At 38.8% G+C, this 144,179-nt stretch overlaps 3 protein-coding genes across 3 annotated transcripts; 1 reads left to right on the plus strand and 2 right to left on the minus strand.

Moving 5' to 3' along the window:
- Positions 1 to 2,961: 2,961 nt before the first annotated feature.
- LOC129246456 (uncharacterized) lies at positions 2,962 to 3,627 on the plus strand. Its single transcript, XM_054885305.1, has one exon. It carries the CDS (start codon positions 2,962 to 2,964, stop codon positions 3,625 to 3,627), a length of 666 nt encoding a protein of 221 aa, XP_054741280.1.
- A 21,296-nt stretch (positions 3,628 to 24,923) lies between these two features.
- LOC129246457 (uncharacterized) lies at positions 24,924 to 56,048 on the minus strand (the record flags this gene model as incomplete). Its single annotated transcript, XM_054885306.1, has 7 exons — positions 24,924 to 27,495; positions 38,842 to 39,058; positions 39,242 to 39,384; positions 42,468 to 42,621; positions 42,691 to 42,856; positions 51,269 to 51,463; positions 53,863 to 56,048. Coding segments are annotated over 7 exons (5,523 nt in total), but the record flags the coding sequence as incomplete, so codon positions are not given.
- A 9,772-nt stretch (positions 56,049 to 65,820) lies between these two features.
- On the minus strand, positions 65,821 to 70,425 carry LOC129246458 (uncharacterized). The gene has a single exon (XM_054885307.1). It carries the CDS (start codon positions 70,423 to 70,425, stop codon positions 65,821 to 65,823), a length of 4,605 nt encoding a protein of 1,534 aa, XP_054741282.1.
- Between the last annotated feature and the right edge of the window lie 73,754 nt (positions 70,426 to 144,179).

Below are 144,179 nucleotides of genomic sequence, written 5' to 3' on the forward strand. Positions count from 1 at the left end.
GTGTAACATAGGTAACAGGTAACACTTCATATCGTTCACCCTGTAATATATACATAAAATATAAATATATTTTTTCCCTTGATAAATTATACCTTTAGATGGCATTTTTTTCTCAATTGAAAATAAACAAACTACATATGTAAGATAACGCATATTATATTGCTCCTAGTCCGAACATAAGGCGGAAGAGATAGGGAAAAAAATTTGTTTCCAAAAATTTTGAACAAAAAAATACAATTATTCAAAAACAAACAAAAAATGGCATAAAATATATTTTATCATAAAAAATATAAAAATTTTCAGTTAAATTTAAAAATGTTAAAAATAACGAAAGATACATATTTCACTTTAAAAAACTCTTTACCAAAATTTCCCACATTGAATAAAGCTAAAATTCTTAAAATTAAAAAAAAAATCACTTTTTGATACTCAAGCGTACAAATAAAACTGATTTTAAAAGAATTGACGACAATGTCCAAATCTCTTGGATAACTTGACATGGAATCGCTCATCTGTCTCTCTCAACTAGTCCTTAATACTTCAGTCATCTATCAACAAACGGCAGAAAAGGTATTTCTTTTAGCTGACAACTTGACAGCAAAGCATGGCAAACTGTGCTGACATTTCTGTTCAGTAAGTTTTGGTAAGGCGTCAGGAACCGTTTAGCGCCAAACAACGTTGAAATTTACTTTGAAAAAAAAAAAATCTATTCGCGAAGTTCATATAGCACTGGCAGCATCATCGGTCTTTATTTCTTTCGAAATGAGGAAGGAGCTGCCGTTACGGTGAATAGCGAGCGCTATCAAGTCATGCTGCTTCCTCAGCGGACATCTGATCCCCTCTTCGATCCTTGTTGTGGCTGTGGCTGTGGGCTTTTTTATCAGCCTGCAGCGGGGGTCGCATGCGAATACCCTCGGCCACGTTATGGCGCCATGTGCCGGATGTTGTTGGCTTTCCTGCCTCTTGTCTGGAGCAGCTGGCCTTTTCGTCCTGGGCTATTGAAGCCGTTGGAGTCAAAGTTCCTGCTTCCTCAGAGCTTTGTTTCGCCGAGGGTTCAGAGTCCTTTTCGGTAACCTTAGGCGGATCAATCGGGCCTTTAGATTTTGGCCGAAGTTGGGTTTTACCGAACCCGTAGTTCAACCAGTTGTTGGAAGTCTTTATGACTTCTGCGGAGATAGCAATGGTAATTTCTACCACAGTACCCTTGCGCACTCTGTTGAGCACCCGCCAGTCATTTGTGTTGAGGCCCTCGTTTTGGCCGTCGAGGAGTCTAATAATATCCTCAGTTGTGGTGCTGTCCAATTCTGGAAAGTGACCAACGAAGATTTGTGGGCGCGGTATGTCCGCTTCCTGCACAATCTTCAGCTGTGCATCTTTCCACGGCTTCAGCTTAGGAACTACTTCCTTTAGCCAACTAGCCGTTTCATCGCAGCCACATGATATAACTATATATCCTGGGCGAAAGGTGCAGCTATTAAATTTGGGCTTTGCAGCCCCAGTCTGCTTTTTCCTTATCGCCTCCAGGATAGCATGTTGTATGGCCGTTAGTCTCTGCGTCGACCATATCGTAGTTGGATAATCGTGAGGAATTATTCCCAACTTCGTGCTGCACGCCGCGTCTTTGTAAGACATTTTTGTTGAGTCTACCTTGACTTCTGGGCCTAATTCTCATCGGTATACTGAAAAAATGGATGCTGCACGTATGAAAGTGATAGATAAGCGCGCTAACGATAACACTCGAGAAGGTTGAATGCTACGTAGGCAACAGCAAATCGATATTTTGGAAGCTGCTATGACGGCTGAAGAACTATTATATGGTCCAGGAATAGATGACACAGCGTAAGTAATTAAATAATTCGTATTACTCTACATAAATCGATAGCAAAATTTAAATGCGTTTTTCTCAAAACTATGTTTTTTGAACTGGTGATCACTGTAACGTAAAAACCGCTTAGTAGATTTCAATAAAATTTATACTGCTTTTGAAAAATATAAAACACTCGTGCCTGATCGAGGAATTTTTTTTTTCAAAAAATTTCGATTTTTTTTCAACAATTAATTGTCGGTATTTTCTCGAAAATCTGCAAAATATTTCCTGAGACCGCCATATTTTAAATTTTGAAAAAAAGCTTCGATCAGGCTACTAATAAAACTAATTTATCTTGTCCGATTGATTTTAGATGAATCTCCAAGGACTTGTGATGATCACCGCAAGGAACTTCTGGAGAAACGGGTTCCACACAAACAGCGATAACTTTTACAATTAATAATTGTTTTTGAAATTTTGCTAAAGTCAAGTCTAAACATGATGTAAAAGGTTTTCCAATAAGAGGTGTTATTTTGATATTCAAAGAAAAATGCTATTTTTTAATTTAAATGATCGGATGTTTATTTCATTGTAAAGAGAAAGGTATGCCGTTAATAGTGCAAAATAACGTCAGGCAAATTAGCACCACGACCACGCTTCGAGTAGGTGGGCGTTTATTAAACGCGCCAATCCCCTATGATGCTAAGTTCCCTTTGCTATTACGCAAAGACTCGCAGTTTGTGAAGACATACATCCAGTTCCTACATTTTCGTAATCACCATGCCGGTCCAAAGGCATTGGTAGCGCTTCTGCGAGAAAAAATATGGCCGGTAAATGCTCCAGAAACCTGTAGTCGAACTGTAAGAGAATGCATTCACTGTTTTCGTTATAAGCCAAAATTACAAGGTCAGATTATGGGCAATCTACCCGCCAATCGATTACGCTCCCAACGGCCCTTCACAATATGTGGGGTAGATTACTGTGGGCTCATTCACATAACCTTAAAAATTCGCGGTCGCCCTCCCGTGAAAATGTATATTGCCATTTTCGTGTGTTTCGCTTCAAAGGCAGTTCATCTAGAGCTTGTAACTGATTTAACAGCTGATAAATTCATTTTCGCTCTCAAAAGGTAATGCGACAACGCGACGAACTTAATGAGGGAGCTCCCGGAAGCCTTTCTGGCACAGAAAGAGGAGATTCTCCAATACGACGCCGACGAAGGATTCATCTTCGCCTTCATACCTCCGAGGGTGCCCCACTTCGGCGGCCTGTGGGAAGAAGCAGTGAAGTCGGCCAAACATCTGCTGGTGCGTGCCGTAGGCAACGCGCTGTTAACCGCCGAAGAAATCACAACGCTTCTCATCGAAGTAGAAGCAGTACTGAACTCCCGACCGCCCGCAGCACTCAGCAACGACCCCAATGACGGCGAGGCCCTAACGCCGGCGCATCTACTAATCGGTTGCCCCTTGCGAGCTTTGTCACCGGAGAAGGTACCCGACAACCGCAGCCGCTGCTTAGAGAGATGGCAGCTTGTTTGCTCTCTCAAGCAACAATTTTGGTGCGCGTGGTCGAAGAGCTACCATCTGAAGCTTCAGCAGCGCAACAAATGGGTGCACCCGCAGCCCAACGTCCCACCAGGCCAACTCGTCGTCGTCCACGAAGGCAACGTACCACCGCAGCAGTGGGTGCTGGGTCGAGGAACCGCAACCATTCCCGGAGCGGACGGCAAAATTCGTGTAGCAGACATTGCTACTAGATCGGGTGAAGTGCGACGCCCTATCCACAAGCTCGCCGTGCTGCCGGTGGACAACAAAAATTGAAGGCTATTGGATTCCTTCAAGGTGGCCGGTGTCAAGCCAGATTCTGGCAAATTACTTTAATATAATAAAATAATCTAAAATTGAATTTAATAAATGAAAATTAATAATAAATTAATAATTGATAATTAGGTAAGTAATTAAAAAAAATATATATAAATAGGAAAATGTAAATGAATAAAATAAAATATGTAAATGTAGGCGTATACCTTCTCTTTCACGTGGCCCCAAAGAAAAAAGTCACAAGGTGTTAAATCACAAGATATCGGTGGCCAATTTTGATCACCTCTTCGAGAGATAACACGGCCCGGAAACTTTTCCCGTAAAAGATCATTGGTGTCGTTGCTTGCGTGGCACGTAGCATCGTCTTGTTGAAAATAAACGTTGTCCAGATCAATGCCATCCAATTGCGGTCATAAAAAATCGTTAATCATCTCTCGACTACGATAGATAACACCTGCTATTGGAAAACTCTTCATTAATGCTATTTTTGTAAAATAAAGCAATTGACTAGGAAAAAAAATTATTGAAAGTTATATATATAATATATATTTCGGACCTCTGCCCTTATAAAAGGATTGTTAGAAACTTTTTTTGTATGGAGAAAATGTGCAAGACTGCAAGCACAAAAAGTGTGGAAAATTAACGCGATCTTCAGTTCCTTCAAGCTTGCACTTAATTACATTGAAATTTAATGGGTTATAAAAAATGATATGACTAAAAACGTTAATAGTTTGTTGCAAATTTTTTTAAATTTTGTGCAGAGTTTGAAATTTTACTTTTTGAAAAAAAGTACAAAAAACAAAAAAAGGTACACCAAAGTAGTCCAAACTTTCCAACATAATGCAACGTAATTATTGTGAGAGCACAGGCCTATATGTGGAGTACATTCGTATCAGCGCAAAAAAAATATTTGATAGAAAATCGGTTTTTATAAGCCTCGTATATTTACTTATTTATTTCATTTCGTTCTACATCTCCAAACCGAGTGAAAGCAAATAAAATTTAATAAATTCGATTAAAATTATTCGGTGTGATTTATTACAAGCGACAAATAAAAGTTGAGAAAACCTCCCAGCCACTCGTTAATTAACACCCCATTTGAAAAGAGTAGCAGCAATAAAAGTGGCGACAATCGCAAAGCAATAAAAACAACGTCCATAGGTGCATTACTACGGGCACTCGGCAGCAATTGCTGGCAGCATAAACGATTCGCAAATTTGTTTTCAGCAATAAATAGGTGTTGATAATATTCATAAAATGATAAATGAACGTAAAAGTAGTTAAAAAGCGATTAATGGCGAGAGTGGAACGGAATTGTCATTTACTTGTGTGTGTGCCTATAAAGTTACATTTACGAATTCATACAGATATATGCAGTTTTTTTGCTATCAACGCCCACATTGCACGTTGAACACTGAAGTGCAGCTGCGGTGGGCCTGAAGGCGAGAGACCTGGACATGACGAAAGACCTGCACTTGTGCTGCTTTTCATCGCTAATACGCCGCCCACAACTCGGCGGACAAGTGACTTTGTAACCATTTGCCAAAATGGTTTTTGCTGACCATTGCCACATAGATATATCATTTATGGCAATGAACCGCAAAACGGAACACAAAAGGGTACGCGGAGCTACACAAATTTGACTTACAAAGCTGGCAATGTCAATGGCAAATGGTGCTGGTGCTGGTGTTGAAAGTATGTAAATATGTAAATGCAACGATTGAAAGTGAAATTTTGAATTACACGAAATCGCAGCAGTTGTCATTGAACTGTGGTTTTATACTATAAATCGTATCGATTTATATGGAATGCTTTTAATGCATTTTAATTAGTTTCTTTGCAATTTGTAAAAAAAAAAATTTTTTCATTTTTAAAAATATATAAAATGAAAATTCGAGCAGTTTTACTGGCATTTATTTGCATGAAATCTTTGATATTTTGAAAAATTAGAAATAATAGTGGGTATGCGAATAAGTTTCCGTCCTTTCTTAGCTAAAGTAATGAATTATTTAAATGATTAAATTTTTTTCCCTTGTTCATTCCTCTCGGGAGCATAGGGCCTCGACAAGACTCAGTCGAGTGTTGGTTTCTTTAATCTGTTTTTTTATCCTTCTGCTATAAGCAATGATTGAATAGCAAATGATATTAAGTGAAGTATGTGCCAAAACTCGAATTCTTTTGACTTGATCCATTCATTGACTTGATTATCCATCATCAGATGATTTAAGGAGTTCATAATAGATTCCCACTAGATGCACAACATAACCTTTGAAGCATGAATATGTTTTTTCGCTGTCGATGGACCTGGTTCACCTGGCAGGCTCCAACATTTTTGACTCTTAGGGTTATCTTAAGGGGTTATATACCTTGTGAGCCCGAAAATTTGTCATAATTTTTTTTAAATATGTTTTAGAACTTTTATTCAAATGAGGCATATATCATACTGAAGGGTAACTCTCGAAAAATGCATTTTGGTGTTTTTATTTTAAAAAATGTTATCATTTATTGTACATATCGCCCCTCCCACCAAAACGCCGTTTTTTAGAAGAGGCCTGCGGTAATCACGGTACCGCATGAGCAGCTCAACTGAAATCAAAAAAATTAAATCATTATTGTAGAAAAATGTTTTTAGTGAATCTGAACGGTTTATTTACCCAAAAAATTTTTCTCGATATGAAAACCACTTTGCACCAATAAAACTATTTTTAAGGGGCTGAAAAATTAAAAAAAAAATTAATTCCAGCCAACTATGCAAATATTTATAAAACGTGAACCGTTCAGATTCACGAGGTTTTAACTTCGAATAATTAAAAAAAAAATGTTGCAAATCGGTCAAATAGTTTTTGATAAATAATGCTCCCCGCGACGGTAATTTTCAAAAAACACGACTTCGAGATAATCCCGTCTAAAGTTTTGCGCGCACTTCTCGTTCCAAGAAAGGTCGCGCGCTTCCACGGTCTGTAACTTTCGTTCTAGCGCTCCGATCTTTATGATTTTTTGAATTTATATTTTTAAGAAGATGTACTTTTAGAATATTCCATAAAAAAAATTCGATTTTGTAGTCCAACACAAGGTATATAACCCCTTAATAGATCCATTTTTCATTTCTTTTCTTTCAAGAAGCATCTCACCCGTCACCAAACGTCTTTCGATAGCCCACGCAGAAAAAGTTCTTCCGGCGTATCAATGCGGATTTCGACAATAGGCCAAATTTTTTCTCTCAAACAATCCATGGAGATTTATTGATTTTAAGCAAGCTTTCGAAAGCTTCTCCACCACAGTATTTCATAAATATACAGGGCCCACCATCTATCGTTACGGATTTGAACTAGGTATTATTTGAAGAATGGTAACACTTAGCTGTCATCTGATTTGACAGAAAATTAGTTTTATTCTTCCGCTGAACGAAAATGGTTGTGTATACGCTCAAAGAGCGCTGGGAAATATTGCGACATTACTTTGAAAATCATGGTAATGTTGCAGAATGTGTACGAAAATTACGTACGGCAATGGGAAGAAGAAAAGCACCGAATGAAGCGTATGTGCGTTACTTTGCGAAAAAGTAAGAGAAACTGGGTTGCTTATTGACAAACCAACGCGTGACCGACCAAAAACCGTGCGTACACCCGAAAATATTGCTGCTGTGGCCGAGAGTGTTCGTGAATCACCAGGAACATCAGTTCACCAGCAACAATTGATGCACTGAAGACGAACATACGCGATGTCATAGCTGAAATACAGCCGCATACAATGGTGCATGGCTAGCCGAGGCAGCCATATGAATGAAGTTGTATTCCATCATTAACCGGAAGATTTGTACTTCAAAATAAAAAAAAACAGTTTGGAAAAATATTGAGTAGTTTCTTTTCTATAGCATTTTTAATTCCGTAAAGTTATTTGGCGGGCCCTTTAAAATCCCAGACAAACTAACTAAAATAGAGATGATATTGCTGCTGTGGCCAAGATCATCATCTCTATTTTAGTTAGTTTACGGAATTAAAAATGCTATAGAAAAGAAACTACTCAATATTTTTCCAAACTGTTTTTTTTTATTTTGAAGTACAAATCTTCCGGTTAATGATGGAATACAACTTCATTCATAAATGCTGCCTCGGCTAGCCATGCACCATTGTATGCGGCTGTATTTCAGCTATGACATCGCGTATGTTGGTCTTCAGTGCATCAATTGTTGCTGGTGAACTGATGTTCCTGGTGATTCACGAACACTCTTGGCCACAGCAGCAATATTTTCTTTGCAAGAAACTGTATCGAAAGTGATGATACAAGACAATAAATCTGAATCTTTCAGAATTAAAACTGGAGTAAGACAAAAGGATGCGCTATCATCAATAATCTAAAAACTTATGCTAGAACTTATTGTTCGCATGCCTGAATGACATAGCAGTTGTCAGCAAAAACATCTACGCACCATCTAAAACCTTCACGGATATTGAAATTGCTGCTGGTAGAATTGGTCTTAGAATCAACGAAGTTTTTTGGAGCAATCAAAGATCACGGCGGGTGGCGCATAAAGTGGAACGATGAGATAGACCAGCTTATAAATGGCGAAAAGGTTATACGTTTCATCAAAGCGCACCGGTTAAGATGGCTGGGTCATATAACAAAAGTGGAAGGTACCAGGGCACAGAAGAAAATTGAAGAAGCCAAAGCGTTCAACACTGGAGCAAAAGGAAGACCGAGAACAAGATGCGCCGACAAACTAGAGGAAGGCATCAATAAACTTGCAGGCGATCGAGTTGTATGGAGGTCCCATGTGCAGCAGGCCAAAGCTCATAAAGAGCTGTAGTTGCAAAAGATAGTTAGGATGATGATGATTATTGGCACTTCAGCTGCACTATTTGTTTTTATTGTGTATCCGTGGTAACAGCAGCAACTATCAACATATTCCACTTCAGGATACTCTATCAGTATCTGGTTTTGGTTGGAGTGCTTGATTCTCCTAGCCTTAGTCTTTGCTATGAGATTATCTAAACCGACATCTCGTGCTAGTGTGACGAGTAAGTGCGCCTTCGCGTGAATGTCTGTGAATTTGTGGGAAAGTAAGCATACGAGTATGTCATCGGCAAAGTGCAAGTCTTCAAGTTGTCTGCAAATGCTGCCTCTCTTATTTGCAAGCTGAGATTAATTGTGAAGAAAAGAAAAGAGAGACAAGGACTATCTGTCTCACTTCAGCGCTTACAGTGAAAGGTGCGCTGCTTATACCGTTCCGAGTTTTCGTGCATTGCTCTTATGAGACAAATCACTTTCTGGTTGTGTTCCTATTATTGAGCGCAAAATATAAGAGGCAACCCTCGTACATGAGAAACACTGTCAATGAAAAAAATTATAAAAAAATCAACAGAATTTGTCATCTACTTTAGAAATGTTTTTTTCTTATACTAAAACTAAGAAATATAAAAACAGCATAACAAAAGGCATTCCATTTAAAAAAAAACTTCAACTATTTTTTCTTTTTACATTAGATTGTTTGATACTTATTTTATAGCTGTATAAAAAATTAAGTTAAAATATTTAAAAATGGCGGACACATGGCTTGGAACGGTCAAAATGAGATTCGAGAAAAAAAAAGATTAGCCTTGGAACGTCAATAGGCCAGCTGCAACGGCAAGTCAATTCTGACCTGTGCGCGCTCGGCTTAAATTCTCCGTAACTCATGGAGACTTCAAGATTTCTCGAAAATTCCTGTTGGAGATTAAATAATTAAAAAAAAAAAATCAAATGTTTGAAACCGAACATGAGAATACCCCCTAAAAACCTGTGTAATTGGAAGGAGAAGTTTGTGGAAATTTCTAATTTTGTATAAAATTTGAATTCCCTCTAGAAACGCCAAGAAAAGTTTGTGGAAATTGGGTTTATACGATTTTTGCCTTCTATTGTACAAAAATATTGAACATTAAAAAAACACAGCAAAATGCTCAAAACTGATAAAAACCTGGATGTGCTGACGTATTTTTCAGAATTTTTCAGCAACTCCAGATATTCATATGCTTTCTTATACTAAAATTATGGAACATAAAAAGGGCATTCCAAAAATCTTTCTAGAAACTTGAGTAATAATAAAGAGAAGTTTGTGGACATTTTTTTATTTTTGTATAATATCTGAATATGAATTTGAATAACTTTTCTTAACCAATGAGCTACACTTTTATACAAAAATATTTAATTAATAAAAATTGTGTCATTTACAAATTGCAAAATCCTGGCTGGCACTTCGGAGATTCCCGGATTGGTGGACTATGCACTCCCGCCCACACTTGCAATTAGGTACAACGTTCACGACCCTGCTACCCTGAAGGGAAGAGTGGGAAATGGACGATGTAAGACAGGGCGAGTCTATCCATGTATACACAGATGGCTCAAAGCTCGAGGGCAGGGTGGACGGTCGGAGGTGTATACTCCGAGCATCTGGGGATGTCACTCAGTTTTCGGCTCCCCGACTACTGTAGTGTCTTTCAGGCTGAACTGATGGCAATAATGAAAGCTGCAACACTGGCCACTACATTTTCACTCACAGCCAGGCGGCGCTAAAATCCCTCACAAAACAGTCGACAACCTCCAAGGTAGTCATGAAATGCCGCACATCTCTTTATGAGATGGCTGAGTCATTTCGTTTAAGGATAATATGGGTCTCTGGTCATCGCGACATTGAGCGTAACTGTAGAGCCGATGAACTAGCGAGACTCGGCACCAAGTTGACTGATGAGCACATATACCTATAATAATATAGGAATACCCCTACAAACATGTAAGCTACTCATCCTTGAAGAAATTGTAAAGAAAGCAAACGACAGATGGCGCAATGAAGCCACCTGTAAAATCGCCCATCAACTGTGGCCGACTCTAAATGCTAAACGCACAGAATCTCTGCTAAGCCAAAATAAACACAGTCTTAGCACACTGCTCTCATTCATAACGGGGCTCTGCCTAATAGATAAACACGCCCAAATGATGGATGTGCAAGCACATGACTTCTGTAGAAGTTGTCTTGATGAGGAAGAGGAAGATACAAACTTACAGCTTCTGTGCCATTGTCCTTCTCTATCCAGGCGGAGATTTGCTATTCTAGGCGGACGATTTTTTAACGAACTGGAAGATCTCTCGTTTACTTTTATTATTTTGTTTAATACAAATATTTGGCGATTAATAAATTATTCAAAAAAAAAGTTTAACATTTACGAAATTCACCTGCTATTATATTTATGCTAATTGAAACGTTTGTTAAGCAATCAAATTGTGATATTGCAAGATAATCACATAAACGCACCCATCCACTTATGGCCACGGGCATACTGTATATGTACGTATGTATGGGTGTACATCCTCCCACGCAAACTCCGACCATTGCAGCACAAGAAATAATTTCATTTAAACGTCGTTACACTTTTGGTAATTTCTGACACGAAACGTAGCAAAATTAATAATCAGCTTGTGCAACTCGTCAGCGAAATATGGAGGGTTGGTTGGTTGTTGATTGCCTGCAGACAAGCAGACACACGCACAAATATCACTTATACGCCATGGCTCGTTAAGGCACTAAATCGATATGCAGTTTTTAATTTATCTGCTGGCGTTTAAATTTATAAATGCAGTAAAAGCGAGCACAACCAAAAAAAAGGCAAAAAACAGAGCGTAACAACAAAAAGCAACAACAATAGTACCTGTGCTCCCATTTTTAAATAATAAAAATGGTTACATTTTATTTTGTAGTCATTTCACTTTGGCTGTTTTACGTAAATTTTGCCATGCCGATTTTGGCATGCCAACATATGTTTTTCGCATGTTTATGCTTACGCCTATGCATAGCAAAACAGTAGCTCAGTTGCGCTTTAGCGGTTACTTAAGACACCACCAAAATGGTTAGCCATCCTGCTCAGACAGCTGCTAATAGGAGACTAAAAATGAAATGAAATTAAAAAAAAATATATATATAGAAACATCTCCGATGGACAAGAACAGCTTTGTGCACTGTCTGTACTATTTAAAAAAAATGTATATATTTCTTTTTTAAGCTCTTCAAAGTTTAACTACTTAATTGCAAAGCTTGATGGACTCGTTCCGCCTAAGCTAAAAAGAGTCACAATCCAGCTATCCAAAGAAATCAAATATCTTGGAGTAAGCCTAGTAAACTGCTTTGGAAGTCAAAAGTTAAAGCAAAGGCATCAAAGCAATGACAGCCTTCTGGCTTTGAAAAACGTTGGGTCTTCTCCTATGGATCTACACGGCTATGATAAGACTTATTATCACCTATGCATCAGTGGTCAATCATCAGTAGATGAGCAGAATCTCTCTCGTGGGAGTCAGGAGGACCTTATCGAGACTACAACGCACTGTGGCCATCTGTTGCACCCGAGCATTTCCGACTACTTCAGGCCCGGCATAGATGCTCTGATTAGTCTACCACCACTTGATGTTTTCCTCCAAGAAGAGGAAACACAATAGGGATTGGTGCAGCTCCTATCAGGCATTGGACAACAGAGAAAGCATGGTAGGTAGGTAGGTAAGTAAAATGGTTGAAGTGCACCTGGCACTCCTCAAGTAGCACTAAAGCGCCGTTTTGATACCCCTCTCAGACCGGCAATAGGCAGATATCTACAGCCAACCAGAGCTGTTGATATAATGGAGAAGATTGATTGGGTTTAGGTTGGCGCACGGTCGCAGGCTGTCGAAGAAAGGAGCTCCCAGTGACCTTAGTCGTCTAGCTGCCAAACCCGGACATATACAAATAAAATGCTCTACAGTCTCTTTCTCTGAAAGGTCCCCACAGCTTCTGCAATGGGGGTTAGTGTAACCCTAGCTTTTCTGCGTGTGTGTCGATCGTCCAGTGACCGGTAAACACAACTAGGGGTTTAGAAATTGAATGGCGAGGAGCCCAAGGGACTTTCTCTGTCCTTCGTATATTGTACTGGAGCCAAAGGGTTTTCGAAATAGCACATGAAGAAATGGAGCTCCATCTTTTCTGTGCTTTCCTGAGAAATAATTAGTGCAGTTCCCTTTTAACAACTGACAAGGAGGGGCCGATGGCCGGGTAGGAGGTCTCTGAGGCCAATTCAGTCCCCTTCCTGACAAGCTCATCAGCAATTTCATTTCCCTTTATGTTCCTATGTCCTGGAACCTAGATCAGAGAAATGTTACCTGCACACCCAAAAGATTTGATCTCCTCCTTACAGGAGTTTACTAATTTCGTTCTGCACCATGACTTCGTCAGAACCTTAATCGCGGCTTGACTATCTTTAAGGAGATGGATAAATTGGCTGACTTAGAGAAAACCCCCGCTCCGACTGTCGATTCCATCTTGGAACCGTCAGTGAAGACAGAACTGCAAGCTTTGGTGCAGATTTTCCCCTCGATTCAATCCTGCCTATTTGGAAAGACAGCTCTAGCACGATCCTCAAACTCTAGTTTGCGGATAGGGATATATGTTGGAAGTTCGGAAAACTACGGTGTTAACTGAACGAAAATGCTACCATAACCCTTGAGAGATTGTCTCCAGAGGCCAATCTCCTTTAAGACCGTCCGAAGAGCTTCCCACCAAACCAGGCATCCATACGTTAAAATTGGCAAACCCACTGCGTTGTAGGCATGGACTTCGATCCAAAGTTCCTCGCCATGCCCCTTGACTCCATGCCATCAAGAGTCGTACTTGAACAGAGATACAGTGTGGTGCTGCCAGAGCCTCAAATGTGGTTCAACTCAGAAAATAAGCCCGGCAAACACTGTTTTCGCATTTTACGAATGGCTCTAGGACCGAACACGTTTCCGGCTCTGGTGTCTACATGGAATCCGGCGGGAGAAAACTGCACTTTGCTCTTGGAATGCATGCATCTGTGTTTCAAGCGAAGGTGTATGCAGTTCAAGAAGCGATGAACTTTGTTGTGGAAAACCGATGGAGAGGCAGATCTGTATGTATCTGCAGTGACAGCCAAGCTGCGCTTATGGTCTTAGACAGCCCTCCAACCACTTCAAGGGTAGTTTGGTGCTATAAATCCAGGCTGAACTATGTCGGTAGACGTAATAGTCTGATGCTAGCATGGATTCCGGGATACGAGGGTATCGGGATATCTGACTCTTTAGGCCAACTTCATTGGCCCGGAGACCATTCTGCCACTCCCTTCTGCAGCCATCAAAGCCACGATTAGCAAACGGGTTACTTTATCCCACAAACGAGCCTGACAGGCTGAAAGAGGCTGCTGATGAACAGAACTGATGTTACCTATTAGGTCCGATCGACTGTCGCAGATAATCCTGTCATTAAACTGAAGGGAGTGCAGACGGCTGGTTGGACTAATGATGGGCCACTTTCTGTGGGCAAAGCATATGGACAAGGTAGTTATCTCAGACAATGCACTCTGCACAGCATGTGGAGAGGAGGGCAAGACGGCGGACCACTTTCTGTGCGTCTGCCCGCCATCGCTCGAATCAGGCTTGAGGTCTTTGGCACTGATGTATTAAGAAGTGGTCGTTTGGCTCTTTGATATCGCAAAATCTACTCAGATTTCTTCGGAGGTCGGGTAGATTGAAAGAAAATTGAAAAGGGCACCCGAGTACAGTACAATGGACTTAATTGTGTCGAAGTGCTATATCAGCCTGTCTCGACAAAAAATAAATAAAAAATAAATAATTGCAAACTCTCAATATTTGCTATTTTTTTTTTTTGCCGTTTTCCAATTAAACCAACATCAATTTGCTGGAAGTGTTGATTTATCAACCTCGACGAATGCGAAGTGCTAATGACCAATTATATCCAGTTGGTATGTAATCAATATTTTATTTGCATGCGCATCAGCAAATTTTGTTCAATTACACTGTTCAACAGCGTTTTTGAAACAGAAAAGCGGCCTTATAATTTACAGGAATACTCCACTAGATTAGGTTAGGATAAATGGCTGCACAAGCGATGGCCCACTTGGATAAAGAATCAAATTCGTTCATTGTGATGTCATGCAGAGGAGAGACAGAGGAAAAAAAACCAAAATCGAAAAGGGGTGAAGAAGGGAGAAGAAGGATGACAATCAAATACCCCACTAAAAAGGAAAGAACATTTTAATAATTTTTCAAGTTACATAGAATTGTATGTTTCTCTGTCTTACACGCGAAAACTGCTTTAAATTAAATGTGTACACACATAAGGGTGCATCACTCTACATACAAAAAAAACAAAAACAATTAAAAAAATATAAAAAATTGATACTGTTTTTCCATTGAAAATATAAAATTTATTATATTTTAAGACTTCCACCAAAGTATTTGGAAAAAATATTATGACTCACGTGAATTCAAAACTCACTCATTGAATTGAAAGTCCGCCAAAAATGGATTTTTTATAAATTTAAAATTTTTTTTTTAACAAATCTTCCAAAAATCAGCTCAGTTGATAAAAAAGTTGAGCTTAAACAGTGCGAAACAAATATTTAATAATTTTATGGACCTAATCAAAAAAGCGATATATTCGCATGTTGAAATGAGTAAAGAAGGTGTGGCCAATAACAGGCCGTTATCCGGCTCTAAGCGACAGCTGACAGAATCAGCTGATAGGCTGATATAACTGGAAGCTCAAACAACTTCGTTTACGAAAAAAAAATTGTGTTGGTGATTTGCGAAAAAAATCGAAACAATTTCACTTCATTGCCGTCCGAGCAACGACTGATTGGACGAGTGTGTGAATTCATGTGAAAGGATCGTGCGGAATTTAGCTAGCGAATCCCCTGTGACGTGGCAGCCGAAGTTGATCTCACAATTTTGTTTTTCTCCACAGTTAAAGATCAAAATTTGTGAATTAATCATCATTGATATTTGCGCAAAAAAAAAATTGAACAAAAATCGTTCAAAGAAATGAAAAGAATGTGAAAATATCTCTCCAATTATAACTCAGAAATCTAAATTGGCCTAGATTTAGCTGAGTTGTAGGAGTTTTTCTTAAACTTATCTGCCTAGAACCCACCCTCCTAACCATCCCAGCACCACCTCTCCCCGCCCTCTCCCTGCATCCCATCGGTCTTCCTCTTTAACCTCACCTCCTTCATAATGGTACCACAAAGGACGAAACCGTTTTTCCTCGTCCAAGTGTGCTCATTACTTGGGCAATCGTACCAAACTATCTGCCTAGAAAAGTAGAAAAAAAAATTTAAAATCTGATAATTTTGATGATGTTGATAAAATAAGCTTGAACTTTTCTTCCCCTATCTCTTTTTTTCTATTTTTTTTAATTTTTTTATTAGTTTTGTGTATAAAAAATCGATTTTTGGAATGCTTTCAATTCGATCCAACTGAAGCGAATCTCAATATTTCTCCAAAATATTTTTGTGGCAGTTTTAAAATACGATTAACTTTATGGTTTCGCCAGTTTATATTACAACAAAAACAACAAAGCACACAGTTTCAAATTGTGTACAAAATTTTTCACACTTTAATTAAGGGGTTAGGGGTAGTCAGAGACCCGAAAAAATTATGACTTTCAAAGATTTTTTTTGCTAGTCAATAATACATCAAGTTTCGACTTGACTTTAGCAAAATTTCGAAATAAAACATTAATAATTGTAAAAGTTATCGCTGTTTATGTGGAGCCCGTTTCTTCAGAAATCCCTTGCGGGGATCATCACAAGTCCTTGGAGATTCCCTTTCCTACTCCCTGTTTTCGCTAACGAGACTCTGTCGACCGAGACCAGGTGGTATAACCTTGTCAGCACTTTAAACTAAGGTTTTAAGGTACCCGTGCCGATAGCTGCATTGCTGGTAATGCCTAAATAACCAGTCTCTAATGGTCCCCTCCTATGCCCAGACAAGGTCGGTTGTATAAAGTACCTTTTCACGGTATGCCGACTCTGGCGTGGCGCACCACCCCTTCCATGCCTACTCGTGGGACCATGAAGCGAATGGAATCTAAAACAAGGAAAGGTAAAGAAGAAGGAGTAAAAGAAAAAACCGAAAGTGTGCTGGGCACGCTGAAGGTGGTGGGAATTTCCCGCTATTCAATTTCCGAACTCATTGCGTTGTTCACTGGTCACTGGATGATCGGAACTTATGCGGAGAAGCTTGGAATTCCGTACAACCCCTATTGCAGAAGCTGTGGAGATTCTGCAGAAAAAGAGACTGTGGAATACTTTCTCTGCAAATGTCCGGCTCTGGCGGCTAGGCGCTTGGGAGTCCTTAGCGTGGCCATTGGGGATGACTTGAGGAAATTCTCCAACCTAGATCCCTTTTCTCTTCTCCACTACATCAACAGCACTGGAAGGCTGTAGATGGTTTTCTCTTCACTAAATTTCGTAGGTAAATGCTACTGTACCTGTGGTACTTTTGCCATCTAGCCTACCTACTTACCGTCAGAATCATATGGTCACCTTTTCTGTATCGCAAGAAAAAAATCCAAATTTGTTGTGTGGTGTTATTATTTATTTATGGCGATCAGATGCCAAAATACGAGTATCAACAAACACAAATATGAAAAATATGAAAGAAAAACAAACACTGCACTGCAGCCAACGTCAAAAAGCGTAGCAAATCAATCGATTACCCAGCGGCAGACTGCAGCCGCCAACGAGCGAATCTGCCACCGACGAGCGAATGCGCCACCATTTGGACTGCGTCGTGCATGGCGTCGCTGATAAATTTGTTTCCATTTCATTAATTAACTCTTTTGCAGTATTTGTTTTGCATTTATTTATCAACTTTTATTGTGTTGAATTTTTATAATTTTTTCTTTTTTTTTTGTGCTTTTGGTAGGCTTATGCTTGCATCGGTAAGTGGTCACCACTGGCGCCGACATCACCGCCATCATCTGCATTTTAACAACATCCGACCTCTAAAGTTGCTTGGCGCCAACCATAAAACACCAACTAATTTTGGTAAATTCAGGTTTGCTTTGACGTCATTGCCGGCTAAGCGGCGGTGCAATTCGATAGTAGAGAAAATTGGTACCTCACGTAAAAGCAGGAAGCGCGAGTTGGTGTAAGGCCGCAGACTAAATGATTGACCTGTGATGCCACCGAGTGATCAGGTGGAAGATATTGAGAAATATTTGTTTATTAATATATGCAGCAAGCACAAAGATTTACACATACGAGTAGAATACATAAATATTTAATGAGGTATGCAATTTGACTAAAATGTATTTGGATCAAATTCCTGCATCTCGTAAAAAAATCTAACAACATGTTTAAACATATCGGGTGTTTTTTTTAGCTACATGAGAACTACCGATAACGATAACTATGGCTTGACTGCTGAGAATGGCAAACTGTATTGACATTTCTGTTCAGTAAGTCTTGGCAAGTCGTCATGAATTGTAAAGGGTGGTTAAGTTTCAAGGGCCGGTGTTGATTTTGAATAAAATACAATTTTTTTTTAATTATTAGCATTTCTCCTTACTATGATAATATTGGTATGGCTCAATTATGCATGGAACAAAATATCGGCCAAATGGACGCCGCGGTCTCGGCGGCACACCTCCATCCGATGGTCCAAATTTTCGATGACGCTGAGGCATAATTGAGGTTCTATGCCGTTAATGAGCCGAATTATCTCATCCTTTAGCTCTTGAATTATTGTTGGCTTATCGACGTTCACCTTTTCTTTCAAATAACGCCAAAGAAAGAAGTCCAACGGTGTCAAATCACATAATCTTGGCGGTCAATTGACAATGCCGTGACGTGAGATTATTTGGCCATCAAATTTTTTGCGCCAAAGAGCCATTGTTTCGTTAGCTGTGTGACAAGTGGCACCGTCCTTTTGAAACTAATATACATATCGTCCACATCTATATCTTCCAATTCGGGCCATAAAAAGTTCGTTATCATATCACGATAGCGAACATTATTCACAGTAACTGCCTGACCGACCTCATTTTGGAAAAAATACGGCCCAATGATGCCGCCGCCCCATAAACCGCACCAAACAGTCACTGAAGATGAAGTGCGCGATATGAATTTTGATTTGAACGCCGTTTTCATAATAAACCTGAATAACTTTAACGCGTTGCTCGATTATGTATCTTTCCATGGTTCAAATTGAATTAGTCTGAAATTGAAAAACGTCAAATGAAATGTAGAAAAACACTTAGTGTTTAGGTGTGGTTCACATTCAACATCGACCCTTGAAATTTAACCACCCTTTATAACGCCAGAACATCGCTACCAAATTGTAGAAATTTGCTTTAAAAAAAGGTCATAGATCGAAGCTTTGAGGAATACACCAAAATGTTGATTCGATGCTGTTCTCAACTTACTGTCCTGGGCGTGTACAATTTGACGTATGGATCTCGGTTTAAGTGCCTATAGAATAAAGTTAACAAATGGAAGCCAAATGACCGTCGTTTGCATCGCATTTTTACTGATTGAACTCATTTAGCTTTATTATTCAGATTGATTGGAAAAAGTAGTCAAAAATTGGATTAATCGAATGAACAATGTAACTCGTAGCTGCAGCGCACATACGCCGCATATCAAATTAAAAAAATAAATGCCATGAAATTATAACCCAGAATCATTTGAAGTTCTCAAGTTCTTAAAAAAACACCCCATATATTAACTGCTGCTGCACTGACTAAGCAACTGAAAAATGCGGATATTTTGACCTTATTTACTGCAACAATGGTGGCGCTACTTTGGTGGAATGCAGTGGAGCTTTGAAGTCGATTTTAATAATTGCGTCATAAAAAAAAAGGAAAAAAATGCAGACACTTTTATGAAGACTTAGCCCCAGTTAGGAGTCTGGCAAAGCTAATAACGCGATAACCTCAGAATATAGAGAAGTAGCAAAAAAGTGAAGAAACTGGATAGGCTTGACAAAAGAACTTATTATATAAGCCTGGCCACAGCCGCTGATTTATCAATAATCACAAATCCAATTCTAAACAGCCGATTACAAGCAAAAACGATTTTAACCAACGACGATCACCACTTTCAACGATGAATAGAGCATTTGGGATGAGGTACATTAGACAGGGCTAGTTTACTGGGGCGGCAGCTCTTGGTCGGGAATGTGGACCCATATGCTGCCTCTGAAGGAGGATAACAAACTGCTCAACAAGCAGTTTCTGCTAGGGTGTTACCGCAGGCCTCCCCATGCAGACACCTGCTTGAGCCTGAGCCACCTCCCAGGCACGTCAGGAGGCACTTCCTCAACTATGCGGACGAGATCCAAGACAAAACAGACAGACAGCTGCTGGATCGCACAGTGTATAGGCAGGCCATAAACGACATTCATCGGGAGACCCTTACCACCTTTTTAAGCTCCCGACCCTCGAATGCCGTTATCGGTGTCCAACCACCACCAAACGCAGACGAAGAGCTCCAACGCCCCCCAGAGTCCCGCGTAACCTTGGCACAATTACGTTCTGGATACTATAGCAACTGTAGCAGGTTAAACGCCTACTTATTCAGAATCCACCCCGACTTACCGGCATGTAACCACCTTTTCACATGCCCCATCAAACCCACTCATCTAACACTCCTCTCCCTCTCAACCCAACCTGTCGAAACAACTAGTTTCCTGGGTCTACCGTTAGATGAGCTAGACGAAGACGACCGGTGATTTACACTACACTGACAGGGCAAAGTTACTGCTTCAACAACATGAAGTGAGCATTTCGGGCATATCTCCAATCCAGATACAAACGGGGAACTGCATGGAGAAGAAGAGTCTGAGTCCAGCCTCACCCCCAGCATAAACGAAATTCAAGATGCAATTAATAAACTCAAACGAAGTAAAGCGGCAGGTGATGACGGGATGCCGGCTGAACTTTTCCTCACCGATACAGACGTTAGCGCGTCGATTCTACACCCGCACATCGCTGCAGCCTGGAAGAGCGAAAACTTCCCGACGTCTAGGACGAAAGGTATTGTGATCAAGCTGCCAAAAAAGGCGAACTTCGGGAATGCGGCAATTAGAGAAGCTTCACGTTGCTCAACACTATTTATAAAATAGTCGTAACTATTATTTTGGACAGACTTCGACCGGTCGAAATGTCATCACGCGAACCTCCAACCTCCCGTTCCCACCGGAGCTGCGTAGATCAAGAGAATACTCTGAGTATAATTATTGAACAATCTATTGTACTGCAGAGCTAACAGTTCTCTACAAAGGCGCCACAAGCACTCCATTTACAACAACATCCGGAGTGAAATCGAGCTGCATACTGTCGCCACTTCTTTTCGCGGTCACACTTGACGAAGTGATGAAGTATGTTGAAAAAAGGAGCGAAGGCATCACTTGGAAGCTATCCCGCCAACTACACGACTTCGACTATGCTGACGATATTTGCCTGCTTTCACACAGGCATTCCGACATGCAGGCCAAAATAGATTTTCTAGTCACCCCTACCCGAAACAGCAAGAAAATGGAAGCAATGCGAATCAACAATACAAATCCCAACAATATTGTAATCGAGGGAGAGGCGGCGCCGTATGTTGAAAGTTTCTGTTATCTCGGTAGCATAATTTCAACTAATGGTGGAGCTGAAGAAAGCACAGAAAACCGTCTGCGTAAAGCTAGGCCAGCTTTTGGCCGTTACAGGCAATTTGGAAAAGTAGACAAATCTCACAGAAAACTAAAATAAAAGTATTCAACGCATGCTTGTATATATATATATATATATGTTTTCCCGAGGCTCCTAAATGGAGCATAGGGCTTCAATAAACAAATTATAATTAATTTTATCTAAGCCTAAATATTTAATTTCGTTCCACGCACGGCCTGCTTTTCTTGCTTCTGCGTCGACTTGACGCCTCCACGTATTGGCTGGTCTCCCACGTCTGCAGCTACCTTGGGGGGGCCAATCCAGTGCTGTTCTTGTTATGTCATCATGCGGCTTTCTCAACGTGTGACCGATCCATTTCCACTTACGGCATTGAATTTCTATGTGGACTGGTGATTGCTTGGTCACGATCCAGAAATCAGCGTTACTAATAACCTGGGGCCAATATATGCGCATAATCTTGCGTAGGCAACGATTAAGGAAGGCTTACAGCGACTATAGTACACATGCTGATATGTTCCAAGTTTCATACCCATACAACACTACGGATTTGACGTTGGCATTGAAAATCTTGAGTTTGGTATGCCTGGAGATGTGAGACGCTCTCCACACCTTATCCAGCATGCCAAATGCAGCGCATCCCTTGAATATACGGTTACGTATGTCAGCTGCTGACCCGCCGGTTTTGGAGATAATGCTCCCCAGGTAGCAGAATTCAGCTACATCTTCCAGGGGTGTGCCGGCAATCTGAAGAGCTTGCGATTCGCTGGTGTTGATGCGCATAACTTTAGTCTTCGCGATATTGATTTTTAGTCCAGTTTGTGCTGCGGCCTCGCTCACCGCATGAAGTTTTGCTGATATGTGCGAATATTTATGCGACAGCAGACATATGTATGTCGTCAGCATAGTCTAAATCCTCCAGGAGGCCACACATACCCCAGGATATGCATCTGTTAGTCGCACAGGCTTACCGCATTACTAAATCCAGAACTAAATTGAAAAGCAGCGGAGATAGTACGCAACCCTACCTCACACCGGTTTGCACCTGGGTTACAGAAACCACAAAAAACAATGAAATTAACGAATGCTTAAATCCACACTATTATATGGCAGTGAAACGTGGCTGGTGTCGAGAAGCATTACGTAGAAACTACAAAGCTTCACAAATAAATGGCTTCGGATTATATGTAAAGTCGTTTGGCTGAACATTATCCGAAATACGGACTTGTGGCACATCACTGAGCAAAATCCGATCCAAAAGGTGATAAGAGGTCGTAAATGGCAATGGATCGGACACACTCTCAGAAAGGACAGAGAAAGCATTAGCAGAACAGCATTTGAATGGAACCCACAGGTACATTGGATATGGACTTTTCCCAGCGACTCCGCATGCTGGGTCATATGGTGCGAATAGACGCAAACGCTCCGGCTTTGAAAGTATTCCATATGATGCCCGAGGGTAGTGGCAGAGACAATAGAAAACCACCTTTGCGTTGGAAAGATCAGGTAGAGAAGAACTAAGCTACACTTGCTCAGTTTGCTGAAATGAGAGAACAGGTCTGATCACAGTCGAAGTTCCCCTCACAATTTTCTTCTTCACCATAGCCAAAGAGCTAAACTAGTACGTTCCCAAGAGGGTCGGTTCTACGTAACCGGAACGACCCGGATTTATATCTGGCGAAGGACTGTCACTTCAGCAGCATTCCCAGTGTATATTATATGGGGATTGTTTATGATGCTACAAGAACAACAACAGAAAACCTAGTAAATTTAGGATCCTTGAAAAATATCTACATCAGCGATGATTTCTTGCGCGCGTTAAGGCTTTCCGCAACTGCGATAAGCAACCATTCAATAGGGCCTAATATGTAAATAGTATTTGAATAAAGTAACTCGAGCTTGAAAGACCTTTAGCTTTTAAATATCTACTATATCTATCTATATCTATATCTATGTATATATTAATTGTCATCAGAATTCGTGACGAAATATTGACCAGAATCGCCTTTTAATCCCGTTCAAACGTCTACGATTTTCTAGTGCTGCATGATGACAACTACAGCGACACAGGCGCCCGACGCAAATCTCTCGACATTAATTTTAGTTGTCAGTACTCCCACTTATACCAGACGCACAGCACGCGGCAGCAAGTAACAACTAAACTAGCATCTTGAAATGTTTCATATCGAGCACCCTGTGTTGCATTATTCCTGACTGTATTCAATATAAAACAATGTATTGCAGTTTGAGAGGTGTTGTATAGTCAAGACAAGCACCTTATGAGTGAATTAGGGGCGTTTATTCGTGTGAAGCCATCAAACTGTTTCTTCAAAGTGACTGTAAGGGGAAGCTATAACAGGAAAATTATAACAACAAATCTATAAAACAAAATCATTGCATAGGGTAATACAAATTTTTAAAGAAGAAGTAGATTAAACTCTGCCGAAGATTTTTGGAGTCTTGAATGCGAATATTATTCGGAATAGCATCAGCACGCCAGATGTGCGTGATATTGCGGGAAAATTAATGGGAAGTATCATTGGACCGTACTTCTTCAACGATGCTGCGAATCGTAACGTAACTGTGAATGGTGAGCGCTACCGTGAAATGATATCCAACTTTTTTTGCCCAAAATGCAAGAGCTTGACTTGCATGACATGTGGTTTCAGCAAGACGGTGCCACATGCCACACAGCACGCGTAACAATGGACTTGTTGATAGGCGAGTTCGGTGAACATTTGATTTCACGTTCGGGACCTGTCAATTGGCCACCCAGATCGTGCGATATAACGCCTTTACATTTTGTACTTTGACTGTACTATCGATTTAACAAAAAATTTCATGCATTTTTTTTTTAATTTTACGTGTGTTTTTTTGAAAAACTTTCGAATAGCTCTTAAAAATCACCCTCGGTCTCTGTTTCTATTCTTTCTTATCTCTTTCTCTGATACTTTTCTGCTTTCCACCCGGACTATCACGCTCTTTCCAGAGCTCTAAATGCAATGGGCTTTTCAACCTGAGTCTTTTAGGAGCCACCGAATCTCTTGGTGCTCCTCGGCTCGACCTATTCAAGTTTCAATTTCTGGCACCCCAACTAAATAAAACACACAATTTTAACAATTCGCTAAATATGTTTATAAATATGTAAGTTTTTCAAGTTCTATCGAATTACAAAATTTCTTAAAACGCAAGAGCTTTAATACAATCGACATTTTTTTTTTGAAAATATTTTTTTTTTTTTGTTTTTCAGAATAAATGCGTAGATGTGCGTCTAATATTTTTTTTTGTTTTTTTGTTTTGTCGTTCGATTACACGTGACAGACTACTCAGAGAGGTGCCGTATCGCTCGAATTTCTTATCGCAAATTCTTACATTTATATTTTTCTTTTATATTTTCTCTTAAAAGCAAATGGAAATTTCGCGTTGGACAACAACAAATAATATATAAAAATAAAATAAAACGTTGTAATAAAAATACAAAATATTTTCTCAGAATATTAATTCACAAGCGACGCGGCAAACGCAGAGCGCTGCGCCTTGGAACTCTTATAGAAAATAAAATAACTTAGTTGCTATACAAAATGTACAAATGCGAGCGAGTGTATGTATGTATGTGAATACAATTTTCATATATAATATGTAGATATTTTATAGATTTTTAAGAATCATCAATAAATGCAGCGTTTAAGTGCACATTAAAAATAAACTTTAAGCATTTAACGGTTAACAAAGTTTTTAATGCATTATTGTAAATTTTTTAAACAAATAAATTTTATACTACAATTTTTTAATTTTTAATTTTAATTTTTTTAAGTATTTTTCAAACATTTTTATGCATCAAATTTTTTTCAAGTCTGTTTTATGGCAAACGAACAGCACACAAGCCTTCAGCCACCAGCCACGCCTACTACCTTTACTCTACTTATTGAAGTTGTCGATCTGCTGCAACACCCAACTGCGCGATGCGGTTGCGCTCATATGCGGCGGGCAAATGACAACATTTGCCGCTTTACCGCCGAGCGACTGCAATTCTGCCGCACTCAACGGCGATGACGGCGTTTGCGCCTCTCTGCGCGGGGATACTTTGCTAATGGTGACGCGCGGTATACCCGATGGCTTGGGTGGCACTTCGGGGTTGGAGCGATTACGCGCCGGTGGCGGTGGCGGTGGTGGGCTGTTAGGTCGCTTAATATGATCACCCAATTCATAGTCTGGACGCTTATCATTGTCATCGCTGTAAATTGCCGAGTCGCGAAAATCATTCTCCAGACACGCCTCCACATTGTCCTCATACACGAAATCGGAGTTGGCACCATCACTGAGTGTCGTGGCGCCAGCAGCAGCGCGCTTCTGATCACACATGCTGTCATTGGACGAGGTGAGCGAGAAGACAGAGTCGCGTTGCAGTGACGCGTCCGAGGTGGCGCCAATTGCTGTGAAGAGTGTGCGCGGATCCGCGTAGTCGACATGTGCCATGCGCTCGCCCACCGCTTCGCTGCCCTGTCGATGCAATATGCTTTGGCGACACATTTCGCTTACATCCGAGACGCGTCGCTCGGGTGGCTTGTTGGAGCGTCCAAAACTGAGCGCAATATTATCGATTGATTTGCGCGCGCGTGGCAATAAGGAATTATGCGAGCAGGATATGTGCTCGTGTGCGGACTTATTGCCCATGCCGTTGGCGTGTTGTGTGGTGGCACTATGCGCGCCAGTGCTAAATAGACGTTTCATTAGGTTCTTTGGTATGGGACGTGCGTAAATAGCTTCGTCGTTCGAATTGCAAGTGGTGTTGGAGATCAATGAAATATTGCCCGCCGACGCACACTCCACATTGATGACTGTGCTCTGACTGTCGCGCTTCAGCGTGCACGTCGACGAGGAAGTGGACGAGCCAGAGCTGTCGCGTTGCTCTTGTGCGCCATCTGGCACATCGCGTCGCAACTGTGTTTCGCCGCAACTAGCGCGCTCCGCTAGTACTTCGCTACCGACTTGCTGCAGTGCGCCTTCCGGTGAGTACACCAATGTAACATAGTCCGATTCAGGACGCGGCGTTGGTGGTGACTTTTTCTCGCGCGGCTTACAATGCTGCACGGATTTGGAGCGGCTCATCACGGGCGAGAACTTGTAAGGAACGTGTACGTTGCGTAGAAGCGTCTCATAGATTGGCTCCTCTACATCTACTACTGGCATTGATTGCGGCGCATCATTTGTGGCATGCTCACTCTCGGACTCGAGTGGTGGTGGTGAACGCGACGGCGGACGTGGCGGTAATTCGCTAATTAGCGGGTACTCCGACGATTCAGGACTAGCGGCCGCGCTGCCACTGACACTGCCACTACCACTACCGCTTCCCTGTTCGATTGCACGCTTTCGCTGCTGCTTTTTCTTGGCCATGCGTTCGAATTCCTTATTTTGTTTCAACAAATCCAATATAATATCCGCATCCTTCTTCTTCAGCGTCGTCAATAGTTCTTCGCACTGCTTCTCCAGCTGCATTTGTATGCTGTCAAGATTTTGTGCTACCGTTTGCACATCCTTCTCCACGCACACCTCCACACACTCTTTCTCCTCCAGCAAATTCTCCGTGGACTCGGTGATTTTCAGCTCTGTTTTGGGCGCATCGTCGAACTCGCTCAGATCCATGTAGAACTTGCAGGTCTCCTTCGTTTTAACGGTGCGCTGCTTCTTCAGCGTTGCAATGCGCTTAGGTATAGTCTTGTGATTGTATTGCTTTACCTCAATCGATTTGCTGGACTTGGACTTGCGCGCATCCAGATTGGTACTACTGCCATGCAGCGACGACTCGTTTTCCTCGTCCAATTCATCACATTGGAAGCTGATGCGCGGCACTGACTTGCTGCGCTCCTTCAACGCCTTCAAGCCGAATAGTGGTGACTTAGGTGAGGCGCAAGCGCTGCGTCGTTGATCGCGCAAGATACACGGAGTCAGCCCACCATTTGCTGTGTTGTTACCCTCATGCTTCGCTTCCTCGATAGCATCGCCCTTGTCAGCGCTATCGGACTTCGCGCCTACCAATCCATTAGCATCCTCTGATTTGCCCTTACTTTTAATAGCGGCTGCGAGTTTATGCAACGCTGGCAACATATTGTCGTCGATGCTATTGGTGCGCGTCAATAGTTTGCCTGATTTAGTGGCAGCCACATCGGTTGCTGTTGCTGTGGTCGGCGATTCTCTGGTCGTATTTTCAGCGATCTCGTTGAAACTATCGAATGATGTTGAATTGGACACAGTCTTCCGCTTGAATTTCGATCGGTTACGTATCTCGCTGCGTCGATACTGATTGCGCCGCTCCAAGTAGACTGGCGTGGTCGAGGTCGAGTGCAGACTCCATTTCCAGGTGTTCTTGTCCGGTGTGCGGTCTGAAACAAAGCAGTGATAGATATTTATACAAATATGTTTTGTAATGAATTTAGTATCGGAAAAAACTAATAAAAATGCCATGGATGGTTTAGATAACAGCCGTCCAAAGACGAACAGCGAACGCAGAACAAACTTCTTGTGAAGGTATTTTTCTTATAAAGAACAATGCAGCTGTTTTTTGTTTTCTGTATGTGCAATGGCATACCTATACATGCACACGTGTTCTACGAAATCGCTAGTGAGACATACATACACACACTAATGAAAAGGCAGTGCTAGGCGCGAGTGGACATTCAAATATTATTTACATTTATACTTTTTCAAGGCGATGCATTTCACTCGTAAATAAAACCTGCATTGGAACATAGAAATATGTCACTTGCAATCATCAAATATAGCAATACACGCACTCGACTCTGAAACCCAATAGACATGTTCAAATGGGCAAAAAATTCCCTTAATATCTTTTTACCTCTTACGTTAAGCTTACGTTTGTATTGTTTTATTATTCGGCAGAGTCGTTACGTAAATTTTTTGAAATTTTTTTAGCTCTGGATATCTATTAAAACCGCCTATAGCACACTGACTCTACACTGCCATTATGAGGCCCTTCCTATATACTACTAATAGGGGGCCCATTTGGTACCCATTATTGGTGAAGATCGCATCCAAGAGCAAAATTAAAAGGGTACAAAGGGCAGCAGCCATGCTCATCACAGAAGCGCTTCCTTCTACCCCAACCAAGGCGTCTGAGACTCTGTTAGACCTTCTCTCCACAGTTAACTATTGCAAACTTCGAAATAATTGCAACGCAATCAGACTGAATGCATGGTTACCCTCAGAGATTTCAGATTTATGCACTCGAAAACTCTCTGATGGAGTTAGATTATACTGCTCCACAATTATGTCTTGAATATAATTTTTCCATACAAATCACAGAAATGTGTGAATCGAATAACGTTAAGGGCCTTTACCCAAAGTCAGTAGCTACTTCACTGACGGCTCAAATCTAAGTTATAAGGATGGGACTGGCATCCACTTAGAAGTACTGCAGCTGAACTTAAATCTGACTACTGTAGCGTCTTGCAAGCTGAGTTTATAGGTAAAAAAGAAGCTGCGTTGTGGGTCAGGAACTCGTCTGTTGCTGCGTAACCAATCACCATCTTTTCTGGTAGCTAAGCTGCAATAATACTTATTCCATAACAGCCATTGAATGTAGAACTTTTCTAAATGGGCTAGCTAAGCGTGCACCACGAACGTTGTTTGGGTTCCTGGACATAGATACATCTATTGGAAATTGCATCGCGGGAAACTAATTTTAAATCCGTCAATTTTGTTCAATATGTGGGCACCCCTTTAGCCTCAAGCAAGCCCTGGCTCAGGTCGGTCTGTTGTACATCATATAAGCCAATAGTAGATGGAACATGGAGCCCACTTGTGAGATATTTAAACAGGTTTGGTCTAGAAGGAATGAGAACGGAACTGGTATGGGGCGTTGCTCTTTGATGACTTCCGTTGCAATTGTAGGAACGAGGTGGATGTGGAAAGCGTTGAACACTACGAGGGCATAGGGCGTTCCTGAGGAAAGTTGGTGTTAGTATCGTATGTTGCCATCTACCAAACGACGGCAAAACAAATTTCAGACTGATTGAAAGGTTAGTTTGGATTTGGCAGCTATTCGAGTAAGACGTGTTTCGCTATTTCCGCTGAGAAGGAAAAAGTGCAGTATCGTTCGGAAATTCACCTTTTGATTATGGATTGGAAAAAATGCAAGGAGATAAAAGCAAAGTTGAATGCTGCCTATGGAGACGTTTCGCCATCTATAACCACAGTTAGATATTGGTTTAACGAATTTAAAAGTGGGCGAACATCCGTTTTTCATGAGGATCGACCAGGACGCCCGTCCGACGTGGTTACCGAGGAAATCATTCAAAAAGTTCACCACACGATTTTCGCTGATCGACTACCGAAAGTGCGTGAAGTAACAGAAGACATAGATGAGTCGTCCGGAACGGCTATTATATTATATTTTATATGATAAGTTGGCGATGAAAAAATTGTCGGCCCGATGGGTGCTGCGATTGCTCACAAGCGATTGCGGCTGTTAACTTCGAAGCAGTGGATCAATTTAAGCGAGATCCGAAGGAATTCTTACGTCGAGTTGTCACCATTGATGAAATCTGTATTCATCATTACACACCAGAAACTAAGCAACAATCAAAACAATGGATTTCTCCCCGTGCATTTGCTTCAAAGAAGGCGAAGGCAGCTTCATCGTCCGGAAAGGTTCCGGCGACGAGTTTTTAGGATGCGAAACGTGTCATCTTCATGGATTTTTTAGAAAAAGGAAGAATGATTACAGAACAATACTACAGTGAGTTATTAGACCGTTTTCCCAAAAAATTGAAGGAGACACTGCCGCATTTGGCGAAAAAGAAGGTGCTGTTTCACAACGATAATGCACCATCGCTTTCATCTTAAGTTACCGCCGCCAAACTGCATGCATTGCATTATGAATTGCTGCCGCACCCCCCTTATTCACCCGATCTGGCTCCCTTTTTCTTGTTCACTAACATGAAGAAATGGCTCGCGGGAAAAAAATGTCGTTTGAAGGAGGATGTCATCGCCGAGACAGAGGCGTATTTTGGAGAGTTCGACAAATCCTATTTTTTGTAGGGGATAAAAAAATGGCCGGAGCGTTTTAAGAAGTGAATCTTTCTAAAAGAAGAGAATCTTTCATGAAAAATAAAAATAAAATTGATTGAAAAAATGGTGTCTTCATTTCTAGCACGGGTACTTATTGAACCCCTCTGTTACATCTGTCACTGCTCCGCTCTTGCCAGATATCGCTGTCTAAACTCTTACTTCTTTGGATGTGTAAGAGACTTGGAATCGGCAGCCATCCACAGTATCGTTTATCCGAGATACGAAGTGGTTTAAACTCATTGGGAATTAGGGTGGGAACTTGGGTGCAAACTCGTGGTACACAATGAGCTTCCAGACCTGGTTGTGCGCTAGGTTTGGGACTTGCCGAGCACTGCTAGTGATTTCCTGCAGGTATGCAAAATGCTTATGGAACATGGGAGCGAGTGAGATATCAAGGCTCTGACGATGCCATAGTGCAGTTCCAAACTAGCCAACTCCTGTAATGAGGAGATCAACTATCTTGAGAGTGCAGGTAACATTTCTCTGATCTGTGTTCCAAGACATACGAACAAAGAGGGAAATAAAATTGCTGATGAGCTTGTCAGGAAGGTGACTGAATTGGTCTCAGAGACCTCCCACCCGGTGATTGGCATCCCTCTAACTCTTGTTAAAGCGGAATTGTAGAACTTATTTCTTAGGAAAACACAGAAAAGATGGAGCTCCATTTCTTCATGTGCTATTACGAAAACCCTATGGCCCCAGTACAATATCCGAAGGACTCAGATTTCAATTTCTAAACTCGCAGCTTTGTTCGTCTGGCCATTGGACGATCGGCACCCATATGGAAAAGCTAGTTTTACCAATTAAATCCCATTGCAAAAGCTGTGGGGAGCTGTTGTGAAACTGTTGAGCACTTTTTCTGTAAATATCAGGGGTTGACGGCTAGACGATTAAAGTCACTGGCTGCTTCTTTCTTCGACAACCTGGGGCAGTGCGCCAACCTAAATCCCATCAACCTTCTCTTTTCCATCAACAGCTCTGGCTGGCTGTAGATATCTGCTCGTTGGAAGTTTCATAATGGTATCAAAACGGCGCTTTAGTGCCACTTGGGGAGTACCAGTCTGGTACTTCCACCATTTCACCCACCTATGAATTGCATTATTCGTATTACAAAAAATAGGGGTTAATTTATATTATGACAGGCCGTATATGAGAAGAAGCCGTGAGTTGAAGGTTTCAATTTTCGTTAGATTCTTGCGCGCTATTTTTCACACATTGACTATTAGCCCATTAACCGGGGAAAAAATAGAGTTGCTCAAGTTTTGTACTTGTCGAATCTTGCTTAATAAATTAACACAGCAACTAAAGCAGTTATTTGAATGAGGCAAGCAAGCTTTTGTACCCATGGATGTTATACAGGGTCCGGCACATGAAGTGTGACCAACTACAGACCGCTCGCGCAGCTGATGCACGGGGATCCGATATCTGTTCGTTGGGTAAATGACAGTCCAGAGTATTGTTTACAAGAGCGCCGGAAACATTTTGCCGAGAGTAAAGGTGAAAAAAGAAAATCAGTAATGGAAAATGATTCCCAAATCAGGCCTTACAAGATCCGAAAGGCGCATGATCTCATACCAAAGCCCAAGTCAGACTTGAGAGAGCAAAGGAGTTGCTTCGCTTGACCGAAAGCAGTCAATTTCCGAATATCGTGTTTTCTGACGAGAAAATTGTTCAAATTGTGCAATTCGTAAATTCCCAAAACGATAGAGTTTATTTGACCAACCATTCATACGAGACTTTGAGTCATCGATTGGCCACCTGGAGGCAGCATCCACCGCAGATAATGGCATGAACCGCATTCCATGGACCGCTGTAACCGCAGATGGGCGCTCTCCAATCGTTTTCGTCGAGCCTGGCGTCAAGGTAAATGCGAAATATTATCGGGAAAGTATTCTGGAAGTTCCTTTCAAGCCGTGGGCAGACAAACATTTCGGTGTCAGACCAAGCAAAAGTAAATTTATTCTTAATTTTGTATTATTCTCACACATTTTTTGCTTTGAATTGAATAAAAGTAATTTTCCAAACTAAATGGCCCTTTTAATTGGTTACCGTTCGATTACCGGACCCTGTAAGTAAGCGAATAAAAGGTCAATACTATTATTCTATTGTTGTCATATTGCGTGAATCTGCTTCGCTTACATTTCACTAAAACTATGCACCTACATGTCCGGCTACGAAGACTTAGACTTCTCTTCACTTACTCGTACTCGCTCTCATATTTATAGAAAATTAAATTCAAATGTTGTAAATTGCAACAATAGACAATAAACTCTGTAGTTTCATTACAAAAAGTGGTTATTCAAAGCTACAAATATTAGTTTAATGTGATTACATGAATTAATGATTGTTCTCAATACGAAGTGTGCTTTGATGAAGTGAGTTTTCTTGATTCGTTTTCAATGCAATGTCTGTTAGTGGGCTGGTGCTCTGCAAATGTTAATACGTACGGTCAAGCAAGCAACAGCAATAAACAACACCAATAACAATAAGCAAAGCTAAGCTAATTTACTCAATTTGTGTACTTACTACTTCTCTCTCCCTCGCTCTCTTAGTACGAGTATCAACGGTTTGCCGAATAGCGCTTTTAGTTGTGTATGCCGTATTGTATAAGTATTAGCAAAAATTTTACTACGGTTTTTAGCATTTACGTCTAAGTGTTAGTTACGGTTGTATGACCAATTCGTTTAACTGATAAGTTTGCTAATAATTTAACTATTTTTGAAAGCAATAAAATACATGAAATTATAGAATCGGAAGATTAGCGTTGGCCAACAGAAGCTTTGTAAAAAAACTTATTTGACGAAGTACCCGAAGCTGTTTTGGTTTTGTAACATTTAAGTGTTTTATTGTAAAAACTTTTTATTTTTTATAATATAAATATTTTTTTAGTTGCATAAACGCGTTTTGTTTTATGTATGCATTTTTTATTTTTTTGTGTGCATTTTTTTTTTATGCTTTTTGTTTTTTTTTTGTATGTTTTTTTTTTATTTTTGTAGAAGCGTGTCGCCTAAAATGCGCGCACTTGTTAAGCCACTGTAAAAGGAGGGAGAAACAGAAAAAAAGCAAACGTTTGGGTAAGAACGTAAAAATGGGTAAATGTTAGTAACTACTACATACATACATACATACAAGATAATAATTCATTTAATGTTGCTTAATTGCATTTTTTGTTTGTTAAAGAAAAAACCAAAAACAAAACACAAAAAACAAAAATTGTATGATATGACTAGAAGTGTTTGAATTAATGATTTCGATAGAACAAAGGCATTAATGGAGTTTGGGATGGGTAGTAGCAAGGGAATGCAATTAGACTTCATAATTTTACTGCTCAATGTAACATTTTTATTTAGAATGAATACAACTTTAAGAACACGACACCTGTTGGAGTTGAGTGTGGTAATTTAGAAAAAATGTATATATAATATTATAAGAACATTAGGGTGCATCATTTCCATACAAAAACAAACAAAAAAAATTGTAAACTATATATATTATATTTTAAGATGTAGATATTTTAGGTATTGGGTTGGGGAATAAGTCCATAGCGTTTTTACATTTTCGTTTATTTTTCAACGATTTGTTTGTTGTCCGGTAAAGGGTAGGTATTCATGCGATAGAATTTTTTCTACTCCACAAAACTAGGTTCATTGCATTTTTGAGTTATTTAATTTTTTATTAGTTTTGAGGCCTAGAAAAGGAATACCCAAGCGACAAAAATCAACATTTTCGAAACCTGTTTTTGCTTTTCATCGGGGTCAAAAAGCTGCCGAAGCAGTCCAGGACATTTGCGACGTGTATGGAGAAGGTGTCATGGGTGAGTTCACGGCACGGAAATGGTTTGCAAAGTTCAAAAACGGCGACTTTGACGTCGATGACACGCCCCGCAGCGGAATACCTTCTAAATACGATGAAGAACGTCTCAAATCACTTTTGAAGGAGAACGGGCACCAAACCAGTCGTGAATTGGCGGAAAAAAATGAACTGCGATCATAAAACGATTCTCAGTCACCTTCATTCAATGGGATTTACCGAAGAATTGGGAGCCTGGATGCCTTACGAGCTCAACAGCTCAAATTGCTTCTCAGCATCTCTCAGTCATAGCAACACGCGGTCATGAACAGCACTTCTTGTACCGAATCGTCACGGAAGATAAGAAATGATGCCTACATATCAATACGGAGTAAAAAAAAGGAGTGGGTGGCTCCAGGAATACGCCAAAGCCCAGAGTCAAACCGGATCTTCATCCAAAGAAGATCATTATATGAGTTTGGTGGGACTGCGAAGCCATGGTGCTCTGAGAAATGTTCGAAAAGGATGTCGGTATGAGTTCAAACCATACTCCAGCACGACAAAGCCAGGCTCTAGGTTGCACAAGTCGTAACCATCTTTTCCGCTCCTTCTCAAACCTTAAGAAGTGAGTTACCTTCGACAACACAGGGGTCCTAAAAAACTGGTTCAAGAACTTGTTTGATACCAGACTAGGCGATTTTTGGCGGAACGGCATAAAAAAATTGGTCGAGAAATGGCAAGAGATTGTAAATAACAACGGCGAATAGATAATTGATTAGCTTATTGATATAATTATTGTTTTCTGGTTAAATAAAAATCTTCGGTAGAAACGCTACGTACTTATTCCCCAACTCAATACATTAGGGTGCATCATTTCCATACAAAAAAAAAAACACATAAGATTGCTGCTTTTCTTTCGAAATCACAAACTGTATTATTTTTTAAGAGGTAGGTATTTTAGGTTTTTAGGTAGGTGACAGTCGGTCAAAATTCTGAATTCTGCTTAAATACTTCGGAAGAATATTAAAATGTCCATGAACTGGAACGAGTTAGAATCACCTACAATACAATGATCGCATTAAATTGCTCCCGTTGATAAAACTTTTTACTTTTTTTGTTAGTAGTAGTAGTAATATAAATACATATATTTATTTTTCAGATATTGCTAACTATTTTTTAAAATTCATTTTATTTGCAATATAAATATAATATATATGTTGTTCATAAGGCATGACAATAGGCCGCTTGTCATTTTTTTTATATAAATTTAAATAAAATAACCAATTAGGTAAACTCCACTATCAAATAATTTCTATAGCGTAAAGCTGAATACAAAAAACCAACAATTTTTCTCCAATTTTCGTAATTTTCTCCATTTAAAGCGCTTATAATTTCTTTGTCTTTTAAATCCGATTTTTCCTAAATAAATATTTCTAAACTCAGCGAGTACAGGACACCTTCTAGTAAAATGCTTCACACTTTCTTCATCCGTTCAGTTTGCAGAAGCTGCACATTTCTGAAACATTTCCGAATTTATTGGCTTTCAGCAGGTCACATGGTGCCTTGAAAATCATCGAGATATCTTCAATTCGCATTCCTTTTTTTACGCAAAATATTTGCATATGCGTGATGCACTTGCAAGTGCCTTTTCACTATGTTCTCTGGTATGTTTGATCTTTAATTCTATCAGCAACTGTTTGCAAAGGCTCTGCTACTGCATACCATCGATGCATTCGATGCATTCATCGAAAGTTAATCCGAATTCTGAGCGCATATCATTCAGATGTTTATGTTTTTTCGTATCACACACTACGCCAATTTATACGGGAGTCTGCTTTCTTTATATTCATATAAGATTTGAAAAAAATATTTCATCTGCAGATCCAATGTATGAAAGTGGCTGGCATAGTTTGGAGTGAAGTCTGGTATCCTTGGTAATGGTGATACGGGTTAGGCTACGGCCTTTATGCACTGCGACCAGATTGATCTATTGTGCGCCCCTAATTATATATATATATATATATATATTATATATACATAATTGGCGCGTACACCCTTTTTGGATGTTTGGCCGATGTTGTTCCACAAATGAAGGGACCTACAGTTTTAAGTCGACTCCAAACGACAGATATTTTTATGAGGAGAGCCTAATTACCTAATTATAATTTTTTAGTATACCGAGGAATCGAACCAGCTCCTTAGGTGGGAGCAATTGTAGGTCTTCCTCCTCTAGTAGGTACGAGCCCAGGATTCTGCGTTTCCTGTGGCCTAATGCCTCACAGTTGGTGATTAAGTACATTAAGTTCCATAGACTCCTCTTCATCACAGCAGAACCTCCATGATCTTATAAATAGCTCTACTGTGTTAAAGTGTTTATTACAGGCAAAGTGACCTCTAAGTGCTTCACAGAGTAATCAGAGGCCCTTTTTATCTAGTGTTAGAGCAGATTTTGCTCTGTTGGCATTGAAGTTCAAAAACTTTTTGGAGTGACTAAGGCCGCTTGTGCCGTTCCAGTGTTACCTGATTTTAGTTTGTATCCATTTTTTGGTTTCCTGTTTTAAATTATTTTTTTTTAAAGCCGAAAAATGGGGTTGGTCCAATAAATAGCCCTTCTGGCGCTTTCTTGGCATAAAAGTCTGACTTCTCTGGTATCCTTAGGATGCGTTTCTTTGCAGTTGGCGATCTCATGCGATGATGTATTACCCCACTCTTGGGCAGCATACGATTTTATGGTTCTGCAGACGGCTTGAAAAAGTTTTCATTTATTTTTACTGACGATTCTCACGGCTTAGCAAGAAATTCCAGGTGCAATTAATGCTTGCCTTGGCTGCGTTGTTTCTGGCTTCCGAATGTTATTTTTGGTGTAAATATGACACCCAAATAGCGATACTCCGCAACAATTCTCACAACTTCGCTATTGTGCCACCAATTTTCCAACTGCAATATCCGACCGCCTTTTCTAAAAATCATAACTTCTGATGTCCTTGGATTAACTTCCATCTTCCATTCGGTGCAATATTTTTCTAGTCTATATATCATAGCTTGTCTAGGAAAAGACAGAGGTGGGAAAAGGCAGCAGGGGATTTGGATTAGAGGATGACGACCAACAGTGGCAAATTACGTTTTTATTTACCGCTTCAAGCTAATGAAATTCACCAGGTGTGTGATATTTAAGCCCGAAATATCCGCAGTTGTAGCAAAAAAAGTGAGAACCCATATGTCTAAATCTTTCCCAGATGAGAGCAGGGCAGCTGAGCAGAAGACGCTGAAATGATTCCATCTTATCTTCCAGACAACTTCTGCAGAAAGTTTAGGTTAGTTTGGTATGGTTGCCCAAGGAATGAGCACACTTGGACGAGGAATAATGGATTCGTCCCTTGTGATACCATTATGAATAAGGTCAGGTGAAAGAGAAAGACCGATGGGATACAGGGAGAGGGTGGGGAGAGGTGATGGTGGGATGGTTAAGAGGATAGGTTTAGAGTGTGTGGATTACAGAAAGGATTTGAAGCAATCCTACGGCTCACCGCATGTACAATGCCTGGTAAGGACATCCAACAAATTCGAGAGCTCCGGCTTTGTTATCCGCAGAAGTTCTCTCGAGCACCCCGATCTATCAGTGGCCAGTCTGGCACTCCTTAAGTAGCACTAGAGCGTCGTTTTGATACCATTATGAGACCTCCAACTGGCAGATATCTACACTCAGCCAGAGCTGTTGATATAGTGGAGAAGATTGCTGAGATTTAGGTTGGCGCACTGCCCCAGGCTGTCGAAGAAAGGAGCGCCCAGTGATCTTTATCGTCTAGCTGCCAAACCCGGACATTTACAGAGGAAAAGCCCAACAGTCTTCTTCTCTGAAAGTTCGCCACAGCTTTTGAAATGGAGGTTAAATAATAACTTTAGCTTTTCTGCGTGTGTGCTGATCGTCCAGTGACCAGTAAACACAGTTACGTTATTGTTATTATTATTTATTTGCGGGACCCTCTGCCACGTTGGATTTCCTATACACGACTATCGATGCTAATTAATTTCTTTTCCGCAAATGTTGCATGTCAAACGTAAACAAACAATTACCAAATTTGCACATCAACTTTTTGGGCTCCTCAAAATACAACGCCACTATTTCGAAGACCAGAAAAAGGGCTTAACTCGACACGCTCATCGCCAAAAGCTATAAATCATTTATGTTGCATGTCGAAATGTGCCAATTATGTGTGAATTTCACTATGTGAGAGTATGTACACTTTCGGTAAAACAAATGCATACTAACGTGCTTCATATAAATTGCTTTCTGGGCACACACTCGTATTTTTTTTTTCTCTCCACAATATCTGTCACATTTTCCTATGTGTAGATGGTTAGGCATGGAAGCGCCATATTGACGCCGCGACAAGTTACAATGAAAGGGAAAACTTTCAATTTAAATGATCATAAAGGAGAATATGGCATTTTCGTTAAGAGAAAACAAAACAAGGCGCAGACAGGCAACATGAAAAAATGGCACTCGAATTCCGTAGGAATCTACATACGAGTATGTAAACGTGTGTGTGTGTGTGTGTGAATATGCATGTATGTAAGGTATGACAAACTTAAAATAAAAAAAAAATAATAAATAATACGAAAAACCAAAAAAGCGCCTACCAAACATGACAAACTACCAGCCAACTGCTGTTGTGCCGCCAAAAAGAAACCATTTCGGTAGGTAGCCAACAGTGGCAATGGCAGCACTTATGCCATGCGGTATGTGGCACTGCCGCCCAACTAACAACATACATACATATGCACATATTTAATATTCGTATGTGTATATGTGAATATGTGTAGCTATGTGTGTGTGTGTGTTTACGTACCTTCCTCATCGCCCAACTTGTAGACCAGCTCCTTAGCGCGATTCGGTATGTTGTCGAATTTCTCGAGTATGACTCCTTTAATGTGTTGCGCCCAGAGACGTTTCTGGTCACGATTTTTGGCTGTCAATTTGATTTGATTACGCGGCTCATGGTAGGGTATTACATAAAAGCTCGTAGGTTCGCCGGGCAAATGTTCGCTTAACATTAGATTATTTTGCTGTGTGAAAAAACCGAAAGAAAAACAAAGACAAAAAAGAAGAAAAGAAATCAATAAGCAAATGAAGTATGCGCAAAGAGTCAAACTAAAATTAGGAAAGTATGCCGAAAATGAAATGGAAATCGAAGTGGCAATGGCTGGCACTTAGTTTAGTCGTTCAATGCCTGCGTGAATGTCACTTACGTGTATGTAACTCTTGAATTGTAGACGATTATCCTCTTTGGGTTTAGTAATGATCAGCATCGTATCGAATAGGAAGACCATGCGTGGCTTATTGTGCTCCATAAGGAGACCCTCTTGACGGAGTTCGCCCAAAACGGTAAGTTCTGTGAAAATATTAGAACAAAAATTTATGATAATTGAATACAAAATTTCATATAAAATCAGCTAGTCAACGAAACAATCGATCTCATATTTTTATTAAACCTTTTTATCAGTGCTGGTGAAGCTCTATTTGACACTCTCTAAACACAGTAGGGGTATGCAAGTATGCGTTTCTCATTTAAGTTTGGGTATATGGTCGACAAATTATTTACATTTTTTTGTTTTCACTTCAGATTTTAATTTCAGTTCCGTATGAAATTTGATCAATCAACAAATATATGTATGCGCAAATCTAAATCAGGGGGACTTCCAAAAAACAAAAAATGGCAAAATTTGAAATGATTATATTTTCTTGAAATGTCGTCTGTGTCATACACAGGAATTTTACTAACACAAATAAAGAAATTGAAGTCAAGCTGACCATGTGCAGGCGCCTACAATGGGCAATTTTTTTTTTAAATAACAAAATGGCGGACTTTTGAAAAAAAGGTATGTTTTTCGGGTAGAAAATAGGGCTGAAAAGAAGCGAAAGTAGGGCCTGCCAGAATGACAAGCCTACAGAATAATAATCAGTTTGACTTTTTCGTTTCAGATGTCCTGAAAAGCCAAAACCCTGTTGACAAGCCACCTACCTATCCTTTTTTTAAGACGCTTACTTTGGTGCCACACTACTATAAAAAATATGTAAAAAAAAATATTTTTGATGTCAATAATAACATATATTACTATAAAATCAAAACGATCGCATTTTATTTTCTTAAAAAAAAAATGCTAAAAAATATCTATAAAAAGTAGTAGGAGTACTACTTACTACCTTAAGGATATCTAATTTACGTTGAGTCAATGCGGCCGCAATAGCCGAATGGATTCGTACGCGACTACCGTTCGGAATTCGGAGAGAACTTTTGTGCGAATCTCCGTGAAACACCAAAGTTAAAAAAAAATTTCTGATAGCGGTCGCCCCTCGGCAGGCAATGGCAAACCTCCGAGTGTAGCTCTGCCATGGAAAGGCACCTCATAAAAAATATCTGCCGTTCGGAGTCGGCTTGAGACTGTAGGTCCCTCCATTTGTGAAACAACATCAAGACGCACACCACAAATAGGAGGAGGGGCTCGGCCAAACACTCAAAAAGGGTGCAAGCGCCAATTATGTATGTATTCCATGTCATGTGACTGAAGTAGATATTTTGACATTGTCATAAATACTTCTAAAAATGAATTAAATTATATTTTTTGGTTTATAATAAAAATTAAACTGAAAAAATTTTGAAAAAAATTTAATAGTTTTTTCAATGCCGAAAATTAGACTAACGTAGAATGAAGTGAACTATTTTCGGTGCTTTTTAACATTTTTGCAAAAAACAATTTTTAATTTTTTTGCATAAAAAATAATTTAAAACAAAATTAGATTTTTTTATTAGTCAAAAAAAATTTTTTTTTTGTTTTTGTTAAAAGCTTTTGTAAAAATTGTGTTTTTTATTTTGTATGTATATTTCAAAATAATATTTTTTGTTGTTTTTGTTGAAATATTTTCGGAGCTCTTTAGCATTTTTTCCAAAAAACAATTTCATTTTATTAACATAAAAAATACAATAATACAAAATAAAATTAAATTTTTTTAGTCAAAAAAAATTTTTTTTTTGTCAAAAGTTTTTGCAAAAATTGTTTTTATTTGGTATGTATATTTCAAAAAAAATTTTTTTTTGTTTTTGTTGGAATATTTTTAGTGCGTTTTAATATTTTTTCAAAATGCAATTTAATTTTTTTAGCATAAAAAGTAATTTAAAACAAAATTAGACTTTTTTATTAGTCAAAAAAAATTTTTATTTTTGTTAAAAGTTTTCGCAAAAATTGTGTTTTTTATTTTGTATGTATATTTCAAAAATTTTGTTTTTTTTGTTGAAATATTTTTGGTGCTTTTTAACATTTTTTCAAAATGCAATTTAAATTTTTTTGTATAATATATATTTTCAACAAAATTAAATTTTTTTTAGTCAAAAAAAATTTTTTTTGTGTTAAGATTTTTTGCAAAAATTGTGTTTTTTATTTTCTATGTAAAGGGTGGATGTTGAATGTGAACCACACCTAAACGTCAAGGTTTTTTTTGCACTTCATTTGACATTTTTTAATTTCAGACTAACTCAATTTGAACCATGGAAAGATACACAATCGAGCAACGCGTTAAAGTTATTCAGGCTTATTATGAAAACGGGCGTTCAAATCAAAATCAAAATCATCTTCAGTGATGAGGCATATTTTCAACTCAGTGGATTCGTCAATAAGCAGAATTGCCGCATTTGGGCGAATGATAATCCAAGAGTGATTGCCGAAGAACCAATGCACCCACAAAGAGTGACTGTTTGGTGCGGTTTGTGGGCCGGCGGCATCATTGCGCCGTATTTTTTCCAAAATGAGGTCGGTCAGACAGTTACTGTGAATATTGTTCGCTATTGTGAGCTGTGATGTGATTTCAACAGGTCAGTGCCACTTGTCACACAGCTAACGAAACAATGGCTCTTTTGCGCGAAATATTTGATGGCCGAATAATCTCACGTCGCGGCCATTTCAATTGGCCGCCAAGATCATGTGATCTGATACCGTTGGACTTCTTTCTTTGGGGTTATTTGAAAGAAAAGGTGTACGTCGATAAGCCAGCAAACAAATCAAGAGCTAAAGGATGAAATAATTCGGCACATTAACGGCATAGAACCTCAATTATACCTCAGCCTCATCGAAAATTTGGACCATCGGATGGAAATGTGCCGTCGATGCCGCGGTGGCCATTTGGCCGATATTTTGTTCCATGCGTAATTGAGCTATACCAATATTATCATAATAAAGAGAAATTACAATAATTTCCCAAAAAAATTGTATTTTATTCAAAATCAACACCGGCCCTTGAAACTTAAGCACCCTTTATATAAAATATCTAAGGCTTAATAAATTCATAAAAATATGCTTGTATATACATTGGTTATGAAAAGTTCATTTGACTCTCAACTCAAATATCTTTACTTTAGATATCGTACAATAATTTTTCCCATAAATATTTAAATATACTAAATTTAGTCTCACGTCAACTCACCTGGCCCTAACCATCCATCCAAAATGCCAGACAACTCTTTAACTCTTATTTGTTGCTCCAACTTACGCTTCACCTGATCGATATTACGCGCCACTTGTCGCATGATTTCGTAGGCTTGCAACACTTCCTTCACATCGCAATGTTTACGAAGGTTCTAAACAAAAGGGGAAACATAGTATTTATATGAATATGAAGAAAGCATTTTCCTGTTGTTGGCACTCACGTCCAATAGCAGATGATATTTGAGTATACGTTGCACTGGCTTCAGCAAATACGAGCCGAGTGGCAGCTTGTGTTGCAACATTTTTTGCGTGGACGTCAGCAGTGCGTTGGTGTGTGTGGCCTGTAACAGTTTGGTCAGCAGTGATATGGCTTCAGGATAGCTTGTACTATAAGTGGGCGAGAAAGAAAAAGGAAACTTTAAAATTTACTTAAATTAAATATTTATTTAATAAATATAATGAAGAGAAGAACTTTGTTCAACTAAAGCTTCAAAGAAGTTGCAATAACTCACCAAGCCGAAACTAATGATTTCAAGAATAAGAATTTACTTAAATACATACATACACACACATGTAAGTACATACAGTTAACGACAAATGTTTGCACACCAACCCATAGACGAGCTTTGACATTTTTTCGTTTTGAAAGTTCATTATTTTTTTATAGAAATATAGCTCATTGTTTAACAAAGACCATCCAACAAAATGATCCAATTTCGTTCTTTGAACAAAAATTTGACAAGCTCACTGTTTCTAATTAAAATTTCCAGAAAGATATTTAGCATTGATTCTCTTCATATTCTCCGTACTGTCATAGAAAAGCACCGGCTTAAAAAAGAAAATCTGTTTGGAGTTTTTATTGAACTCGAAAAGGCATTGATTCCGGAAACCATCATAAAACCTGTCATCGACACCGACTAGGTGAGAGCGGTTTGACCCAATGCTTCAATGTCAATGTAGGTTCCAGGTTCAGCTGTAAGCCTTCTTCTATTTAATCTGGGTATCCCTTCAACATTGACAAAACTATTCTTCAAGAAAAGCTGAACCAATGAGTACACACCCTCCAATCTAACGGGCTTCGAATAAGCCGCACAAAAACCAAAGCTATGGACTTCTGTTTTGCGAATGGCCAGCTCTAAACATCGATAACGTCTCTATCAGAATGCTGAAAAGTTTTAAGTACTTGGGTTCGCATGTTAGAGAAGCTGGTACTTTCGAGGGAGAAATTACACACCGAATACAATGTGGATGGCAAAGCTGGAGAGTAGCGCAGCTTCTGGTGTCCTGTGCGACAAGAAAATACCACAAAAGAAAATACCACAAAATCTACAAAACCCATTATCAGACTAACAATGACATACGCCTACGAGTGCTCCGCAAATTAGAACAGAACCTGCACGCGAAAAAAAATGCGAATGGTGAGGAGGGCCAGCGGCGTAACACTGGTGGACAATATGCAGAACAATTTTATTTTTGGTAGCAGCAAAGACGCAAAGCTTCAAGAAAGTCGCTTTTTCCATTCTATGAAAGGACCTGAAAGAAAAGTGAAGCAGATGGAGGAGTTAAGAAGAGGACCGGGAGAAGTGACTCAAAAACCGGCTTAATTTTTGATAATTTTTTTTGCTGACGTTCTTGGCTGATTACTTTCATGTAATGAAAATTTCGTGCGTCCCACTTTGTTATAATACGAATACTGACCTATATAAAAAAGTCACACGAAAAAAAACTTCAAACGGCAAAAATGAAAATGCTGAGATGGTTAGCCTCGGTCACAATGCTGCCTAATCGATTTATTCGTGGAAGTCTTAAAATCGCGCCGATTGAGCAAAAAATGCAAGAAACTCGTATTCGCTGGTATTGGCATGTCCAGAGTAAGCCTGACAAAAAACGGGTTAAACATAGCCACGAGAAGCCAGGTGGACCACAACATACATGGACGAAGCAAATATAAAGTGACATGAAACGTGCGAACTTAAACACTGAGACGTACAAGGAACGAAGAATGTGGAGATTACGTACTAAGAGAGTTGACTCCAAGTGAAATTGAATAAAAGTAAGGAAGAAGATGAGAAAATGTGGGCGGCGAGAATTAAAAAAATTGTCAAAAATCGATGCGTCTCATCAGTCACTTTAAACTTGCACTTTATTAAATCAGAATTTTATGGTCTATAAAACTGCAAACTCAAAATTCTTACAAAATCTTTGTTTTGGTTTGTTTGATTTAAATTTAAAAAGCGTGATTTTTAAGGGGTTAAGGGTAGTCAGAATTGTAAAAAAATTAGTTTTTTGTTTTTGCCTTTTCCTGAAGTATAATATCTTAAAAATATTCTGTTGAAATTTGAAGTGAATTCGACAAATACTTTTCGAGTTATTCAACAGTTAACAAAGAAAATCTGAAAATCTGAAATCTGCACTTTCAAAAAATAGATTTTTTTGTCTTATCTTATTGTTTAACATTTCAAGAATATATTCCCAAAATTTTAAGCCGATCTGAGCAAAAGTTTTTGAGTTATTGTCCAATTCGTCTCGGGTCTTAGCTCTGACAGGCTTATAGAGTGAGAGCCCGCGACGCCCAGACCTTCGTTAAATTATAAAAGTTGGAAATTTTTCTATATACGTCTCCTATACAGGTATAAGCAAACCCAGATTATTAAACCTGGGTCGCGGTGGCTTTGGCAGGTAACAGGTAGTAAAGGTGAGTAAAATTGAGTCTCAAATTTGTAATAGTATAAAGCTTAGTTTTTATACATTTCAACTTACAATCATATCAGAAACTGCCTCGTCCATTGGCGGACACTTAGGGCGGTAACAACCCCTCCCCAGACACCCTAACATTCTAATTATTTATAAATCTACTTTCGTCATAGTATAAAATCTAATTTTTATATATGTTATTCAGAGATCTATAAAAATAATGTTTTCACAATCCCCAGACAGTTTCGATGGTTCCCCTATCTTCCCAGACATAATGAAGTCCACTCCAGGCGTGAGCGCGATGAATATATATGTACGTTGGTGCGAGTGAAATAGTGCGATCTGTTCTCTAAATTTATCAAGAAAATTCATTATATACATTTATAACAGATAAAAAAGTAAATTTTTAAAGGAGAACGCAGAAAAATTTTCATATTAACAAATTATTAAATCAACAATACAATAATGCGATTTTTATTGAGTCAAGTGGAGATCTACGAAAGTTGTAAATATCAATCGAAAATTTTTTCTAGTATTGTGCAGAAAAAAATACGAAAAATCGACAGCTGATGGTAAAATTCTAGAAGTTTAAAGTTAAGAAGATAAATTTGTATGCATGTTAGTTTTACTGTAAGGAGAGAGAATAATTTAGATCGTAATTGAACCAATCGAAAAAGATTTCAATTATATTTATAATTATAGCCATTACAATACAAAGTAAAAATCAAAAAAAATATTTAATCAGCTTCATCGTCCTCGTCGGTATCTCGATTATCTTCATCACCGCTACTCCATTCTGCGGATTTGTCCTCATGAATGTCATCGTCTTCATCAGCTTCTGTAATAATTAAAGCAAGTTAGAATAATTATGAATGGTTGATAATTTCTTCATAAACAGTGAACATTATAACATACCTGACAAAGTTTGTAGAGAATCACTGAAATAAGTAGGTAGCTGATCTCCTTCAAACCATTTAAAATGGTATTGATCATTTTCCAGTACCCAGCCATTATTTTCAGGTTTATGTGAAGTAGATTTTCTTAAGTGAGCATTGTTCCAAATCGTACAAATATAATTAGCTCGTAAAAAATGCTGTAGTAGCTCATTTTCACAAGGTGGTAAACTGCTAGCATCAAAGTTTCTCAATTTTTTTCGGTTGAAAGCCTCATTAATGTCGGAAACTTTGTATGAGTCTATAAACATCTGAACTCGAGCAGAATTGACATCAATTGCATTTCGAACATTATATACACTGTATATATATTTCTGAATACTATTGAAAATGCTCTTCTGTTCACTGCTGTCCTCTATTAACTTATTTTCGCCGAACTTTATAAAAGCTTTTTGGAATTCATCGTTTTTTTTTAATAGTTTGTAAGGTCTTAGTTTTCCCTTTCTAAATAATGCCGGATTGAATAAAAGTCCAATAAGGGTTCTGGTATAGAGACTTCTCCTGTTATCAAATGTTGCGCTGTTATATTTTTAGAAGGTAATTTATTTTTTTCAATTTTCAGAATTAGTTTCCTTAAAAGTAATGCGGACTTCTGTAAAATATTTTCTGTGTGTAAGCTGTCGAGGACTGTTTCATCTATTGATTGTAAATATTTAGGTGCGACAATTTTTTTATTTCGAATAGTAAAATATTTTATATCTTCAGAATATACTTTCATAATTTTTTCTTCGAGATGGTGTGCTGTGAAAACGAAGTTCATTTCAACGGAATTATCTTGATAAATTTTTTCCAATGACTCTTTATACAGTTCATGTAAATAAATATATTAAAAAATAACATCGTCCCTTTTTAATAATATCTTCTTCGATAATGCTGCCAATTTCGTCAAAAACTTGTCTGTGATACTCTCGATTGTAATGCCAATGACTTTTACTAGATGATTTTTTTTTTAGACGACACATCATTGTTAAAATGAACTCGACAATCAGTATGATAATATATTTTTGGAGCAGAGTAATTATTCAATGTAGTTGAAAACTCGTTATATTCTTCTAAACCTTCAATGTTAGAAAAAATACTACCTTTAAATTGGTTTGTTTCAGCTGCATGAAGTGGAAGCATTTTTGAGCGCACTTTCTTCTTCTGTTTATTACAAAATATACAAACAATCGGAGAGTCATTACTACTGACAACATTTTCGGGTTGAGTATTTACGTCCTCAATTACATTGTTTACTTCAGTAACATCTGGTGTACTGTCACCATTTTTTTGATAACTTGTCGATTGTAAGACCTCTGATTCACTAGCTAAAGTCGATTGTGAAATTGTTGAAGGTTCTGTATGTTGAGGCGGTAAATGAGATTGTTCTGTGGAGGTTGAAGGCTGGGGCTTTATCAATTCAGAATATAAATTTTGTTCTGATGATGTTGGAGATTTTGTTGCGAGTTCGGTAGTGAACTCAGGTACTATCGGTGTATCTGGAGATAAATTGTCTACACTAATCGACTCTTTGTTTACTCTTTTTTTCTTTTTTAAATCTGCAGGCTCCGAATTGTAGTACTGTTTATTAACGCCTGTGAATGTTTTATGGCATTCCCGGTGATAACCTCCATCTGTATATTCATCAGGCAAAATAACATTCACATATTTAAGGTTGTGTTTTTTTCTGACTTTCAAAACAGTTCGGCACTTCTTTAATGTCTCTTCAGAAAGCAATATTAATTTCCCCTCACTTTTCTTACAAATAAAACAACTTAATTTGTTTTTTTCCGGTTCCTCCGTTTCCATGACAACACTTTATCACAACTAGACCACTTATTTTATAATAAATTTTGCAAATAAATTATTAAACGCTTGCTATACGTATAACAGTTCACACTACAATAATATACAATACGGAGTATTATACAGAGTATAAGACAGCTGATGCGCAGAAAAAGATCGCCGTAGACCAATCGCGCTATTTCACTCGCACCAACGTACATATATATTCATCGCGCTCACGCCTGGAGTGGACTTCATTATGTCTGGGAAGATAGGGGAACCATCGAAACTGTCTGGGGATTGTGAAAACATTATTTTTATAGATCTCTGAATAACATATATAAAAATTAGATTTTATACTATGACGAAAGTAGATTTATAAATAATTAGAATGTTAGGGTGTCTGGGGAGGGGTTGTTACCGCCCTAAGTGTCCGCCAATGGACGAGGCAGTTTCTGATATGATTGTAAGTTGAAATGTATAAAAACTAAGCTTTATACTATTACAAATTTGAGACTCAATTTTACTCACCTTTACTACCTGTTACCTGCCAAAGCCACCGCGACCCAGGTTTAATAATCTGGGTTTGCTTATACCTGTATAGGAGACGTATATAGAAAAATTTCCAACTTTTATAATTTAACGAAGGTCTGGGCGTCGCGGGCTCTTAGTCTATTAGCTCTTAAACTTTTAAACGCCTTTTTCTCAAAACTACTTTTTGAAAGTCCCCCCAACGTTTAGTTTATTTTTTATTTTTGACATGAAGGGGGTTTCCCGCCCACAAAATGGCGGAAATTTTCGTTGAAAATAGAAGTTTTCACTTTAGACCGCCATCAAAAATTTTCAAACGAAGAAAAAAATAAGCGGACAACGTTTGGGGGAAGGTTTAATGATACTTTGACTAAATTTGAATTGTTTTTGGTTTCAGATAATTTCCGACCGAGATGCAGTGATAACTGCAAAATGTTTTTTTTTTTCCAAGACGTTCCCGGACATGGTCTGTGGCCGACTTGTTTTTAAGTATTTCCGCATGAAAAAAATTACAGAATATAGTTAAAAGTATGCTTAATAATGTACAAAAGGTTTTAATAAATTTTCTCAGTCCATATTTAAGAAAAAAATTCCCAAAAATATTGTTTTTTTCGCTGAAACCCATTTTTGTAAAATAAAGCAATTGACTAGGAAAAAGAATTGAAAAACATCATTTTTTCGGGCCTCAGCTACCCTTAACCCTTTATTAAACATTTATGAAACTTTTTTTAATTTGCACCAAGTAAGAACTTGATTTCATATGGTTTTTGTAAGAGAATTGACTATATTTTCATTAAAAAAATGATAACTTTTTATTAATTTTTTCATTAAAAAAATGATAATTTTTTATGAATTTTTTCATTAAAAAAATTACTGAAGTTAAATAGGAAGCAAATTAAATAGGAAGCAATTGCCTAAACTTGTCAATAAGTCCTAGTGCTGTAGCTATTTAATGCAGTGCATATTCGTAAAATATTTACTCTACAAAATTTCAATTTCTCTTGTCTCATTTATCGATTAATAAAAATCGCAAATGTCATATAAAAATGTTCAACCGCTGACGACCCTGTTAGTAACAAAAACCAAAGTTTCAAATGTCAACTAAAGTCAACAATTGCAATACCCTTCGTGTGCAGTATGCAAAATCACACCTCAACAACAACAACAACAAACAAAAATATGCAAGCATAGCAAATAAATTGCTTTGACGGCAGGAGTCAAATACCAAAGTGACACAATGTCAGTCAAAGCAGTCAAGGTGAGTACGAGGGTGACAACAATTGGTGGCACCGATGATGGCAACGCCAAAGAATGCAAATCAAAATCATGAAATCGTCAATTATTTTTTATTTTCGCTTCTTTTTTGTTGTCTACGTTTATTTGTCTGCCACACTGAATTCCACGCGCACTGTTGCGCAAGTACTTGAAACGTGTGCACTGTTCGCCTGTCAGAATGCACTCAAATAACTGACATTGACAGAGAACAACTTTGTGCAGAAGAACTGATAGCACAGCACTCCCACGAAAAATCCAACATTTTTGCACAGTTAGCCCAGAACTGTCCGAATGGCTTATGGGTAATGTCATCACTTCATGCAGAGTATCGCTGGCCTATCTGAGCTTAGAGTTCAACTATGATCAACTCGTACTTGTGAATATGAATGTTCGAATAAGCGCACATACATACATACGAGTATATACAACTAACAATAACAACAATAAGTGAGTAATAGATGGCGTACTTGACAGCAACGAACTTCTAACCAGCCACCAATCGGCAATCATCCACCAGCTTAGTTGCGCGCTTTTGGAGGCATCGCGCAGCGAGCAGCGAGCAGCAGCACTCAACGCCTGTCTAACTGTCGGCCGTATAGGCTAACTACCTAGTTGGGCTGCATGACTGTCTGGATAGTTGAGTGGTTGTTGGACTGCTCGCCTGGCCGCTTGCCAAATAGAGTAACTGGACTGTCTAAACTGGCTGCGTGTCTATCTCTGTTCTACTATCATTCGTTCGTTTGTGAGTTCATTCGGTTGTTTGTTTGCCGCATAAATACTATCTCAGCTACATAGCTTCTTCCGTCGCTATGCTACAGTTAGCTACAAAAGTTTGCGCCCGATGAGAAAGCGCAAGACTGCACTTCTTCTAGTCTTCTGTTGCTGTTCTACTCGTCGCTGGTGCTCGTAGTGATATCAAGATTATCGTTTTCTTCTGGTTTTGCTTTTGTTATTATTTTTTTTTTGTTTATTTTCTTTTTCACTAACACGCTTCTGCTTCGACTTTCATGCCCTGTTAACTGATTAACTTCTATGTAAAGGTATTGCTTTGCTAGCTGCACTGCTTAAGCGGTTTCTATGCGCCATTGCTTTTGGTGTGCAAATAAAATTTAATTTAGTGTCCGTTCTAGCGAATAGAAAATCGAATTTTTAAAAATTAAATCAGCCACACGAAATTGGCTAGCCAGTTGAGCAAAATCAGATAAGAAGAACGGCAGAAGCTGCAACAGCTTGGCAAGAATGGCAAGCAGCTCGCGTGTCTTTCTGAGGGAAATTAATAAAAAAATGTAGAAAAAAAAAATAAAAAAATAACAAATAGAAAATTGTGTATCAGTGTTGCTTAGCAGGCCAACGAATATTTGTGCTGCGGAATATTTTTACTCTTGCTATTGGATTTCTTCTGCTCTCTTCTTTTCAATTAATTTTTTAATTTCCTATCTACTGCATTTCTGAAATTTTATGTCTTTTTTTAATTTTTATATTTTATTTTTATTTTTTATTTTTATATTTTTCCTCATTTACACAGTTTTTACCACCTTGACGTATTTCTCTATAAAAAATAGCGCCGTTCAATTTCACTCACCAATATGTTGTGTATACATCAAATCTTTCGCGCAAATCTATAAAACATTTGGCTATTTTGCCCGGTTCCATACCAGAGTTGATTAGCTGCTTCAGGAGCGTCGAGTTGAACTCATAAATCTCTTCAATATTCGAGAAGAGTATTTTCAGTTCGTCGTATCGTAAGCAGGCACGTTCTTTCCAGTCCGATAGATAACTGCAAAAAAACAAACAAACAAACAAATATATTGAAATAAACCAGAGTTAACGAGCTGAACGTGCGGATTTAGTTAATAAGGAGAAAACGATTTGAGAAAAAAAAAATTAACATATACAGTAGTGTGCACCTAATTGGCAACGCAATAGTGTGAGCAGTTTTGACTACTTTACTTTTGCCATTTAATTTTCGGAAAAAGGACATCATTGGTATTGAAGGACATCATTCTTAAAAAAATGTGGACGTACGACTAACAAAAAAAAACATTTTTCAAGTGAAACTTCTTAGGCGTTGATGGACGAGTGAGAATGGAGAGTAAAATTTCAAGGCCATGCAACGTTTTGAGCATTTTCGTTCCGCGAGAGAGAAAAAAGATATAACGTAGAAGAAAAGGAGAGAGAGAGCTATACCTTATATATATCTTAGATACACTTTAGGCTATTTTTCCTGAGTTTTTCCTTGTCGTTGCTAATTTCTAGTGAAAAATAACACTGCCTACTTTTTGGCGCTTGTTTGTTGGTGCAAACTTGTGGGAAATACATTTTTGGTGCCTACTTTTTGGCGTTATACTTCCTTGGTGCCTACTGTTTGGGGCGCTTTTTGAATCCCAATTTTTTTGGCACGTTTTTTGGTCCCAATTTTTTTGGCGCGTATTTCCGTTTCCTGACTAGTGCTTGTGCGTACTATAAAGTGCTATCCATTCCGGCGTCGGATTTATTGGTATTGCCTTGCGGTAATTTGTGCCGTTGCTGCGGTCCTGGAACGTCCTGATAAACGCTAGGAGTAGTGCGCGTTGTTGCCACGGTTTGTGTCCGGCGTTTACCTACACCGGTCGACTCTATTCCGTTTTTTGTAAATGTTGTATATTTGTATTCTCTGCAAATGTTGTGAATTTATTTAGATATATACTCTTTCTCTCTCTCTCTCTATCTCTCTCTCATTCTCTCTCGGGTATCTCCCTCTTTCTTTGTCTGCCTTGAAAGTTTCACTTCTGTAATGTGCACTACGCTACACGCCCTTTGTTTGTTTTAAATAATCTTTAAGCCGAAAAACGGTTAGGTTTTGGACATAAAGTTTTATAACCCAATTAATCAGAAATGAACTAAATAGTAAGGGCCTAAAGCATCTAGGTTAACTTTTCCGGCAAACCTGTATGTCTTCGGTATGGAAATAAGTTTCCGACCTCGTGAAACTATCACTGGCGATCGTTACTAACTGTAGGTAATGCGTTTGAATCGAGCTCTCAAAGAAAAGTGGCTAGAATAAGACGGCAGGCATGACACTGATTTTGCTGCATAACAAGGCAAGGCCACACGTTGCTGAATCGAGTCAGAAATATTTAGACCGACTGAATTGAGAAAACTTGCTCCACCGGCCGTATTTCCCAGACATTGCACCTTCAGATTACCATCTATTCCGATCAATGCTGTCAGCCCTTATTGGAGAGCGGTTCACTTCTTACGAGAGCATCGCAAACTGGCTCAATGAATGGATTTTGAGTCAGAAGAACTCGAATTTGTCGTCAGAGGAATCCGTATGCTGCTTGAAATTATGGAGTAAATTTGTGGGCTCCATTGGCACATACTTCACATAATTCCGTGTATTGTTTAATTGCTTAAATAATTCGTAACTTTGGCTAAGAAAGGACGGAAACTTAGTCGCATACCCAATATGTACGAATATTTTACGTGGATTTGAAGCTATTCGCCAGAGCTAATCAAAAGAAAGATAACAGGAAAGTATTTTTTTCCTTGGTCACTTCTCTCGATAGCATAGGGCCTTGACAAGACTCAGTCTTGCGTTGGTTTCGTTAATCTATTTTGATTTCTGACAGAGTAGGTGATTAGCCTGCCACTACCAGTTCTAAGTAGTGGGAATGCCCACCGGTCGTTGCTTTCTTACTGCTTGGAGCGCCATCTGTGTCCCACATTTTTCTGCCAGAAGGATCGCACAGATGGTTGACGACTTCGCTAAATTTCGTGAGCCTGCGCTATTACTGCCCGCTTCCTCTTGCTGTTTTGCTTGTTTTGGTAGCCACAATGCAAATAATGCGCTGACTATTTTGCGGAAGTAAGGATAAAAGAGCTAAGTTTTTGGGAAAAATGATTTTATTTTTTTTAGAAACAGGGAAAGTAGGTAAATTTGGAAAAGTGCGAGAACCGTGGTTTACGTGGGATTCGAGCCCACAACCTCTGGGATGGCTAGTGCACTACGATAGACTACTGAAGCAGCAGGAAAATATATAGGTCGCAAACAAATTTTCGTTTTTCCTTTTGATTTATATTTCCAGTTTGAAAAATTAGATGTTCCCAATTACGGTAATACTCATACATCGGTTAACCAGCCTAAGTAGTTGCTCTAATAATTTCACCCCATATAAATAACAAAATCTGACTCACCCTCTAATTACTTGCCCCAAATCCTCCACATAGCTACGCTCGGAGTCGACCATCTCCAGCATGGCCCGCTCCAACACGCTCATGCCGCTATGTGGATCCATTAGCTCATTTTCACTTTGATCCGCTAAGCTTTCGACGCTCGCCAAATATGAAGTAGCCAACTTGCCATTCAATTGATCTGAACCCGAGCTGGAGCTGGACGAAGTTGAGCAAATTGACGACGAGGAAAGTGGACGATGCTTGAGTTTGGCAATCTCCGGCAACATTGGACCACCTTTGCGTGACTCTTTTGGCGAAAACTTTGACTTGATATCAGTGAGACGATCCAAACTCTCAGCCGACATTTTACTTGCCTCCTCGAGCTCTTCCAATTGTTGTGCTGTAGGCAATTTAATAGGCACTGCACCGCCCAAAGTATTGGCCTTCGCTGCCAAGCATTTCGAACGCGCATAGGTAAGCATAGGCGAGCCGGTTACAGTAGAGGCACAAGCTGCCGAAGAACTGCGCACCAATGGCTTAGAGATCACTGGCTTGTTGATAGCTTCGATGAGTTCAACGCTCGTCATGGATGAGTTCATGGTGTCCTTATCGTTGAGCGTGAGCTTCTTGAGGTCTTGCGTGAGCAATGGATAGTTTAAAGTCTCAACAATTTCGCAGGGCGATAAAGGTGCAGTTGCGATAAACTCCTTGGAGGGTGGTGGAGGTGATGTGTTGAGCGGATTAGGATCATCATTATTGTTGTTGTTGTTATGGGCTTCATGCTGCTCAACTAGCAGCGGCATGGCATTTGGGGTTGGTGTAGCACATGCGGCGGTTATCATTTGTGAAGTAGTAGCCAATTGTTCCATTTCAATCAATTTAATACTTTCTTGGCGTTCATAATCCGGTAGTGATAATTTATAGGAGGTGTTGAAGTTAAATGCACTAACCGTCTCGCTCGCAACGCTGGTTGTATTATTCTTATTTGTAGGTGTCACCTCACTGTCAACAGTGCAATTTTCCACACCCGGAATGTGCAGCACAGCCGGCGTGGCTGGCTTTTTCACACTACGCACCGGCTTCGCTTCGGAATACGACTGAAAACTTAGCGCGTCCAAGTACTCCGAGCTGGAGTCGAATGTCTCAACAAGTTCGTTACCCGATTGGGTTAATTTGCCAGTAATCTTGGAGAGCGGTATGTGCGAAAGCTTCACCTTATGCACGCCAAGCGGCGTCGACGTGGCGCCCAGTTGTGGCGCTTTCTTAATGTAACGATGATGTGACGCGGGTGAGCTTAGCGGGCTAGACAAGTGCGTTGGTTGTTGTTGCAGCGCGTCGATGTCAACAGTTTCTACGCGCTCGGCGTCCGAGTGGGTTATAATGCGCTGAACGTTGGGCGATAGTATGCGTATTTGATTGCGATGCTTACTGGGGCTATTGAGGCTGCTGTTGCTGCCCGAACTGTGAGTTAGCGCGGAGTCGCGTGACAAACGCGAGCCCGGCGGGCTGTTGAAGCGCCCACTTCCGCTACTGCTGTTGCTGCGTTGACTGCACGAGGACGACGATGAGAGCGAATTGAGGCTACGACTGCTTTGGCTATAACTATGTTTGATGCTGTGATTGCTGTTACTGCTGCTGTTGCTGTAGGCGAGGTTGAGCAATGTGAGTGTGGTGTTGCATCCGTTGCCAAGTCCACTGCCCGCAAACCCATTCAACGCGTCTGACGCTTCGGGCGACTGTTCCGCTAATTGACGTTTTTGTGGTGTTGGCAAATATTGCAGTTGTTGCTGCTGTTCATCTATAGCGCCATAATTGCTATTGCTCTTATTGTTGTCACTATCATTGTGATTGTGGTTGTGGTTATTGTTGTTGTTATAGCTATTAATCTTAGAACTATATTCGCCGCCACTTAGCTTCTCCTCCGAACTGAAACTTGAGCTGCGACTACTCTTATTGCTGAGCGTTGGCGAGTCGCTGTGATTACTGGCACCACTTACTGTACCGTTACAATGTAAGTCAGAACTGACAACGTTCTCGTCGCCTTCGGTACTACACGCGCTGTTATTATTGTTGTTGCTTTCGCTAATTTTTGTATTTTCACTGTGGCTGCTGTGAAGTTGGTTGTTGTTACTCTCATCTAGCGCACTCGTCAAGGTGTCGTAGATGCCCAGCAGCGATGGTGCCAACTCTGTAGAGCTGCCTGTAATTGGAAGAAATGGAAAATCGGTTAGTTTGGTTGCAAATCGTATGGGAAAGGTAAAGAGTTAATGAACATGATTTGCATATGGCGGACAATGATTTTCTAATGTAAAAGCTGTGTGCGCTTGTTTGTGTTTGCCTCTAGAGGTGTATGACTTTATAGCTAGAGTGTTGCCAGATGGGATAAAAATAAGTGCCTAAAATAAAAAAATAATAAAAAATCAAGAAGGATGCACGAAATCTCTACGGAGAGTACCTTTTGGCACCCAATTGGGAGAGAAAATACGAGAGAGCTCTTCTATAATCTCAGAAAATATTCCCAATTCCTCATGAATGAGTCCAAGCATTTCCATGAATCATGTCGAATTCTTGCCTGACCTAAGCGTAATGTCATTGGATCTGCCATATTTAAAACTAATTGTCCTAGATTGACAGAAACATTATAGAAATATACATACAAGGTATGTTCAAAAAGTACGGTGAATTTGTATTTTTCTCGCAAAATATTTATTAATTCATCAATGTCTATTTTGTTCCCTTAAAAGTAGTCTTCTCTTCTTTTGGATTGGCACGTTAACCGCTTACGCGATTTTGGCCGAGTTTAACAAAGTGCGCCAGTCGTTTCTTTGTCGTGCTAACCGGTGCCAGTTGAACACACCAAGTGAAGCCAAATCCTTCTCCACCTGACTTATCCAATGTAGAGGAGGCCTTCCTCTTCCTCTGCTACCACCAGCTGGTACCGCATCGAATACTTTCAAAGCCGGAGCCTTTAAAACCATTCGGACGACATGACCCAGCCAACGTAGCCACTGGATCTTCATTCGCTGCGCTGTATATATGTCGTCGTAAAGCTCATTCAGTTCATTGTTCCATTGCCTGCGATACTGACAGTTGCTAAGGAGCAAAAGGTCTAAAAATCCCCCACATTTCTGTCAAGCACTTTAAGGGACGCCTCATCGGGTGTTGTCTTCGTCCAAGCTTCTGCGCCATACGTAATCTTCCTCAGATAAAATACACCTAAATATCGGTCTTTCCAATCCTCGCACCAACTCTGATCAAAAAGCACTTTGGTATGGCTTGAACTATTCTAACGATGCGGACTTACCTCCACACTTGTGGTGAATATCCGTTTTTCATAGATATTTTCAGTTTTGGGAACAAGAAAAAGCAGCAAGGAGTCAAGTCCAAGAAATAGTACGGTGGTTGAGTCAAGATTAAGGTATTATTTTAGACCAAGAAATTAAAATTTTTTGATAAACCAGGAAATGGCACCGCATTCGAATGCAAGTTTTTATGGTCATTTAAAATCTTTTGTCTGAGAGTTTTTAGAATAAATAATTACACCCTTTTTGGGTGTTTGGACGAGCTCCTTCTTCTATTTGTGGCGTGCGTCTTAATGTTGTTTTACAACCGGAGGCACCTGCAATTTTAAACCGACTCCGAACGGCAATTGGGTTTTATGAGGACATTTTTCATGGCAGAAATACACTCGGAGGTTTGTCATTGCTTGCTATTCTCACCATTTTGCTGTTTTATGCACGGAGACTCGAATCTGCGCCCTCCCGAATGGTAGTCACGCACCAACCCATTCGGCTACGACCGCCGCTACAATTCATATCGAAGCGAAACATATGGTTTGGATACATAAAGTAAAATTCCGCGAGGAATAATTTTGTGGAACATTTTAACCCATGAGTTCTCTCACGGATGGCTCGTCGCGAACTCTTACTCTTTTGTGGAAAGTCTAAATAAAATGATATTGGGAGACCTCTAGAGGGTTAAAATGTTCTAGAAAATTGCTCGCGGGAAAACTTCACTAGTGGTACTCAAAGACAAAATCTTTGCACAAATAGCGAAAGAGTCCACAGAGAAATAAAAACAAATAGGGCTCCTTGAAATTTGCAGCAACTTTTTTAAGCTCGCTTTTAGTAGCATTTTGTTGTGCGATAAATATAGCTATGGCAAATCTTAAAATGGCCTTAAAATCATTTTACCTGAAAATGCGAACAAGTTTGGAGGTTCCACTTTATGTGAATAGGCCTTTCAATCTGAATTTTAATCATTCCGTCCCCAAAAATGCTTTTTCGGCGGCGGTACGTAGGGAATGAGAAATGTTGCTCATGCATGCCGTTTTGTTGGGAAGTTGAGAGCAGAAGTGAGAGTCGAGTTCCGAATCTTCTAGCAGTCTGTTTTGATTGCAGCTTTTCGATGTTGAACATTCTTTACATAGGTAGATTTGCTGCACAGAGGTGTGTGCGTAGTTTGGCTGCAACAAGGTAATGATCCGAATCAATGTTGGGTCCTCGGATCGTACGTATATCTAAAACACTAGAAGCGTGACTTCCATCTATTACAACATGATCGAGGTGGTTCGCGTTTTTCAATCAGGAGACAGCCACGTTGCTTTGTGTATTTTCTTATGCTGCAATCTGGTGCTACAGACTACCATGTTTCGGGGGCCCCGGCGAAGTCTCTCAGCCTTTGTCCGTTAAGGGATGTTTCGTTGTGCAGACTGAGTTTTTCAACTGTGGGACTAAAAATTCCCTCCTTGCCCACCCTGGCGTTGAAGTCGCCAAGCACGATTTTTATGTCGTGGCTGGGGCAGTGCTCATAGGAACGTTGCAGGTGCTCATAAAAGAAATCTTTGTTCGCAACGTCCTTCTCTTCCGTCGGGGCGTGGGCGCAAATTAGCGAGATGTTAAAAAATCGCGCTTTTATGCGGATTATTGCGAGATGCTCGTCCACCGGAGTGAACGACAGTACTTGGCGATGAAGTCTCTCTCCCACCACAAATCGGACATCGAATTTGCGCTCCTTTACATGGCAGCTGTAGTAGACGTCGTCCTTGCCCCGTCCATCGCATCTCTTGGATGGTAGTGATGTCAGCCTTTACTCTCACGAGGACATCAACTAGCCAGGCAGAGGCACCTTCACCATTACCGGACACTCAAGGTGCATGCCCTCAAATCGTAGTTATTAGTTCGTTTGCAAGGGTCGTTGTCAGTATAGGAAGTTTTCATCCGAGGCTTTGTACATGTTTGCATTAGGGGAGATTTTTAAGTGGCGAGTCCCAAACTCAGTGCACAACCAGCTATCCTGGGAACGGGTGTTCGGAGGCTACCCAGAGGATATTATTAAGAAGTTATACCTCGGAAAACTCAGCCCCTCCACTTTCTTAAACCAAAGAAATGTAAGGAAACAGATGGAGATGAACATTTAGTGCTCCATTGGAAGACGCCACATCTCTTTCTAGGGTGAAATTTTCGAGTAACTGTTTTCACTTGGCATTTGTGTACGTAATCGTGTTAGTAAATATTTTTAGCAGCTAATTTTTTAAGTAAAAATTATTATGTACACACAAAATTTAAATGTGGCAATGCCGATGATGGCATGCAACAAGTGCTCGCGCAATTTGTAATAAAACAAAAACAATAATAATAAAGAAATAAAGCCATTACCATGCAACCGATATAATTTTGCTGATTTTGCAGTTGCTCTACTATTTTATGTGACATGCATAAAATGCTCACCTGACTGCCACAAACGCCAACGTAATTTCATGGTATTTGCCATAATTTCAAAACATGCACCAGCGCATTTGTGGCAATCAGTCAAGCAGGCAGTCAACTAGTCACTCGGTCAGTCAGCCAGTTAATCAGACATGTCGATATTTGCCAACATATACAGTAACTTATGTTGCATGTGGCACGCAGCACTTGCATTTAGTGGCGATTTCCACTGAAGTGTTGTATATTTAGCTGCGACTGGAAAAATATTGAGTTGTTGGTCCTAAGGGCAGCGCTTTTACAGCAACTAGAAGAGAAAAATTTGCAAGTGCTTGACCAAACGATTGATTGATGGCGGCAAGCCAGCTGAAATGACAGCCAAAGTCAGAAACAACGAGAAGCGGCTGATTGGCAGTTGAAAAGTCAGTCAGTTAAAAAATCAAAACAGGCATCATGGAAGTCTCAGCACGACTAATTTAAGTGATGTGCATACGAGGTGTGTTCAAAATTTAAGGTGAAGGTTTCAAATTTGGCGGGGTACGTACATACAACTATCGATTATTTATTTTTTTTGTTAGTACACTCGTCTCGAAGATATGTTTTGCATGTTTAGTTTGCTTGTGAGAGGCATAAATAGGACAAGCGATTTGCGTGCTCGTCGATTTTCTGCTATCGAAAAAATGGATCAAAGAAGTTGCATCAAATTTTGTGTAAAAAAATGGAATTAAGTGCTGAAAAATACTTGAAATGTGGACTATGGCATACGCTGAGAGTACTCCGAGTCAAAAAGATGTTTACAAGTGGTACAAGCTTTTCACAGAAGGTCGAGAAGATGTGAATGCCGACGCTCGCTCTGAATGCCCCAGCACATCAACAACCGATGAAATGAATGAAATGTTGAGAAAGTGAAGAAAATTATTATGGAGATTTGTCGAATCACAATTAGAGAAATTGCTGAGGATGTAGGCATATCGTTTGGCTCATGCCATGTAATAATATATTTTCGGAAATTTTGGGCATGAAGCGTGTGGCAGCGAAATTCGTTCCAAAATTGCTGAATTTTTACCAAAAACAACGTCGCAAGAGCATCGCTCAGGAACTGTTGAATGATGTCAATGATGATACAGATTTGCTTAAAAGGCTCATAACGAACGGAGACGAATGTACCCATGATTCGTTATGACATCGAAACCAAACCCCAATTGTCCCAATGGAAGAGTCCAGGACAGCCAAGACCAAAACAAGCACGCCAAGTTCGACCAAATGTCAAGATTTTGCCCCTGTTTTCTTCAATTAGCATGGCGTAGTGCATCAGGAGTTCTTACCACAAGGTTGTTCGGTAAATGAGGAGTATTACCTTGAAGTTATGTGCCATTTGCGTGAAGCAATGCGAAAAAAATGCCCAGAATTGTGGAAAAAATGCATGGCTTTGCATCATGATAATGCACCTGCTCAATTAGCTTTGCTTGGGAGAGATAATTGGGCACAAAACAACACCGTTATCATGCATCAGCCACCGTATTCACCAGATTTGGCTGACTGCCACTTTTTCCTGTTTTCAAGATTGAAAAGACCCATGAAAGCACGGCGTTTAACGACGATTGAGGAGATATAAAGCGAATCGCTGAGAGAGCTCAAGAACTGACTAAAAAGTGCATATCAGAACTGCTGCGAGGATTGGAAAAAACGGGTATTATATCGGAGGAGCGGCCTCGGTAGTCTAGCGTAAGTGCACTAGCCTGCCATCCCAGAGGTTGTGGGTTCGAATCCCACATGACGCACGGTCCAAGCACTTTTTCCAAATTAACCTACTTTCCCTCTTTCTAACAATTTCCCATTCCAAAAACATTTTCAAAACTCACTTATCAAACCCAAACTTGTCCTTTCCATTCTCACTCCCGCACAATAGTCAGCGCAAAATAAGCAAAAAACCATCTGTGTGATTGTTCTGACAGAAAAATATGAAACACAGATGGCGTTCCAAGCAGTAAGAAGGCGATGCTCCTAAGCAACGACAGGTGGGCATTCCCATTACTTAGGACTGGTAGCGGCAGGCTAATCACCTACCCTGTCAGAAACCAAAGAGATTAATGAAACTAGCGCAAGACACGGTCTTGTCCAGGCCCTGTGCTCGCGAGAAGAGTGAACAAGGAAAAAAAAATCTGAGGGGGACTACTTTGAAGGTGATAAAATAGAAATTGATGAATTTTAAAAAATGCATTTTATTTAAAAATGTCGAATTTCATGCCTTCAAACTACGATTTGCGGACATCGTTGATTTTCTGTTATCAATTGAAGAAAAACGCTTCTCAAGCTCATCAAATGCTTACATAAGCTTATGGTGGGCATGCTCGAAGTAGAGCACAGTGCTTCAGGTGGCTTGAAAAATTCCGAAGTGGTCATTTTAGCGTGGAGAACGAGGACCGCGGCCGGCCACCGAAAAAGTTTGAGGACGCCGAATTGCAAGCATTGCAGGATGAAGATAATGGTCAAACACAAGAAATGATGGCAGAGCAGTTGGGAGTGAGCCAAAAACCCATTTCCAAACGTTTGAAAAATATGGGCATGATTTAAAGATCGGAAGGTGGGTGCCGCATGAACTGACAATGTGACAATGCACCACCACATCGAACAAGAGCGACCCGGGAATTGGTGGAGACGTACGATTGGGAACCGCTGGTGCATGCGGCTTACTCACCAGACTTGGCGCCTTCCGATTATCATTTGTTTGCATTGATGGGCCACGCACTTTCCGAGCAGCGCTTCAATTCGCACGAAGAAGCCAAAAAATGGCTCGATGATTGGTTTGCGGCCAAAGACGGCCAATTTTTTGGCGCAGCATCCACAAATTGCATGAGAGATGGGAAAATGTGTCGCTAGCGATGGCTATTATTATTTATTGTTAATAAACGTTTGAAATTGAAAAAAGTTTCATAGGTATATACCTGTAAATAAATATTTTTTTGGAAAAGTGCGAATTCACCTTTTTTTGAACACACCTCGTACATACATGCTTTGAAAGCTAACAGGTAGTCGTATTAAAGATGGGAAGTAAGTAACTAAGACGGGGTTGGACCGCAAGCTACATACAAACAAAACACAAAATAAAAGTTTTTCAAGCTTTGACGGCAATTATGAGGATACACATTTTTTCTTAAAATTATTGTTAAATTCCCTATTGAAAACATTTGAAGTGAACGCTCAACCTACGCATCCACACGCAATGCGGCACACGCAAGCTTACAACGGCTACGTAGGACCGCAACAATTTATCCTTACACATGGAAAACTAATCAATTGCCAATCCATGCCAAAGTATTCAATTAATCAAATCGTGCGTATTTGTGTACTTAGAGACAAAAGTCCTTCAGCAAGTTCATCATGCCGGTCAACTGCTCAATCATCATCATCTGGTTTACTTGTATGCGGGCACACGCATACAAACCGAATCGTGAGTCTAAATGCATGTACGGCTTAAATACTTCCAGTTAAATCAATAATAATAATAGATTATAGCTGTTTGCCTTGGAAATTTGCGCACTCACGCATCCACCACTGAAAGACGAACTATTTATTTCTGCATTGATTTTAGTATCAACTCCTTGGCCATCACACAATACCATTCATTAAACGTTCCATGTGGCAGAAGGGTTTGCCATTTGCCAATCAATTTAAATAGTCATTTGCTTTGGGCCTGTTCGTGAACTCCAAATCATTTTCTATATTTGCATGTTAAAGTAGTAATCATTAACCAGACGTATGGTAATTTATTGAGTTGGAGTTATAGGGTCGCAAAGAGGATATTTAAGTGATAGAGAACTTGATGATTGAGAATTGGAGTATTAAAAAAATGTTGATGATTTGCGTTGAAAGACTTGTTGCATGGAGTAGCTGTAATGTATGTAAGGATGAAGGCAAAGCAGTTGAACACAGAAGAGTAAGCCTCTGCTACTTAGGCATACTCTACTTTCGGATCGAAGACATGCGATGCCGATGGACCTGCTTCACCTGACAGGCTCCAACATTTTCGTCGCTTAGGGTTATCATAATAGATCCATTTTTTATCGGCAGTGACAATGCGATGAAGAAAACCTTTTCTTTTCTGCCGTTCAAGACTTGGGATGCATCTCACACGTCACTAAACGTGTCTCGGTATTCCTCTCCTTCAACTGATGTGGCACCCAGTTACCTGCTTTCTGGACCATTCCCTGGACGGTTGATCTGTCAACATCCAACTCTTAAGACATATCATCAAGGGTTTGACATATGTCTTTATCCAATAATTGTTGTACTTGAGTATTTTTTTGGATGCCCCTTCGAGATCTTTATCACTCACGTCAAAATTGCCATTCTGGAAGCGTCGAAACCGCTCTTTATAAGTTGTATTTGATGGAGAGTGATTACCGTAAATATTGATCAATATACGACACGTCTCAGCTGCACTTTTCTTTAAAAGGTCATAATGAAACATGACTTCCCGCAAATGCTGTTTTTTCGGGACGAACGTAGACAGTTTTGAAGTCAGATAAAAAAACGATCTTTACGCTTCGAACAAATGTCACTACTGCGATCGAGACCTCACATATACGAGGTGTGTTCAAAAAGTAGCGCGAATTTTGAATTTTCGCAGGTATTCAAAAAGATGGATCGAAGAACCTGTATCAAATTTTGTGTGAAAAACGAAATTAAGTTCGCGGATGCATTCCGAATATTGACTGTGTCATACGGAGAAGCTACTTTGGACCAAAGCAAAGTTTATCGGTGGTACAAAATGTTCTAAGAAGAACGAGAAGATGTGAACGACGAAAAGCGTGCCGGACGCCCGAGCACTTCAACAACTGACCAGAACAGAAAAAAATGATGAAGCGAAGAAAATGGTATTGGCCAACCGCCGAATCACCGTTAGAGAAGTTGCTGAGGACCTAGACATATTGATTGGCTCGTGTCATTCGATTTTTTCAATGATTTGGGCATGAGACGAGTCGCCGCAAAATTCGTACCAAAACTGCTCAATTTCGACCAAAAGCAGCATCGCATGAACATTACTAATGAGATGTTGGACTCCGTTCGCGACGACCCAAAGCCCAATCATCTCAATGGAAGCTGCCGCACGAACCAAGACCGAAAAAAGCGCGCCAAGTTCGGTCGAATGTAAATGTTTTGCTTACCATTTTCTTCGATTGCAGGGGCGTTGTGCATCATGAGTTCTTGCCATAGGGTAAAATATATATTAATAAATAAATAAATAATTTTTGAAAAAATAAAACACAAAGTTCGCGATACTTTTTGAACACACCTCGTACATCTTCAAATCACCAGTACATTACTAGAGCGAACACAAAAATAGTATCAGCAGCGACACCTCTTTTACGAGCGCGGAAACTTATTCCCATATCGAATACATACACTTGGGCTTATAGGAATAAATTATTTTCTCTTTTTACAATATTCGCAATAATTTTCATGCTACATTTTTTCCTAAATTTTTTATAAGCCTTTTATATGAAGGAAAGTCCTTTACTTCGTATGATAAAAACAAAAAAAAAAATTTTAAAAATCAATGCAGTTTTTGTGCGATTTCAAACTTAGACTTTATTATACTAAAATGGAATAGGCTATAAAATTGCATACTCAGAAGTTTTCTGAAGTCTCAACTTATGGAAATAGGTAACGGCGAGATTTGTAGGCTTGTGTACACTCGACTGCCAACAAAGAAGTTGAGCTGTGAAGTAGCGAAGTCTGCCATGCTTACCCGGTCCAGCGATAATTTTCATTTATAATTTTTTAATAAAGGTTTCAAAACATTTCTACAGCAATCTAAACAATAACACACACAAAAAAAATCATATTTTTTGCGCCATTATTACACGAAGAAAAAATGGTGGCCTCTCGATACGCAACTGCCTATGATTGTGCATTGGGGGGTGTTTTGAGGAATTAAGTATTTTCTTAATCCTGTTAATTATTTTTTCCGAGTGAAAAACAATATGTGGATTTGTTCACGCACCAAGTAGAAGAGAGTGCAATGTATTTTCGCAACCTTATTTATAGTATCAAATCTGCAAAGCAGGCACTGTTAGCTTAACGAAAAATACAGATGGAAAAACAAATATGATAACAACATTATATGTATGTACATGCTAGTTTTTGGTACGGTTACAGAGATCGGATGTTTCTACTGTTATTTTAGAAGGAATGCCTGTAGGTATAACAAAGAAAGAATGCCTGTAGGAATAATACAAAGTATTTTCTATAACTTAAACTAAATGGGGGTTTATGCAGATTCCTGCTGCATACATACTCCCCCCGTTGGAAGGTGTAGGCTTTCAACCAAATCTGTTTCAACCGGAAGTGCTGCAATCTTAGTTATAGCTCGTTTTACTGGCCCATTTGCTGTTTTAATGATTGCTGCTCTTACATATCCGTCAGCGCCACTGAAGGTGTCTTCAACCCGACCCAAACTCCATTTTAAAGGCGGTTGATTGTCATCCTTTAAAAGCACCATAGCACCTTGTTGTATGTTTGCCATAGGGTTTCGCCACTTAGACCTCTCTTGCAGTAATGATAGATACGCAGTGCTCCACCTTTGCCAAAAGATTTGCTGCATCTGACAAATTCGCTGCCACCGGCTTAGACGGTTCATATTTAGATGCGTAACAATTGGTTCTTCTATGGCTGTAAATGACCCACCAATGAGAAAGTGCGCTGGTGTAAGCACATCAAGATCGTCTGGATTTTCTGTAATTGGACAAAGGGGACGAGAATTTAAAATAGCAGAAATTTCACAAATGAGAGTGCGAAGCTCATCGAAGGTTAAAATAGAGACGCCAACGGTGCGATAGAAATGAAGTTTTGCGGACTTGACCGCAGCTTCCCATAAGCCGCCAAAATGGGGCGAGCGGGGAGGAATAAATTTCCAATCTATTTGATTTTCAATGCAAGCTTCAGCTACTGCTCTATTGTGATTTTGATCGGCGAATAGTTTTCGCAGCTCTTCTAGCTCATTTTTTGCCCCAACAAAATTTGTAGCGTTATCAGAGCAAATAGTGCTTGGCTTGCCTCTAATGCTGATAAATCGTTTGAGTGCAGCAATGAACGATGACGTCGATAAATCTTGGACAAGTTCAAGATGACATGCTTTCGTTGAAAAACAAACAAAGATACATACGTAGCATTTCACGGGTGGTCGGTTGCGCACCTCACATTTGTACTGGAGTGGTCCACAATAGTCAACACCTGTTGTATTAAAAGGTCTAGATGGTCTCACACGATCTGTTGGAAGTTGACCCATAATTTGCTGCAGTACCCTGGGCTTAAGGCGGAAGCACCTCAAGCATTTATTAATGATTTTTGAAACTGTTTTGCGCCCACCAATAGGCCAAAACTGCTGACGAATTGATGCTAATAAGCTCTGCGGTCCTGCATGCAATAGTTTACAATGATAGAATTCAATGAGTGCGGAAGTGACTGGATGCTGCTTAGGTAGCAAAAGTGGGTGTTTTGCCTCAAATTCTAAATTCGAATTATAGAGCCGCCCTCCAACGCGTAATGAACCAAAGTCGTCGATAAATGGATTGAGTGACAGTAAATGGTTGCAGGAAGGCAACTGTTTGTTTTCTTTCAGTACTTTGTATTCTGATGCGAAGTGCACTTGCTGGATATGCCTGATTAGCAGCAGTGTACCACCTTTAATGTCGTCGACTGTGAGAAATCCAGCTGATGGTAAAGTTCGTTTTGATTTAATGTGGCGAAATTTGTAAACGTACGCAAACACGCGCTGTAACTTGCTGAATGAATTTTGGAACTTGCAACCGTAAGTTTCATCGATTTGAGTTGCAGCAATTAAAACATGGCGCCGTCTTTCTGGAAGATTAGATAAGAAATCCATATTGCTTGGCCAATGTGCTGAATCAAATTGGAGGAATGAAGGTCCATTAGCCCAAAGGGTGTTATTTAGAAGCTCTTTTGGAGTGCAGCCGCGCGAAAGAATATCCGCAGGATTCAGTTCGGTTGGAACGTGATGCCAGGTCATACCTGATGTAAGCGATTGTATTTTAGCCACGCGATTTGATACGAATATGTTGAAATTACTGGGAGCAGATCGTAGCCACGACAATACAACCATTGAATCCGACCAACAATGACACTCATATGATAGTTGGCTATTTTCCAAAATATTTGAAACCAATTCCGCTAACAACAACGCAGCAGACAACTCGAGTTTCGGAACCGTGATCGACTTCAAAGGTGCAACTCTGGACTTGGAACATAGAAGATGTATTTTGTTGACGCCGTGCTTCTCAACGCGTGTGTAAACACAAGCACCATAAGCGGATAAACTAGCATCACAAAAGGCATGTATTTGAACGCGGGCTTGCAGTGCAAGCACGTATCGTGGAAAATGAAGATTGCTAACGAATGAAAGTTGACCACACAAGTCTAACCAAATGGACTGTAGCGATTGCGGCAGGCTTTCGTCCCAAACCAGTTTTTCCTTCCATAAGGCTTGCATAAAGATCTTCAGCTTTGTGATAACTGGGCATATTAAGCCAAGTGGATCGTAGAACCGCGCTATGACTGAAAGAATAGATCGCTTTGTAATTTTCTGCGAATTCAAGATTGGTGTGAAACTGAATAGAAAGTTGTCTGAGATACGTTCCCACACAAGGCCAAGTGCCTTCGTCACATCTGTACCATCATGAAACTTTATGAATTTTTCGCAATTACTTTCGTCTTCATCTTTCAAAACATCAACTTCATTAGAACACCATTTTCGAATTGGAAAGCCTCCTCGTAGAAGTAGCTGCCTGATCTCTTGCTTCATTTGTATTACCTCCTCGATTGAATCGCCACCAGATATCAAATCATCCACGTAAAAATCTCTTCGAATGATTTTAGCGCCGACTGGAAATGATTCCTCCTCATCAAATGTAAGCTGATGCATAGCCCGAATAGCTAGGAAAGCAGCAGGCCTCGTTCCATATGTGACCGTGTTTAACTTGTATGTCTTGATTTGCTCAGATGGGTCATCGCGCCAAAGAATGCACTGCAACTGGTCATCAGGGCTACTCATTTTAATGCAGCGATACATTTTACATATGTCGCCAAGTAGTGCAACTTTGAAAAGTCTAAAGCGAAGCAAGATATTAAAAAGTTTTGGCTGAATGATTGGCCCTGGTAGCAACAGATCGTTTAACGAATACCCCGAAGAAGTTTTAGCGGACCCATCAAAAACCACGCGAAGTTTTGTAGTGGTACTGTCTTGCTTTTTAACGCAGTGATGCGGTAAGTAGTAAACTGGTTTGTCTGCTTGAAATGATGCCAGCGACATATGACCAAGATCCTTATACTCCTGCATAAACGCCGAATACAAAAGTTTTGTGGATTCATCCTTTTGGAGTTTTCTTTCTAGCGCCCTGAATCTACGTAAAGCAAGATAATGCGAATCACCAAGAGCATCAAGATCGATTTTAGGTGGCAGTCTAACTGAGTAGTCCCCTGAAGGCAAACGACGAAAATTTTGTACGAAATGCTGCTCACAAAAAGCGTCCTCTTCCGATAATGCTGGAGTAGAATCGAAACCATTTTCGATCTCCCAAAAGCGTTTAACAATGTTTGAAAGTGTATTAATGCTATCATGTGGCGGTGTTAAATTTCTAAATGCCGAAAGAGTTATTAATTTATTACTGATATGTGATACGCCTCCAGAAACTACCCAGCCCAACTTAGTTTTTTGCAGTGTTGGTAGGTGATCAGCAATTCTAAATTGTCCAACGCAAATTAAGTCGTAGAATAATTCCGCACCGATCAAAACATCAATGCGATTTACTTTAAAGAACGACGGGTCAGCTAAGCTAATGTTGTTTGGTATGTTCCACCCCTCAATGCTGATATCAAAATTCGGCTGATATTCTGTTATTCTTTGTGTTATTAAAGCTGTGAACGATGTCGAAAACCGACCATCTTGCGCTTGGGCAAATATGTCGACGCATCTGTCTGCATTGAGACTCGATTCTCCAATGCCAGATACTGAAACTGGTGAATGATGAGACCGAAGTTGAAGTTGATTTGCTAACCGGGATGTAATGAAATTTAATTGAGACGCAGAGTCTAAAATAGCGCGACAAGGAATTAATGTACCGGCACGATTTTTTACTAAAATGATGGCCGTTGCTAACAGCACACAATTGTTAGACACATTTTTCGAGGCTAAAGGTTTGGGACTTGCAACTAATGATGTTAATAGGGCTGATTGTGATGTTGTAACCTGGCTATTTGTTACAGGCGATGCCACAATTGGTTTTGGTACACTATCTTGCTTGCCATTTAAATGCAGTAATGTGTTATGTTTTGCTTGGCAATACCTGCAATTGCCAGATTTGCATTGCTTGATAGTGTGACCCTTGCGTAGGCAATTTAAGCACAAATGGAATTTTTTTGCTTCCTTATAACGCAAATTTGGAGAAAGATTCAAAAACGAAGTGCAACCAGTAATGAAATGCTCTTTGGAATCACAAAAAATACAGAGTGGAGTGGGCTTGCCACCACCTACAGTAACGAGTACGCTTGCTTTTGATTTTGCTTGAGATACAATATTTTTCACCTGTTTGCTAGGTGCCTGTATGACCGTAGCGTTTTCCAAATTCTCCATCATGCGGCATCTTCTTTCCAAAAATGTTGACATATCAGTCCATGTAGGTAATTTGTGTGCAGATAAGTTCTCTTCCCATTTTTCGTGCGTTTGTCGATCCAGTTTGCTTGTGATGAGGTGAATGAGTAAGCCATTATATATATCTTCAGTAGTTGCTAAAGTTTGCAGCGCTCGAAGATGTGCATTTACTTGATCGCTTAATTTTCGTAACCCATCTGATGCGCCCATTTCCATACCTTGTAGCCTGAAAATTGCCTTTATGTGTGCCTGGAAATGAAGTAATTTATTATCAAAACGTACTTTTAATAAATCTAAAGCTTTGTCGTAATTCTCTTCACTGGGCTCGAGTGAGCGCACAGTGTCTAAAGACTGGTGATCAAGTACTGCATTTTTTCTAATTTGGACATCTCCACGTCTTTGTCTATTGCTGAAGTAAACGTGCTGAAAAACGATGGCCAGTCGAGATAGGAGCCACTAAAAACTGGAATTTTAAGCTCAGGTAGCCTGGATCGTCGTTGTAACTGCTGCGGCGTAATGTCGTCCCAAGAGAATTGTCGTAGTGTTGAAGAGTGCGCGCCAGATGACTTATGTTTTGTATTCAGCCAACGATTAATTTTTGCCTCTACCTCAATATACACTTTGGAGAAAATTTCGTCAGCATCAGACTCAAATTCCTTGCGGTCCAATCGCCTAAGTGTTGATCGTGCATTTTCGAAGTTTGCCTGCAAACGCTCAGCATGTTTAAGTCGCGCAGAAAGTTCGGCCTCATCTAAGTTTTTTAGCTGCTCGTTCGTAAGGAAGCTATTGAGATTATCTAGCTGGCGTTGAAACGCATTGCCTTCCTTTTTGTAGAAAGCGATTTCAGGATTCTCATCAGACGATTTACACTCTTTCGGCATTTTATAAATATATTTTCTTTTGTTGAGTTCTATTTACTTTTCACTGCACTAATTGTCTTTATGTTTGTACTAATCGTTAACAGTTAATAGAAAAAACACCAAATGTCTTTATTTTAAGCGAAAAACAACCTGTTTGCCTTCGATAGCTGTACTTGTGTAAATGGGTATACAAACACTCACGGCCGCGACGAAAATGTACATATGTTTTAAACTATGTGCGTACAAATATGCGTACCGAAATTACTTCTACTTGGGATACGAAAATTCTAATACGATGCGGTAAATCGAATAATTATATATGTATATTATGATTTATTCGATCACGTCGGGGTCACCAATGTTTTGAGGAATTAAGTATTTTCTTAATCCTGTTAATTATTTTTTCCGAGTGAAAAACAATATGTGGATTTGTTCACGCACCAAGTAGAAGAGAGTGCAATGTATTTTCGCAACCTTATTTATAGTATCAAATCTGCAAAGCAGGCACTGTTAGCTTAACGAAAAATACAGATGGAAAAACAAATATGATAACAACATTATATGTATGTACATGCTAGTTTTTGGTACGGTTACAGAGATCGGATGTTTCTACTGTTATTTTAGAAGGAATGCCTGTAGGTATAACAAAGCAAGAATGCCTGTAGGAATAATACAAAGTATTTTCTATAACTTAAACTAAATGGGGGTTTATGCAGATTCCTGCTGCATACAGGGGGCTTATCGTGGCCAAATGCGTGAACATCTCACGAAAGATTTCCCAGTCTTATTGACTAAAACTGGGTCAGCGTGTCCGCTGGAGTTTGAACAGCTAAGCCAACTGAAGTTTCTAACAAAAGTAAAGCCCTCAGGTGGCACTTCAGGCACCAACTAATGGTAAGTCAGGTTAAACATGGCCTTGATGTGGCGGCATTTTGGTGGCGAAAAAGCTTATATTAAATACTTTTTAGCTCTATTCGCTGGTTTGAGAGACTTCGATTCAAATAGTTTGGTTATTTACTTCCTGAACATGTTTTCGGGAATTGAAATTAGTCCTTTGTAGTACCAAAACTGGTAAAAATTTATATTGATTTCTAAGAGAAGTATTTAAAAGTATATTTAACTCCTCTTTTTTAAGACTATTCCATGTAAACGGTTACCCCGCAAAGACAAAACTAAAAAGAAAAACAAAAACAAAAGGAAATTCCATCACAACCAGTAGCAGTCATATGTAGGTATGAGCCCATCTGTAACTCCCAGCTATCAGCTCATTAGAATTAATCTAGCAATTGCTCAGTAGCTAAGCCACAAATAAACAGTTGTTAGGCAGCAAGTCGACAACGAACTGACACGTAGGCTGCATGCGCAAATACACACTAATACACACAAACTCAAACACTACCTTTTGCGGTTGCATGCAGCACACAGTAGCCAACGGCAACTTAAATTGCAACATTGACGCTGCAGCGATTACAGACAGCAAAGTGAAGCGGCGAAGCGCAAAACGAACATATGCTGGACGGCTTTAGCACTGGAAGTGGCAACTGAAGCAAATCGAAAACTGAGTGCCAGTGTAAGCTAGCAATGCAGATGCGCTGATTTCTGATCTGCCGCGTCTCCAGCTAGATGCCACTCTCGGACTGCTGGTTGTTGCTTCAAATGTGCATGTGTGTATTTGTATGTTTCTTGCGTCAGTCCATTTGTGGCAAGTTGTGGAAAAGTTTTGACAAACGTGCAGTTTATGCTGCTGCTGAGCGTCTGACCGGCTGGTTGGATGACGTAGTGGCTTACCGTTGCACGAAGCGTCTAACCGGCGAACGAATTTAGTAAGTTTGAAAAGCAGCCTGCTCTCAACTTGCTGACTGACTGACTGACTGACTGACTGGCTGAGTGACATTGAGTTGCTTGCATTCAGCTAAAACTAATTCTTTTCGCTCTATTTTTTTTTCTTAATATGTTTTTTTTTGTTGGAAATTAATTTTTTACTGCACATCTTTTGGTTCGCATTTTTCCATTTCACCCAGCATTGCGGCATAGTGGGCAACTGCGTGGGTTGCTGCTTTCAAGCGATTCGTTGAGGAGTTGCTATTCTGGCGTTACGGCCATTCGTCTGACCCACTTCATTTCTGTGGCAACCACTTGCACGTGTTACACAAGTCAGTGGCGCAACGCATATTCGCACACATGCAAGCATCAACTAATTTAGCAGGGAATCGACTTATGGCACAAGCAGCATCTGTACGTGCGCATGTATGTGTGCGTCCATATGTTTGCATTTAAATGTGTTTTGCTTTTAAACAAATTTCATTTCAAGCATTGATGGACAGACAGGTTACGCCGCTCAGCCAAGAATGTCTGTCATCACGTCACGTCCGCTTGCTCGCCTGCATACAAACATTCGTACTTACTTACACTCAGACGGTATTCACTTATTTTCATGCATACAAAGCAACCTCACATACATATGTACTTTGGTTGTCATTCAATACGTGGGCCGGTGTTGCACGACGCTTGCTGCATAAGTGACCACTATGTGGCAAGTGCTTCAGACATGCATTCGCACAAGCAAAAGCGCTCATTTGTGGCATGCTCTATTTATGTTAAATTAATTGCTCCAAATGTTAATTAAAAGCCGCATTTTGTTTGATTGCAGTGAAATTTTGCTGAAAGTTTGTCCGCCAAAGTAGTCGCTTCGAATGATTTATTGGTTGAGTGAGCGTTGATAGAGATAAGGGGAAGGCGTTGACAAATACACAAATGTACCTACTCGTATGCATATTTGAATCGATTGGCGGCAGTGACGGTGAAAGCTTGCGAAATATATATATTTTTTTATTTTATTTATCGGATTTCCTTCATATTGAGCCTTTTATTGAATGTAGGTTAGGTTAGTTTGAAATGTTTGCCCATAGAGAGGGAACACTTGGAACTCCATTGTAAAGGAGGTAAGAAGTCTGGGAAGGAGGATGAGCAGGTGGAGAGAGCGATGTGTATTTGTTGAAGGCGTCCGAACGATGACTTCTTTATGATGACATTAACCGCTTCGTACTACTGATGAAATTCATCAGATTTCTAATAGCAATGCTTGCTATATCAGCAGGCATAGCAAAGAGATGAGAGCCAAAATATATAAATCCAAACCTTGCGAAAATTAAGGAAGTTAAGCAAAAAGTGCTGCGATGATTTCACCTCATCCTCCATAAAACTGAAGGAAAAAGGGCTCGAAATAATGTCGATGATTCCACCTCATCCTCCATAAAACTAAAGGGAAAAAGAGCTCGCAATAATGTCGAAACTGACAGCAAGTAAACCTCGCCACAAATGTCCTGCAAGGGCACCCACGGCATTCGAGAGCTGAGCTTTTATTAACCTCAGGAGTTGCTTAGATTAACTCACCGTGACCAGAAAGATTTCGCGACCTTACAAGTTTGTGTACTTTGTCCGCGTTCGCATAGTTGGCGCGAAGCCCACCTCTCCAGGAGTAGACCGCAGATAATCCACGAGATCCCAAATCTCTCGTTTCGAGGGATAACTAACTAACAGGTCCCCCATCTAACTCGCTGTTTGCCATAATGTCGCTATGACCAGGTATCCAGATGAGTCTCAAATCGAATAACTCGGATGCAATCGAAAGTGAAGTCAGACATTCTCTAACCAGTAGTGTTTGCCTAGCTAATCCGCTAGGTGGCACTGCACTCGAGATATTACGAAAACTAGTATTTACGAGGTGTGTTCAAAAAGTGAGCGAATTTTGTGTTTTTTCAAAAATTATTTATTTATTCATTAATATATATTTTGTCCCCTTCAAAGTAGTCCCCATGGGATATTATGTGTAAACTTGCGCCAAAGTTTTTTCCAATATTCGAAGCACTTCAAAAAATCTTTTTTCCTCCTTCGATGTCGTCTTTATCTCGTGAATCGTAGCGTAGCGTCGTCCTTTCATGGGCCTCTTCAGTTTCGGGAACAAGAAAAAGTCACAGGGGGCCAGATCTGGGGAATACGGTGACTGTGGCATCATTAGTGTGTTGTTTTTGGCCAAAAAGTCGCGCACAATCAACGATGTGTGAGCAGGGGCGTTATCGTGATGCAAAAGCTAATTTTTGTTCTTCCACAAATCCGGGCGTTTCTGGCGGATTGCTTCACGCAAATTGCGCATAACTTGCAGGTAATATTTCTTATTGACCGTTTTACCCTGTGGCAAGAACTCATGATGCACAACGCCCCTGCAATCGAAGAAAACGGTAAGCAAAACTTTTATATTCGACCGAACTTGGCGCGCTTTTTACGGTCTTGGTTCGTGCGGCAGCTTCCATTGAGATTATTGAGCTTTGGTTTCCACGTCTTAACCATAAACCCACAATTCGGCACCAGTTATGACCCTCTGGAGCAAATTTGGGTCGTCGCAGACAGAGTCCAACATCTCATTAGCAGGGTTCATGCGATGCTGCTTTTGGTCGAAATTGAGCAGTTCTGGGTCGAATTTTGCGGCAACACGTCTCATGCCCAAATCATTGAAAAAAATCGAATAGTCCTCTAACGCTGATTCGACGATTGGCCAATACCATTTTCTCCACTTCATCAATTTTTTCTGTTCTCGTCTGTTGTTGAAGTGCTCAGGCGTCCGGCTCGCTTCTCGTCGTTCACATCTTCTCGGCCTTCTGAGAACATTTTGTACCACCGATAAACGTTGCTTTGGTCGAAAGTAGCTTCTCCGTATGACACAGTCAACATTCGGAATGCATCCGCGCACTTAATTTCGTTTTTCACACAAATTTTAATACAGGTTCTTTGATCCATCTTTTTGAATAGGTAAAAATCAAAGACGAGCCGAAACACGTGCAAGCAAAGCAGCTGTCAAAATTAACTGAAAATTCAAAATGGCCTAACTCGTCGGCATGAGTGAGAGACATGAGTACCAACATATCGCCACAAAAAAATCTAAGTACGAATATACGTAACCTGCGAAAATTCAAAATTCGCGATACTTTTTGAACACACCTCGCATTTAAAGTAATTCTGCTTTAGCCTATACTGTTTTTTTATTACTTTTAATATTTTCATCTTCTCTTCTTAATTGGCGCGATAACCGCTTACGCGATTTTGGTCGAGTTTCACAAAGCGCGCCAGTCGTTTCTTTTTCGGGCTAACCGGCGCCAATTGGACACACCAAGTGAAGCCAAGTCCTTCTCCACCTGATCCTTCCAATGCAGAGGAGGTCTTCCTCTCCCTCTACCACCACCAGCTGGTATCGCGTCGAATACTTTCAGAGCCGAAGCGTTTTTATCCATTCGGACGACATGGCCCAGCCAACGTAGCCACTGGATCTTTATGCGCTGCGCTATGTCTATGTTGTCGTAAAGCTCATACAGCTCATCGTTCATCGCCTGCGATATTCGCCGTTGGCAACGTGCAAAGGTCCAAAAATCTTACGCAGAATCTTTCTCGCAAACACTCCAAGCGTCGCTTCATCGGATGTTGTCACCGTCCACGCTTCTGCGCCATACGTTAGGTCGGGCATGATGAGAGTCTTGTAGAGTGTTAGTTTTGTTGTTTTTATTATTTTACTTATACGATTTTTTATTCCAGAATCGCAATCTTATTTTTTTATAAATTTTACTGATTTAGTTAAAGCAATTCTGCATCAGTCTATACTGTTTTTTATAATTTTTGATATTTCGCTTATTCGATTAATTATAAAAAAATTATAATTCTATTTTTTTGATTTTTGTAATTTTTACCGATTTATTTAAAATAATTCACTTAAGCGACCTGTTTCCTGCATATTTCTTCATATTCTGCATTGAATGTAGTGTTCAATGCCAGGAGTTTGCACGAAACAGGTTCAATTAATCCCATTAAAATTATCAGCTCTTAAAAGCTGACTAATTAATAAAAATGCAATCGGACAAAGATTATAAAAAGTTCAGCAAAAAAATAAAAACACTCTGTTTGTCATGCATACCACGAGAGTTAATTGCATAATATGTAGCTCTACAGCGGCCGCATGGCCTATGCAAATACGACAACTACAAAAAAAAATACAAATAACGAAAACTTTTCCATTGCCAACATTGACTTATCAGCAACACCAGCCAGCTGGTTGGCTGGGGACACGTAAAGCCAATTGCAACATGTTGCGCGCGTGTTAAGTGGCGCCGCTCGACACTTGACCAGCGACGCCTTGTACGCTGCGAAACTTGAAAAATGTATAATTTTAAATTTACAATTTTTCAGCCTCACTTTTTTCTGATTTTTTATTCTTTCTTTTCACTTATTTCTTCAACTTATTGCTGTTTACTGTTGTAAATTTAAATGAATCAACATTAATTTACAATAATAGTGTCAGCAATAACAACAATAATGAAGCGTGCATGCGTGCATAAAGCAAACATGCAACAAAACTATACACAGTGATAAAATCAATAAAAAAGCGAAAGAAATACGAATTCAATAAAAGAAAACAAACAACAATAAAAACATCAAAAAAGAAAGACAAGAGAAAAATGCAAAGCTGGCAAATCGAAAACGAAAATCCGTCCGGCGCCGGGCGTATTAATCACACACAGAGCGCACAAAAATGCAACAGACAATAAAAATATTAAAAGAAAATAGTAACAACATAGAGGCAGGCAGCACAGTAAAATAGACAGTTGGACGGACAGTCGACTGCGATTCCTGCTTGTCGTTTGGTCACTGAAAATGTCAACGACCAAGACACCACCACAAACGCGCGCGCAGCGCCCAAATAGTAATAGCTCGCTTAGCCCCCAGCTCCCCTTTAATACCATTCACTCGCCCCTGCCACCTTCAACACTATTCAGTGTTTATTTTAAGCTGACACTGCCATTGCAGCATACACGAACACACGAGCACTCAACATAATTGCCCCGGTGGTGGCTGCAACAATTGCCAATATTACGCCACATTGCACATTCCATGCATAAATTTCCAATGTCACCAGAGACGTGAAGGCGAAGGCGCAGGCGCAAGCGAGGAGTGGCATTGACAATCAGCAGACGATGGCTCTAAATCCTGCTAGGTGTATCGAGTGACGTGCTCGCATGCGTGAACGAATTTTGTACGCATGCGCAGTCACATGCAACATTACAACAGACGCGATTTGTAGCAGCTTGTTGCACTCAGTCACTCAATCGACTATCGTCAACGGAGCAAGTGAAGCGGCAGCATGTCAATTAAGCGATGGCGGCGATGGTGGCACTGGTGGCGCTGGTGGTGGTGGTGCTGACAGCGAGGCCGACGCTGACTGCACAATGACATTTTTATCACACGTCTGTGGGGACTAAGAGCTACAACAGTAACAACAACAGCAGCTACAAACAGGGGAGTTAATACGGCGGAAAATGTATAAAATATTGACTATAATTTATAATACAATATTGACAGCGACGTTGGCGTCGGCGTCGACGCAGGCGCTGAACTAAGTTGTTATCGGTGATTTTCTTTCGGTTTTTGTTGCTTTTGTCGTAATTGTTGTTTTTTTTTGTCTTTATTACATGCAATCTGCGTGACTCTACTCAAACCTGGCCAATCGATCATGTCGCATGTTGCTAAGTGAAGATCAGTCACGATCACTTTCGTCTTTTTTATCAAATCTATTTACGAAAAAAAAGCGTTGATCAACTTCCTTGTGTGTTTAAATTAACTGATCTTCCAAAAGTTAAGATGTCATAATTACGTTTCGAAATTATGCGCATAATTTATTGGTATGTTTTTTAATATAACTAATCTTTGGCTGCAGCGCTTGCACTGTGGTGTAAAAAACCGCTTTTGAGACATAAGCAGCATATTTTGATTGTTGCGATTTGGAAGAAAATCGTAAGTATTTTGGAGACAAGACTAAGTTGTTATTGAGAAAATTGTATTGCTGCTACAGAGAATATACTGCTCCTTTAAAAGCGTTCGAAATTTTCAAAAGTAAAACAAAAACTAATCTTTGCAAAACTATAATTATTTTTTTTTTTAATAAATACCTATACTTAAAATAATAAAAATACTATACAGTGATGAACAAAAGCGTATAACCCTAAAGGGTGGTGAAGTTTCAAGGGCCGGTGTTGATTTTGAATAAAATATAATTTTTTTAGGAAATTATTGTCATTTCTCTTTACTATGATAATATTGGTATGGCTCAATTACGCATGGAACAAAATATCGGCCAAATGGCCGGCGGCACACCTCCATCCGATGGTTCAAATTTTCGATGACGCTGAGGCATAATTGAGGTTCTCTGCTGTTAATGTGCCGAATTATCTCATCCGATAGCTTTTGAATTGTTGCTGGCTTATCGACGTACACCTTTTCTTTCAAATAATCCCAAAGAAAGAAGTCCAACCTTGTCAAATCACATGATCTTGGTGGCCAATTGACATCGCCACGACGTGAGATTTCGCGCAAAAGAGCCATTGTTTCGTTAGCTGTGTTACAAGTGGCACCGTCCTGTTGAAACCACAACGGACGATAACATCCATATCTTCCAACTCGGGCCATAAAAAGTGCATTATCATCTCACGATAGCGAACACTATTCACAGTAACTGTCTGACCGGCCTCATTTTGGAAAAAGTACGGCCCAATGATGCCACCGGCCCATAAACCGCATCAAACAGTCACTCTTTGTGGGTGCATTGGTTTTTCGGCAATGAATCTTGGATTATCATTCGCCCAAATGCGGCAATTCTGCTTATTGACGAATCCACTAAGGTGAAAATGTGGCTCGTCACTGAAGATGATTTTCTACACGAAGTACGCGATATGCATTTTGATTTGAACGCCCGTTTTCATAATAAGCCTGAATAACTTTAACGCGTTGCTCGATTGTGTATCTTTCCATGGTTCAAATTGAGTTAGTCTGAAATTGAAACATGTCAAATGAAGTGAAGAAGTGTAGGTGTGGTTTACATTCAATATCGGCCCCTGAAATTTAACCACCCTTTATAAGTCTTGAAAGCCCCAACATTTTATTGAAAACTCTGTTGATGCACAGTTTTCTAAACACAATAAACTAAAAACAAAATATATTCAAACAAAATAAAAAAAACTGATAGGGCAAAATCGCAAACCAGCGTTGGAAAAAGTCTACTTCTTCTTCTTGACTGGCGCGATAACCAACCGAAAGTCTACTTAGAGCGCAAAAATAACTTCAGTTTATTTGGTTAGTCAACCATTAGCATCAATAATCGCTTGAAACTGACACGGCATCGAGACAACGAAATTGTCAGCTCTGCAGACGTTACACTGCGTCCTACGACGATGCGGACATAGTGAAGCGTATCACTTTTCAGAACTTCTGCTGGCTAGACTGCGTCGAGCGTATGAATGCAGAAGCTCCAGCAAAGAAGGTGTTCGCATGGCAAATTAAAGAACAACGACGCAGGGGCAGACTATGCCTCCGATAGACGGACCAAGTCGAGGGAACCCTATGATCGCTTGGTGTAGGTAGATAGGTATAGTGGTTGTCAATTGACACACGTATGCCTGCTGTAGGCCCGTTGTGATACCACCAGAGCTGTCCCCTATCCTCACTCTACATTGTCCTCATTGAACCAACCTGTGGCTTTAATATATCTAACAAGGCTTGTTATTTTTAAATTGGCTGCTTCTGCCAAGTTATTCAAGGAACTTTTTTGATTATTTAACCTTCTTCTATCCCGAGTCATGCACCCGCATACAAAGTGTTCTATAGTTTCTTCTCCTTCTTCAACGTCGTTACAGCTTCTTCAATAGTCCTTATAGGCTGCTCCCAATCTGCTGGCATGCCTGCCAATCAGACAATGCCCTGTTTGAACCCTAAGAAAATTGCTCATGTCCTTCCTGTTCGGAAGGAATGCTGCTGGAGTGACAGTCCTTGGCCGGATATAAATCCGGGTCGTTTCGGTAACGTAGAACCGACTGTCGTGGACATGTCCTTCCTGTTCGGTTTCAACAGTCGGTTTGTGCGGCCCAAGTTTCATTCTGGCGATGTCATTCTACTTGTTGCACAGGCCAGGCACTGATTCCATAGCCCTTTGGCAGCTCTGATAGTGTGTTTGTCTATAAGCATCTTACAAGTTGCTAAAGGTATAGGTATGTTCGCTTTGTCTGCTTTGCAGTTGCCTGCTATGTCGCTGTAACCCGGCACACAGAGCAGGTTTTTTATAAAGTACTGTGATAGTTCAGTCAAAATTTAATATTAGGGCCGATTGGCTATCTGAATATATATTTATTTCGCTTGTGGTAATAACACTTTTCTTTAGGGCTAACAGGCCTTCCCTGATAGCTAGAATTTCAGCTTGGAATACTTTGAAGTACACTAAAGTGATCCGGTAGCCAGAATGGCACTCATTTCCTTAGAGCGAAGGTTTTCACCTACTTGTTCATTTATCTATTGTCCATTACCCCATTGTCCCAATCTTCTTTCGTTGGGAAAGTTGTGGTAAAGGATGTGTTTACATGCAGCTCTACTGAGTTACAAAAGTCTGTTGTTTGATGTTACAAAGGGTATTCATCTAATATTCTTGTCTGACCCCTCCTGTTAGTGGCTAGGTTAGAATATTCTCTAAACCTCGCTTGGCGTAGCAATTGGAGACCATTATAACACCTGTGAGGACGCTGGTACTTAATCTGTTGAATCAAGCAGATATTTTGTCCTTTTAAGGTTCACTTTTGTTCAGAGCGTTTTGGAGACCCTGCAATCAGGAGTAAGAGACCACCTTTTATTGGTTTTCGCAATTACGCTCAAGTCAATCGCAGTGTACAGTTCGTTTATTTGGTCGCTATCAAAAAAAGTTCAATCCGCTTACGCCTACGCTTCATTTGCTGCCCCTGTCCATTCATATTTAAAAAAATGTATGTAATGCAAATTTCTGATGTTATTGGTATTACCCTTATTTGTATTTATAATATATTATTACAAACATCATTAATTTTCTTTGAAATATCTTATCTGAATGAAGTTATCAGAGCAAACTGAATCTTATCATTGACAAAACAAAATGTTTAAAATTATAATAATACATCAACGCTGACATATTTTTATGCCAGTCAAATATTATATTTGCGACAACCTTATCTTAAGAGCTGTCGAATAAATGCAGTTGGCCTTATTTTTATACCCGCGTGTATTAGTGTATACAAGGGTATAATATTAGGTTGGGGTTAGTCACGCACCAACCCATTCAACTTAAAACAATTATTAAGCTCCAGACCAAATTGTTTAAAGTTCGCTCCGGACCGAATTTAGCACTTCCTTACTTGTTATTGCTAACTTTATATGATTTTCGGAGCAAGCAACAATTCAAGACACACAAGAAAAATTCAAGTAAATCTCAAATATGCGAAAAAGTCAAAATTGTCAATAGTTGCAAAGTTGTTTAAGCGTAAATTTTGACAAATATTTGCGTGAAACTTTCGATTGCATGCGAGAAGCAAATTTGAGTGGTTGAGCGAAGAAAAAATTCCACAATAATTGGAACTGTTAAATTCAATTACACTGTGTCACTTGCAATACCGTTCAATGAAATGTTAAAAAGTAAAAAAAAAATGGCTTCTGTGTTGTTAAGGAATTTCGAGCGCAACAGTTGGTAATTTTTCGCAGCCAATATTTCGCATTGCTTATAGAGCTAAAGCGACGGTGCATGCGCTTTATAAATAATTTTAATATTAGTGCGGGTGCTTGCATCTGTTTTTTTTTGTGTTTTTTGATTTTAAGCATTTTTTATTCGTTAGTATTTCATTCAAGTTCCTGAAATCTGTTTACTTCTTCTGAGCTCTTTCCTCGTTTACATGTTGCTCCGCGAAGTTGTTTTACTCAAGCAACATTCTTCAACATGTTTATAAACATATTTGTTTATATACATATAAAAATGTTCAATGAAGAAAGTAGGGCATACAGAGAGACATAAATGTACGAGTTATATTACTCCACAGAGAAAATCTGCACTGGTGGTACAGAATTGCTTACATTTATTTATTTTATTAAAAAAAACTTCCAAATAAAACTCGAAATCACAAACTTTTTGGCGGTTTCGATTACTCTTCTTTTGTTTCTATAATTTTCATTATTTTTCATTATTTTTTATAAAGGTATAATTCATTCTACAACAAATATCATATAAGGTAGCCCGGTGTCACGGATTCAAAAAGTCGAATTTTTTTTTTACATTTTTCGGAAGAAAAACATCTTAAAAATATACTATAAAAATTTCAGACAGAAATTTTAATTATGTTTAAAGTTATAGCTAAAATAAGGGCCGTAGTGTGTATGAAAGCGTGTGACACGCCAGCAGCAGCATTAAACGCGTTTTTCTCAAACCCATGTTTTCGAAATTTCGGGGAATCACTGACTCAAAACTATTCAACTGATTTGGCTAAAAATTTAACCCGTTATTCTAGACACACATATCTAGATGCCGGACCTTTAAAATATGTAATTTTTTAATAATAAACTATTTAATTTAAGCAATTTATGAAGAAAAAAAGTTAGATTTTGACTTTTTTCACAAGTCCGCCATTTTGTTTTTGTTTTTTTTATTTTTATGTATATTTTAGGTTCGGGACCTAAAATAAAGTCCACAGAATAATAATCTCTTTGAATTTTTTATTTCAGATGACTTTGGAAGGCTGTGTTTTTCCCCGAGCCAACTCATCTTTTTTTTAAGGACTCCACTTTGACGTCAAAAATTTTAAACAAATCAATATAAAATTAACTTTAAACAATTTTTTTATATACTTCAAAACACCAATAAAGGCATGTAAAAACTTTAAAATCATCGCATTTTATTTTCTTTTTAAAAAAGATTCATGAAAAAACGTCGAAATTTCGGTCGTTACACCGGACTACTATCATAAGTCGAACGAAAGTTTCGAAGCTTGTACAAGATTTATAAAAATCCAAAAAAATTTTATAAAAATTTGAAACTAATTCAACAGAATAAAAAAAGTGCGTGTAGCGTAGTACACATAGAAGTGGACATAGAAGTGGACTTTCATGGCAGACAAAGAAAGAGGGAGAGACCCGAGAGAGAATGAGAGAGATATCTGAGAGAGATTGAGAGACAGAGAGACCCGAGAGAAAATGAGAGTAAGAGAGAGAAAGAATATATATCTAAATAAATTCATAATTCATTTTGCAGAGAATACAAATAGACAAAATTTACAAAAATCGGAGACGGGTTGACCGCTGCAGGTAAACGACGGACACAAATCGTGGCAACAACGCGGACTACTCCGAGCGGTTATCACCCGCACAAACGCAACGGCACAAATTACCGCAAGGCAATACAAATAAATCAGACGCCGGAATGTCAGGAATAACCTAAAGTGTGTCTAAGATATATATTTTATATAATGGCCTTGAAATTTTACTCTCCATTCTCGCTCGTCCATCGACGCCTAAGAAGTTTCACTTCAAAAAATTTGGAGACGCAGTTTTATAGCTCATTAAATTTTAGTACCAGAAAGTGTAAGTCTAAAGTGACTAAAAATACCTATTAGGTTAGGTTAGGTTAGCGTGGTTGGCAACAAGCCACGCATAGACCTTTTGGTCCCTAGCGATACCAGATGGAGACCTCTAAGAATACTGAAAGTAGACATCATGTAGGATGTCAGCGCTTTTGCCGAATCTAAACAGCGCTGGGAGATCCGCTTTTGAGACGTCCTCCAGACCCTCAAACAATGGGGCTCCCAGGCATTTTAAACGCGTTTTTGATAATGCCGGACAAACGCACAGAAGATGTTCTAAAGTTTCCTCAACAACCTCTCTGCATTTCCTGCATTTGTCCGTGTTAGCAATCCCTACCTTGTACGCATGCGCAGCCAATAGATGGCTGTTGGCATACCTATGATAGTTCTGCAGTCCTTTCGCGAGAGCGTAAAATTCCTCTTGATTTTTGATAATTTTTTCACTGATGATGTTGCGTATTTTCTCCATATAACGAATGCACGAAAAAGATATAAACTAAAAAATAAAAAATAAATAAAATAAAAAAATCTGATCCACCATATTTGAGTGTCGTCTGCTCTTAAGTTGCTGTCGGCTTTAATCAGATAACGGGTTGTGGTCTCCGATCAGGCTATGTAGGGGAAAAGGAACTAGTACCTCGAGTGAGACTTTCCCAGGTCATCGAAGAAATAATCCCCAAGATATTTGGCACGGCTTCTTTGAAGTGCAGGACATTCACAGAGGTTTGACGTTGTACCAACTCAATTTCTTCTTCATCTCCTGCAGAAGTCATTGTGAGGTATAGTCATTTTACTGGCTATTAAAATAAAAATTTTAATGAAAATAAAAAAAAAACTGCCCCATCTGACCATAGAAACATCTGACCCACCGTATGTGACTGCCATTTCTTATGTAAAATGTTATTCCTCCCGAATATGAATATAAAGTCAGTTATTAAGAAGGGGAAGGGTTTTCTAAATATAGTTAGCTTGAAGCACCAGGGGTTCATAAATTTTGAAGCGGTAGTTGTAGCCAAAGTTGCTGTCAATGATGGATATTTTTATGCCCTTATGGCAAATTTCATTAATTGTTTTGTTTTACTTGCAAAAAAAAAAACTATGTCTACACATCTAACGAGAACACCCCTTACATTACCCTTTGCTTTTTTTGTAATTTTTTTTTTTAATTTTTTTGGCAGCCTTAGAAATTCGAAAAGATGAGCAGAAAATTACCTGCCATCTCAAGCAGACAAGCAGCAAAGCAAGTTGCAGGTTAAAATCGCATACTTCGCATGATTTTTATTGCGTGCTGATGCAGGCTTGCTTAATTTTACTCATATTATTATTGTTATTGTAGGCTTTGTGCCAAATACGGCATGCTCACATGACACAAATTCACAAAAAACATTCGCTTGTGAAAATTTCTTCGTTTTGCTGTATCCACTTTTTGGACCGTTTTTGTATTTTTTGTTTTTCATTACCAGCTGCTGCTTCATTCCTCACTCTACAGGCTCATCTGCTACACTTCAGTTTTACAACCAATTTTACTACCTTTTGCGATTGAACTTCGCTGCCAACAGAATTTTTTCATTACCACCAAAGCCTTAGCCGTTGTGTTTGCGCAAATCGTACGTTGTTGGTATCGTTGGCGATGTGGCGACTGCGCGTGTTTTGTCGTACCTGAACCGCCGGCTACTGTTTTACATACATACATCCCATCCCATCCGGTTAATCGTCCATATAATGCCGCGACGCTAAAAATAGCCGTGATACCAAAAATACATTTTGTTGTTTAAAATGCGTTTTTCCCCTGCTTTCTTTGGATTTTATTTAGGTAAGTAATCTTTTTTCTGTTTTACACTTTTCACCTTCTGTTTTTGTTTTGGATTTTTTTAGGCATTCCAAATGACAGCTGCTGCCACAGTCAATACAATCAATAAAAGTGAAACTGTCAGACGAGGTCAGTGCGCGGTTAGGAAAGAAATACATACATATGCTTTGTATGTATGTATGGATGCATGGGCATGTAAATGTATTGGTAAATGCACGAATAAGCTATATAAAACTCAGTCACACATCGATAAAATCCAGCTGTTATAAGAATTGCATTGCCTTAATGGTTATCTGTTAAGTTTTGTAGAAATCAAATTGGCTCAACATTTCATCTGTAAAATTGGAATTTTTCGCTGATTGTAAAAGCGAAAAAACATTTTTTTTTTGTCAAATTATGGCTTCATTATAATATTCAGCTGACCACAAGCGGATAAGGAATTCGAAATAAAACTGATTTTGCACTTCGTTAATGGTTTCAAACTTTTATTTTGGCTGGCTTAGTAATTAAAAATTGTTTAGAAGAAAAACAGTTGACGATAGCCTAGAATATTGGTATGCTTTCGGGAGGTTTTAGAACCGAGCTGCCCAACAATTTTTTAATATTAAAAGAGAACGACCGAAGCAGCAGCTTTCCAGTACCAGCGGCTATAAAAGTTCAATTCAATTTCGGTTCGATTCGGCCGTAAAAATCGATGCTCGGTCGTTCTTCATATAATACGGATTTTGGAGCAGTGCCATTGTTGGCCCATTTTTCTTCGAGAATGCTGCTGGGAAAGCCATTTTGGTCAGCGATGAGCGGTGCAGAGGTACGATAAACGACTTTTTATAGCCGGAAATTGAAGACATGGGCTTGGACCATCTTCAGTTTCAGCTGGATGGCACATTATCGTTTCGGTGATGTCAATTCGCTAATTTGAAGTACCTACGATTTACCGACGTTCGATGTTATGCGAACAATCTATTAACTATTCGGAGCTTTAAAGCGAATATCAAGCAAGGCATGTGTGGGATAGAACAAGAAAGTGTGACTAAGGTCTTGGAAAATTGAGCTAAAAGTATATGCTACTGCGAATCCTGCTGAGATAGCGACATGAATGAAATCGTGTCAAATAATGCGAATGATGGCTTTGTCCTTTAAACCAATAATAAATTCCGAAAAAATAGGTTTTGGACGAGCGAGAATGGAGAGTAAAATTTCAAGGCCATGCAACATTTAGGGCATTTTCGTTCCACGGGAGAGAAAAACGATATAACGTAGAGGAAAAGGAGAAAGAGAGAGCTATACCTTATATATATGTTAGATATACTTCAGGCTATTTTTCATGACTTTTTCCATATGGTTGCTAATTTCTAGTGAGAAATAACATTGCCTACTTTTTGGCGTTTGTTTGTTGGTGAAACTTGTAGGAAATATATTTTTGGTGCCTACTTTTTAGCGTTATACTTCCTTAGTGCCTACTGTTTGGGGCGTTTTTTAGTCCTACTTTTTTTGACGTATTTTTGGTGCCTACTTTTTGGCGCTTCTTTCCGTTTCCTGTCTAGTGCTTGTGCGTACTATAAAGTGCTATCCATTCCGGCGTGGGGTTTATTGGTATTGCCTTGCGGTAATTTTTACCGTTGCTGCGGTCCTAGAATCGCTGCGTCTGTGCGGGTGGTAAAGGCTCGGAGTAGTGCGCGTTGTTGCCGCGGTTTGTGTTCGGCGTTTACCTACACCGGTCGACCCTTCTCCGTTTTTTGTAAATTTTGCCTATTTGTATTCTCTGCAAATGTTGTGAATTTATTTAGATATATATTCTTTCTCTCTTTCTCTCTCTCTCTCTCATACTCTCTCGGATCTCTCCCTCTTTCTTTGACTGCTTTGAAAGTTTGACTACTGTTATGTGTACTACGCTACACGCACTTTTTTTTAATTTTTTAAAGCCACTGTATGGGTCACCCTGTATATATATTTCCAAATTCTAGTAAGAAGTTAGCATACTTATATACAAATTTAATACATTTTTCTGTGTGCAACACAAATCACGGATATGAACTTCATGGCTGGAATGAAGGTCAATAAGTCTTAACCTTAAAATGCCAAAAAATCAATTATTTTGGATGTACTTATAATGTAAGCCCTTATATTTTTCACAGAGTGGACAGCTTGAAATGCCTGGGTGTAGACTCTAACAGCGCTGCGGACCCCCTAATCGGCGGGAATGATAGACTAGAAGTTGCCAATAGAAGTTATTTTGCTCACCTGAAACAGCTCAAACATCAATGACTATCGCGGTCGTGTAAGTTACAAATCTACAGGACACTAATAAGATCAGTAGCAACAAATGGCTGCGAAGTATGTGTACACTGATATCTAAGATAAGGAACTATCTTCTCCGCTTTAAGCGTAAAATCCTACGAAGGAAATTTGGACCAGTAAGGGAAGCTGATGTATCTTACAGAATCAGAAACATTAATGAGATCGAACAGCCGATATTAGCTCAAAGCATTGTGCGTTTCGCTAAAGCTCAGGGGCTGAGATGGTTTGGACACCTATTCAATAGTCGACGGCGGGAATATGAAAAATACCATCAACTCTTTTATTATTTCTTGTTCACGGATGAGTCGAAGTTAGAAGGAAAGGTTGGCGGAGGTGTTTTTTGCGAGGAGCTGCCCATCAGACTAAAGTCAAGAAAGTAAATATTTTCTCCGACGGCCAAGTGGCAATGACGACGCCAAGATCTTTGGATTGTAAAACTGGAGGATGTATGCAAAGAATCGAGATTCTTAAGCGAAGTTATTGAGGAAGGCCAAAGTTTAATCAGGATCGTCACGCCAACTACGATGGTGATGATTAGGTTGGTCGCCATAAGGTGCGTTTTCACAAATAATTGGTGTCATTACTATGGAAAATTGTTACTGTTACTCTTCAACGAGTTATAGAAGTCATTGAGCGCACCAAAAAACTCCTGAGCGAATTGCTCATATTTTACAGAAATTAAAAATAATTATTCTATAGCTTTTACAAGAATTTAATACTAGCAAGAAATTATATTCGGTTCAGCTTTGCGCATTAGAGGATTAACAGATTAGCAACAGAATGTCTATCTCTAATAGACTATTTGCAATACTCGACTGACGCCACCAGAGCAAAGCAGCAATGAAATATGAATCACTCATTTTTTATCACAGATATTTCATAGAACTAACCAAAACTATCGCATTCCGCACAATGCCAAGTACCAAAGCAATAACTTCCATTAGCGTTGATACCTAAGGTAGGCCAGCCATCAGACAGTAACGATTAAGCGCGTCACGAGATGGAGTGTCAACATTTTTCAAAGGAGAGTCGGCGAGGCTGTTTTAAGCGCCCCATACCAAAGAGTTGTGTAAATCAAGCGAAAAATAGGAAAGTGATACCATGGAAGGCAGTAGCGCAAACTATAACAATAGCAAAAGCAAAGTGAGTTGATGGAGGCGCAGCAGTTGAAGGATGGCGGCGGGAGTAAAGAGTTGGCTGCCACACCAAGTGCTTGCAATCAAAACTGTGGGAGTGTTATAAGGTATTCGATATGTATTTGTGTGAGAAATGTGGCAGCGGGTGGCAGTAGCGTCGAGCTGTTGGTAGGAACGCTGACGCGGGTAAGCACTACGACGTCGGTACTGTTGCTAATGCAACAAAATTCTGACATCAACACCAGCAAAAACTGATAGTGCCACAATGTCAGTAATATACCATTGCAATGCTTCGCAATATTGCTTAACTGCAACAACAACAACAGCAACAGTTAATACTACAAATGCAAGCGAGTCATGACTACAGAAATGACAGCACCGGCAAATGACAAGAAAGCAATAAATAAATTCACTTCAACACGCCGACGACGACAGGCGAGCGATATGAGAAAATAACATGACTCCGGTAGAATGCTGGCAGGCGAACTTTATTATTAGCGGAGGGGCGAACGGCGGGAATGCACACATTTGCGAAGGGTTGGCCTCTTCCAGCCTTCTTTCAATGACAGTGTGAAATTATAGTACTTTGGAGTTTTAAGACGTGACAATACATGGGCATGTGTGTGTGTGTTTATATGTGTATGTGTGTATGTATGTATATACTTCACGTGGCCACAAATATTTTTTACGGCATGCGGGCTGTCCACACTCTGGCAGTAGAACATGTCATGCCATATTTGCATGTGACAAACTAACTTGCCAAATCCACTTAAACTCTACTTACAAATATTTTCGGCTGAACGAAAGTAATTGCTTGCAACAATGTGGAAGCCAGCTATTTTGTAAGACTCTTAAGAAAGCATACTATAATTAGAAAGTAAAATATATAATATAAGTGTCCGTGTTGGAGATATTTTTAAATAGTCCTTGAAAAACAAACTAACGAGTTCCGTTAAGGGGTTATATACAGTCATAATTTTGAAAAAAATCGATTTTTTTATTCCTTTTCTCTTATTGTACATATATTTAAGAACACATAGAAAAATTATTATCGAAGCTTCTTAAATATATTTTTTATTAATTAATCGAAGATTTCTTCTCACCTATAAATATGTTTTTTATAAACAATTTAAGGCCGGAATTTTGGTCGAAAAACGATTTTTTTTTTTGAGAAACCGCCATTTTGTAAAAAAAAATTAGTTTGCTTGTTCCTTCGATTAATTACAGATTTGACATTACTTTAGCGAAATCTGTTTGGTTTTTTAATTTCAGAGGATCAAGTTCAGAGATATAGTGGTCACCGCAATACGTCTTTTTTGAGAGGAGCTCCCGGAGATCAGCTGTAGCTCCTTTCCAAATAAATATTTTTACTAATACTAAGTCCTAAACTACAGTTCGAAGATAACATAATATGTGTACACATTTTTAAAAAAATTTAAAAGATTTCTCAGAAAAAATTCTGTAAAATTCGCTTTTTTTCGGCCGTCTAACTGTATAACCCCTTAATACGCTTAACAATCGAAAACTGTTACTTTTACGAAAATTAGAAAATTTTAGCTCGCGAGCGATATATGTAAGTGTATGAGGATGTAAGCTCTCCAGACTCATAATCATAATTTGTTTATAAATTTATGGAAAGTTAAATAAAATATGCTGAGGATCTAAAACGTTATATAAAAATTTAGCCAGAAAAAGATGGAAAAATCAAAAAAAATTAAAGTTTATCAAAAAATTAGATAAAACAAGGTCGAAAAAAAATTAAAAATGAATTTTTGTTTTTAATGCTTAAAAATGAGGTAAGAAAAGGTCGAAAAAAAATTAAAAATATTTTCTTTGTTTTTTCGTAAAAATGCTAAAAAATTCGGTAAAAAGGTCGAAAAAATTAAAAACTTGTTTTTTTGTTTTTTCGTAAAAATGCTAAAATAGGTAAAAAAGCTCGAAAAAAAGTTAAAATTTTTTTTTTGTTTTTTCGTAAAAATTCTAAAAAATTCGGTAAAAAAGGTCGAAAAAAATTAAACACATTTTTTTTTGTTTGTTCGTAAAAATACTAAAAATTAGGTAAAAAAGGTAGAAAAAATTAAAAACATTTTTTTTTTGTTTTTTTCGTGAAAATGCTAAAAATTAGGTAAAAAAGGTTTAAAAAAAAAATAAAACATTGTTTTTTGTTTTTTCCTAAAAAATGCTAAAAATTTAGGTAAAAAAGTTCGAAAAAATATAAAGAACTTTTTTTTCGTAAAAATGCTAAAAAAATTGGGGAAAAAAAAATATTTTAATTTTTTTTGTTTTTTCGTTAAAATGTTAAAAATTAGGTAAAAAAGGTCGAAAAAAAGTGAAACACATTTTTTTTTTGTTTTTACGTAAAAAATTTAAAAATTAGGTAAAAAGATCGAAAAAAAGAAAAACATTGTTTTTTGTTTTTTCGTAAAAATGCTAAAAATTTAGGTAAAAAAGGGCGAAAAAATATAAAAAACTTGTTTTTCGTAAAAATGCAAAAAAAATCGGAAATGGTTTTGTTTTTTTCGTGAAAATGCTAAAAATTAGGTAAAAAACAGGTCGCAAAAAAATTAAAGACATTTATTTTGTTTTTTCGTAAAATGCTAAAAAATTAGTTTATTCGAAATGCTTAACCAAAAGGATGTAAACTCTCTAGACTTATGCCTGTACATTTGGATTTTTGATCAAAAACAAACACTTGTTGATATTTTTTTTGTAAAAGCATAAAGTTAGAAAAACAAAACTATAGAAAAGTCGGTATTATAGAAATATATGTAATATTTGTAATATTTATATAATATTTTCAACTTATTTATGGATACCTTGGAATCGTCTTTGAAAAGTGTAGCAACGAGTTGAATTAATTCGCTTGGCGAGCGAGAATTGTTACTTTAGTTGCACAAAGTGAAATAAATTATGCACACGAGCCATATAAAAGAATATAAGCTCTCCAGAGTTGTGCATGCATATCTTGTTTATAAATTTAAAGATATTAAAACAAAATATTTTTGTGGAGCTAAAATGGCAAATTCAGAAAAAAAAATTCAAAAAGGTGATATGTCTGGAAAAGTTATGCCAGTCCCTCTAAAGTTATGTATACCTATTTTGATTTCTAATGAAACAAAAACATTTGATTTTTTCCAACTTAAAGCAATTCAAATAAAATTGTTTTATGAGTAGAAAAAGTCAACTCGCGAGCTTTTCATGGCTCAGTGTAGTAAGTGGGTTGCTGTTGTTGTTGAAGTGATTGAATATTTATATTGAAATAATCCTAATTATTAATTATTGAAATAATCTTAATTTTTTCCTAGCCTCTGATTTTTCGTAGCTGAGAGCCGGAAAGACCTAGTTCTCAGCCTACCTTAAAGCTTATGTTGCCCTTCACGACAATTGTGTGCATTTTTTTTTAATGTGAAGGAATTGGATGGAGTGAGCCGGAGAGGCCCAGTGCCCTGTCTCCCTTGAAACTGCGTTTATCTCTCATAACGAAGAAGCGGCACTGAAAGACGGAATGGCCAAGATTCCAATGCCTTCGTGGACGGTCCCGCGTTCCAGATGAGATAATTACGATAGTGCAAACTTGAAGATGTCTATTTTTCTCAATCTTTTATGACCTTCACTTAAAAGTAGATTTCGCGCTACTTTATTGGGATGGTATTCTAGCTTTCGTAGATATTTTTTGCTCAATCGTACTATTTCATCGTCTACACGAGGTATGAAAATGTCTCTGTGAATGTTCGCGTTCTTTATACACCATGGAGCTAACGTAACTATCCGCAGGCTTTAGATTACACTCTCTGAAGTTTTTCGATACTTGAAGGCATAGCAGTCCCCTAGATTTCTATACCATACGTCCAGATTGGTTTTAGTATGGCTTTATACTGTAGCTCTTTGTACTCTAGAGGTAATGCTGATTTCGAATTAAAACATTTTAATTAGTCATTTTCCTTTCAATATGATTCCTATAAGATGAGAGTCGCCTATCTAAGTGGATTCCAAGATGTTTTATGGCATTTTGTTGTAAAGGGTGGTTAAATTTTAAGGGCCGATGTTGAATGTGAAACACACCTAAACGTCAAGTTTATTTTTGCATTTCATTTGACGTTTTTCAATTTCAGACTAACTCAATTTGAACTATGGAAAGATACACAATCGAGCAACGCGTTAAAGTTATTCAGACTTATTATGAAAACGGGCGTTCAAATCAAAATGCATATCGCGCACTTCGTGATTTTTTTTGGTGAGTTTAATCATCCAAATGTGCGTACAATCGAAAAAATTGTGCAAAAGTTTGAGCAAACCTGGTCTGTAGGAGATGTGAAAACACCAGTGCATGCTCTTACAGCTCGTATTGCAAAAACTATTGTATAATATAGTATATAAGCCTTTCTTTCACCCCCTCTGCCTGACAGCTTATGCAGATGGGATTGACAAAGGAGGTTGAGTCAGGCTGCATGATCCCCTACCTTACTTATTTACGGACTTACGGCTCATCATTGACATATAAATGGACATGGAAAAAAAGTAGAAGGGTGTGACTTCATCTTGGTAATGTTTGTATACTCTGCAATAATATTTTTTTTATAATCATAATTAATGCATTCCAATGTTAGAGGTATAAAATATGAATTTTTGAATAACTCATAAGAAAGGAACCAAATTGCGCTGAAAGCACGATTTTTATATATACCTCTACTGCAGCGCCACCTATAGGGTGTAAATGCATTCATAAACCTCTTTAGGCAAGCTTAGAACAACTATCCCCTTATATGTCCATTTTAATTTTTTTTTTAGAATTAATAGGGGTGTAGTGCCAGAGATAGGAATTGGTGACGCCACAAATGTAAGTTCTTATACGGAATGTCTGGCTGCGTTTGATTGGTAGTATTTTTGTTACTATTATTGTTGTTGTTGTTGTTTTCGCTTGCCACCAGGCACATAAATCATTGCAAGACAAAGTGCATTTGCGAAAGGCGACAAAAGTGCGACATGAAAAGGTGGAAAATGAATAAATAAAAATGAAATTAGGAAAAAAAAATATTTATGTACAAACAAACAAACTTATCTCTCGGTATGCATATGCAGAAAGCACATATACGAAATGGAAAGTGCAAAATCTGTCAGGGGCAACCTTCATTGACAGGTATGAGGCATGATGAAGTGAAATATTAGCAAGTCGCTACATGAACGATAGGCAGGCACAAGCGAAAAGGATACGAGGCATGTGAATATTTAATGCCAAAGGCTTCGAATACTTGCTTTCAATGTGTGTACATATATATATATTTATATGGTTATAGCCACGCCACATGTAACAAGCATACTTGCAGATAAGAATGTTGTCGATTATCTCCGCTACTTAAGGGGAGATATACACCTAAAAGCCGGAAAAAAGGTCATTTTTATGAATTTTTTTCAAAGGAAACTATTTAAAATGTATGATTGGGGTTTTATTTATCTAAAAGTACATATATTCAAAAATGTGTTAAATTTGTTTTAGCTTAAAATAATAAGAATTGTAAAGGATAATGTAGAATCCTTGGAAGTCCTTGAAAAAATCAGCCTCCGCGGTACCCAATGGCGTTTCTCAAAAAATCATCTGAAATAAGAAAACCAAAAAGATTATTAAACCAGATACTAAAATCTAGTCTTTGTCGTAGCCGATTTTGAAAATATCGATTTTTAACAAAATGGCGGACGTTTGAACATAAGTATCGATTATTGGGCTAAAAATGAGTTCTTATTTTGCCTATAGAACAAAAACTATGTAACGGGAAAAAAAAATCCTATGACATCTACTAGATAATGTTGTATAGAATAACCACAAAAAGCCTCAAGGCAAACGGTTTATTACTTTTCGAGAAATTTTGGGTACCAACTTGAAAAACGTGGTTTTGAGAAAAACACGTTTGAAATTTGCCTGTCAGCTCCGGCCCATAAAATCAAGTTTCACGTTCTCGGCTGTAACTAGCTTATTTATCGAAATATTACCTTGTCCTTTTCACTAGATATTCTAGAGCCCTCAAACTTTAAGAAAATGCAAAAAAAAAAAAATCGATTTTTCACGACCTTCTAGGTGTATATCTCCCCTTAAGCTTTTAAGGTTGTACGTACGAAAAAAGAAATAAGCACGCCAAAGGTTAAGATGTTGCAGTGACTTGAAAGAATTTGGCATAAGGCATATTTATGATACCGAGAAGAAGGTGCTAAAATGTGGTAACAACCGAATTGACGTCAAACGATGATGGAAGGAATTAGTTGACAGCTTTCTTAAACTCTGCAGTCAACACCCGGCCGCGCTGTCTGCCCTTCGCATATTTACGCTAAAAGAAGCCATTTGTATGCAATGCTTTTATTTCACATCTTTTTTTTTATATATATGTATTTGTTGCAACCGCCTAAGGCATGCAGTTAAATTAACCCCATCCACCCAAGTGGCAAACACAAACACAACTCTGCGCGTGTATTTTGCTGTATGTGGCACGTTCTTTGGTGCCAGACCCACTCGAATTCTAGACAATTTTCCAAGTGTTAGCGCGAAAAATTTTATGTAAACTGTTGAGCAATGCCAAGACCAGAGGAAAAAACAACAACAAAAAGTACGATTTCGTACACAAATGTGACGACTAACACAAACAGCCGTACGGCCGTACAGCCATTCCGCCAGTGGAGAGGACACACTTCAGACTGTCAACATTTATTTCTGCTTGGCATTTACGCGTGTATTTGTATGTTGCACCTCAGCATTCTAGACTGCGAATTCGCAACGCATTTCAATGGCAGCGTGCAATTACAACAATAGAATAAAAAAACAATGTTGCATGTTTGTAAATCAAAAATTCAACACTCAGTTGCAGCGAGGCAGCGTCGAGCAACTGTGTCGGTGGCGATGGCGGCTAGCGACCAGCTGCGACCGCGTGTTGACTTTGACATGACGAACTGCCGCTGGGGCAGGCATATGCTTAACTGCAATCGTGGCAAGTTGCCACTCCAATGCGACCGCCATTCATATTCATCATGCAGCGTGCGTTAAAGTGTTTGCATTTTTCGTTGTCGTTCTTGTTGTTGTTCTTCGCTTGCGCAAACGTCATTGTCGTGGTGCAGTCTAGGCAAATAAACTTGAGTGTGGCATGCACTGTGCCGTTGACTTGAAGCGTTCCCCTTATCCGACAATAATCACCGCATTTAGAGAGAGAGAGACCGCGCAGCAATGGTCTACTGCCAAGGCGAATGTCTCGCCACGCCACGCTATGTCAGTCCATTCAACCATGGAATTTATGCTCTTGCCCGTTTGCAGGCAAATTTGCCATAAATGTAGGCAGCAGAATAAGAAATAAGAAAAAAAAAAATGAATACAGGACAGAAGTCAATGCAAGAATGAGTGCAAAAGGAGTCAGTCAAATCTAAGAAGTGTCAGTTGCACAGATGCATAGAAGCGGACGTCAGGGCATCTTTTACTTGAAGTTGCACAGTGAAATACACTGCATGCCAGGAGAAGCGAAGTTTAGCAATGCTTTGCGTGGATGTGTGGCATAAATGATGGCGTACGTGCAACGTGCTACACTACCTATGTCATATGCATTGATGCGCAACAGCCAGCCATTCAGCTAAGGCGCGAAGGCATGCAAATCCGTCAATCGCCCGCCAAAGTTGTTGCTGGCCTGCGATTTGGCTTCCTTTGCTTTCCTTTTACAGTTTATGAATGGCAAATTGCTGGTAAAGTAAATGCAGCCAGACTCAGACTTATACTTTTATGGAATTGTCGTCCAGTTATGTATGTAATATATTTAGTTCGTGGCGGATGTGTGATTTTTTCCCTTCCATTTTTGTTTTGCACTGTTTTGCCTCGTATCGACTTGTCTTACCTTTTACTGCATTTGCGCTTACAAAAGTGTGAAAATAGCAGTTCACTTTGCTGCACACAAATTCTTAAAAATATTCTTTTTTTTTTTTGGTGAAGCAGTGTACACTGTGCGAAATTGAGTACCAAGTACTTCAAAGTAAGTGATTGCAGGAGGGATATTCGTGGCGTTTGAAAGCATTTTTGCATCCACCCTCTGATGATGCCACACTGTGCTTAGGCGATGGTATTTGAGTATTTGCCATGCTTTGTCATTTAATTTGTTGAACTTCAAGGGCGAGAAATATATTTCCAAACCGGTGCCTTCGCAAGTATTAAATGGGCACAAATCTATAATCAATACCTAACAGTACTACAAATACACTCTGTGCAACTAAAGGAGGATCATTTTAAAGATATCGGATTTTAAATTGAAATAAAACAACGAAAACTTAAATTGTTTGGACAATCCTTATTATTTTTGTGTAGAACCATTCATGACATTTATTTTTTAAAGACAATCCTCTTCAAATGTTGGTCGCAACTGCGCCGTAATACGACCACCCGTAAACACCAATTTTGAACCCTCCAGCGAACTTCAGTCGGTATCTTGAGAATAACTTTAGTAATGTAGGCTTCTAATGCTTCAATCGAAGCTGTTTATCCACAACGCATTTAGACTTTACACGTAGCCACAAATAATAGTCCAAAGGTGTGATATCAGACGATCTTGGTGGCCAATTCACTGGTACGAGACGAGTGATAAATCGTTCAACGAAACGACGACGCAGCAAATCCATTGTTTCACGGACTGTGTGGCAAATAGCGCCGTCCACCGGATTGTTGGAACTAAATGCTGTGGAGATCACGGGCTTCAATTTCCGACATCAAAAAGTCGTTTATCATCGTGCGAAAGCGGGCGCTATTCACTGTTACAATGGCGCCAGCCTCGTCAGCCTTGATTGCACCAGCACATAGGCCACTCCGAACGATTGTTTTCAATGGATATAATGGCTGCTCTTGAATGGCTTCAAGTTGCTCTTAAGCCCAAATACGACAATTTTGCTTATTGAGATTGCCATTGAGTCGAAAATGGGCCACATCGCTCATTATTATAAGTTGGCTTGAGCACTTTTCACAGAGCGTCGCTTTTCGTAATAGAATTGTGCGATTTGTAAACATTGTTGAGGCGTAAGTCTTTCTATGATGAAATGTCAATGAATACTGAAAAAATTTATGTATTTAGTTTGACAGTAGTCAGGCGTGATCTGTAAAAAACCCTATTGAAAAAAGTATCAATCTGATCTCCCGGTACTAGAAAATAAAGTTCAAAAGTGACGCCCAGAAGTCATACTGAATAATTTCTAGAGGGCATCTTTGATGATACTCTATTTAACGTGGTAAAATTAATGAAACTTATTTTGAAAATGATTGAACTTTAGGAACAACATAACGCAAAAGTCGTTATTTTTTTATGGAAATAATCATCCTAATAAGTCGACAAATCAAAGATTGATGAAAAAATTGAAGAAACTGGTTCTGTAGAGGATAGAAAAATAAAAGGATTAATAATACGGTGCTACAGTGAATCAGAACTTTTGAAGTGACATGATGAGCACTGTAGATCAAGCAGAGAACGACGCGGAACCGTGCTCAAAAAATTTTTAACATCCTCAATTTTTTTATTTATCGTTAAAAAACCGATTTTGGGTGAGACAATCGAACCCATTGTGCTGCTTTTCTGCATTGCAAAAGGAAATCATTTTGATGTTTGATGATTCAGATAATATAGTAATTTTTGTAAGTACCAAGGTGATGATAAATGTAAAAATATGAATGTCTAAGAAAATTGACGTTTGAACTTATTCAAACTTTCCTCCACTCAATTAGAATATACGATAATCACTTTTGCACGAGAAGAAATAACCGCCAATCTCCTGGTCGATGTGCGTGATTGAGGCAGAAAAACAATTCATCTACGTCCGTGCAATATATGATACAAGTGTATGGTCGACATCGTCAGCTTTGAAAAGTTGAGCAGTAAAGCACTATCTTTCATGCGGTATTCTCTCGCAGTCTCGGTTCAGCTGGATTTTTTAAAACATAGAAAAAACTTAAAAAAAAATCGTAGCTTTTACAGTTTTCAATGTATGAAGATGAAAAATAACTTTTTTCGAGCACATTTTATGGGAGTTTAAAAATGTGTATATATTTTTGGTGACCATTGGAGAATAGTGGCCAAAAAATTGCATACACCTTGAAAAAAAAGTGGAAAAATTGCCCAAATCAGAGCTTGTTATTGAAAATTTCTTTTGAACGTCAATCGTTCAATCATAGAATTATATACATTCATAACGCACATATACTCCCCTTCCGAAGACTATATTAAAATAAAAAATCGGTTGAAAAACGGGTTAGTTATGTATTTTTACTTCATCAAAAATACCATACATCGGTTTTTTAACAATAAATAAAAAATTTGAGTGTGGTTTGAATTTTCCAAACACAGTTTTGTGTTGAACTGGTCTTGACCTAAAACGTGCACTATATCACTTGAAGATTTCTTTCGATTTTTTTTTATTTTGCAGCACGATGTAATAAACCAGCAAGAGTCTATGTTGTCATGCTGCGGCGGCCCAGTCATTTTGCCAACGTACTGCAATGGCAATAAATATCGTACTTTTTTAATGGCAATAAATATCGTCCGTAAAGTCGAAATTCGATGGAATTGAGCTAATTTTAGTTTTAGTCAACTTTGTTTGAAAAAATGTATTATATTTGATGAACTCACAAATGCATTGTTGCGAATAGTAGAGCAAAATTCAGGGTCTTGGTGCAAAATTACGGATATTCATCGTGATTCCTGCAACAAAATCATTTAGATGCATTGTTGGGAAAAGTGATGCTATACTTGTGTCTCTTCTGACATAGTTCCGGATTTTGTTAGTGGGGTATTAAAGGATTTTGAATAATGAATTCATTAAAACTTGTATTGTCGTCTTCGGGCAAACACACCTTAAGAGATGGGCGCAAAGCACTGAGATATTGGAACTATTCTTCAAACATATCCTTTTGAAGCATTTCTGAGTCGCTAACGAATTCACCGAGGGATGAGCAGCTTTCTGTTTCTCCTTTCTATGCATCTACATCCGTTGGCCATATTAAACTGACCCATGTGATTATTAAAAAAATATGGAAAAAGAAACATTTTTTTGTGTTTCATTGTGAAAAACATTTAATTTAGTTCAAGGAGATTCGTTTACATCACTTTTTGAATATGATATCGCGCAAGTGGTCGCCCTTAGCTCGTATAGCGTAATGTGCCCGTTTTTCGGTGTTTTCCATAGTTTTGGCCAGCGTCTCGGCCGATATGGCGGCTATTTCCCGTCGGATATTGGCCTTAAGTGCGCCTAGTGTCTTTGGCTTGTTGACGTAAACCTTAGATTTCAAATAGCCTCAAAGAAAAAAGTCCGGTGGCGTCAAATCCGGTGATCGTGGCGGCCAGTCAAAATCGCCGCTTTTTGATATCAAACGGCCAGGGAACAAAGTCTTCAATAAGTTGACGGTGGCTCGTGCTGTGTGTGGTGGTGCGCCATCTTGCTGAAACCAGAAGTGCTCCATACCATTTTCACGAACAATCGGCATCACAAAATCGGTTATCATGGCCCGATAACGCTCTTGATTGACGGTCAATGGTTGGTGTTGACCATTTTCAAAGAAGAACGGCCCAATGACCATATCAGCGCAAATGCCACACCAGACTGTAACTTTTTGGTCGTGGAGAGGTACCTCTTCAATAATTTGAGGCAATTTTGCTTATTTACGGTTACGTTCAAGGAGAAATGGGCCTCATCACTCATAATGATTTGATGCCAAAAATCCTCATCAGTTTGGGCCATTCGGACGACAAAATTGGCATATTCCAAGCGACGAGGCTTGTCGGCCGGCAACAGTTGTTGATTTAGTTGTATTTTGTACGGGAATATCCCCAAATCCAAACGAATGATACGTCGTAGAGTGGTCCGAGGGATGTCCAACTGAGCAGAACGACGATTACCTGACGTTCGCGGCGATGACTCGATACTGGCTCGTACGGCCGCGATATTTTCGTTAGATCGTCTTGGCCGCTTTTTATTTGGACGTCGGGTATTAGCCACAGTGCCGGAAGACAAAAATCTTTTGTGCATTTGCTTGATTGCGTTCTTTGACGGCGCACTTTTCACTTTATTTTTTTTTCTCCACGCACGTTGCGTTTTTACAATCGAGAAGGAATTTTGAATGTACAGCTGAACAATTTCAGCGCGTTCTATTGGGGTGTACTGTTTCATGGTATAAATCTCCTTCGACTGACGCTTCCAACGCGGTATGTCATTAGATGATCTGAAATTACAGTAAAAAGTTATAGGGTTACTCAATGGGTCAGTTTAATATGGCCAACCCTGTATATACTCGTATAATTGACGCTTACATAATTTTTGGGTAATTAGCCGAGCTTCTCCTGCAATTTATGATGCGCGTCGGGATGTTTCCACAAATGGAAGGACTTACAGTTTTGTGAATCTTCCGAATAGATTCCGTTTTTTTAGGAGACGTTTTTTCATGGCACTCCGAGTTTTGCCATTGTCTGCCGAGAGAAAACCGCTATCATTTCGTGTTTCATGTCCGAAGTTTTGAATCGGGGCATTACCGAATGGTAGTCGCTCACCAACCCATGACAAATACAAATGATTAGAAAATTTCCTTTTCCTTTGAAAGTGGCAATTTTTCTACTAATCTTGAAGACGGTTGAGAGTTTACTTTGTAATACCCTATATGAACTTAGGTCCTAAGGCTCCACGGAGCGCACTCTGAGTTCATCTAGCTTGATAGACAAGCGTAGAACAAGGCTATTCGTGTCTTTCCGAAGATGATGTAGAGCTGCAAAATCATGAGAAGGAAGAAACGAACTCTCGTCTCCTATGTGACGGCGTCGCACTCTCCAGAAAGAGGTTTTGGCATCACGGAACTGCATTTTAGCCACTCTAAATTAGGTGATCGATATTGACTTGCGAGGACTTACGAGATCTGTTCAGTCCCATTCTGATGGTTCATGGGAAAATAATTAAACCAAATAAGGTACCGCAACGGCCCTATATCTATGGCCTAAGAGTGCCTATGAATCTTGTGGCTGCCACCTCAACCTAAACATTTTAGTAAAAGTTTTGTGGTGTTTAAAATTCAATTTCGGAATAAGAGAAGCTGAACAATACTACAAAGTGGCGCAATATTAATCATCTATTTTGTTTCTCAATAACTTTTATACCAAATAAAAAAAAAATGGTTTGAGTGATGGAAACCTGCATTCTGACCTTCACGCACTCAATTACTTGTATGGTTGGTTGTGTATGGCACTTGTCCACTTCACAAGTGACAAATATGATTGACGTACTACACAATTTGCAACATTTGATAGGGTGTTTAATTTTGCGCCACCTTATACTTACAATAGAGACTCAAGGAATCAACGAAGCGATTTTCAGAAAATAAAAAATTAATCTCGATATATTTTCATATTCAACTGAGCTCAGGTGAGGCTCTAGTTATAGAAGCATTTCGAGCATACATAGACCTAAGAAGGCCTATATAGAAAAAGTTTGAGCAACGAAGCGGTCTGTGGGAATATCAAGAAAAATCCTCTCAAGGAGCAGGGGACTATTAACTACACTGCATAGAATGTCGAAGACGAAAGGCAAAGACAAGATTATTTTCCTCCGCTGCAGCGATTTTAGACACTTTGAGGCTTCTCAAGCCTAACTTTATTTCTTCACACTTTAACTAAATATGTAATTATTTTTAAAGTAATTTTATTTCAGTTCATTTCAGCCAGATTTATATTTCTCCCCATTTACCATTTCTAAGTAAAAAAAAATCCCAGTTTAGTCCCCAATCCTCAGTCTCTTCGGCACCTTTTAGTGATGTTTGGTGAGATTACAAAGATTCGAGGCATTGAACTCCAGTTGCCACACAGTCGCCGCAAGCAGCTATTATGGCAAGACAAAGAGCAGATAAATTCTCCACCTTCTCCAACAATAAAATGAAAAACTTAAATAAAATAAAAAATAAAAAAAAATTAAAAGCTAAGAGTCATTTGAAATGACAGTGGCGCAAGCGAGCTGCCATCCTGGCGGAGCTTAGTTCAGTGTCAGCAACTGCTTACTTTGCATATCCAGGCGACAATCTGCGCATGCGCATACGCTTTAGCGTCGATAATAAATTTTTCACATTTGGAGTCATTGCAGTTGTTTGCTGGCAAATTTAGTGCTGCTTCGGCGGTGTCTCTTGATAGTTTCCATTTCGCAGTTTGTTTCGCTTTTTTAGAGTTTTTGGCGGTGCCTTATTTGTAGCAAATTTTTATGTGAGAAAAAACATAGAAAACAAGCAACGCAAAGTTCAAGGGCCCCATTGCATTTGAGCGCAACGACGCGAACAACGAAAGCGAATGCCAGGGGAGAGGCAAGAGGAGTGCTGCCAGTGAAGGAGTCAACTTTTAATTTATTTCACAAAGCTCAAGGTTATGTTGTTGCTTTAAACAAACAAACAAATTAAACGAAAGTTGCAACCACATTGATAAGCGTCGAGCGAGCGAGTGCGTGTGCGATTTTTAGCAGCTGATAGCAGCAGGAGCGTGCTGCTGCATTCGATTTAGTCCAAATTGGTACATTAGTTGCAGTAACGATGGTTCCAGGTTGCACATCGTTGCTTTCTCTGCGGCAGCCATTGGCAACACTAAGCCGCAGTTACATTTGAGTCTTCTTTTGACGAGTTGCATGCAACGCCTATCGCGCTCACCTGGCCAAAGTTCGTTTAACGTTTCGTTAGTTGGCCCGTTGCGCATTTGCTGGTGGCACAACAAATGCCATTAATACTTTTTTATCTTCATTTTTTATATGTACATATGCATGTACCACTGCCTTTGTTTCAGTTTGCCGACAAATTTGGTGAAGCGTCCACCAAATGCTGCCAGCTTTGTGACGTTTATTTGCTTCGATATTTACGGCGCAGAATTTCAGCAACAACAATAACTGTGGCGAAAATTTAGTCATGGTCAGCAAGATTGTCGTCGCGCGGTGGATTCTGTTCGGTAATCTTTATCGTGCAACAAGGCGTGTCGCATTGAATGCGGAACCACTTATCCACGCATGATATTTTCAATTGTTATGTGGCATGAATTTTGGTTAATACTGTGAGAATTTACTTGCATTGGATCTGTGGATTATTAATCAGGAAAATAATAGTATCATAAGGGGAGTTACAATAATGGACTAGCCCAGGAAAGATGGTGTGTTTCTTGATTTTGTCCTCGAAAAGGAAATCAATCTTCGGTTCATTTTTTTTTTATCCAGAGATTTGCCATTAAACGCCGACTACAGTAGCTACCGCGGAAATTTGCGACAATCTCAAGAGAAAAGTGCAGGTCCTAATTACGCATTTAATAAACTGTTAAAGCAGGATGCGGCAACTTGAGACAGGGCTTAGAAACCCGAATGGCTCGAAGTTGGGTGAAAAGATTGGTGGATAAATTTTCTGCGACAAGTTCCCGATTAAACTTAAATTTAGGCTTTTGGATCACTGTAGTTTCTACCGAGCAGAGGTCGGAGTATCTGTGAAAGGCACAAACGTTTGACAGCTCAATTTTGGAACAATACAACCTTACGAACAATATTACCTTAAGAATACCTTCTCCATGTATCAATCATATGCCAAAAAGAATGCTTGGTTGGAAATTAATCGGGTAGCATCTGACCTGCCAAAAGCCAATCATAGATATTTGCGTCTGCAGTAAAAGGCCGCACCTACTAACGGATAAGACGCAATAACTAAACTAACTTTATTTGCATTCGAAATTTCCATACATATTTTGCAGTAGAGGAATGCTGGACCAGTATATCGCATTCAAAAATTTGCTCAAATTTGAAGCCAAAATGTCTCGGAGCCAAAAGGTCGGCTCAAATATATGTATTAGCTGTAATCGATAGTGATTTCATGTAAAGGCATAATTTGCTTTACGAAGTCACGAGAGATCTCACGAAATATCCAAGTATTGCTGGTTACTTGGTTTTAGTACAAATTTTACTGCAAAGGTTTGTCGACCCTTATTGGCTCCCGTTGGGTCTTCCTGGTTCGAGGTTTTCAGGTTCCAATAGTATTCTGTTTTGACAGCTTTCGTGGAAAGCTTTTTTATTCTACGCAAGGCGGAAGTGTACGCTGAGGATCAACATTGAATCAAGAAAATTTTCCTCTCCATAAAAAATAGGAATCTTATTTAGGGAAAAATTCGAAGATTTCATTCTAGAATACTTAAAGAAACTGTTAAAAAAATGTTTAATAAAAAAATTTTATGAAAAAAAAAAAACAAAAACAAACCTAAAAAAAATTAAAAAATAAAGAACTTTTATAAATCAATATTTAAGAAAAAACTAAAAGAAAATATATTAGAAAAAACGTAATTAAAAAAAAAATTATTTAAAAAAATAATGTTCAATGAAATTTTCATGAAAAATCAATTTTCAATATCAAAATGAAAAAATCGAAATCTTGTGGTTTCATTAAAAAAGACTGTATGAAAAAATACTAAAAAAAGTATTTAAAAATGTTATTCAAAAAAACAAAATAAAAAAAACTCAATTAAAAAAAAATAAAAAAATAAATAAAAAAAAACAATTAATTAAACAAAAAGTTGTACCAAAAAACGATTTTTAATATCAAAATAAAAAAAATCTAAGCAAAGTCTTTTGGTAGCTTTCAAAAAAATGTATGAAAAAAAATTAATAAAAAAAACTTATTAAAAACGCAGTTAAAAAAAATTAAATAAAAAAAATTTAAATTAAAAAAATTTCATTATCGGATAAAAAAAATTAAAAACTGGTCTTGTGGTAACATTAAAAAAAATGTATGAAAAAATATTTAAAAAAAGTAATTTCAAAAAATAATTAAATAAATTAAATAATTAAATAAATAATTTAAAAAAATATTAAAAAAATGCAATTAAAAAACCCTGTTAAAAAAATAAAATAAAAAAATTAAAAAAAATTAATTAAAAAAAGCTACACAATTTTTTTTTAATTGTACCAAAAAAATTTTCAATATTGAAATCAAAGAAAGTAGCCGTAAACAAATTGTAATGAGAAAACATGAAAAAAAAACAATTAAAAATACAAAAAATATGCCAAAAAGAATGCTTGGTTGGAAATTAATCGGGTAGCATCTGACCTGCCAAAAGCCAATCATAGATATTTGCGTCTGCAGTAAAAGGCCGCACCTACTAACGGATAAGACGCAATAACTAAACTAACTTTATTTGCATTCGAAATTTCCATACATATTTTGCAGTAGAGGAATGCTGGACCAGTATATCGCATTCAAAAATTTGCTCAAATTTGAAGCCAAAATGTCTCGGAGCCAAAAGGTCGGCTCAAATATATGTATTAGCTGTAATCGATAGTGATTTCATGTAAAGGCATAATTTGCTTTACGAAGTCACGAGAGATCTCACGAAATATCCAAGTATTGCTGGTTACTTGGTTTTAGTACAAATTTTACTGCAAAGGTTTGTCGACCCTTATTGGCTCCCGTTGGGTCTTCCTGGTTCGAGGTTTTCAGGTTCCAATAGTATTCTGTTTTGACAGCTTTCGTGGAAAGCTTTTTTATTCTACGCAAGGCGGAAGTGTACGCTGAGGATCAACATTGAATCAAGAAAATTTTCCTCTCCATAAAAAATAGGAATCTTATTTAGGGAAAAATTCGAAGATTTCATTCTAGAATACTTAAAGAAACTGTTAAAAAAATGTTTAATAAAAAAATTTTATGAAAAAAAAAAAACAAAAACAAACCTAAAAAAAATTAAAAAATAAAGAACTTTTATAAATCAATATTTAAGAAAAAACTAAAAGAAAATATATTAGAAAAAACGTAATTAAAAAAAAAATTATTTAAAAAAATAATGTTCAATGAAATTTTCATGAAAAATCAATTTTCAATATCAAAATGAAAAAATCGAAATCTTGTGGTTTCATTAAAAAAGACTGTATGAAAAAATACTAAAAAAAGTATTTAAAAATGTTATTCAAAAAAACAAAATAAAAAAAACTCAATTAAAAAAAAATAAAAAAATAAATAAAAAAAAACAATTAATTAAACAAAAAGTTGTACCAAAAAACGATTTTTAATATCAAAATAAAAAAAATCTAAGCAAAGTCTTTTGGTAGCTTTCAAAAAAATGTATGAAAAAAAATTAATAAAAAAAACTTATTAAAAACGCAGTTAAAAAAAATTAAATAAAAAAAATTTAAATTAAAAAAATTTCATTATCGGATAAAAAAAATTAAAAACTGGTCTTGTGGTAACATTAAAAAAAATGTATGAAAAAATATTTAAAAAAAGTAATTTCAAAAAATAATTAAATAAATTAAATAATTAAATAAATAATTTAAAAAAATATTAAAAAAATGCAATTAAAAAACCCTGTTAAAAAAATAAAATAAAAAAATTAAAAAAAATTAATTAAAAAAAGCTACACAATTTTTTTTTAATTGTACCAAAAAAATTTTCAATATTGAAATCAAAGAAAGTAGCCGTAAACAAATTGTAATGAGAAAACATGAAAAAAAAACAATTAAAAATACAAAAAATTAAAAAAAAAATTAAATTAAAAATATTAAAATAAAAAAAATTTATAAAAAAAACTTTTTTTTTAAATTATACCAAAAAACAATTTCCAATATCGAAATAAAAAAAACTAAAACAAAGCTTGTGGTAGCATTAAAAAAATGTATTAAAAAAAATTTAAAAAAATATTTAAAAAAACGCAGTTAAAAAAAGAAAAGTTAAAAAAATTAAATAATAAAATTAAAATTAAAAAACATTTTCAATATCGAAATAAAAAAAGTCTAATTAAAAACCGGTTTTGTGGTAGCATTAAAAAAAAGTATGAAAAAATATTCAAAAAAATATGTTATTTTAAAAAATAATTTAAAAAAATGCAATTAAAAACATAATTAAAAAACTGCAATTAAATAAGCGCAGTTAAAAAAAAATAAAGTAAAAAAATTAATTAAAAAAAGCTACACAATTTTTTTTTTTTTAATTGTACCAAAAAACAATTTTCAATAGTGAAATAAATAAAAGTTTTCTGGTAGCATTAAAAAAAGTTTAATGAGAAAAAATAAAAAAGAAACCAATTAAAAACAAAAAAATAAAAAAAAATCAAAGAAAATATATTAAAGTAAAAAAAAAATTAATTAAAAATTGCATTTATTTTTACATTTACTTTTACGCGCTCGATTGATTGCCTGTTTGTATGCAGCAGCCGTCTAATTTACAAGGGTCAAATATGATTGACGTACTACACAATTTTCAAAAATTACACATTTTCAGCAAGGGTGATTAATTTTGCGCCACCTTGTATTAGGTGCGCAACTAAGTTCCCGCTGTTTGGCAATAGATGCCGCCAGCAGTGTGTGCTAGTGGATTCTAACGCCATAAACCAAGCTTCGACATATGGCAAACAAACTGCTTTGACACATTAGTGACTTTGTTTTGGTATCATAAACTTTTGGTTTTGTGAAAACGTCTGACTTTGTACCGAATAGTCGCCATTTGCGGGAAGTGTTAATTTTCATCTTTCATTCGGCTGAAGCGCATCGAAAGCTACAAAAAGAGATGCTGCTTGAAGTGAAACAACGTGCCGAGATTGGTTCCGTCGCTTCAAAGACGATGATTTTAATGTTGACGACCGCGTGAAGCAAGGCCAAAAACCTTCGAAGACGCTGAATTGGAGGCATTGCTCAATGAGGATCCGTGTCAAACGCAGGAAGAACTTGCATCAGTATTAGGAGTTACCCGCCAATCCATTTCCAAGCGATTGCATGCTTTGGGAATGATTCAGAAACAGGGGATGAGGGTTCCTTATGAATTAAAGCCAAGGGATGTTGAACGTCGTTTTTTCGCCTGTGAACAAATGCTCCAGCGGCAAAAAAGGAAGGGTTTTCTTCATCGCATCGTGACAGGAGATGAAAAATGGATTCATTACAGCAATCCAAAGAAAAGAAAGTCATGGGGACTGCCCGCTCATGCTTCTACGTCGTCGCCTCGGCCGAATATTCACGCTGCGAAGGTTATGCTATGTATTTGGTGGGACTAAGCTGGTGTTATTTATTATAAACTGTTAAAACCAAGCGCGACCATCACTGGGGATCGGTATCGACTTCAATTAATGTGATTGAGCCGAACACTGCGCGAGAAGCGGCCGCAATAGGCGGGAAGGCATGAAAAAGTGATTCAAAAGCTTGACAACGCTCGGCCTCACGTTGCCAAATTCGTTGAAACCTACCTCGAAACACTGAAATGGGAAATCCTACCCCATCCGCCATATTCTCTAGATATTGCGCCATCCGATTATCACCTGTTCCGATCGATGGCAGATGGTCTAGCTGACCAGCAGTTCCATTCATATGAAGACATCAAAAAATGGCTTGAGCCGTAGATAGCCTCAAAAGATGTTTAAGAACAGTTTCACCACGACGGTATACGAGATATGCCAGGAAGATGGGGAAAGTAGTAGCCAGCGATGGGCAATACTTTCAATAATTCACTTGTAACCATTTCTTCAGAATAAAGTTGTATTTTCATCAAAAAAACAGCGAGAACTAAGTTGCGCACCTAATATATGTCTCACAACGCAGGCAAGTACTTAGAAGTTTTTTAATTAAGTCCAAACGAAACTCTTTGCATTTCTCTAAATTCAATTACGCTGCAATAATCGCGAACACAAATTCAACAAGCAGAGCAAGTCGCGCGTCACTTATGCGTAGCTTTGTGCAGCACGCGACTTGTGGCGGGTGTACGAGAGAAATCAGTTCATAATCCGTATCGATTACAAATCAATGGCAATCATTACTGTCGCAATCAAAGCCAATTGAGTGGCTGGCTTCCTGCTTGCAACAAGTCTTGCAATCACACTTTACTACTTGCACAACTCTTTTCATTTTTTTTTTTTTTTTTTTCGTTTATTTTCTCTGCTTCCTCATATTTGGATTTTTATCTCATTTTAATTAATTTATTTGCATTTGCTGTGAATGTTGGCTTATTGACTGCCTGCTTGTTTTGATATGCAAAGTGTGCCCTTTGTTGCGATGAAGTGGCTGTTTGTTGTTGTTGCTGCTACCGGTGTTGTTGCGTGTTGGTTTTCTTTCTTCACGAGTGTGCGTGTGGCACACTTTTCGATCATGTCAACTTCCCGTTTGATTTTGATTTTGATTTTATTTCTCTTAAGCTTGCGTGGGTCGCTTTAGCTTGGCGTTGCTTCCACAACATTTGCAGCAAATTATTTTTCTTCGCTTTTGTTATTTTGTTTTCCTGAAATAATTTCTTTCCTATATACTTTTTGTGTGAAAATTAAGCGGAAAAATTCATTTTGACAGCTGTGTCACTACAACGAGCACTTCATGCAACATCTTGTGGCAAACGCATATTTGACTGACAAGCACACACACACACATGCTTAAGCATCCACAGTTATTACCAATCTAACGCCCTGGAATATGCCACTCAACGGCATTGCAGGAAATGTTACCGGCAGCGATACGGTCTTTATTGCGTGTGTTCGTGTGTGTGTGTGCGTGATTCGTGAAGTGTTAACGACTTTAGCCTGAATTTCACTTTTCATTGTCTGGCTAACGTATTTTGGTGTCACAGCCTGCTTTGCAACTAAAATACGCATTCTGTGTTTGTGCGCGCGTGTGTGTGTGTGTAGGTGTGCATTTTGATCGATTGGTGCCGCCCGCGTCTCTTTTATTTTACTCCATAGCCACTGTCTTTTTTTGCTGCTTCTTCCTTTGCCTTTCTTTCGTTTTGGTTTTTCTCATAGCTTGGCTGGCGATGTGTGTGCTTTGGGAGCAATTGGCATGGCGCCTCTACATGCCATATTTAGGCCACATCGGTGGCACAGCTGACTCTGATAGATGGCAGACACGCGGCAGTGTTGGCATGTTGTGGAAATGTAATACGAGGGCGTTGCGATAAGTTACGTCAGCAATATAAGCACACATTAATTTTTTTTTTATGGTTGAAAGACATAAATAATGCAGCTTCCATGCTTTCATGTGACACACTATGCTGGTGGATTTATATATTTGTGCCCTGATTGTTGGCTCTTATTGCTTTTGCCTTGAGGTAGGTCCTGTTTGTGTAGGAAATTAATTGTGTCAGATATCTGCTTTCTACCCATACTCGAATATTTACTGTATGCACGTAATGCTGTTGAATGAGCGATATTGGAATTTTACCAACACATGCATACATACTTACATATGTTTATATTGGGACATGCGTAGTAAAGCGTGAGTGAGTTGAAATGGAGGCTTTGGTGGAAATGCAATTACTTCATTTTTTTGATAATACTTTAGCTCATTGAAAAATGTTCACATTAAAAAAAAAACACGTTGACCCTTTCCAGATATTATCACTTATTCCAAGTCAAGTAGAGCAGATCAATGAAATCTGTATGGGGTGGCCGTACTGTATAGTAAGTGGTAAGTTCGCTGCTGGGTATATTGAACTGGGCAGCATACAGGGTTGCCCATATTCGACGGACCTATTTGGCAACCCTGTATCTTTTGACAGAGACGTCAGATCGCTTAATGACATACCGCGTTAGAAGCGTCAGTTCAAGCAGATTTTTACCATGGAACAGTACACGCCACGCCAGCGCTCCCAAATTGTTGAAATTTACATTCAACAAAAGAAGTCAAACCAAGAAGAAGAATCAGGAGCGTTATCGCGATATGATAACCACTTTTGTGATGCCAATTATTCGTCGAAAGCGTATGAGGCAGTTTTGGTTTCAACAAGACGGCGCTCCACCACAACAGCTCGCACCACAATCGATTTTTTGAAGAAATTGTTTCCTCGTCGTTTGATGTCGAAAAATGGCGATTTTGACTGGCCACCGCGTTCGCTCGATTCAACGCCACCTGACTTCTTCTTGTGGGGATATTTAAAATCAAAGGTTTATATTAATAGGGCATACAAAGAGCTTAAGAACAACATCCGTGAGGAAATAGCCGCTATTCCAGCAGAAATGTTAGCTACTATAAAACTATGGAAAATGCTGTAAAACGGGCACAATAAGACGTACAGGCTCAAGGCAGCCATTTGAGAGATATCATATTCAAAAAGTAATGTCAACAAATCTACTTGATCCAAATAAAATGATTATTATCGTTAACATAAAAAAAATTGTGTTTTTCTTTGATTAAAAAAAAAAAAAACACATGGGTCCGTCGAATATGGGCAACCCAGTATTACTTTACGGCGTAGACCGGGTGCTAGTAAATTGGAGTCGTTCGGTGCTAGCCCAAAGAATCGTTACGGTGCGAGCCGAGGAAGATCTGCTGGTGTCATCCGAGGTTAATAGAGTTTGCTCCCAAGGCGGTGTGCTGTCTCCGTTGCTCTGGTGCATGATGACCGATCCTCTGTTCACCACCTCAAATGATTCGGGAATCTACGCACAAGCATATGCGGACGACGTTGTCTTTTTGGAAAGGCCCTTTGCTCATGAACATCTGCAGGAAAGTGCAGAAAACTCTGGATATAATAGACACTTGGTGCTCTGCGAATGGGCTATCAGCAAACTCTACCAAGACTGGTATTGTCCTCTTCACCACAAGGAGGTAGCTTAATGGACTCCTTCTGCCTAAGCTAAAAGGAGGCACAATCCAGCTATCCAAAGATCACAAATATCTTGGAGTAATCCTCGATAAAAAACTCCTTTCGGAAGTCACACGTTGAAACAAAGACAATGGCAACCCTGATATTCATCGGAGAATCTCTCTTGCCAACAAGTGCTACTTTGGACTAAATAGGCAATTGAGTAGTAAAGTCCTAGGCTTTATAAGGCTCTCATCATGTCCGTCCTAATATATGGCGCAGAAGCTTGCACGCTGACAACATCCGATGAGGCGTCACTAGGAATGTTTGAGAAAAAGATTCTGCGGTAGAGTTTTGGACCTGTGCGCAATGGCGACGGCGAAAAACAGTGTATATTAGCTTTACTGCGAGCATAACTATTTACATTCCTCTAGCGCTCTTGATGTAGTAGAAGAGAAAAGCGAGATCTAGGCTACAGAACTGCGTGAAGCTATCTCCAAAAGGTACACTAAGGAATCTCCAGCGCCTAGCCGTCAGACTCGGACATGTGCAAAGAAAATGTTCAACAATCTCTTTCACTGCTGGATACCCACAGCTTTTGCAAAGAGGGTTGTACGGAAGTCCAAGATTTTTCGCATGAGTCCCGTTCACCCAATGAGTTTGGAAATTGAATGGCGGGGGATCGCTAGCACTTTAACCGTCCTGCTTCTGTCGTTCTGAGGTCAAAGTGTTTTTGAGATAGCACACGGTAAGATAGAAATCCATCCGTCTTGCGTTTTTGCGTGAAATAAATTGCGCAGTTTCCCTTTAACAATTGACAAGAGGCCAACGATCCCTGAGATGGCAATAATTCAAACCGGTTCTGGCAACGCTTTCCTGGCGAGCTAATCGGCAATTTCCTTTCCCTTTACGTTCCTATATCCTGGAACCCAGATAAGAAAAATGTTTCCTGCACGTCCGAGACGTTTAATCTGCACCTTATTGGCGTTGGCCAGAAGAGAGCTGCAACATGGCGACGACAGGGCCTTGATCGCAGCTCGACTATCGGAAAAGATATTTATGTCTCCCTACAAACAACGATCTCTAAGCATTTTGCATGCCTCCAGGATCGCGAAAACTACTGCTTGAAAAATACTACTGGTTTTCGGCAGTTTAAAGGAGACTAAAATATTAACTGACCTAGAGAAAATCCCCGCTCCAACTCCCAATTCCACCTTGGATCGGTGGGAGAAAATAAAAGCATCTGAGTCCGCATGGACATAGACTCGCTCCTCCTTCCAATGCAGCCTGCTTGGAAAGACGGGTCTAGAGCAGCCCTCAAACCCCAGTTTGTGGATGGAGAGATCTATCCGAAGTACAGAGAAGGAAGGAGAGATCTGCTTCATGTGTCCATGTCCTACAGGAAGTTCCCTCCAGAGGCCAATCTCCTTTAACCCAACAGCGCTTTGAGCGGCAATGACCAACGGCAAGTAAGTGCAGAATGACTTAAGGACGGCAGTGAGGCATGTCCTACACGCCCCAATGATACCAATACATGCAGACCTCTGTACTCTCTCTAACTTAGTGGTGTTTAGCCCTTTCGAAGAGCTATCCACCCCAGCCATATGTTGAAATTGGCAGACCCACTAAGTTGTACATCCAGTACCAGTAGCACAGTACGACACGTGGCTTGAAAAAACGGCACTTTATTATAAATAATAACATTTTATGGGCTATAAAACCAAAATTTTTTGTTTTCATTCCCATAAAAATTTGTCAAAATTTTATAATTCTTGTACAAAATTTGAAACTTGGACTCTACTTATACATGTACAGGGTTGCCAATATTCGACGGACTCATTCCCATAAAAATTTGTCAAAATTTTATAATTCTTGTACAAAATTTGAAACTTGGACTCTACTTATACATGTACAGGGTTGCCAATATTCGACGGACTCATCTGGGAACCCTGTATCTTTTGACAGAGACGTCAGATCGCTTAATGACATACCGCGTTGGAAGCGTCATTCCAAGCAGATATTTACCATGGAACAGTAAACGCCACGCGAGCGCTCCCAATTGTTGAAATTTACATTCAACAAAAGAAGTCAATTGTGAAAACTCAACGTGCGTATAAAAAATTAAATAATGTGAAAAGTGCGCCTTCTAAGAACGACTGGTGATGCTCCTTCTAATCCAAAGAGGCCAAATTGCTCTTGTACGGGCCAGTGTTGAGACGTCGCCAAGGGTATCCCAAAATCGCCGTTCTCAGCAGTTGGGCATTACTCGGACCACTTTACAACGAATTATCCGCATTGGTTTGCATTTATTCCCGCATAAGATTCAATTGACGCAAAGATTGTTGCCTGCGGGCAAGCCTCGTCGATTGGAATGGGCCCAAAAAACACACGGATCCGTCGAATATGGGCAACCCGTATATTTTTGCACCACATGCAAGCGCAATGCCTTTGAGCTAAGAAGCCTACAGTGAACATTCGCCGAATTCGCTTTCACTTCATACTCGACTACTAGCGAATTTTTTATCACTTAACTAAACAAGCGCATCCATTCTACTTCATTTCATTGCAGCTAACTCGTTTATTATGTCCGAATGCATTAAGAAATTTGTAGTGAAATGAGAAAAAATTATAATTCCTACAACCAGGCAATAACGACAAATCGAGAGAGAAATGGCATTAGAAATCGAAAACATGCAAAACTAAAATCGAAACCTGAGGAAGAAGTTGGTCGACAGGCTACAAACGTCAAATGTCATATACGATTACTTCACTTCAAATCTGTTAATTGAAAGTAGACTGACTGTCCAACTGACTGACGGACACTGGCGCGCAAGCTTGTTAGCTGTTTGATCGCCTGACTACCCACTGTCTCACTCACTATTCAGTCACTTGGCATTAGCCACTATTTCAATGAACGCACATCAGCGAAATCATTAGCGGCAACAAAAAAATAGCCAAAGAGCAGCCGCTGACAGGAAAGAAAGAAGCCAAAGAGTTGCTGCTGCGGCTGCTGAAAGTGCCAATGACAATGTTGGCAGATGAAAGCCTCAGCAGCAGCAACAGCGCTCCACCGATCGCGCCAATTATTTGACTCATTCAAATGGACACACTAAAATACATAAATAAATTGTTGTGGACATGAACATGAATCCATGCGTCGAGCACTTTTACTTTCACATGTGAGAATGTTGCAAGCTACTTATGTGCATATAGTGTAATAGTTAATATGCATATTGTTGCTGGCGTATGCCATCCACACATACATATGCATAAGTATATATGAACATACATATATGCACTCATATGTGGCAACAACTCATGCGATGGCCGGACAATTTATATTTTTTGTATGCGATCGTTTCGCTGTATGGATCTGTCTGCCGGCATAGAAAGTCCAGTCGCCGCACAGCCAATAAAGGTCAAATCAAGCGGTCTTCATGTAGTTGCTATGTATTGACTATTGGTTGTTGTCTGTGTGTCGCTGGTTCACCAGAGGTTTATCAACTGCACGTTCGTGATGTATGGTCGCTTAAGTGGCGGGTTAATGATGTGTTGTTGCAGCAATAGTATTGGTTTGAGGCCAAGCGTTAGACAACGTTGAGGGCAGCAAGAATGTGCGGTAATTAATCACTCGGGAATATTCGAATGTATTCGAACGTTTTTTTGTTGTTGCTTGTAGTTTTGGAAATTGGTACACTTAAGTTTTTCCTCTTTGCTTGCTTGCATTTGGGAATATTGAAAACGAAAGTGAAAATTGAGCGAAAGTGGCAAAGTGATGGGTTATGGGAATATTTTTAACTTTTAACGGAGCGAAAAATATAATTAGTATTCTTAGTAGTTTTAAATGGTTCCTCTGTCTAAGACCCGTAGCAAACGCAGAAAATTTAAAGAAAAATACCGAATTTGAATTTGGATATAAAGGGTGGTTAAATTTTAAGGGCCGATGTTGAATGTAAACCACACCTAAACGACAAGCTTTTTCTGCATTCTATTTGACAGTTTTCAATTTCAGACTAACTCAATTTGAACCATGGAAAGATACATAATTGAGCAATGATCAGAATGGTGGCAAGAAATGGCAACAGTGAATGACCAATTTTCGAAGAAAATCATCTTCAGTGATGAGGCACATTTTCACCTCAGTGGATTCGTCAATAAGCAGAATTGCCGCATTTGGGCGAGTGATAATCCAAGAGTGCTTGCCGAAAAACCAATGCACCCACAAAGAGTGACTGTTTGGTGCGGTTTATGGGACGGCAGCAACAATTCAAAAGCTAAAGGATGAGATAATTCGGCACATTAACGGCATAGAACCTCAATTATGCCTCAGCGTCATCGAAAATTTGGACCATCGGATGGAAGTGTGCCGCCGGCCATTTGGCCGGTATTTTGTTCCATGCGTAATTGAGCCATATCAGTATTATCATAATAAAGAGAAATGACAATAATTTCCTAAAAAAATTGTATTTTATTCAAAATCACCACCAGGCCTTGAAACTTAAGCACCCTTTATTTTTAGTATTTTTTTTACCACCGCTGCCATAATAAGGTAATATTAGTTTATTCAGTTCAGTTCTCACGAAGAATATCTCTTGCCCGAAAAGTGCTACTTTGGACTAAGTAGGTAATTGAGTGGTAAAGTCCTCTCTCGACGAACAAAACTAACACTTTACAAGGCTCTCATCCTGCCCGTCCTAACGTATGGCGCAAAAGCGTGGACGCTGACAACATCCGATGAAGCGACGCTTGGAGTGTTTGAGAGAAAGATTCTGCGTAAGATTTTTCGACCTCTTCACGTTGGTTTTACGGCGGCATAGACATAGCGCAGCGAATAAAGATCTAGCGGCTACGTTGACTGGGTAATGTTACCCGAATGGATACAAATTCCATTCGATGCAGTCCCAATTGGTTGTAGTAAAGGAAGAGGAAGGCCTCCTCCAGCCGATATATTTAAAATTTCGAACCAATTCGTCAAGATGTTTTCGAGTTATGAATGCGCCCGTCCCAAAAAATGCATTTTCGAGAAAAACACATTTAAAGTTTTCGATAAAAATGTTTACAAGTAGACAATTTTTCAAACTTAATCCTTTTGAGTGTGCAATTCCTAAAGCATTAGGGCAACTTCTGCGTAAAAAGCCGATTTTTTTTAATTTCTACTGTGGTCTAACCACATCCTAAGTCTTACATCATTCTCCAGATTTGGCCGGCATTGTGTCGCAGTAGATACTCATACATCTTTCGGGTGCAGCTGCGGAGGCAATCGGTAATAGCGAGTGGGATATATGTATATAATTTCCTATGTTTCCGTGAGAAAGCAAAGGTCCACAAAGGAAATAATTTACTTGAAACCTTAAGTCGGCTCTCGCCAACCAGGTAAAGACATTTCTATGAAATTCTACATCACTCAAATGTATGATAATAACGATCTCTCTTGATCTTGGTAAAGCTTCTCATAAGCTCGTGGAAAGCTTGATTGTAAGCTGCTCATAAAATCCATCTAAAATATCCAAATTTTTCAAAATCAGGAAAATTTCTTAAAATTGGTGAAAGAGTAGGGCTTAAACACTGTGCATATTTTTTTTTTATTGTCTAACAAAATTCGAAAATAGTATTGATTTTTTTAATATTACAGAAATAAAATCAAAGTAGGTTAGGTTAGGCTTGGCTTAGTAGCCGCAAAGCACATAGAGACAGCGATGCCACTTAGACCACGAAATGGGTCCATTGTGAGCCTTCAAAGTAAATATTAAAAAAAAAAAAATTCAAAATAAATAATAAAAAAAAATCTAAGTAAATATTATATTAAAAAAAATAAATTCAAAATAAATAATAAAAAAAAATTAAATAAATAATAATTAAAAATTAATTTAAGTAAATATTAAAAAAAAAAATGAATTCAAAATAAATAATAAAACAAAATTCTAAAATTCTATTAAAAAAAAAAATCAAAGTAAATATTAAAAATTATTTGCCTTCCATGGCATATAGCTTGCAAAACGACTACAGCAATTCAATATTTTGGCCAGTTTTGTCTTTTAATTTATTTTTTTATTTTTTTGTTTTTTATTTTTTTAATGCGTAATTTTTTTTGTTTGGTGTCACAAAAACTGATCAAAATAATAATGAGCATCTAAAAACAAAGGCGAATTATAAAAATTGGTGAAAATATTCCTGTGATTTTCTCGCTAATAGTTTAAAACGTTAGCTTAAAGCCATTCTACGTATCTGGTGGACTGGTCACTGGATTTAGAATGACGAGGTCCTTATTCGAAGGGGTCAACGACCAATTGAAATTGAGATTCGCGAACGAGAATGGAAATGGATTGGTCACAAAATCCGTAAACCTGCCATTGACATCAGCAGTATGTCGTTGGACTGGAACCCACAAGGCTCTCGTCGTAGAGAACGGCCAAAAGCAACATGGAGGCGAAGCCTATTTAATGAAATCACGACTGTTGACGATTCGCTCACATGGACACATATAAATTTGAAGTCTGCAAATCGACCCCAATGGAATGTATTTGCTTCAGCAATTTGCGCCTCCAGCCGGCGCTCTAGCAAATAATTATAGTTTTTTCGCGGACTCTACAAATTAAGGGAGTATTAATTCCGCATAGGGCTAAGCCTTCTTTTATAGACTTAATAGCTTTTGAGAAAAAAATGTTGTGGGCTTTATAGCAAGAGGGAATGGAAGAAAGCGTTAGCAAACCTGCAGCGCGCGAAGTAAGGGATGAAACGCTAAGGCTATGGCAAGACCGCTGGATTAACGACACAGGCGGGAGGTGGACGGCTAGGCTAGTAAAACTTGTCGCCACATGGAACATCTGGAACTTCGGTGAAGTCAATTTTTACACAACCCAAATGCTTTCGGAGCACGGGTATTTCTCTAAATACCTGTACAAAATAGGGAAATGCAAACACCCCACATGCATATACGAGGATGCCGCCGAAGATTACGCTGAACACACATTCTTCCAATCCAACACACATTGTTCTTGAGAGCAAGAACTTCGAACGCTGGAGAGTGCACTTGGTGACATAATCATTGAAAATGTAATCGACAAGATGCTTAGCAGCGAGGAAATGTGAGAGATCATCAGTGGTTTCGCGGAAAGAATTCTCCGGATAAAAAAGCGGGACCTGGATGGAGGCACATAGGCATATGTAGGTCTTTGTAATGAGGAAGATGAAACGCCACTCTGAAGTCATGCGAAAGCTGTTCCAGAGTAGGCGACGGTTCCAAACGAGGGGATATGTTTTAGTCTACGACAGTCCCAAACCAGGCGATATGTTTTAGTCTCCGGACATACCCTATGATCAAAAAGTACCTTGTTGACTGTTTACTTCGATTGCCAAGGCGTAATGCACCATGAGTACCTTCCATCGGGCCAGACAGTCACTAAAGAATAATATTTATCCCTTCTGAAGCGTTTGCGTGATGCTGTACGCCGTAAATGGCCAGAAATGTGGGCAAACACTTCTTGGATTTAGCATGATGATAACGCGCCATCGCAGCGAGCCCAAATTGTGCTAGATTATTTGACCAAATACCAAGTAAATACCATCGTGCAAGCGCCGTATTCTCCTGATATGGCTCCGTGCGACTTCTTTTTGTTCCCCAAGTAGAAGTTACCACATCGTGGAAAGAGATTTCAGTTGATAGAGGAGATCAAAGAGAATGCAACGAAGGAGTTGAAGGCCATCCCTTCGTCGGCTGGCACAAGCGTGTTGCTTCAGACGGGTCATATTTTGAAGGAGATAAAATAAATTTGCCTGAAATTTAACTCTGTTTTGTTTTATTTAAACAACCTCGGTACTTTCTGATCATAGATCATTGCTGCGACGGGAACTTTGTTGATGCCTTAGGTATTTTCAACCCCCTCAGCCGCAAACAAAACAAAAAAAAAGCCTTATTTTATGAACATAAATTTAGCTACTAGTTTCTTCAATAATTTTCCAAGAATTAGTTAACCCTTTTCTGCATTTACACAGCTGACAACTCAATTCCATTGCTTTGCATTTGAAAGACTTAAGCTACCGTCTTTCCCCTATTGTTTGCCATACTTTCCAAAAAGTGGCTTATTGTAGTAAAATTCCAATGAAATGACACATTACTGCTTTGAGTAAAACAAACTAAGCGAAGCATGTCTCACAAACAAACAAACAGAATTGATTTACATATACGAGTATGCGGGTAGCTGCATAAATTGAAATGGAATGCAGTCTAGTAAAAAGCTGCCAGCGAACAGTTGCTCATTATAAGCAACGAGGTCCGCCGCCATCACCTTCATTATCGCCATCAGCAGACGCAACTTGTTAATCACTTTAATAAATATTTTCTATGTTGGCTGCGATAAATTTGCATATTTCCTATCTGCACTTACACATGACAACTGCACTTATTGTCGGAAAGTAAATCAAGTTGTCCACCGTTCAGTTGCAAACCAGCTGAGACCTTCAACAGTGCAATAGTTCAACAGTTAAGTTCAATTGCATTGATGCGCTCAGACGTTTACAATGTTTGCATACATCTCGCGCAAGTGTGCTTGTGTGTGTGTATATGTGTGCGTACACACCCGTATTTAAATATTTGCCTCCCATGGAAAATGAGCCAATTAACCGCAAGCAAAGTTGCGGTCGTACAAAAGCACGCCATGAACAGGCAGTCCAAATACATTCTCGTATATACTTAAATGTCTGCGTTGTATGCGTGTATGCACGCATGAATGTGTGTGTGTGTGTTTACCAAGAAAACTGATAACTTAATACCACTAACCGTTAATAAGTAACTTAAATATTTGCGTATTACTGACAAACTGACAAACAGTCTACGGAACTAATAAATAAAAATGAGCGCAAAAAACATTGATCTAGAAAAACGCAGCTGCGGTTATTGTCTTACCGATAAATACTCGGTTTCATAGTGAAGATATTTTCAATGAACTACTTCTTGATAGATATGTTATAAAGTATTTGAGACAAACATACATACGAGTGCATTAACATATGTGTTGAGTTTTTTATGAAACCTAGCATTTTCAGCAGTGCCAGCAACTCACCTGCAAAGAAAAAGTGAAATAATTATAATTAGAATAGGAAATCAGCGACATTTTTAAAATTAATTTAAAGGCTTACTTATTTCTAAACTCTGAGAGATTTGTGACACTCTCGTGCCTGCACATTTTTAATAATAATAATAATAATAATAATAATAATAATAATAATAATTAATGTATTAGATTAGATTAGATTTGTGGGGGTTGGGTCCAAGCACGCAGTCAGGATACCATTGTACTCGTCCCAGCTAGATATCAGTAGAAAGAATAGAGAGATGGAAAGATAAAAAGTGGGTGGGAAGACGAAAAAATTAGTTTGAGGTAACTCTTTCACAAATCTCTTGGACTCATTAATATATCTTAAGGGATCCGGAAGAGGAAGTGTTTCCACGACAGTCGGTTCTACGTTACTGAAACGACCCGGACTTATATCCGGCCAAGGACTGTCACTCCAGCAACATTCCCTGTATGTAAGTATGGGGAATGTTTATGCTGCTACAACCACAACAACAACAGGGAAAGTATATACTTTATCCATACTCAGTACATCGCACCCCACCAGCCGAAGTCTGATTCTGGAAAACGCCGGACAGCTACAGGGAAAATGCACTGCAGTATCGTCATTCTCAAGACAGGATAGCCATATCGGGCTATAGACGACCCCCATGGCAGCCATATGCTGACCACAGGTGTCACGTTCTTACCACCAGTTCTCTCAGGTCCTCTCTGCTGAGTTTTAGGAGAAAGGTCGCTTACTCTTTCATAAAGCTCTTCGCTACTCTGCACGAGTTCAACCCAGACCAACGTCCTCTATGCATAGACTTCATGAAGTTGTCAACCCATAGTTGAATCGATGCAGAATTGACACCTTGAAAGGTTCAGGACCTAGTGGCATACTTGCAGAGCCTTTATTAGCCAGTTTATCAGCTAACTCGTTCGCTGTAATACCACAAGAGCAGCGTGGGTTAGCAAGGGCTTTCAGGGCAGCTGGACATGTGTATATTAGGAACATTTTTGTTCTAGCGCTAGGCCGCAAAAGGTGAAATTTACTAAGCGTCGAGATCTAAAACGTTCTAAACGCTATAGAATTTGGATCAGCTGGATATAAACTCATTAATCATTTATTGTGAGAGGAAAATATCGTAGGGTGGGCTTGAACATGAAAGAGGTTATGTTAGGTTAGATTAACCCGGCTGGCATTAAGCCACGCATAGATTTTTTAGTGGACAGGACTAAGAACTATTGGGCAGTTGGTTGAAGTAGCTCGAAGCAATTAACGTAATTTTAAATCTAATATTTTATAGTTTTGTTAAATGTAAAGAAAGAAAAAGAAGAAAGAATTATTTATCACATTTGTATTAAAATTAATGAATAATTTATTACTGTGATCGCTTACATTCTTGAACCAGGTGGAGACTGACCTTTAATATGATTTAGGGCGGTATTCTAGTGCAGAATTTTGAAAAAATGGAATTTTTTTTTTGCATATTGTCAAAGTTTGGACATTTAAGAAGATGTCATTGAGAAAATTTTTTTGCAATTCTTATTATTTCATAAGTTATAGCCTTTTTTCGTGACATAGCATCGGTTCCGATCCGTCTGGTCTGAAAACTTGAAACGCTTTTTCCCCGACCCGTCTGGTCTGAAAACTTGAAACGCTTTTTCCTCAAAACTACTTTTTTTGGAGCTGGCGGTATCTGGAGTTTTAATAGATTGATTTACTGCAAACTTAGGGAGGATATTTTTCATACATTTCTTCATCAACTGACCCTAGCTCGCAACTATAACCTTTCATTTAATATCTATAATAAAAAAAAAACGGAATTGTTGAAAAAATATCCCAAAAAAAATTGTTTTTCAAACAGCCGCCATATTGTGAAACAATTTTTTTTTATCTTATGCAGAGCTCATTCGATAGCGACATCTATAATAATTAAGAATCCGTTTAGTTTTTATTTCTCAGATCACCAGGAGGGCTGGAATCATGCACGCCAGGACACCCTTTTTTGTTTGGACCGCCTACTTTTACTGCGCAGACTTTTATCAACTTAAAATTTTTTTTGGTTAGTTTTCAATGCGATAATTAATAATCAATCAACAAATGATAAACAAAATGGATAGTGAACATTTTTTTGGTTTCCTTGGTAGAGCGCGGGCGAAATTCATGCCTCTACACTGAAATACCCCCTTAAATTAGATGTAACGTAGGATAAGCAGCAAGCCTAAGCAGCGCAGGAGGATCTAATTTTGAGATATCTCCTATACCCTCAAACTGTGGAGCTTCCAGGCATTTCAAACGCGTTTTTGTTAATGCCCAACATAAACACAGAAGGCGTTCTAAAGTTTCCTCAACATCCTCTCTGCATTTCCTGCATTTGTCCGTGACAAACCCTATCTTGTACGCATGTGCCGCCAATAGATTATGGCCTGTCAGCATACCTATAATAGTTCTGCAGTCTTTTCGCGGGAGCGTAAGTACGAACTGAACCAGTTTCTTGTCGTTAGTTGTACACATAACTTTTGATGTTTTGCATGTGGTCAGATTAGACCACCTAGCATCCACTTGTTTTTTCATGCAGTCGTCCATTTCGTTGTAAATTAAATTTAACGGGTTTTGTGTGTCGTTCTCTTAGGTTTCTCACTTTTGGCTATCTCATCAACTATTGAGTTTCTTATGATGCCTTTGTAACCCGGTAACCAATAAATGTGCAGCCTGCTGTTTGCGGCTAGCCTTTCTATGGCATCCCTGCTGGTTTGGACATTTTTGGACTTAATACAATATGAGGTTATTGCTTTCATTGCTGCTTCACGATCCACGTAAATATTAATTATTGAGTTATGTTCAGTTTTTGTGCAGGCTAAAATTATATAAAATGGAATTGAGGAAAGCGAAAAGAGTCTCTTGAAGATCTTTCTGCGCTAACATTGGGAGTACAGGTGATGCTTCCCGCTTATACAAAGTACTACACACTCCACTCCCACAATATGATTCTTACGAAAACCTGATAAAATTCGGACGGTATCCAGTGAAATACGTACTTTCCTGATAACCCAGAGAAGATGTAAATGGGTTGCAAATTAGAGGCAGGACCCGCAATTTTAAACATCATTACCAAGGTCATGAAGTCATTTAAACCATATTAACCGACGGGGCCAGATGGGTAAAAATGCCACAAACTTATTCCCCAACCTAATATTTTTACATCACTTGTACGAGTATTATGAAAATTTTGGTAGCCAGGGATCAGCACTATTGAGTTTTGTGATCTCTCAAAACAAAATTAAGTTTGGCCACTACTAAGCCGCTGAATATATTGTCAACTGCTACCTCGTATGAATGAATGTTAGCTGGAGCACCAAGCTTCAACAAAACAGGTAAAATAGAAGCAAAAAGCGAAGGACTTGAGTTACGGTATGGCTTTGAAAACTCACACCAAGTTAATTAACACAGAGCGCGTTAATGAAATCACTTAAGATAGTTGAAGTAATGCTGGAACATGCGCGTTCTGCTTGCCACAAGAAGATGAACGGATAGCAGCAACACGTTTGGGGCAACACATTAGTAGAAGTTGTAGGCAGTAATGATGTTGCTGCACTGCGAAGACGCTGATGATGACGACGTTGATGCCACGAAGACAAGGGGCAGTCATGCAATGTACGAAATTGCAACAAACAAAGGCTCGTTGACAGCGGCTGAAAACGGCAATAAAGTAGAACATGAAAAAAGACGAAAGAATGCAAACAAAGAAGGTCGAAGAACGTTTAGGATATACTAAATGTATTTTTTTCGGCCACCACTTCGACTCTAACATTGTGTTGCAAGGGCGCGAAGGCTCAGGAAGTACAGAAATTTAATAGGAGAAAATTTGTGTAAGCCACCAAATAAAATAACCGATTCGCCAATAACCGCTTCGTGATTTTCAGAGTGACCAGAGGAAGTGCCAAGCAAATGTGGCAAGTAGCAAAACACACCAAAGGCAAACAAACTGCATTTGTCACTTGTATGTGCAACAATCAATGCCATTGCGTCGCTTGTGTGATTTCAAGAAAAATCATAAATTTACCCAACAGCGAATGCCGAAGAACACAGAAACTTGCCACAAACTACAAGTGCTACCTATGATGTTGGCATTAAATTAAAGGCAAAACATTAAAGGAGTTGCACTTAAGTGGTGCACACGCCAAGATGTGCGAAAATACAAAACAAAAAACGGCAACAGCCGCAACGATAAGTGGCATTTAGGTACTTGCAACATGGCGAAAGAACTATAGAAGGGCGGCTTTATATTGGTGGATTGGATATGGAAGCGCTTGAGTGGCAACTGTGGTGAGAGGCAGCAGTTACTTGCACTGTGCTTAAAGTTAATTGCACGTGCAACAACGTCGACTGCGTCACCAACGAAGATGATATTACAGCGTCGGTCATTGTCATCACCAGTTTCAGCAGCAGCAGCTGCTGCTGCAGCAAAGGCGAGCAACCTCACAGTCAATGTTGCCACAGCAAGAAACATCATCGTGATTGCCACTTGCAAGAACAACGGCAGCACACTCAAAAGCGCTACTTGTCACGTCGTAACTTTTGAGTGTGCGTGTGTGTGTGTGTGCATGTAGATTCACGACGTTGCCGGTGACGGCGATTTATTTTAATTATTGAAAAGTGCCATACTATGGTGATGACATGCAACAGCGAGCAAGAGTGCCAGAGGCAACAAAAATTAAAAAAAAAAACAACTACTGAAAATAAAATCTTCAATAGTAAGAGGAGAGCCCTATTGCAACAACACTAACAATCAACCAACAGGAAATAGACGCAGGTAGCAGAGAGCCCTTGTTTGCCACAAGTGGCTCTACCACTTTGTTGTTGGTAGCACATGCCTTTTTCTTTGCTGTTGTCGTTTTTCATAGTCTTTTACAAAATATGTTGCAACAAACATGCAATTAACAAATTACATGCAACTCTCTAACTTTGACTGACTTTGCACCTCCACCGTTGTGCCAAATCAAGTTAAACGTGTGGCATGAAGTATTGATTTGCGCGTATGTGGCAGCTTGCCGCATTTAAGTGCAAAAGTTGTACTCTTTTGTTGTTGTGCTAAGTGCTACTGTCTGCATCATGTCGTTTGTAGTTGCAACATGCGTTGCAACAAGAAAAATCAATTTTCATAAATTGTGCAAACAGAAATTATAAACAAGGCGCGCAATCAGTGTTGCAAGCGGAGTATGTAGTATGTTGCATGTTATGTAGATGAATATTGTGCGACGGTAAAACAAAATTTTCTACACTAAATTTCGTTTTTTTTGCGTTTTTTTGGAATTTAGGTATTTTAAGGTGTTGCGCGGATATCAATCACGAAATGTAGTGCTATGCCAAGTTTTACTACCAACCCTAAGAACCCAGCAAATATGACTTGTATTTAATTGGAAGCTTCTTCTCGCATGAAACATAGTTAACCTCCTTCCCATTGGCACGAAAAGATTAGTGGAATCGAAAAGATTAGTGCCTTAACTTAGACATCCTTAGAGCAGAAATGCTGTCAGAGGTCTGTCAGTACCTACAATTTGCAATACTTAGCGCAGAGCTGACCAATGTGTAGCTTGTACGCGAAGTCTCCAGTCAAAGATGGTTCCGAACCATGGGCTTAGCTTATACTGCCAGATGAGTACTACAGTTCACTCAGGCCAAAGATCTCTCCCTACTTAACTAACTACCATGGAGGGCTAAACAGTGACCACAAATTAGAACCAAATAATACAAGGTTTTCCAATAAGACGTGTTATTTTGATATTCAAAGAAAAATGCTAGTTTTTAATATAACTGATCGAATGTTTATTTCATTATAAAGGGGAAGGTATGCCGTTAATAGTGGAAAATAACATCAGGCAAAGGACCGACACGACCACGCTTACAGGACAGTATCCTTTTCATGAAATTTTCCCTAACCGAATTGCAAAGTGGTTGCCCTATGTCCTCGATAGCCTCACGAATTCCATCTTTGAAGTCTTGAATCGACCCTGGGCTATTGGCGTAAACCTTCTCTTTCACGTGACCCCAAAGAAAAAAGTCACGAGGTGTTAAATCACAAGATCTCTCTTGACCAATTGTGATCACCTTTTCCCGTAAAAGCTCAATGGTTTCGTTGTTTGTGTGGCACGTAGCGCCGTCTTGTTGAAAATAAACGTTGTCCAGATCAATACCATCCAATTCCGGCCATAAAAAATCGTTAATCATCTCTCGTTAGCGCAATCACACACAAAATAACACCTGTTATTGGAAAACCCTTAAGTTAAGAAGCAGTCGGTACAAATTTTTGATTTTGATAGCCAGGGAAAACAGCAGTTCAGAGCGGTTCGGTGCAGCGGCTTTCCATTTGGGGGAAAATATTTTATTTTGCGAGAGAACTTCTTCTATCATTTAATGTTTCATGACCACACTGCTGGGCAGATACCCGTCGATCTCATGGTCCGGAAACGAATGGATGCTTGGGACTCCAAGAAGAAACACTTCATCACTAGCTTCTCAGAACGGAGATACCAAACCATGCTGCGGTAGCAAAGCCGATGGGACACAAAACCGAGTGGCAGATGGAAGGCGAAACTTATTCCATCAATTGACAAATGGGCACAAAAGAAACTTCGGGGAAGCGAACTACTTCTTAACTCAGTTCCTCACGTGCCACGGATACTTCCGGAGATACCTATACCGCATGGGCAAGGTAACAGATTACAAGTGCATTTACTGCGAAGCGCTGAGCGATGACGCTGAACACACGTTTTTTAGTTGCGACAGAAGGCTCGCGGAAAGAAATGCTCTGAGGGAGCAGATTGGCGACATCGCACCGCGTAACATAATCAGCAAAATGCTCGAACGCGAGTACAGCTCGAATGCGATAAAGAATTACATCGAGAAGATACTACGGAAAAAAAGATTGACCTCGCACAGATAGAGACACTAGAAGACGAACCTATAGCATGAAAACTGGCTACAAATATGGTGGACCCAGACGTGGGTGAATAGAATTGGTCCTTTATGAGTGCCATTCTGGGCCTTCTCGAAGTTATATAGAAAGCAGTTCCGGGAACGGTGTCTCCCTAGAAGGAGAGGAGGGATCGTTTTAGTGGCCACACCACACGACGCAGTAGACGATGGTTGCTGTAAGTGCGAAGGCATTTTGAACCCTACCTCACCCATTAAAAAAAACAAAAAACCATGACTACAGTGAGCTTCGGAACCGCGCCAAACGAACCTTGATTACGCACAAATCTACATCGTTATGTCGGCGGTCATCTAAGTGTTCGAGAAATTTGTAATCTCGGTTAGAATACATTGGGTTAGAGAGACTGACTACTCTGCGAAAGAGTTCCTTTGGTGTTCGATGCCACAGAGGCATAGAGTGAAGCCTAAAAAATATTTCCGCAGTCCTATAAGCAGATGCCATGCAATCATCACAAGTGTTGGCAAGTGAAATATATTACTCAAGTACCTAAACTAACCAAATGAACGCAAAAAGATTCTTCCAGAAGTTTGAGGCTCATTTTTCAAGGCATAGGAAAATACCGAATCTATGCAGAATTTTCCCATACCTTAAAAAATGAGCTTCAAACTTTTGGAAGCTATACAGAATTTTCCTATACTTTGAAAAATTAGCTTCAAACTTCTGGAGGACTCTTTTTTTGTTCATTTGGTTATCTGTATGGATTCGGTATTTTCCTCTTTTCTTCAATTTCTTTAGCAATTATTTATGCTTTCGAATCTAAGACCAAGTCGAACTCGAGTATTTTTGTGAAGAACCGCATATTTGGCTTTGAGTGCCCAGTAGGTTCCGTGTTCTGCATCTTGAAATCTTGCAGAACCAAAGAGAAGCCGAAATTGCCTATGCAAGAATCCTGATTAGTTCACCTGCTGTTAACAGCTGATCCAGGTTTCTCCACAACTTACATTACCAGCACGCGGTTTTCCAAGACTTCTTTCAGACCACATTCCCGCACACTCGTTACCATTATGGCCCGGATTCAACGCAGAGATTTCTAGCAAAAAATTCCAATTTGAATCTTCTCATACATCCACTACTTTAATTATCCCTCAACTTAGAAATTATAAGTTGAAGACGGATGTGGCACAAAATATCTCTACCACAAACCCATACACATACACCTACATGCACACATACATCTATGAACTCGAAACGACTCGCAAGTTCTATGACAAAAGCAAAACAAATCAAACTGACTGACAATTCAACGCTAGATCAGCGCGATAGACAAACTGTCATAAATCATGTGACAGCCGAAGCGGACAGTGAAGAGTTATGTGACTCTAATAAATTTGACGGCATACCAAGGAATTGTCAACAAAGTAAATTTTATCGCTACATATGCGACACCTCTGGGATCGAGCAGAACTCCCCAAACAAATAAATAAGCGGCATGAGGCGGGCGCTGGTCAATATAATCGCCAGAGAAAAAAGAGAACGAAATCAAGTGAACGGCTTACTTTCAAGATCACAAATCTGCAACGGCGGCAGCAACAACAATTTATGTTTTGCAAATAAAAAGAAGCTTCTTGTCAGCGCATACAAAGTTGCAGCGAACGGACGACGGAGATTGAGTGGTACTTACTTTTGTGGAAAAGTATGCAGAGAAGAGGTAGAAACTTGTTGCATAGCAAAAAGAACAAACACACCTAGCAAGAAAAAGCAAGAGCAGCAGCAGCAACAATCAACTAGTGCTTTTCGATGATCACTTACAGAAGGCAAGAAATGGCTTGGGACCACCAACGAAGCACCAGTTGAAAGTCTGGGTTAAATATGAGCGTCTGCGCATGTGTATGTGTGTGTAAGTTAGGTGTGCGGTGTACGGTGTGCGGCTTCCTTAACGCTTTGCAAGCGCACGAATATAACCAATGAGGGAGAAAAATTGCAAGTAATTGCAGCTGCCAATGCACTGTCAATTGCCGATTTGAGCTGCCAACCGAAGGAAAAAGTTGAAGTGCAGCTGAAATATGTGAAGACTGAAGGGAGACAGTGGATGTAAAAAGTTTGCAAAAAGTACAAATAGTATAAAAATTAATTCAATGAACTTCAAAACAAATAATACTTAGTAATAAGAGACACTACCACACATGCATTTGCTTCTATGCGAAGAATGCTCGAAATTTGTTATAAGGCAGAAAATGCGCAACAGCGTCAGCAAAAAAAATTGTCAAAAATCAACGGGAACTTTTAGCCATTTGAAACTTACAGTACTACAACAAAATTTACTAGGCTACATAACTGTGTACCTATAATTTTTCTAAGTTTGAGCTGTAGCTCGACATTTTTACCGCAAAGTTTGGTATTTGGGGAGAAAATCTGCACCGAATCTTGCACCTCTGTCTTCACTGACGGTTCCAAGATGGAATCGGGAGTCGGAGCGGCGGTTTTCTCTAAGTCAGCCAATTTATCTGTCTCCCTTAAAGTGCCGAATACTGCTAGTGTTTTTCAGGCAGAAGTCTTTGCGATTCTGCAGGCATGCAAAATGCTTAGGGAACGTGGGAGCGAGGGAGATATTAACATTTTCTCTGATAGTCAAGCCGCGATCAAGGCACTAACGACGCCATGGTGTAGAACGAAATTAGTAAACTCCTGTAAGAAGGACATAAAATCTCTTGGGAGTGCAGGTAACATTGCTCTGATCTCGGTTCTAAGACATATGCGGATAGAGGCAAATGAGATTGCTGATGCATTGCCTGGATGGGGACTGAATTGGCCTTAGAGATCTCCTACCCGGGCTTCGGCATCTCCCTGACTGTTGTTGAAGGGCAACTGTACAAATTATTTTTCAGGAAAGCGCAGAAAAGATGGAGATTCATTTCTTCATGTGCTATTTCGAAAACCCTTTGGCCCCAATACAATACATTACAATATACGAAGGACTCAGAAAGTCCTTTGGACTTCTTGCCATTAAATTGCAAAATTCATAGCTGTGTTTACCGTTTCCTTTCTTCAGTGAGTTGAAAAAATTATCTCGCCCGTGAAAATTTTCATGGACAGTGGTGGGACGAGCATGCATTGTACGAACATTTGGTCCTCGAGAAGATTTATTCTCGTTGAATACCGCATACTTTGGCAATTGCCCAAAAATTTGCTCGTGTCGATTGGTGTAAAGAAATGTTGAGGAAACTCGACCGCGGCGGTTCAAAGCATGTCTATGATATCGTAAAGAATCTTAGATTTATGCATACTTATGAGCCAGAAACAAAATAGCAAAGGATAGAACAGGTGTTCTAAGGTGAGCTTAATTCAACCAAAGGTGGCTACCGAAGAAATACATCGCAGCTGTACCGCAAGAGAAAGCTAAAACTGCCAAATAAGCAAAATCATGGAAATCCAACCACCGAAGACGAATCATCATTCACCAAGGCAAGGCGAACTCTCAAGTATCAGCTCACACAAGAGTGCTTTTGAGCACTCAAAATATCGAAATAATGGGTAATTTGCCTTACAGACCTGATTTGGCACCTAATGATTTCTTTTTGTTCCCGAACATCAAAAATAAAATGCGAGGTCAACGTTTTTCAATGCCTAAAAAAGCTTTTTTGCCTTTACTAAACAGCTCCTTTTGAAGCTATCCACTTCTGAGTGACAAACGAGATTTGAAAATTGTTTCAAGCGAATGCAAAAGTTCATTGACCTCACAATAAAGCCATTTTCGTTATTATTTTACTCTATAGAGCACAAAATATAAAAAGCTAACTTTGTTGATGAAAGTTGCAGAATGAATTTTGTTTTTGTAAAAATTCTATGAAAATTAAATTAACAGAAGCAAGGTAGTCAAAGTATGCTTCGAAAGGAATTTCTTTATGAAAATCTCTTCCAGACTGGAATGGTCTGAAGAAGATTCATCACCCAACACACCCATTAAGATCTACATGGACGGATCTAAAATGGAAGAGCTTCTATTGCGAAGAGCTTTCTATCAGTGAACCCTTTAAACTACCGGATCACTGTAGTATATTTCAAACGGAAATAAACGATATTTATGAAGCCTTGAAATGGTTAGCGGTAAACAGAATATAATCCAGAGATATCTGCATTCTATCAGACAGCTTCGCTGTCCTACGGGTCCTGGCTGCATTCCAAATAACATCAAGGAGTGTCTTACGTTGCCGCCAATCTCTTAACGAGATGGCCAAACAATATCGTATCATTTTATGCTGGGTTCCAGGCCACAAAGATATACCAGGGAACTGTAGGCGTGACCAACTTGCTAGAGAAGTTTGCCAAAAATAAGTAATTTTATGGGGGTAAGTCTCGTAACTTGTAAGCTTCTTATTAAGGACGCGCTTATCAGTTCTGTAAATCAAAGATGGATTAGTGCTTGGCAAACATGGTCAAGGCTAAATCTATGTCTGTCCGAGAGTATTATAAAATTGCAGAAGCAGGAATCGATATTTAAGATTCTACTTTTTTTCATTACTCCTTGATAAAAAGTAGATTTCCATATTTTTTCTATTCCTGAACCAGATGATTTATATTCAGTAGTTCTCATAGTCTAAGTTGTCATTATTAACAGAAAGAAAATATAAAAATCACAATCATTACTACTCTTCAGTGAAAAAAAAAATAAAAACCGCAACAACCTCAACTATTGTTGAGCGAAAAAAAAAATCAGTTCATAATTATTACTCTTGATCAAAAAACATTAAATCAAAATGAAATCAGATAATAATACTAAATTTTAATACTAAATTTTAGAACTAAATTTTAGTAAATTTTAGTAGTAGCTTTTAACACTTAAATCAAGATGGAATCAGATATTAGTACTAAATTTTAATAAATTTTAGTACTAAATTTTACTACAAAAGTTTCAGTTTTAAATTTTCAATTAAACAATCTTCATTTGAAGCCTAATTTTGGAATAGTTTATTAAAAATTCTTTAGTACTAAAACTCTCGGTATAAAATTTGTTTCCAAATAGTTTCGAATAAAGCATAAGTTTTTGCGCATTAATTTTTATATCACAAAAATATTGTGTTAGCTTTTCATTATCAAATATTTATATAACTATGCACATATAAACTCGTTAGTAGGCAAAATTTTATTATATTTTGTGGTTTTTTTTTTTGTTAATAAAAAGCCACAATCAAATTGATTTTTAAGAGATTTATTTTTAATACAAAAATTTTGAATGAAAATATTTGTACTAATTTTTCATTTACTATTCTAAAATATTGAATTACTGAATTTTGTTAGTGCTAAATTTTTTAGTACGAAATTTAATGTTAATACAATTTCTTAAAGTTTTTTTAAATGTTAACTACGAAATATAATGTTAATAAATTTTTCTTATTTTTTCTAAATTTTTAGTACTAATTTTTAGTACTAAACTTTTAAGTACTAATTTCAGTAGAAATTTTTAGTACTCGTTTTTAGTACTAATTTTTATTACTAAATTTTTAGTACTAATTTTTAGTACCAAACTTTACTTTTGAGCAAAAAATTAAACTCAAATTTTAAATATAATTTACAATTTTTATTGGTTAAACTTGAAAAATAAAAATCAATGCAGATAAAAACAAAAATTACGAAACCAAATATGTGAGTACAATTAAAATTGTTTTACGACGTTTAAAAGATGTTGATTTTCTTGGTTAAAATTAAAAAATTATGATTATTACACTTTAGAGTAATACGAACAACTTTTTAGAAAATTCTCTTATATCGGTCTGCCGATTATGCTGTTGGCCGCTCAGGCAACTTCCTCAGCCCGGCTCGGCGGAGATTGGGATGAGCAAAGGTTTAAAAAAATGAAAAATTAAAACAGGCTCTGACTTAGTTTTCTGCGAACAGTGAAAGTGTACAGCAAGCTTTAGTTTAGTTAGTTTTGGCAGTCAAAAATTAAAATTAGAGTTAGCACTCGCATACAAATTTGACTAAGCCAGTGTTGGATTTTCAATGGGTCACTGCTATTATTTTTTTTTTTTTCACAATTTCCCGAACTCATGCATACATGTGAGTGAACATGTAGAAAGTCGCATTATTACTTTTGAACACAAAACAAATTTAAAAAGCATAAATAAGCAGTAAAATAAATTTCACAACTCTTCAGAACATTCGCTATGTAGAAACAAGCCACAAATTAAAGCGGATTAAACGTCTTTGTCGTTCGTAATTAGATTTTACAAATTTTCGTCTGGTCGCACTATTTGGCGCTCGTTCATCTGCTCCATTCCACCAAAAATTTATGGCCTGCCACAATTTCCACTCATTTATTTTTATCTCGTTTTTAGGACTGACATATTTTCTTATTGCGCTGCCGCGTGGGTGTAGCGCCAAAGGCATCGCTCTTGTATGTGTGAGTGTGTGTGTGTGCGCTGCATTGTTCGAGTTGACACTTTGACGGCAACGCTTTGCAACATCGCCGTATTACTTGTGACAATTTGAAAAATAAATTAAATTTTACGAGGAAGTTTTAAGCTGCATTCGTAATATTATTAAAGGGTGTTAACATGGCATTAGGAATATGTTTATTGCCAAGTTATTGGTGTGATTATTTGTAATTGTGTGCAATTATTACTCAACATGTTGTTGTTTGGTTTGTATTATTTGTGAAAACAACTGACAAATAATTCAAATAAGTTGTGTGATTGGATTTTATAGCCTACGGAAGATTAGTGGCCGCAGAATGAAAAGACTCGGCGAGCGGGCGCAATGCAAGCGGCATGAGTGGGCTACCAGAACAGAGTAGAGGTATATTTTTTCGAATGAAGTAAGCAGAGACTGAAATACGCATTGAAATGCTGGCCGTCAGAGTGAGAAGATCTTTAAATACTGTCAATGTGATCTATCATATTTCTGTAGGAATTAGGACGATGGTTGATTTATTTATCTATTTATTTATTAAACCAACGAATATAATAGATTCTTCTAGGCTAAGTGGACATATTTTAAGGTTATTAGGCAATAAAAAAAAGTACAATTAAACTATATTCAAAGATTTTAAAAGGCGATCTTTTGAAAATGAAAAATCTATCTCAACAAATTTAGAGATTTTATTAAACTCAATTAAGGTTCTAGAAATAGGAGTACTCTGAGCATAAAAAGGTTTTGAAAGACCAACATAGAAGAACTCCGACCTACGCAGAGCTCTGGCCGGAATATGAAAGAAAATCCTCTCAAGAAGCATCGGACAGTCAACAGCACCACGGTTTAAGTCAAAAATGAAAGATAAAGATAGGAATACTGTCCTGCTCTGAATTGATTTTAAGTTGAGCAACAAGCATCGCAATTCATATGTAGGGATAGGATGCGAAAAGCGTAAATTACGCAACGTGAAATGTTAGAATTCGTTTTGGATTCGTTCAATTCTAGCAGCATGCCACGTATAATACGGAGACCAAATGAAAGATGCATACTCCAGTTTGGAACGGACAAACGCTGTATACAAATGCTTCAGCGGCAGTCATGCCAGTAGGCTGGGAGCACCCTATAATGACTATTGCAGAAGCTGTAACGAAGAAGAGACTATAGAACACTTTCCATGCGGGTGCATGGCTCTGGATAGAAGAAGGTTCAGTATTTTAGGAAACCGCTCCCTGAATAACTTGGCAGAAGTAGCCAATATAAAAATAACAAGTCTTGTGAGATATATTAAACCCACAGGTTGGTTCAATGAGGACAATACCTGTATAGAGTGAGGAGAGGGGACAGCCCTGGTGGTATCACAATGAGCCTACAGCAGGCCTAGGTGTGTCAACCGACAACCACTATACATACCTACCTACCTAAGGGTCGGAGAAATCGGAGCTATGACGCCTAACAAGCGTAAGATTTGGCAATAATTAAATTTATACGAGTATAAGCTTCGAATCAATTATTACACCCAAGTCTTTAATTTCACTTACACGTAACAGGGGTGTTCTCAAAATGTGATAAATAAGAGGAGTCAATAACAGTGGCACGCTTGGAAAAGGTAATTTGGCAGCACTTATTTATGTTGAGCGATAGACGATTATTGATACACCAGTTGCTGAAATTATCTAAATCAATTTGCATCAATTCAGAGTCGAAAGAGCTAGTAATCGTCGAATAAATCTTAACGCCCTCTGCATAATGCAGGAATCTTGCTGACGAGAAGCAAGAGCAAATTCATCGTTGACAAACAGAACAAAAAGGAGCGGGCCCAGAATACTACCTTGCGGAAGCCCAGAGGAAGCAACGAAAGGAAGAGACCTAACGTTGTCGACGACGACCAAACCATGGCGATTCTGCAAGTAAGATGAGATCCAACTAGAGAAGGTTGAGTGGAAGCCAATGCAGGTTGATTTTTTATTATTAAAAAAGTAATTTGTATTGTATGAAGCATTCAAAAAGATTTGCAGTGGCGGAAAGCTTTGAAATAGGCCTATAGTTACTAATATCGTTTTTTTTCCAGGCGTCAATAAAAGTATTCGATGTAAGTGATTTGCTAAAGATTAACAACAGAGGGTATAGTCAAGAACGACGACGCAGACAAACCATCAACATCAGATTTAAGTCCAGTAATGCCTCTAAATACATCTTCAGTGGACAATACTAGCTTGCCGAAGTCAATAGATGGTTGTATATCGAAGAAAACATTTTCCTCACTGTCTGAGGCCGATGCCAAATTGGACTTGAAGAACTCGGCGAAGAGATTAGCGGCATCGGCTAGAGTATTAGCAGCTTTGTCACCGAAACCTAAACATATTTAAATGCCAAAAGAACAGCGTTGGAAATTACAGGGAAGAGGAGGACTCCGCTCATTTAATCGTTGCTGATGGAATTGAGGCCCCATACAAGCATCAAAACACCTTCGTTAGGCCAAGCTGAACTTAATGTAACAACAGTAAAGGGATGTCCGCAAGGGGCAGTTCTTTCTCCACTGCTATGGTCCCTACTAGTTGATGGCTTGGTGCAGCACTTAAACAATAAGGGATTTATAACCATTGGCTATGCAGATGAGGGTGTAAAAAGGAGGGGCTGTCGATCAACCCTAACAAAACCACAATTATCACCTTCATAAGAAAAAGGAAGTTGGAATTTTCTATATTGAAACCAAATGAAACAGTGATAGAACTGAAGGAAGAGGGCAAGTATCTAGGTTTAACTTTAGATAAAAAACTCACTTGGGAATCACATATAAATAATATAACAAAAAAAGCCACAAAATCTGTGTGGACAACCAAACAATTACTAGGGACATCCTGGGGCCTCAGCCCTAGTATGGCCCTCTGGATATACACCCAAATGGTTAGACCAATCATACTGTATGGGGCACTAGTACGGTGGAGCTAATCTATTCAAAAAACAGCGATAACCAAACTGGGAAAAGTACAAAGGCTTGCTTGCCTATGCATCACAAGGGCTATGAGAACTAGCCCAACAGCTGGCATGGAAGCACTCCTTAATCTCCCACAACTTCATATAGCAATCCAAGAGAAAGCAGCTACGCAAGTACTCATGCTACACATGAAAGAAAATTTCAAATTAGGCAACCTTACCGGTCACCTAAGTATCCTAAATAAAGTCAAAAAGACCATAAGCATGGCTCAAGTTGCAGACCACATTGACCCAACCCTCTGTTTCACAAAAGGATACACAGTTACCTTTCCTGAGAGGAACGAGTGGAAAACAAAGCCGAAATGGATGAATGATGATTCACAAAAATGGTACACTGATGGATCAAAAACACCTTATGGTGTAGGAGCAGGAGTAGTGGGGCCCAGAATTCACAAATCATTCACTCTCACCAGGGACACCACCACCTTCCAAGCGGAATTATACGCAATAATAGAAGCAGCAAACATCATGCAACGTAGAAACCACAAGAGAGTAAAGATTAGAATACTCTCGGACAGCCAATCAGTTCTAAAAGCTTTAGATAGCTATACCTACAATTCAAAAACTCTCTTAGAATGCCACAAGGCAGGCAATAACCTGGCATCCAAAAACAATGTCTCATTAATCTGGGTACCAGGACATGAGGGATATGACAGACTTTCAAGCCAAAAAAGGGACAGATGTAAACTTCATCGGACCTAATCGCATGTTCGGATTCAACAAAATCAGCCTAAAACAAAAAGCAAAATACTGGGCCAAAACTCTAATAAATCAACATTGGAACAACGTAGAAGGTCTTAAACACTCCAAAAAGTTCTTAAGTTTCGATGCTAAAAGAGCTAGCGTGGCTCTCACGGTAAACAAAAAGAGCATTCGCACTCTCACAGGCGCCCTTACGGGTCACTTCACCTGCAACAAACACTTACATAAATTAGGCATAACTAACACCAGCACCTGCAGATTTTGCTGCGAAGATGAGGAGTCTATAGAACATCTCATCATCGAATGTGCGGGGTTAACGCATAGAAGGAAAAAGTTTTTAAATAAGTTCATGCTTGTAGATGAAGACCTATGTACAATCACTCCCTCAGAAGGAGCTGGTACAATTCATAAGCATACTTAACAGTCAATAGACAGCATAGGGTGCACAATAGATCAATATGGTCGCAGTGCTAAAGGGCCATACCTTAACCCTTTACTACCATTAACCATTAACCATTAACCATTTTGTAGCGGTAATATACTTAAAAAAAATGATTTGTTAACTAGTCTCGTTTATCTCTGCATACGCGCAGACTCTCTCTCACCTCACCAACTTCCTTTAACGTTTCTGCTTCATTCACCAATACTTGAATTACTAACGAATTTATCATCTTTAAAAATGGTTAGTAATTTCCACACTAACTTCAAACAACCAAGTGGCATGTGGCAGGCGCTAAATTTTTCTCATTTCAACAAATGTGAAGGAGCTTCCGACAAGCGTTCACTACTAATTACACGCAACAAGCACCATAAGAAAAATTATGAAAAATGGCAAAGGAATAGCAAAAAAAAGGCAGATATAACGCAAAACCCCTTTTGCAACATTTAACATTGCAACAATCAGCCGCAAAATAACTAAGCGGCCAAATGAAGTGTGGACAGTTGCAATTAATAAATTTCAGGGCAAACTGGAAAAAAATGCGGCTCAAGCAAAAGGATAGACACGCAGCACAGGCGCCAACTTCTAACGCCAGCAAAAAAACAGGCCCATAGAAACATTTGGCAGGCTCACCTGGTGAAGGTGTTGTTGTTGCACCACTCACGAATAATGTTAAGCTAAGAAATTGAAGCCGAAGGCTAAAGGCTTAGTACGAGTATGAACAGGAATTGTTGCAGTTGGCAGGCAAAAAGCCAGACAGGCACATTTCATGCTTAATTATAGACGCCAGGCGATTGGATTGCAAGTAGGGAAAGAGCAAAAAATAAATAAATAAAAAATAAGGAATTTCATAAATAATAAGTAAAATGCCTAATAACCAAGAAGCAAGGCAGACTACGAGCTACACGTATTTGTACAAAGGTGTGTGTGTATGTAGGAGGAAACGAATAGAATAGCACCCAATCTGTGTTCTGGGACAGTCTATGAGACCAAAAACAGCTGTGGATGCGACCAGCGCGACGAGGCTGGTTGTTGCTGGTTGGAAAAATATGAAAGCGAAAAATTTATGCTAGAATTACGTGGGCAGTTGGGAGATAAAAAAGTGCTACGTGTAAGTGTGCGAGCATAGATTTTTGCTGGCAACTGGTGAATGTTGTATCCTAGTGAATGTTGCGTCTTCCTTGTTGCCGTAAAGGTTATTGTTTAGGTGGCGCGCGTTGCTGGCATTTTCAAGCGGCAACTAATCATAGGGCCCGTACTATGTAGTTGTTATTGTTGCGCATGTTGACGAATATTTGTAAACGTTTAAACAAGCGTGCAACGTTCAAGATCATTGGCCGTGGCTGCGAAGAGAATTCCAGCTAAGGGGGCAATTTACAAAAGTTCGAATTGAGTAATTGAGCAAGGTATGAAGGAAATGTTATTGACTTTTATGCTTGAATTCAGATAATTTTTGTGGATTATATTTTTGTTTTTTTGTAAGTATTGTGTAAATCAATACAGGCCGCAACAAATGATAGTTCATTAATATTTTAAGCAGTTTTGACATTTTTTTGTTTTTTTTTTATGGTGCGCATCATTTTCTAATGCAGTATGGCTCTACAGTGTGCCACTTAAGTCACCGCACTCTTGTTATATTTGCACAAATCACCCTGTAACTTTTCCAAATTTTTGTTAAATTTAAAAAAAAAACTTTGACGTAGGCTAATAAAACAATAAATTTTCTTCTAAGCTGCAAAAGAAAAACAATTACTTTTAATTTTAGTCTTATAAAGTGTGGTTAAGTTTCAAGGGTCGGTATTGATTTTGAATAAAATACAATTCTTTTAAGAAGTTATTCTCATTTCTCTTTATTATGATAATACTGGAATGGCTCAATTACGTATAGAATAAAATATTGGCCAAATAAGCACCGTGGCATAATTGACACTGAGGCATAATTGAGGTTCTATGCCGTTAATGTGCCGAATTATCACCTCCTTTAGCTCTTGAATTGTTGCTGGCTTATCGACGTACACCTTTTCTGTCAAATAACCCCAAAGAAAGAAGTCCAGTGGTGTCCTTGACGTTTAGATGTGGTTCACATTCAACATCGGCCCTTGAAATTTAACCACCCTTTATTATTCCAACGAATGTAAACATACTCAAATATTTGCGTCAACAAAAGTCTACGTACTCTTAATTTCTTGCGCTGTCTGGCGCCAGCGTTCTTCTTAGAAATAACGAAGATTTTTGAAAAATGTGTGCAGTAATGAGTAAATTGATTATAGTTGGCGTGTTTTGCTTGAGCTGGACAAAATATTCGATTTTTATAGACAAAATGCCTCGAAAAGAGTAATAATTCGATGATCGTGGAAAGATCCTGCATCTCTACGGAAAAGAGCAAACATCTTATGCAGAGATAGCTAAGATTATGGATAGAAGCAAATCCACTATTCAGACTGTCATTGGGCGATTCAAATACGAAGGGCGCATTAAAAATAACAAAAGATCCGGCCAGTCACCTGCACTTTCCGATCGTGACAGACGCACAATAAAGCATGTGGTGGACAAGGATCCGTTTTGTAGCGCAGAGTAGATTGCGTCAGAGCTAGGTCGCAACACTGACAAGGAGGAGCACCCGGAAACAGTCCGTAGAGCGATAAAAACATATAACTTTAGGTCCTGCACTCCTCGCAAAAAGCCGCACGTAAATTTAATTAACAGGAGGAAGCGCTCAGAGTTTGGCAAAGTGTATGTGGACAAACCAATTGACTTCTGGCGGAAGGTCATCTTCTCAGATGAGTTGAAGAACAATATTTTTGGCTCAGATGGGCATCTCCGCATATGGAGGAGACCAGGAGAAGCTCTAAATCCATAAAATACCATAAAAACCGTAAAACACGGCGGCGGAGGTATTATGGTTTGGGACTGCATAGCTGCAGCAGGAGTCAGATATTTGAAATTTATCGACGGAGTGATGGGCCAATACGTGTATATTGATATTTTAGAAAAAAAAATATGAAGAGCAGCGCCGAGAAATTGGGAATAGGTTCCGATTTATATTTTAAGCAAGACAACGACCCTAAACACAAGGCTGCACCTCGCGTACAACACTCCACACTTTTTGGAGACGCCACTACAGAGCCCGGATATCAATCCGATTGAGCACGTGTGGAATATGCTGGAAAAAAAATAAGAAAGCACCGCATAAGCAATACAAACCTCCTGCGAGAGGCAATGTACCAAGAGTGGTGCGCAATGGATCCCAATTACATTGAAAAACTGGTGATGTCTGTGCCAAATCGCCTCACAGAGGTGATTCTGGGAATATTCTTTGCTATGCAGTTTTACGGCTTATTAAATTCTTACAATCACACGAGAGTAGTTTCCGAGGTGGCACCATAAGCTTAAAAAATATAAGAAAAAGTAAGATGAGCATGCATATTAGGGTGGGTCCCAAAGATTCGAAGTAGATACTAAGTAATTGTTTCGACACTACAGAGTTGTTCTACATTAAAAAAGAAAATACGCGTATTCTTTATGTTAAAATCAGTTGATATTTAGTGAGGTCGCGAAGACCCGGAAAACCTCGTTTTTTGCCAATTTTTTATGGAATCACTGAAACAAATTTTCAAAGAAAAATAATATTACTGGAACAATATCAGGAAACACATCACAAATAGTAGGAAAATAGTAGGAAGAGACCCGCCAAACACCTGAAAAGGGTGATATATTGTGAAAAAATTTCAAGACAAATACTTTTCGAGTTATTCAACAACTAACAAAGGGCGCTCGGACCAGATAGCAAACTTTAAATACATTTTTTTTCAAAACTATGTTCTTTGAACTGGTGATCACTGTAATTTAAAATCCGCTTGGTAGATTTCAATAAAATTTATACTGCTTTTGAAAAGCATAAGAAACTCGTACCTGATCGTTTTGTTTTTTTTTTCTCAAAAATTTCAATTTTTGTTTTCCAATCAGGCACAAGATTATCTAAACTAAAAACTAATTTTTATTGTCCGATCGATTTTAGAGGAATCTCCAAATATTTCGTTTTTGACTTTTTTGTGGACCACCCTAGTGAGTATATATGTACATAAATATAGGGTGTTGAAATGCAAGTACTGAATTGATTTATATGCCCTTTGACACAGCTGGTATTTTTCGCTTGAAGTATTGAATGCCAGACAGTGGCATATCTTTGCGGAATGAAATAAGTCAGCCGTAGGGTGGCAGTTAGGAGTGGATTTTAGAATGTTGGTGTCTATGTTAAAAACAAAAAAAATTACGGGAAAGTCACTTTTGTTACAGAGCGGTTGCGGATTGAAATTGTAGATATGAACTTGGTGTGCAATTTCTGGTTAGTTAA

Source organism: Anastrepha obliqua, chromosome 4 (assembly GCF_027943255.1).
Source record: "Anastrepha obliqua isolate idAnaObli1 chromosome 4, idAnaObli1_1.0, whole genome shotgun sequence".
Classification (NCBI taxonomy): Eukaryota; Metazoa; Arthropoda; class Insecta; order Diptera; family Tephritidae; genus Anastrepha; species Anastrepha obliqua.

Bases quoted from the DNA above. Each gene is read 5' to 3' on its own strand.
- LOC129246456 (XM_054885305.1), top strand. From the start codon at position 2,962: ATGAGGGAGCTCCCGGAAGCCTTTCTGGCACAGAAAGAGGAGATTCTC.
- LOC129246458 (XM_054885307.1), bottom strand. From the start codon at position 70,425: ATGGGCGCATCAGATGGGTTACGAAAATTAAGCGATCAAGTAAATGCA.